Raw genomic sequence first — 144,179 nt, forward strand, 5'->3', positions numbered from 1 at the left:
CTGCAAAGGCTTGGCGGTGGAAAAGAAGTCACCCAATTTGACCCTTTGCTCCCGTTGATTGAGGAAAGATGTAAGGTGCCTCAGAGCCAGCCCTTCCACCCCATCTCACTGAGACGGGAGGACAGTATGGTCGGGGACAGGGTGTCAAAAGCGGCTGTGAGGTCGAGCAGGATCAGAAGAGTAGTCTGACCTCTGTCGACCTTAGCACGGATGTTATTGACCACCACTGTGAGGGCTGACTCTGTGCTATGCGCCTTCCAAAAACCATGCTGAGAGAAATCAAGCAGGCAGGTCTTGTCAAGGAAGGCGCTAAGATGGCAGTTCAGATGAGCCTCCAGCATCTTGGCTGGAGCAGGAAGAAGAGATATGGGACGAAAGTTCTTCAAGGTCCCAGGATCCAAGGTGGCCTTTTTCGTGCGCCATCTTCCTTTCCTCCATAGCTAACTTCTTATCTTCCCTTTCTCTCTCCCTCTCGTGCTCCAACTTGGCAAGCTCCCACTTCAATCGCCTCTCCTCCCTCCTGTCCTCATACTCCTGCGACAACGCACTCCCCCTGGATACACTACTCCCTGCCCTGGGAACGTCTTCCTGGCAACACATTGTCAGACATATCAATGTTGAGCAGGCCTGGGTCCTCTGGAGTGCCCGCCTCCCCTTGTGTGACCTGTCCCTCCTGTTCCCCATCCCCTTCCTCCTCTGGGTGGGCCCTTACCCATGCCCTCAAGGCGGTACGGAGTTCTTCCTTTGCAGCCCTCTGCCCGACCGGCACCCCCATCCCCTGACAAAATCCCCTAAGCTGCACCACTGTGTACTCCTCCAGATCGGCTAGCTGGAACTCCATTTTGCCAGGTGGGGACCCAGATAAAATCAAGGAACGATGCTAGGACGTAGGTAACAATGCTGGGTCAACACAGGTCCCTACACACTCTGCAGGCTAGACAGTGGGGGGTCAATTGAGCAAGCTTGTAGGCACGATAGGTGTCCAGTCTAATTGCAGCGCACTCTGTCCCACTGGAGGGTGCTGTATAGTCACAGGTCCTGGATCCCACCGCTCGGCACCAAATGTAGGAACCGGGGTCACCTGTTCCCCGGGGGTAGCCTGGCACGAGCAGGTAGGCACCCGAAAGCTCAGGTGTTAAGTGACTATACAACACACGCATCCACTGAGACAATAAGTGCACGCAAGAACTTAGACCACACCAGTTACGTTTGATTCAAATTAATAAGCTTATATATAAGATTAGAATCAAGGTAATCAAAAATTCACAGTATCAATAACTTATTAGCTCCCTTTAAAAATACATGTGTTTCCTCACTCGGCAATAAATACTGTACTGAATAAATATTAAATATTAGACAACCATAAGCTCTGCAATAGTCCTGTTCTTACTCAGCACCTGCAAGAAATTCTTTATAAAGTCATTCAGGTATCATTGCAGCAAGCACCAATAACAATCTCTACAGGTAAATAACCATTTCAACACTACATTTCATGAGGGGAGCAAAGGACATTTCATCATCAATGCCACACACCTAGAGCTGAAACCACGGCTGCCAAATCATTAGGGCAATTACAGATTCACTACAGCATTAACTTCTTGTACATTTCATTAGAAGGAGAAACGCTGTCTTACTCAGCCGTAACGTTTCCTAGCTGCAGGAATAAACGGTGCACTAAATGAGAATATAACACTTCTCACAATGTAAAACATTTCATTAGAGGTCAAACATCTTCTTTAAATGTAAAACATTTATTTGGCCGGCTGATGCCCCCTCTGTCTCAAAGTTACTCAATGCTTCATGAGGCTCTTGCCCAGTCTACAGTATTCGTATGGGCCTTATAAGGGCCAACGGGGCCCAACAACAGTTTCCCCGAGGGGAGGGGCGGTTCCGGGGGCCTCCTGTTCCCTCCTGGGAGACCCCGCGTCTACTCCGGTCCTCCGCCCTCCCCCAGGGTTTTACCTTTACTCTTCGGGCCCACGGCCCCTTGCGGAGCAGCTGCAGATGGTGAAGAGGCCTCCTGCGGCCTCTCGAACGATTCCCGGCCCTTCGGGGGGCCGGCGCTGACAGGTAGGGGCCCTGGTGCTTTCTCCGAGCCTTCCGGGGTCCGACCAGGCTGTTCCCGGGCCTCTCATGGCTTCCCGGCCCAGGTACCAATCGGGGGCGAGGCTCAACAGAGGCACACCCGCAGCCGCCAATGGCAGCGCGGCCTGCGGGGCGCGATGACAGGGCCCAATGGGAGCGCGGCGGGGGCGGGATTGGTGACGACGCCCCCGTCACGTGAGCTGGGGAGATGCCTTCAGGGACTAGCGCGGCCTACGGGGCGCTCGTGGCCTGACAGGAATTCCTGAAGCGGCGGCCCTCTTGCGATGCCGGGGGTTGCCAGGGCAGAAACAACCAGCAAAAAGACACTCGTGGGGGGCGCACAGGCCCCGGGGATGTCAGCGGCCCTTTGTTGACGTGGCGCCGGGCCCCACAGTGAGTTCACACACGGCGCTGGTGGGTGGCAAAGCGCTAGGAAGCCTCGGCGCTGGGCAGATAAAGCGCTTCGTAGATCTAGCGCTTCAGGGCAGGAAGGTCTCTAGCACTTCGGTACTTCTCATAGGCACAGTGGGGGGACAAGTAGACACCTCGTGGAGGCCACGCTCCGGGCCACAATTACAGCGCTAGCTTGCACCCAGCAGTTCTCTGGACCACAGCCGGTCTGGGCAGTGCAGCGCTCTACAGGGGCCACAGCAGGGGAGCGCTGGATAGGCAGCACAGTCCATTCAGGCAGTTCACACAGGACAGGGAGGACGTCACAGGAGCCCAGGTTGGGGGGGAAAGTGAACACAGGTCTGTACCTGGGGGGTCCTTCAGCAGTCCTTTGTAGTACAGGCAAGGAGTCTTCTTGGCGCTAGATGGTCCTGCGCCCTTGATGGGTTGTTTCATAAGAAGGGGGGGGTTTGAGTTGAAGGCTTGTCAAGTTTCCTCAAATGGTCACTGAAGATGGTCCCTAGGTTCCCCTCCTGCCGGGCCAGATCAGTGGGCAAGATCAGGGTACCTCACCCTACTTGGTAGGCAGCACCTAAGCCCGTCACTCCCCATGGCATAAGTCCCTGACTAGGTCCTACCGCCTAAATCTCCTGCGTGGGTCCCCCAGGTCAGTGATACCCCAACTGACTGGAAAGTTTCCCTCCCTTTCCTTATATAGCGACAGTTGGCAGTTGCAATGGCAGTTGGTGTCACCTCCCCTGTTCTAGAAGGTTCCAGGAGCATCCCTCATTCTAGCTATGGGCAGGCTGGCAGGCTGGTATCGCAACATTGTTTAAGGGTTCCAGCCAGCTCCTGGCTACTAGAGTGCGTTTACAAAGACCACGCTGCAGTGGCAGGGGTCAGTGGCAGCCATGTTAGGGGAAGAGTATTTACAACAAGGGGTGGTGAGGGACAGAGTCTCTGAATTAAGCAGAATACTCTCACCCAGTCAAGAGATCAGGGCTAGATCCAACACCGTTTTTTAGCTCATTGCACCATCCCAGTTTCAGAACCTGGCTGTATGCAAATTAGTCTGTTCCTGTCCCAGTGCATGATGGGAACAGGGCAAACCAAACTACAAAAGCCAATTCTTACACTGGGAAGGAAACAAGCTTCCGGGGACCGGTTTCTGGCATTACAGCCGTCTTCGGCCCGGCTTGCTTGAATCCTGATGGTGCAATGAGCAAGGGACTCATGTCTGAGTATACCCTTCCACGCTTAGGGTGGACAAAATTATTTACAACAAGGGGTGGTGAGGGACAGAGTCTCTGAATTAAGCAGAATACTCTCACCCAGTCAAGAGATCAGGGCTAGATCCAACACCGTTTTTTAGCTCATTGCACCATCCCAGTTTCAGAACCTGGCTGTATGCAAATTAGTCTGTTCCTGTCCCAGTGCATGATGGGAACAGGGCAAACCAAACTACAAAAGCCAATTCTTACACTGGGAAGGAAACAAGCTTCCGGGGACCGGTTTTTGGCATTACAGCCGTCTTCGGCCCGGCTTGCTTGAATCCTGATGGTGCAATGAGCAAGGGACTCATGTCTGTTAGGGGAAGAGAGCACCTGCACCTTAACATTGGTAAACAATAGGAAGGTGCCCAGAGACCTACGGCCAACAAAAAGTAGGTGGAAAAAATGAGACAAGGGCGAAAAAAAATAGGGAAAGACCACCCTAGGGCTGACAGGTCTAACAGTACCTGTAACTTTTGTTTTTATTTTAATGAATTTCTAAGGTTTATTAAATGCTAATTACTAACTATAACGAGCCTGTAACCTTTGTTTCGTTCAGTGAATTTTTAAGATTTTTTTATCTAGCAATCACCTTTGCAGAGTGGTGGAGAAAAGGGGCTGGGCCTCCGACCACCTTTCAGGAATCCTGCTGTGTAGGACTTACAGGAGGTACCAGGAGGGCTTCTTGACTCACAAGGTCCCTCAGGAGTAAAGTGGACTTCAACCCCCAACCAGTAGTGTACCAGAAGCAGCGTTTGCAAAGTAGTGGAGAAAGGGGCGTGGTCTCCAAAGACCTCTTAGCAATCCCAGTGTGTGGGACTTACTGGTGATAACAGGAGGAGTAGGAGCCCACACTTTGTTTTTTTTAACATTTTCATCCAGATCCACGGATCCCGACAATAATTTTTTTTAAATGCTTTTTTGGCACTGGGGGCCCCAGTGGGACGCTCTCAAGAGGCCTAGGGGGTCCGGGTGTTTCTACCCTGCTCCTTTTTCTTTTTTGGTGGAATTCTGTTTGAGTCCCAAGATGACTGCCTAAACTTTCTGTTTGAAGTGTTGGCAGCCAATCAAATTTCAGTAGGATTCAGTAGGCTGTTGGGCTCCCAGAAATCTATATTTTTCCAACTTTAATTTCTCTGAACCACTGAATGGATTTATACCAGATCACAAAAAGCACGCTTTCTGGACCAACATCTAGCTTTCTGCCAAACTTGTTGTAATCCGGTTCAGGCTGTAGTGTTCAAAAAAAGAAAAATCCCCATAGAAATAACATGGGGAAAATGTGTTTGGGACCCCCTTTTTTCCTGGCCCCCACTTGACGGATCACTCCGAAATTTTCAAACAGCAGCTGAACCAAAAAGGGGACTTTTTAAAAATGTCATGAAGATTCGCCGAGCAGCGCCAAATTATTGGCAAAACTAAAAATGTTTTTCCTATGGAAACTTTGGTCCTAACTATAACTACCTACTTGTGAACGCCAGTAGGTAATATATACATATTAGAATATATATATTCCAATGTCATGCACAGCAGTAGGATAAAAGTGGCCATGGGAGGTGGAGTTTCTTTCCTTGGATGACTCACTTCAATAAAAATCAATAATTAATTTGTAAGCAGGCGTGAACAGGCTAGTTGTACACTGCCTAACGTTCCTCCAGACTCACAAGCCAATTAGAGAAAACTAAAACATACTCTTCACTTCATAAGTTGGCCAGGAGGTATAAGATTCTAAAACCTCTGCATGTATGGTATGTTTGCCAATGTGTGTCTTGAGTTTAATAATGATCATAGAAACAGCAAGATATCAATGAAATATTTTTTTAAACTTTGTTTTGTAAACTACTGCCCAACTCATTGGCACTCATTTTTACCACCTTTGAAGAACGGAAGGCTTGAATTAAATAACTTATGCCTTTAAGGTTACATACATATGGCGTATAACTCACTGAGGTATTACACCAGGATTAAAAGAAATTACCCTACTGATTAAATAATTCTATTTACAAAAACACTACTTCCCACAGAACTATACAGCTAAGATAAAAATCAATTACTTGTGATATAAAAACAGTGCTCTGCAGCAGGCACAGCAATCTTACGATTCAATCTATCAATATATATCACACACACACAGATCTCTGTACCAAGGACATTGACACATTAGGTAAGAATGACATACAATGTTTAGGGATGTTACGTTGTTAACAGAACAAACCAAAATCCTGTAGTACCTTAAGTAATTAACATTTGGAATACAAATTTGGTGACATTTCTTCTAAGGAGAATAATGTCTTTTAACTCCTAGGTGGTGGGAATTCCAATTTAATTTAAAAAAAAAAAAACCTTACATGTAGCTACTAAACACCAAATGTGGACTTAATAAATTGTCCTGGAAAAAGGTATATGTGTAGGTACTGTGTACGAAACAGAATTCAAGGATAACTGGCCAAGCTTTAAATATAAAAAAAAACTACTTTGCAGATATTAGACTGTAGGAAGGATGCTTAAACCAGTCATGTCTTAACAGAGACTCTGCTAGAAAGCATATTCTTCAGTTCCCTATAGTCTAGTCTCAATTTTTAAAGATATTTTAAATGTGGCTCGCCCCTTCAGACACCTTAAACTACACGCTTGTGCGCTGTTGAAAGTTTCAACACACAAGTCGATAACATGGCCGAGAGGGTAGAAGCATCACATCTGAGAGAAAGAGCTCTTGGGAGGAGGCTCCAATTGACCAGTTCCTTTTGGTTCTTATTAACCAGCTATTCAGATCAGAGGACTACTTCAGGGGAGACACGCTAAAAGACAAGCAATTCCCTGCTAAGACAAGTTGTTAAAATCACAATCTTATATTCAGTAAAATAAATATTATAATTATGGAGATAACCAACTTTGAAACAAGAACAGTGGAAAAGGGAGCTTCTATCCAAATAGTAAGGTAAACTCTTTTGCATAAAGTTAAACAAATATGAGAATTTTCAAAGGAATATCTACATCCTTAATACCTTGTAAATATGCTGTGATTAAACATGGTTTTATAAAAAACAAAGGAACCCACACTCAAAATCTTTCACACCATCCTGGTTCGGGATGAAGAAGATAAACAAAACATAAATGCAGTGTGGTAAATTGTGGCCAGTAGGGTTGACTTCCTGCCGCAGCTAACATTATATATAAATATAAGCAGACACTAAGGGCACTTGCGCCAAAAGATGTAACTTAAAAGAATGTATTCAAATTGAATTACTGAAGCATGAATCCCGTGTATCCCTCCTCGGTGGAAGTACTCAGAAATGTGAGAAGCGATCACCCCAAAATGTGCTCCATGTTTAATCTTTTACAAAAAAGGGGGAGTGTGGCCCATTCGGACATGAGTGGGGTACGGGCCCATATACTTTATAAAAAACAAAGGAACCCACACTCAAAATCTTTCACACCATCCTGGTTCGGGATGAAGAAGATAAACAAAACTTAATATGTTTGTCTCGGCAATTAGTTATGCCGTTTTATTCAACAATTCTATCAACAATAGAAAACAATTTGCGTCAAGAGAAGTATCAATGTCTTGAACTTACTGACCAAAAACGTACAACTGAGCAACCAAATCAAAAAATTACGTGAATGCACAAACATGTGAAGAAACATACATATAAATTGAAGATTCAAATCAAAGACTGCATAATTGCGCAAAAATTTGACAAAACAAACATTTAAATTGTAAAGAACATGTGACTAATATGCAATACAAAAATAAGTGCAAAGGGAATATTCATGACATTATCATACGATATTGAAAAATATTTGACCAAAATGAAGCCTTTTAATGAGCTTCCATATAACAAAACAACCTCTCGGTAGAGCTGTTACAAGGCGTAATGTTCCTAACAGTCTTAACTATTTCTAAACTAGCTAGGATTTAATCCTGCACGCCTACGCGTTTCGAGTTTGGGAGGGTTCTTCTCAAACTCTCATCAGGGCCAAATGTATTCCATTCCCCATTTGTTGACCTATTAATAAAAACACAAAAATTGAAGATACTTGTTACTGAATGCTCCCCTCAACCTGCTCAACCTTTCTCATATGTACAACGTTAAAAAGACGTACCTCTGGGGATTTGAGGTAATTCAATTCGTCCAGAAAACTCTTATGATTCAGTACGGTCTGTGCGATAATCTAAAAAAATTATGGATTTTTATGAAGCACTATGTATACACTTTTGTTTTGAATTCACTGTGAAACAGGCGTGCCATTCATACCTGATTAACAGGTACAAGGGGGACCAAGTTCAGCTGTGATTCTCATTAATGAAGATTTCCGTTTTGAACCTGGTGCGCTGTAAGCAAAATGGGCGCGTTACTTGCTTTTTCAATGAAGTTGACAAATGAACTCTCCAGTAAAGTTATACGCACACGGGTCATAACTTACTGAATACGTTCCCAACTGGCAAGGTTCAAGGGTGTCTTGGTTCGCAGTGGTGTCGGTTATTTGCCTGAGTCCATTCTGGGTTGTTTTTCAACTTCCGCGGTTCTGTTTAAGAAAACGCGGGTATTTGTTAGAGAACATATTTCGTGTTGCAGAGGAATGGACGCGCGCTGGCTGTTTGCTGAAACACAGCGGCGGTGCGGCTTAAGTTAAATTTAATCGGCTAACACTTTGGAAATTGTCATGTAGTAAAGCCTGATTTTATGAGCAAAAAGCAAGCGCTGCAAGATACAGCGTGGCCGCTGGCCCGCTGGTAGCAGTTTGTCATAACTGTCAATTCCGCAGCCTTCTCTACTTCCTCATTCCATCACACAAAGTGGATGCAAGTCGGTTCTCTCAGGAGCATAAAGGGACCCACCTCTTCTGGCTTAGCCAATCAGTGAGGAATTGGTTTTGCGGTGCCTTAGTAGTGCATTGTGGGACATGTAGTCGACCAGGCTGAATGACAGATTATGCCACTTAAAACCATCATAGCATTCCCGGGCTTGGAATCAAATCCGCTGTGGTGTTGGGTTTAAAGCCTTGATAGCTCACTCATTGAGTTGAGGCCGGTGTTGATAGTATCAAACCGCATTATTAAATATGCCTCTTTGCGCAACAAAGCCTGCTCTACGTTAGGCGATTTGTGCTGTGGATCTATTCCAGCCAGAACGGTCCATCTAAAATCAGTTTCTTTGTGGTTTGCGTTAGCAAAGTGCTCAACCATTGGTGCATTTTGTACCTTTTTCTTGAGCCGCGAGCGATGTTGGGTTATCCGGACATTTACCTGTTGGCATGTTTTGCCTATATACAGTTTATTGCAAGTGCACAAGATCCCGTAGATCACATTTTTACTTTTACAGTTTGTGTGTAAACTGTGTCTCCATTTTATGCCATTGTGGCAAAATTCATCTCCTTCTACAACACTAGTGCAGGCCACACAAGTCCCACATTTGTGGTGGCCTGTGATGGGTTTGAGGTTCCATTTGGAAATTAGATCACTTTTGGGTTTCTGTATGAAACTGTCGGCTCTTATGATTTGTTGGCCAACGCTCAAATTTTTCTTATTGGCAAAAATAGGCTTTTGTAGAGGGAAACCCAATCCTTCCAACAAATGCCAATTACGCAGGATGATCTGGCGAAACTTATTCGTGTGTTTTCCATATGTGGTGACACATACGAGTTTGTCCAATTCTTTCTTGGTTTTTATTTTGAGAAGTTCTTCTCTGGGGGTAAAGCGTGCTCGTTTTTTAGAGTGTTTCAAAAGTTTTTTGGGGTAACCTCTTTTACTTAGTTCATCACAAAAGGTGTCTGCATGTGTATTGAACCCATCAAGGTCAGAGCAATTGCGCCTGATCCTGAGTAACTGCCCATACGGGAGGTTATCCTTCAAACATTGTGGGTGGGCACTCTTGTAGTGTAGAATAGTGTTTTTATCTGTGGCCTTCTTAAACAAAGTGGTGGTAAACTTCCCCCCTGCCGTACCGACAGCAACATCGAGGAATGTCATTCTTTGATTGCTACAGTCAATGGAAAATTTGATGTCAGGGTGTCTCAAGTTTAGCCATTCATAAAAGGCCATGAGCTCGGTCTGGCTCCCCTGCCACAGGAGCCAGACATCATCAATGTACCGCAGCCATTGCTTGATGTTTGCACCATAGGGGTTATCATTATGAATGAATTTTTCTTCGTACTGTGACATGTACAGCACCGCCATCTCTGGAGCATAGGGACAACCCATGGCTGTCCCCTTGATTTGGACAAAATACTAGTTTTCAAATTTGAAGTAATTGTTTTTGAGTGTGATATGAGCCAAGGCCAGAATAAAAGCAGTTGGAACTCTGTGTGGCCTCTCACGTTGTTCAAGATAAATTTCCATAACCTCAAGAGCCTCATCTTGGGGAATTTGAGTGTACAGCGAGGTAACGTCTAACGTTACCATCAGCTGCGTCTCAGAGTCAAACGTCATTTCTTGGAGATTGTTAATGAAGTCGATAGTATCCCTTAGGTACGATTTGACCCCCTCCAAGAACGGTTTCAAGAAAAAATCGATGTATTTTGAAGCCGGCTCTAGGGCTGAATCACAGCCGGAAACGATCGGCCTCCCAGGGGGTGTTGTACTATTTTTGTGTATCTTCGGTAGGAAGTAGAGAACAGGTGTTCTCGGTGACTTTTTATTTAGAAATTCGTATTCTTTTGGACCCAAAAAGCCATTCTCCAATGCCTCTTTGGTGATACAGGAAATTTTATTTTGAATTTCTACCACCGGGTCATCTTTGACCGCTCGGTACCATTCCGGATTGTCCACGTGTGTCCTTCCTTCCGATAGATACATTGTGCGTGGCCATACCACCACTGCACCACCCTTGTCGGCCTGTTTGATAATTATGGAAGGGTCTGATTTCAGATCTTTGATAGCTTTAAGCTGACCCTTACTGATATTGTGGCTAATGAATGATTTTTTCTTTTCTAATTTTGTGAGTGATGACAAGACTGCTTGCTCGAACGCGTACACCTGTTTGGGAATATTGGTAGTGGGCAAAAACTTGGATTTTACTCGAAGGCCAGTAGTTTCACTGCTTGTTGCAGCTTCTACCCCGGCGAAGTATGTTTTTAATCTGATTTTCCTACAAAAATCCAATGCCTCAAGCTTAAGCTTGGTAAAATCAGTACGTCGTTTAGGGACGAATTTGAGACCCAAATTGAGGATCATATTCTCGTCCTCAGTGAGGGTTTTATTAGAAAGGTTCACTATTGTAGATACATCTAGTTGTTGTAGTATCTGTTTCTTGTCCGCATTTCCCATGGTGGTTGTTTGAAGCGGACGTTTTGTTGTCCGCCCTTTCCTAAAAAAGGTTGGTTAGTGCCCTTCTTGTTTTGCTCACCCTGGTTGGAATCAGGAGACGATCCAGAAGATGAAGTAGATGAGAAAGTGGTAAATCTTGTTCTTGATCTACCCTGGTACGAGTTAAGAGCTCTCTTTGAGTCAATAGTAGTATAATAATCTTCCTTCAAAAAGGGATATACTTGCTCTATTTTGAATGACTTAGAGTCTTTCTCGAACAGGGCAGTTTTGGTGTTAATAGTTATATCTTTAAAAGTCTGGATTTCTTTTTCGATTTTATCAAGTACATTTTTTGCCTCTACTTCAGTTTTGTTATCAGCAATTGCTTTTAATAATTCAGCAATTTCCTTTTCTTCCTCACTGCAGAGACGTTGAGCGGTCTCAATTGTGTGGACCATGAGGTCCCGACTGCATTTAGTATTAATGTAACTGAAGCCTTTCTTGTATTCCGGATCTTCCACAAAGATCACTGGTATATTTTTCACTTGCAGACCCCAAGGTATTGTGCCAGCCCGCAAATGTTGTAGAAGGAAATGCCCGTGCAATTCTGTCCTTATGTGCTTTTTTTGGAGACAAGTTAACCTGTCTGCCTCATTTTGATGTTTAGCAGTGGTACTTAGAGAAATACCTGAGAAGGGATTAGAAGCAATCAAATTTTGTATGTGGTTTTCCGTAAAAGACAATGTTTCCTTCTCTGACATACTTTAACAAGGAAGATTGTTCCTTGTGGTGGATTTACTCAATTTCGTGATGTCCAAGAGACAGTGATTGTCTCAGTCCTAACTCACTCGGGTGACAACCCGCTCTAAACTTTTACAAAAAAGGGGGAGTGTGGCCCATTCGGACATGAGTGGGGTACGGGCCCATATACTTTATAAAAAACAAAGGAACCCACACTCAAAATCTTTCACACCATCCTGGTTCGGGATGAAGAAGATAAACAAAACTTAATATGTTTATCTCGGCAATTAGTTATGCCGTTTTATTCAACAATTCTATCAACAATAGAAAACAATTTGCGTCAAGAGAAGTATCAATGTCTTGAACTTACTGACCAAAAACGTACAACTGAGCAACCAAATCAAAAAATTACGTGAATGCACAAACATGTGAAGAAACATACATATAAATTGAAGATTCAAATCAAAGACTGCATAATTGCGCAAAAATTTGACAAAACAAACATTTAAATTGTAAAGAACATGTGACTAATATGCAATACAAAAATAAGTGCAAAGGGAATATTCATGACATTATCATACGATATTGAAAAATATTTGACCAAAATGAAGCCTTTTTTATGAGCTTCCATATAACAAAACAACCTCTCGGTAGAGATGTTACAAGGCGTAATGTTCCTAACAGTCTTAACTATTTCTAAACTAGCTAGGATTTAATCCTGCACGCCTACGCGTTTCGAGTTTGGGAGGGTTCTTCTCAAACTCTCATCAGGGCCAAATGTATTCCATTCCCCATTTGTTGACCTATTAATAAAAACACAAAAATTGAAGATACTTGTTACTGAATGCTCCCCTCAACCTGCTCAACCTTTCTCATATGTACAACGTTAAAAAGACGTACCTCTGGGGATTTGAGGTAATTCAATTCGTCCAGAAAACTCTTATGATTCAGTACAGTCTGTGCGATAATCTAAAAAAATTATGGATTTTTATGAAGCACTATGTATACACTTTTGTTTTGAATTCACTGTGAAACAGGCGTGCCATTCATACCTGATTAACAGGTACAAGGGGGACCAAGTTCGGCTGTGATTCTCATTAATGAAGATTTCCGTTTTGAACCTGGTGCGCTGTAAGCAAAATGGGCGCGTTACTTGCTTTTTCAATGAAGTTGACAAATGAACTCTCCAGTAAAGTTATACGCACACGGGTCATAACTTACTGAATACGTTCCCAACTGGCAAGGTTCAAGGGTGTCTTGGTTAGCAGTGGTGTCGGTTATTTGCCTGAGTCCATTCTGGGTTGTTTTTCAACTTCCGCGGTTCTGTTTAAGAAAACGCGGGTATTTGTTAGAGAACATATTTCGTGTTGCAGAGGAATGGACGCGCGCTGGCTGTTTGCTGAAACACAGCGGCGGTGCGGCTTAAGTTAAATTTAATCGGCTAACACTTTGGAAATTGTCATGTAGTAAAGCCTGATTTTATGAGCAAAAAGCAAGCGCTGCAAGATACAGCGTGGTCGCTGGCCCGCTGGTAGCAGTTTGTCATACCTGTCAATTCCGCAGCCTTCTCTACTTCCTCATTCCATCACACAAAGTGGATGCAAGTCGGTTCTCTCAGGAGCATAAAGGGACCCACCTCTTCTGGCTTAGCCAATCAGTGAGGAATTGGTTTTGCGGTGCCTTAGTAAATACATCGATTTTTTCTTGAAACCGTTCTTGGAGGGGGTCAAATCGTACCTAAGGGATACTATCGACTTCATTAACAATCTCCAAGAAATGACGTTTGACTCTGAGACGCAGCTGATGGTAACGTTAGACGTTACCTTGCTGTACACTCAAATTCCCCAAGATGAGGCTCTTGAGGTTATGGAAATTTATCTTGAACAACGTGAGAGGCCACACAGAGTTCCAACTGCTTTTATTCTGGCCTTGGCTCATATCACACTCAAAAACAATTACTTCAAATTTGAAAACGAGTATTTTGTCCAAATCAAGGGGACAGCCATGGGTTGTCCCTATGCTCCAGAGATGGCGGTGCTGTACATGTCACAGTACGAAGAAAAATTCATTCATAATGATAACCCCTATGGTGCAAACATCAAGCAATGGCTGCGGTACATTGATGATGTCTGGCTCCTGTGGCAGGGGAGCCAGACCGAGCTCATGGCCTTTTATGAATGGCTAAACTTGAGACACCCTGACATCAAATTTTCCATTGACTGTAGCAATCAAAGAATGACATTCCTCGATGTTGCTGTCGGTACGGCAGGGGGGAAGTTTACCACCACTTTGTTTAAGAAGGCCACAGATAAAAACACTATTCTACACTACAAGAGTGCCCACCCACAATGTTTGAAGGATAACCTCCCGTATGGGCAGTTACTCAGGATCAGGCGCAATTGCTCTGACCTTGATGGGTTCAATACACATGCAGACACCTTTTGTGATGAACTAAGTAAAAGAGGTTACCCCAAAAAACTTTTGAAACACTCTAAAAAACGAGCACGCTTTACCCCCAGAGAAGAACTTCTCAAAATAAAAACCAAGAAAGAATTGGACAAACTCGTATGTGTCACCACATATGGAAAACACACGAATAAGTTTCGCCAGATCATCCTGCGTAATTGGCATTTGTTGGAAGGATTGGGTTTCCCTCTACAAAAGCCTATTTTTGCCAATAAGAAAAATTTGAGCGTTGGCCAACAAATCATAAGAGCCGACAGTTTCATACAGAAACCCAAAAGTGATCTAATTTCCAAATGGAACCTCAAACCCATCACAGGCCACCACAAATGTGGGACTTGTGTGGCCTGCACTAGTGTTGTAGAAGGAGATGAATTTTGCCACAATGGCATAAAATGGAGACACAGTTTACACACAAACTGTAAAAGTAAAAATGTGATCTACGGGATCTTGTGCACTTGCAATAAACTGTATATAGGCAAAACATGCCAACAGGTAAATGTCCGGATAACCCAACATCGCTCGCGGCTCAAGAAAAAGGTACAAAATGCACCAATGGTTGAGCACTTTGCTAACGCAAACCACAAAGAAACTGATTTTAGATGGACCGTTCTGGCTGGAATAGATCCACAGCACAAATCGCCTAACGTAGAGCAGGCTTTGTTGCGCAAAGAGGCATATTTAATAATGCGGTTTGATACTATCAACACCGGCCTCAACTCAATGAGTGAGCTATCAAGGCTTTAAACCCAACACCACAGCGGATTTGATTCCAAGCCCGGGAATGCTATGATGGTTTTAAGTGGCATAATCTGTCATTCAGCCTGGTCGACTACATGTCCCACAATGCACTACTAAGGCACCGCAAAACCAATTCCTCACTGATTGGCTAAGCCAGAAGAGGTGGGTCCCTTTATGCTCCTGAGAGAACCGACTTGCATCCACTTTGTGTGATGGAATGAGGAAGTAGAGAAGGCTGCGGAATTGACAGGTATGACAAACTGCTACCAGCGGGCCAGCGGCCACGCTGTATCTTGCAGCGCTTGCTTTTTGCTCATAAAATCAGGCTTTACTACATGACAATTTCCAAAGTGTTAGCCGATTAAATTTAACTTAAGCCGCACCGCCGCTGTGTTTCAGCAAACAGCCAGCGCGCGTCCATTCCTCTGCAACACGAAATATGTTCTCTAACAAATACCCGCGTTTTCTTAAACAGAACCGCGGAAGTTGAAAAACAACCCAGAATGGACTCAGGCAAATAACCGACACCACTGCGAACCAAGACACCCTTGAACCTTGCCAGTTGGGAACGTATTCAGTAAGTTATGACCCGTGTGCGTATAACTTTACTGGAGAGTTCATTTGTCAACTTCATTGAAAAAGCAAGTAACGCGCCCATTTTGCTTACAGCGCACCAGGTTCAAAACGGAAATCTTCATTAATGAGAATCACAGCCGAACTTGGTCCCCCTTGTACCTGTTAATCAGGTATGAATGGCACGCCTGTTTCACAGTGAATTCAAAACAAAAGTGTATACATAGTGCTTCATAAAAATCCATAATTTTTTTAGATTATCGCACAGACCGTACTGAATCATAAGAGTTTTCTGGACGAATTGAATTACCTCAAATCCCCAGAGGTACGTCTTTTTAACGTTGTACATATGAGAAAGGTTGAGCAGGTTGAGGGGAGCATTCAGTAACAAGTATCTTCAATTTTTGTGTTTTTATTAATAGGTCAACAAATGGGGAATGGAATACATTTGGCCCTGATGAGAGTTTGAGAAGAACCCTCCCAAACTCGAAACGCGTAGGCGTGCAGGATTAAATCCTAGCTAGTTTAGAAATAGTTAAGACTGTTAGGAACATTACGCCTTGTAACATCTCTACCGAGAGGTTGTTTTGTTATATGGAAGCTCATTAAAAGGCTTCATTTTGGTCAAATATTTTTCAATATCGTATGATAATGTCATGAATATTCCCTTTGCACTTATTTTTGTATTGCATATTAGTCACATGTTCTTTACAATTTAAATGTTTGTTTTGTCAAATTTTTGCGCAATTATGCAGTCTTTGATTTGAATCTTCAATTTATATGTATGTTTCTTCACATGTTTGTGCATTCACGTAATTTTTTGATTTGGTTGCTCAGTTGTACGTTTTTGGTCAGTAAGTTCAAGACATTGATACTTCTCTTGACGCAAATTGTTTTCTATTGTTGATAGAATTGTTGAATAAAACGGCATAACTAATTGCCGAGATAAACATATTAAGTTTTGTTTATCTTCTTCATCCCGAACCAGGATGGTGTGAAAGATTTTGAGTGTGGGTTCCTTTGTTTTTTATAAAGTATATGGGCCCGTACCCCACTCATGTCCGAATGGGCCACACTCCCCCTTTTTTGTAAAAGATTAAACATGGAGCACATTTTGGGGTGATCGCTTCTCACATTTCTGAGTACTTCCACCGAGGAGGGATACACGGGTTTCATGCTTCAGTAATTCAATTTGAATACATTCTTTTAAGTTACATCTTTTGGCGCAAGTGCCCTTAGTGTCTGCTTATATTTATATATAATGTTAGCTGCGGCAGGAAGTCAACCCTACTGGCCACAATTTACCACACTTCATTTAAAACGATATTGTGGTACCACACATGACATTATACTCTACCACACATGACATTATTGCTTTATATGGTTGTCTTTGATCTGACCCCTCTACTTTGAGATGATAATTATAATTTGGCGACTTTGAAATACTTGCTCTCTGTCAATATGTACCTGGTCATATTCATATAATAATATTGTTCCACCCATTTTCTTTAAACTATATTGTGGTAAAGTGCACTGCTTGATTTAACACAACTTAACAGAGAGCGCTTCACTGCTTCGCCATGCATTAAGATCTACTCCCATTTTATTTCTATGTGTGGCCTTTGAAATAAACCTTTTCAATGTTTGACTTTGTATCCATTGCAACACTGCCGTGCAATGATTTGATTATGAATCCTGCTTAAAATGTATGTCCCATGTATGCGTGAATGCGCAGACCATATATTGCATTTTATTATTTGGAGGCAGAGTTTGGTGGCAAGATAATTAATCAAGCTGGTGATTTGAAGGAGCCACATTCATTCAACGTTAATTAAGCTTGCATTGATTACTACCAATTTGCATGTAAATGTGTGTGCTGTTTTATTGGCAAATTGATTTAAGTGGTTCTAAGTAAGAAAAGTAACACATAAAACTAATCATTTATAAAATGCAAAAAACGTGCAGGTAAGTGTCCCAGAGTTTCTTAGACGGTTTCAATGGCCAACTTGTGTTGTTGGTCTGGATCCCCTTCTTAGCCACAGAATTTGAAGCTGAGAATTGTTATTTCAAATAAAATACCAAAGTTCTAACAAGTGAGCAATATGATCCGAGCAATATGATTTCTTTAGTAATACAGCGCTGCTGTAGGTGCGCGATAAAAGAAAATCAAGGCTGCACCAATTACAACGGGATAGAGTTCTATCTGCTACACGGTAGCACTTCAGGGGGAGTGACCATTACAGGGATGGCAACCCAAACATCAAAAATCCAGTACTTAAGGACTTACAAAAGTCAGGCAAAAATAATAGGTTTTATTTTCCATTTTAAGTCATCTGTGCATAAGAGAAGCCCATTCTTAACTAACACTGCAACAATCAACATGGCAGCTATCAGCATAATGTAAGTCATTACAATTAATTTAATTTAATTCAAGGACGCCGAGTGATTTGACTGTTCTTACCTAGGTATAGAATATAATAACAAAAGGAGCCACTTGATCTATTTTTAGGTCTCGGCTAGAAGCGAGCGAAGCTCGCTCTCGCCAGAGACCTTATTGTTAACGGCTCAGCTTCCCAGGAGGACAGCACTGGCCGCGCGCGGCGATTTGTGAAGGTCACGCGCACGAGAACGCGCTCGCGGCCAGGTGCTGTCCTCCTCGAAAGCTGCCTCCCTTCCCCGTGCAGGGCGGGCCGCCGCGCTGCCTGCGGCGACCCGGAAGCATTGCCGGCCAAACCGGAAGTAGAAGCAGAGTGACTACAGACATCAGCCCGCACTATCGGGGGGGGGGGGGGGGAGTAATCCTGGCGTACATTGCACCCTTCCCCGGGGCGTTGTGTGCGGTTCAGGAATTTCCCCATTTTGTATCCACACTGAAAATCTCAAAACTCCACTCCAGACACTCGGTGAGAGGCCTGTGTGTCACTGCCCTCCAGCCCAAAACGAGCCGGGCCCCTCCCTGACCGAGCATTAAGCAGAAAGCGGCCCCCTTCGTTCTGTCCATCCACGGCTGGGCTTCCCAGTGCTGCGAAGGGCAGCGGGTTGTAGATTAGACGCTATATTTACGGCGATATTACGGCGTAGATTTACGGTGCTCTGACGTGCACCAGGGATGATGCGAGCTGCTGCTGAGTGCACGGCAGGTAGGTGTGCGGAGCTCTAGAGAGCACGACGGGTAGACGTGAGCTGTTGAGGTGTTCATCCCAGGTGGACGTGAAGTTTTCTTTTACACACCATGGGCGGGTATGATGTATTTTAATGCTACCCTATCTACACCACGAGTAAACATGAGGTGTTGTAGTCTGTTTGCAAGACCAGACTTACGTCGCTCCCAGTGTAAACACAAATGGAGTTGAGCCGTTATCACCTGCATCAAGGCAGAGATGGGCGGTAGCAGTTGTGCAGCTCGTTCAAAATGTGAGATGGCCCGGTGTGCACCAGTGGCAGATGTGAGCTATTTCAGTGTAAAAGACGTGATGTGCACTAGTGTGCACACTATCAGAAGCGGGCGTTCTAGGTGGCGCTAAAGGCAGAGTTGAGCTGTTCTTGTGTGTGTAACACTTCTGATGTTAGAGCTGTTCGAGTATGCCACACTTGTAGACATATGTAAGGCGCCACATAGTTCAACACTGACACACCTGATCTGTTCTCATGTGCAACACGTGAAGATGTGACTTGCTATAGTGTACACCGAGTCACGTGTGAAGCATTTTATGTGCACCATAGCCAGAAGTAAGGGGTGTAACGGTCTTGAGGTGTTCAGTGGGCACAACTGTTGCGTCACACTTGCGGTGTCCTACTAGTGTCTTGCGCGGGCCGAACACCGCACAGATGTGTCAACGAGGCAGGGACAGGAGCTGTCTAACGGATTCCCGCCTGGCCCCAAAACCATAACCCTGCAATTAATGTATCTCCTTTGTAATAGGTCACACGGCTCTTGCACGGGGTGCGTTCACCTGGTTCGTGCAGCCGCACTCAGAGGCGACGCGGTGCCCCTGTGTGCACTACCTGCGAAGCCCCCCGTGCCTTCAAAGACAGCCCCCGTGGGGAGTCAATGGAGAGAAACAATCGCCGCACTAATTAACATTCCTGATACCGGGTTCGGCGCGCCTGTCACGATAGATTCTGCGATGTCACGTGATTGGTGATTTTATAGGGATGGAAGGGGGTCTTCTTGAAGGCATGAAAAGGGAGCTCTCTCAGACCTCATTAACGGGGGCAGCTCCTTCTCTCACGCTCAATTAGACCTCAAAAGGCCCCATTTGTCCAATTTGCACACTTGGTTACAGAGAAGAGCATGGGGGCTTGACTGTGGCCCGGGCCGGTGGCGCGCTGCGCCCCCAATGGCTGGATCTGTGCTGCACATCAGTCTCACATGTAGATCACACGACCGCGTGCCCCTGGTTGCACTGCTATAAACATGACGCGCGTGCAAAGAGATTCGATGGCCGCCAAGATACGGACGGACGCGATCTCGCAATCAGTACAAGACTTATAATCAATTGAGCGTTACATTTCTGCAGCGAGTAAAGCAGTTAATGCCACTACAGCATGTTTTACGAGAGGTGGCATTACGGAAAGCGATTTGCGCATATTCCCAGTGGCACAGGAGCACATACGTGGACACACACATGCGCGCACACACGTGCACACTCTCACGTGCTCCACATGGTTGTGGCATTCAGGTGAATAATAGAAAAAAGTTTTGATTTTTTTCTCCAGAAATGTATCGATTGTTGAAAAAAAGATTGCCGTTTGTGCCTGGGCATTTTTCAGGCGCACATTTAATGGTGCCAAAGTTCTTTTATAGGATTGGACTCAATTTACTTCTGCATTAAAGAGCAACTACCGTTAGAGGCACACAACCAGGTACAACCGGCCGTGTAAACGCCCATCACATGAAAAGGCAGCCAGATTGAGAAAGCGCCTCGAGGCTCCTACTAATGGTAGACAGCGCGGTGGAAATGCAGGTGCCAGAGTAAAGCAAGGAGTGCTTGTTTAGTCCACTGCTGCTCCGACATACGTGAATGTTTAGAGTATGTGCATGTGGGAGAGAGGGTCAGACTTTCGCTTACACACCTGCACTTTTCACTTCGAATTGGTAACATTGGGGCATCTTTAAATATTTTCAACCATCAGTGCACCTACTGGTTCTCTATTATCTTTCTATAATGACCTTTGCATTTCCGTCTTAAGTTCTTCACTCAACCTATTGCCTTTAGCGCTGTAATAAATATGATTATGGATTTATTATGAAACATTAACAATTGATAGGGCACCTAAACTGCGGAGTGTCCACTTTAGATTGGTTCAGAGATGTATACAATATTTTCCTCGGGCACACACCATCTCTTCTAATAGGCCTGGTGTTAGAGTTGACGGCTGAAGAGGTATTTTACTCCCACTAAGGTAGCTCAGTTGCTTAATGCAGCTACTTCTCTAGCAGGTTTGATTCATTTTGTGTTGACTCATCCTTGAATCCTTACAAAGTTAATATTAAGTGGTGTTGGTTAAACGGGCTATTGGGTGAATGATGTCATGATAATACTCAAAACCCCACCTGATATCGTCAAACAAGCATTTATAATGTCAACATGTTATGCTTTGATTTAGAATGCAATGGTTTTGTTTTTGCCGTCTATTAACATGTGTTCAGTTGTGTTGTTATAATGTCACCCTGTTGTGCCATGCTATACTATTTTGTATGCTGCTGTGATGTTATGTGCTATGATGGTGTGTCATTTGTTATAGTGCTTTCTGATGTTGTTTAATAGAACTGGACTCTTTGTTATGTCTCATAATGTTATATTATCGCATGTTATACGTCAATTACTAGGGAACATATGTATGTTTATTTTGCCTCTTGGTTATTTACATGTGTTTGAGATATTGACATTGCAAATGACAATGCCATTTATTTATCTGTTTTAAAAACCAACACATAAACAAACATTTTGTCATTTACAATGCCAATAGCTCTAACTTTTGCAAAGGCGAGACCGTTGCATTGTAAATGCTTGTTTTTATTTAATTTTGATATGTTTGAAGTTATTGTAACATTTCAGGAGCAAGCAAAATCAATATCTATTAAGTTTTTTGTGTACATGTCAAAAAGATCTTTGGGGACAACTGCTGAAATTGACTACAGTAATAAAAGTAGTTATATGTTTAGGTAGTAAAGCGATTTAAACTCAACAATTTTATATTGGTCAGTATTACAAAAATATCGTTGTTAAAATATTTACAACAGGAGATCAAGGGTTAATTGTGAAACTTGTGCAGGCCCATTGGAGTATGGGCTGTATTACTAGAGTACTGTACTTTTTTTTATCTATGTCTGAAAATATCTGAAAATATCGACAGCTTCATGCCCACTCTTTACTATACAAATACTGACAAACTGTAAAAGAAGTCGAAAATTGAACTTTATTTCAGTCAATTTTTGTAAAACTTCTTTCTGACTTAATCCGCACTCCCACCTGCTGCAACTTGCCTATCTACAAAGAACTTAGCACAGTTGAGAAATACATGGTTCGGAGGAGCTGTCAAACCCAAAAGACAGATTTCCTGTATAGTTTTAATGAGAACCCTCAGGTAGCATCAGAGATGAGAACTCAGAAGCGAAACCACAAACAGTCTCTCACAAATCATATTTGATTGGGAAGAACAAACTGCAACATTTTGATAAGGATTTCATTTATTTTATAAAATTATGTATTTTGTTACAGCCATATTTCAAAAGTAATAGGATGCATATAACTCGCCCGCCTGACATGTGAACCTCAACCATGCAGTGGCATCATAAGTTAGGGAAAGGGGGCGTGTACAAAGGTGAGGTGCAGTGAAGGGGAGAGATAAACACTTTGCCAACCACACCTACATCCAAAAATATATTTCTTGTGATCATTAATTGTACATTTTGTCAGTGTGTCACATTTTACCAGCTGTAGTCTCCACTTTGGAAAGCAAGCACAGAGCACCGGATGATGTCCACCGATCAAAGTTAAAATCTTTTTCACTTAGAGGCCTCTCCTGGAGATGGGATTCCAAAATGGTGACATTTTAGAAACCATGATGCAGCAGGTCTGTGCAATGTTCATTCGAAGTCAGTGGACGGCAAACTGGGGCATGGTGAAGTAGCCAGCCTAGAGCCCAAGCATGTGCGTTAAATCAGCTGCAGAACAACCTTCATGGTAAGACGAAAATGGTCTCACTTTTATGACACTTAGAAATTAAGGACGTTTGCTAAGAAGGAATTCTCTGCATTGCTTTTTAGGTTACATATAGAATTTGTAACAAACACTTTGCTCCCCACATCCCTAACCTTCCCCACATGCTGTCCCCCCATGAGGGAGTCCAGTGCTCGGAATCCAGTTATTGGCTTCTTTATGGATCCCTGGCCCATCGATGGACTTTCATATGTTCCTACAGCATGACTTCTTTTCGTCTGGGTTCTGAGACCCGGCGCCGCTTGGTGAAGCTTCTTGATTGAGTGACACTGAATTATCTTTAGGGATCAAGCTGGATTTATTCTTCGACACTTTCTTGTAGATGTCTGTAAGAGAAAATACAGGACGACTTTAACATAACAAAGTTCAGGAATGTCCGAATCTTGCTTGAGGCAAAAGATATTGTCATCAATATTCTTCATGACACCATGTTGCCCCTAGTATCTTGATCAGATAGTCTTGTGTGCTGCAAACGGAATCCCCTTTAGTTTATTTGGCTGATTGACAATGTACGTGGGATGGTCAGGGATGTTACAATATATGTGTTAAGAGCTGTTTTCTGTAGATTGATCTGGACAGGTTCTGAAGTTTAGAAGCAGTGTGTCACACTAAAACAGGAGGCACCAAGAGGCAACTCCTCCCAATTTTGAGGCCAAGTATACTTTTGGCACCAATCTTGGGGACGGGAGACTGATTGTACATATTGGTTTGAGAAATATGGTTTAATTTTGGAGTGGAGATGAAGACTGGGAATGTGTGTCACATGTGGTGTATAATAACACAACCTTCAAGTGGTTGGATATCTGGGTGTGGAGAAAGTGGATATCTTGTTTAGTGGTAACACTACAATCCCATCGAGGTAGTCTAGATGACGCCTAAACTAAGGAACATCATGTTTTGCCTTTTCATACATGAGATGAGTTTTTGTGAATGAAATAAATTTTGCATACTCCTGTAATCTTATTAGCTTTTTCTTAATACTCCAGCCAAGGGCTACAAACCTCTATGAAGCCCCATGAGACTTCTGTGCAGAATATCGATGTCTGAAAGAGGACGGCAGCCACAGAGCTCAATATTGGCTCTGGGTCCACTGTGACAGCTGTTTTACAATCAACGCCTTACAAATCCTCGTCAATTGAGGATCTGAGAGTAGTGTGCAAAGAGGAAGAGAGTCCTAGGCTGCAGAAGGATTTCTGTCTACTGAGGGAGAGATATTATATTAGAGGGGTAATGTAAGTGGCAACAGCAATTTAAAAATGTTTTTGTATTTAGAGCTTAAAGCTTTAAGAATCTGAGGTTCCCAAGCGATGAGCGGTAGATCACTGGGCGATCTCCATCTAAATGGAGAAGGCCTTTGACTCGTTGAGTCGGACCCTCCTGATGGCAGTGTTGCATCAATTATGCCTAGGTAAAGAACTAATGGGCTGGATACAATTACTATATATATCACGTGAGAGCCTGTGTTCACACCAGACGGGAAACATCCAAACCAATCACCATCAACAGAGGCACCAGAGACAAGGTTGCCCATTTGTCCTGGTACTTTATGCAGTGGTCATTGAACCGCTCACTTGTGCAGTTGAACTGCATAGTCCCAAGTGGGACATTGCCATCAATGACGACTACCACATCATTTCATTGTAAGCAGAAAATACATTGACAAACCTGAGAGATGTTTTGCAAGCGCTACGCTCTGGGATTGATGATGATGCATCCATACCAGCTGTTCACACTGACCAAATATGCGGTGCAGCAACACCTGAACCTTCCAAGTATAAACCTACATCTCACACTCAAAACCATGGGATACTTAGGAGTTAGCTATATCATGAGGAACACTACCTGGTGGATGGTAACCTTGGAATGGCATTTACTTCCTTTAGGATTTCAATTTCATTCTGGAATGCACCCCCGCTATCCACAATTGGTAGGATAGTTATTTCTAAGATGACGATCCTACAGAAGTTGTTATATTTCTTCTCAGCATTACTTGGTATATTGAAGAAACAATTCTTCAGAGAGCTGCAGTCTCCCTTGACCACAGTCCATAGTCAGAGTGTGGATTAGGGACATCTAAATACGTGTGAAACTGTGCAGTAGCCCAGCTCCAATGGCCAAGAAGATAGTTGGTGAAAACTTGAGACCAGTGATGTGGAACATTCCACTGCATGAATTGTTGAAGGCCAGGAGCAGAGCAATGCAATCTGATAACGTTTTATTGAGGGTCGCACGATAGTGCTGGCAGAGATACATAAACAAGACACAACACGATCCTCCTTTTGCTCCTGCCCTTCCTTTTTGTCACTGCCAAGGTGTGCACATTGTCCAGGATGTATGATATGCGTTCCCGGACCGAGGCAGACACACTAAGTTGGGAGGATATGTACAAGGATCAAAAGCTATGGTCCTTTGACAACTTACAAGAGACATTTGGACTAGGTCCTGGTAAGTTCCTACTTAATGCAGCGGCGGTCCAGTTGGTGCCCAGGCAGAGCGGCGATGCCGAACCTGTTGACCCCTGGAGGTGGCATTGACACATGGTACCTGCAGAAAAGCGGTCACGTGTCCACTCGGCACTGCTATAGCCAATAACCCGAATTTGGCAAACTGAGAGCTTGGTGGTAACAGGGATTGAGAGAGGAACTTAGCGACACCGCAGGGCTACACTGCCTCAGATCAGTTAAGTAGATATCCTTATCCTAAAACTCTAGGTTTCACTACACACAATTTAATTACATACACCACGAGTATCTGACCCCAAAACGGATAGGTCGAATGTACCCTGGGATGGCTACGACCCGCCCCAGATGTACTGAGACTGAGGCATACTTTCTCCACATGGTATGCCACTGTCCGTGGTATTTCTCTTCTGGGACACAGTGGCACATGACGTGATAGAGGTGATTGGACAGTTTCGGCCAAAAGACTCCAGCACAAGCCCCATGGTAGTGCTCATCCAAACTAAACAAAGCAAGTGTGCGCCTTCATAGACTTAAATCTCATTCTCACAAAAAGATGCATCGCTATGGCCTGAAAGCAGCAATGGCACCCTCGTTTTGGGACTGGTGGCTAGACATCAATTCAATTCAATAAGCTTTATTCGGTTATAGTGAAACAACCATAAAAGCACATATAAAACAGTGTTAAAAACCTATACATTTCATTTAGTTAATGGTAATCAATCATGACTATAAAAACAATTTAAAACAGCATACTTTTCCTAACATCAATTGATCGTAAAATATATGTCTCAGAAAAAACCCAGATATCTGGCTCTCGCAATGTAAACAACAGACTCATAGCAGCATTCGTAATTAAAGAGCAAAATTTTTTAAACAAGGGTTTAAGGAAGGCAATACGGAGGTGCAAATACAAGTTGCATATAAGGAGAAAGTGCAAAGTGCTCTGTTTTGTGAGTCCATCACATGGGCAAGGGGAAGCGGGATACTTTTTTTACACAAGGAAATGCTACCAGATGATGGACGATGCCTAGTCTCATTCTAGTGAGAACAAATCGATGTGATGATCTAGTTACCAGGCCTAAATATTGTTGGAATCCCTCAATTTCCAGATATGAGTTATAGAACTTACTGGTTGTTAAATGCCCGTTAATTTTTTGGCGTTCATATTTTCTCTTCCTCAAAAACATATTTTTCATTTCAATTTTGGGAATATCAATTGCTCCATTGGGGTTTTCCATAATATTTATATTAAATAGATCTTTAAATGTCAATACTATATATTTAAGCCAAGGGATCTTTAAGCAGTTGTCTAATTGAAGGCAGTCTTTAATAATACTTCTGTTAAATATAGTTTCTTCCTTCAACCATATAGATCTCCATGCAAACAGTGGTCTTGACTCAATTAGATCCGTCAGGTAATTAAGCCCCACTTCGCTATGAATTAAATCAGAAGAAGCAGAAGTGGGTAAACAGAGTAACTTTTTAAGAAACCTGTTTTCCTCTGTTTGCAAATCTTCATGGTGATAATGGTCCCATACCCCCGCACCATAAAGTGCTATTGAGGTACATCTTGATTGATAAATGTGCAACATATCATAGACATGACGTGATAGAGGTGATTGGACGGTTTCTGCCAAAAGACTCCAGCACAAGCCCCATGGTAGTGCTCATCCAAACTAAACAAAGCAAGTGTGTGCCTTCAAAGACTTAAATCTCATTCTCACAAAAAGATGCATCGCTATGGCCTGGAAAGCAGCAATGGCACCCTCATTTCGGGACTGGTGGCTAGACATCTTGAAGTGGGCAATAGCAGAGGTGGTGGTATAATAGGCCCTATTAACAGAAGTGGAAGGCAGGGGACAGTTCACATCCTGGGACAGTTATCTCAAAGAAATGTAGGAAAAATCTGATTAACACCTGCCCTGAAGCTGCAATCCCCTTATAGTCGCGGTTCACTGGTGTGACTCCCTCCCTTGACATACTTAGTATGGACAAGTACTCCTAATCAGAGCACCAGAATCACTACATCACACACCTGAACAAGGAGTTATTTTGGAAGGGCTCAGTGGCAACATCACCCAATGCCTCACATTGGCAAGGAAACAAGAAACTAGATTACATAATAAGTTGTGGCAATTGGGAAGTTCAAGCTTGTTAAAGTTTGTTTGATGTTTTGGTTCTCATTTGGTTTTTCTGGTCAGGTATCCAACGCGGACATTCCTTAGCAACCACTTATGAAAAAAGTTTGATACATGCACCCAGTGGCTACATCGCAATGGGGCCAAGGGAATTAAATGTACCATTTATGTTGATGTAAATCGTGTGAATGAGACCACACACACACACACACGTACGTACAACAATATTTTACTAGCGGACTTATTTTTCAGTGATGGTTATATAGTGCTCTGGCAATTGCCAGTTACCTGTATGCATTGACCAAAATTTGAAATGGCAATAAAAACACTGGGAGTTCAATTTGTTTTTTCGTCTTAATTTGTAGTCTTTTGGTTCCAAATTCTTTTAGTTCAACCAATGATCTTCAAATCGGCAAATTATGTAGCTGACATACAATCAGTAAGAAAGCATAAAGTCAGCTAAGAGAATGTGTTGAGCTCAAATGTAACGCATCAAGTACAATTGATCAATTTGGATACTATCCATAAAATTCAGTCAACTGAATCTTCCACTTGATAACGCAGCTTTGAGGCAGCAACATTTATTTATTTGGAGGACATGCGTATAGAGTCAGTTTCATAAGTGACATCTGGCAGCATGTATTGAAGCAAGTCAATCAAATTGATCAAATAATTCTAGACACTTGCTTAGCTGTGCTGCAGCACCTTTAAACTTGCTTTAAGATAAATTTTTATAACACAAAGGTGCTTGTTATCTGTACCTGTAAGTATTGTTTCAAACGCCAGCTCGACATTGGTGGAGTCCAGGGCGGATGTTTCAATGAACAACAATCCATTATTGTCTGAAATGAGAACGTATAATTAGGAATGAGGTACACATCTGAGATTACATCTGAGGTACACAATGCTGACTACAATATTAATATTTTACATTTCATACAAAATCACTGGTGCATCTGTATTTCGTGATTGAAGCTAATATGAACAGGCTTGACTACTTGCTTTACATGTAGTATCCACACCACAATTTTGTATTGTGTTATTGAAATCAAGACAGTATTGAACTGATCTCTGCAGTATTAAATTGGTTTTAGAGATATTACAGATCCTTCCATTACAACAACGTAAGCATGTTATTCTAAGGTGCAATAAGTTTAGTATGTGGATCTCACTGAAGTGAATGAATGTCTCTTTGATGAAGTGTTCTGATTTGTTAAAATAGGTTAGAAATGTCATACCAATGGGAGCATCACAGAGGACATGACATCTGATGACTTGTGCCGGTGGTTGCCGATTGTGGGTACTGGAACTCATTTTTGGGGAAGAGGACTTAATTTTCATCACCAGATTTTTGAACACGAAATAGACAAGGCAGCTGAAAAGGAAGAAGGAATGAGGAAGGGAAGAAAGGAAAACAGCAACAAAGGGAGAAAACAGGGAGGAAAGAGACCATTACAGAGTCAGATAAAGATAGAGGAAGTATATAGTAGTGGGGTAAAGAGCCTTGAGGTGGAATTATGAGTAGCCAGCCTTGGGATTTAGCAGCCTTGGTATTTAGCAGGGCCCGTGGAAGGTTCCTAAGGAAATCCTTTGGCCCCTCCACTTACTTGTTTATGAATTAAGAACTGCTGGTGATAGTTACACAATCAAGCGAGTCAAACAATGCCTTTGCTACAGGAGGAGCAGTTGCCAACCTTGATGTTTGGTCATGCGCATAGCCGCAATAGATTCCATTAGGTCATTGTGGTAAATGGTCCGTCTGGTTCTGCTACTTCACTGGCATAAACCGATGGTGTGGAAAAATTCTCATAATAAAATGTTCTTCCAGGAAGAAAACACATTCTTTCTATGGGACTGAACATTGTTCAACAGTTGTGTTATATTTGGGATTTTATTTCTCCTTCAGAATAAGTAAACTTTTACCATAGAGTTGCACTGTCATGTATGCTTCACTGAATGTAAATTTATAACTTTGTTCCTACCTCTCCCTCTTTCAATTTCTTCTGATTCATCTTTTCCTCTCTCTTCTCGAGTGCTTACAGGTGGCATTAAGTGCTGTACAAACAACCTAAAAACTACCAGATTTTGAAGAGATTCGTCTACATTCTGTTTTTATTGCTTAATGACACATTACTTTCCGTCTTACCTCCTAGATGCCATACTGCACCTGTTACAATTTATATAGGAAACTTGGCTGGATCCATGATTTCTGAGTGACAATACTACCCTGATTTTTAATGGACACTGCTCTTCATTATCTTAATTTCTGAAAGACCTTCTTTTCCCCCGTCTAGATGTCAATTGAGAAAGTTACTGGTGAGCAACTCACTAATTGAACAAAGCCTCCTCATGAACACATATATGCTGCTGAGTTGGGGATCTCCATTCTCTTAACACCATTCACTACTAATTATACACCACACGCCCAACAAAGCACAGATATGCCATTGAGTTGGATTTCTCTGTTCTCACAGTAGCACACATCTATTCTCAAAGCATGTTCCAAAACACCCTAGTCTGAACATACCACACACTGAAAATGGCACGGATAAAAAATATTGTTGGTTAATACTAGGTTCACAACAACACACCACACAACATCGTTCAACAAAGCAAATTAAGACTGAACTCCAAATATCGGCCACACAGACAGCCATCTTGGCATTGATACAAAGGTTAAAGGTCTTCTAAGACCTAGAACTTGAAAGGACTAGCAAAAAAAGCGTGAGGACTTTCTAGGTTACTATAATTTTACATTCAAAGGGCCTCTACATTTTACACAGAACACTGCTGTAGGAATTGCACACTTACATCAGTCTACACATTGCAAATTCAGTGACAAAAAGGTAGGTGTCAGGAATGTTATGGTTACAAGTAAAACCTCTTAAATTTGCCACTTTCAAATAACACCAGAGTCATAATGCCCCCACGGTCAAAATCTAATGCAAATAAACATGCATTTGGATGGCATTATTTGGGAGGTGGTGACTATAACTGGCGGATTTCAGAGACTTTTAGCTTTAGGCACAACCATAGCACCAATTAACATATATTTCCCCATGAATATTTACATGCACTCCTGAAAAGAAAATGCAAAAAATAAATTGTATTTGATAATACGTTACATCTGCATTGCATAACTTAATATTACATATGTGACTCTAGACTTAAGGCCGGAGTAGGCCCCAGCTGTAAGTGGCAAGGAGGGGTGGAAGCCAGTCAGTTTATCTCAAAGCAGAGTTTGAGCCTCCAACCGAAGGTCACTTACACCTTCTTCCTTTCAATGTTGGTAAAATGTGTGGTGCTTTCACTGTGTTCTGGCCGCTATGCCTACCTGAAGACCTTGGTCATGTGCATCGCGGTATGAACTGCTTTATAAATAAAAGGTGTCAAAAGAAGTACAAGCTTAAGAGGTATGGATGATGAAGGCCTCTCTGCATCTCCTTTAATCTGTCCTCCTAACATTCCTAAACCACCATGGGAGCACACCCAAACCTCCATGGTACGTGCAGGGAGGTCCTACCTGCATACATCTTGGCTTCTTCAGAGGGCACCTCTCGAGCACTATCGGTCAGATCTGTCTTATTGCCCACCAGCATCACGACGATGTTGGCATCCGCATGATCATAAAGCTCCTTCAACCAGCGTTCTATGCAGTCATAGGTCTGGTGTTTCGTGATGTCGAAAACTAACAAAGCACCGACAGCCCCTCGGTAATATCTAGCGGAGAAAAAGTTGATTAAAGAGTTAATGGGAGAAAGAGGACAATGAAATAAAAGTAAGGTTTTATTATTAGCGGAACAAAATACAGTTCTAAAAATGTTAACTTGCTCTTAAGCCTGTGTGTCTCTATAACTTCATAAATACCTTAACTGCAAACATTTTAAAGCAACTTTGGGAATTGCTATATTTACGGTTTGCAGGAACATCTTATTTTCCTGCATTTGTTATTGGGATAAGGTATAATCAAGGAGTTTAATGAAAACATTTATATTGAAACGTGATCAGTAGCAATAAGAACAGGGCTGGACTATTTAATTTTGTCTTTTAGTACCCGAATAATACAGTTTTACAAATAGGATTTGTAATATCGCTCTATATGAAGATATGCATGCACAAAAGCAGGACTAGCGGGTGAAAGAAACAGTGCTGACAACCACTAAAAAGCATAGAACAATTAGACAGAGTGTGGTTTATATAGTGCTATTGATGTCAGAGACATTGATGAATATACTGGATCAAAGCAAAGTTTTGGATTCTCTGGATAATGTAAGATTAGCTGTGGGAGAATCAAGCTGCTCTTAATGCTCTAAGCTTGGAAATCATAGATTTAGAAAATGCCCCAATTATGACAGCCCCCTTTGCATGTTATTAGTGTGCTCTGAGACAAATCCTTGGGTGACCTTAAAATATAAAATAGGCTAATTAAATCAGGGAAGAGAGGCTATAATGAGCATCATGGTCCGACTATGTGGGCTTCATCAGTGGGGTATCCCAGGTCATAAGCAAGCATCAGCATCGGGCATGCTTGTAGGGTATGATTTACATTCTAAAGAGCTATATTTGTGTTTTATCATTGTTTTTTTTATTTTGCTATCTCTTTGTGAAGGTATCTAGAATTGATTGGCAAGTAATTTGCTGTAAATTCAAGTAACTCTGAGATTATTCTGTGCAATTAAGCAAGAACAATTACAACATTAGATGTTTTTATTATAATTTTAGCTATAAGTCTTATTATTATTTTCTCAATTGCAGATGAATGGTAATATTTATCCCGGCGCCTGAAAGTAGTACGTGCCAGAGGTACGCAGCCTTTTTGTGATTCCATAAGCTATAATACCCCAAATCACAAGATTTTCAATAGCAAAATGGCTTTTTTGCTGTGTACTTCTCCATTTTGCAAATCAGAATAACATTTAAGACTCACAAGATTGGTTTACTGATCTACTCTGAATCGTACATAGAAAGTGGCATAAAAGGAGAGGAAGAAATGATTGAAGGTGTCTAAGGGAGTTGGGTGTTGCTGCATCAGACCTGTTATTTGCCCAACACTTTCAAAGGTTTTATATATTGCCAGTGACTTGTAGGAAAATAATTCTGAGATCAAAGACTTCATTGTAGATGCAGAAGATGCCCTGGAACTTATAAACAAAATACATAAAACAATGTATTTGGGATATGTACTTTCAAAGCTGGTGAATTTTAAGTCAATTTCTGAAGGTGTGTAGGTTGATGCAACATCCAGATGTGATTTATAAAAAAATGACAAAAAAAGCACACCTGCTGCTACTTCTGCTAACAACATTATTAGTGACATTTGGTCTCGGAGGCTCATCAGACGTCTTCATTTAATTGCTATTTGATCAAAGGAGGTTTGTAAATATATCAGGCGGATCTTTTGCATAGGCAGCTGAGGAGAGGGTCAGAAAACTCTCCAGATAATTGTGAATTAATTAGACTGTTTGCTTCAATGTTTCAATAATGTCAAAGTGGCCATTTTTACAGTGAAATGGTAATTACATTGCTTCAAGAGCATCAATGACGTACAGAAATATTGAACACTTTCACCCTCTGCTTGCCTTGTTAAACAAATTCTGTACTTCCTCATGATTCTTTTCCCAGTGATCCGTAAACTGATGTTCCACCATTCCACCACAAACAGAAATTCTTAGCAAGCTGTGTCTTCCCTTTCCCTCTCTTCTTCTGCAAAGCATCTCCTATGCGTAAAGCAGACAACCGGAACGAGGAAACCAATTCAAAACAAGCCTGATGGCAACCATAGCAGAAAGTCTGCTTATTGCTAGATTACCTTTCTATAAATTTGATTTCATTTGTGACCAACATGTTATGTAGGAACATTTGTACACTGATGATTTGAATTAAGTCTCAAAGTTTCATAGATGAATCTGGAAAGAAACCACAATATGTTTCTGTAACATTCGCAAGAAAGTGGTTGGACCTCGTACAACTACATCTATTTTTGAGACCAGAGATTTTACCATAGTTGCTGAGACTAATTTATAAACCGGATTTCTTTCCTTAGTGAACCATAGCCGTGCTTCAGAGCACTAAAACCCCTGTAACTACTCGCTGGTCATATACTTCGTCAGACATGGTCCTACTCTTCCTTATCACAGATCTTAACTTCAGTGACATATTACACTACCATTTGAGACAGGTAACCAGGCTTGCCCTGTCAAATTATTTTTTCTGGAGGTCCTTAAATGTTCCACCTCTTTCTGTGAGCAGCATATAAGAATGGTACAACCTCTTGTCCATTACCCAAGCCAAATATTAGCAGTGGGAATAAATAACGGCATGTTAAGCAGAGGAAAGCAAGGGCTGTAAGAAGAAATATTAAGACTCCTTATAAACAATGTTCAAAAACCTTTCTCATCACAGTCTTCAGATCAGAATCACTATGCCAAAGACATTCCCTGGACTGTTGAAATTGAATTATGTTCTTTCTGCCTTTCAGACACTTGCTTTATAATACTTCCTATGACAGTGGCAAATTACTTTTTCCATATTCAGTCGTAAAGAACCACAAGGAAGTTTGCTTTTACTGATGTAAGGACTTTTTTCCACCAGACATTGAGGGCAAAGAAAAGTAAAGGTTCTCTCTCAAATGTTCCAGCACCCTCGACTAATAGTGACTGCTGAATTTAAACTTTTCTCTCCTCGCATCCTGTTCCTCCTCGATCTCCTCAACAGCTTCATTCGTTGTTTATGTACATGACTTTCTAAAGCATATACCAGGAGGCAAGAGCATCAAAGTGCTGTACTGAAGAGAAATGTTAAAATCGAAAAAACCATAACAATGCATTACAGTGAAAAAGAAATTTACATTCACTGGAATGTGACACGCACTAATGGCCGATCAGAAAAATGAGACCATGCATTTTTTGAGCTATTAAGAGATTCCAAAAACAGGTAACATGTCAGTAGTACAAGAAAAGCACAGGAAGAGCACCTAAACACATATCAGTGCAAAACAAATGTACAGAGCAACAATCAATGTGTCTAGTAGCAGAAGCTATTAAGAAGTTAGTCTAAATACAGGTGAACACAAATATGCAGTGTTCAAAATAAGCACCACTGATTTATCAAATGACATGTATCATATGCAAAATCATGTATATTAATCATGGCAGAAAGAAAAATATATTCTTTAAAGCAATCTCATTATTAAACTCATATTTGAAAATGTTGATAGTAGTTACTTTCCGTAGGGACAGTAGAAAAAAGTTACATCGTTTTTGGCTGCTCAGGAGAAAGGCATTGAGAAGATATGACCCTTGCTGTTGGCACCAGTCACACTACACACATGGGTCACTATTTTTAAGAGTGCTAGTTTGGATTTATGAAATCCAACTAGGTGAGTATTGCCATAGTCAATTCTGTTAAGAACCAGGGCTTGTACAACATGTTTAATTCATGTATGGGGACAAAAAGATTGCATTTTTTTCAGATCGTCAGTTGACGTTGGGCATCTTTGACCATATTTTAGAAGTATTTGAGCAGGCAGAGTGTCTTATCTTACATGAATCCCACGGACTTGGCTTTGTTCAAGAAAGACAGCATACTTCCTAGTGGAGTAAAGGAAGCAAGATGGTTTGCTGCTGTGATACCATCATGTTATTAAGATATTAGCAAGACGTTTTAGACTAAGGTTGACTTGAGACACTCCATTTATTTTGATCAAGACATTTAGTAAGAAAGCCTTGCTCAAATAAGTTTATCTTAAGGTGGAGCCAAGTGTCATCAGTGTATTGGTGGTGGCCTAAGTCTGTGTCATTTAGGAGATTGTTCAAAGGCTCCATAAAGTTGCATCAAGTAACAGTGGGGTAAGAAAGGATACTTATGGGATAAGAGAACTGTCAACAGCGGAGGCTGCGTATGTGTATTCCCATCTTTGTGTATCGCAAATGAGAATCATTTCAGCACAGAATCTTCATTGTCGTCTTTTCTGTAGGATATTGAGGAGAATGTTTTGCTCTACAATGTCGAATGAAGCGGATAGCTGCAAAGTCAGACTCACTTTTATCTTATAAATAGAGCGCATCATCTACGACAGTAGCAGTTTTGGTGTTATGGCGTCTCTGAAACTGGTGTAGGGATCAATTAGCAGTTTACTCTCAGAGAAGTATTTGTTAATTAAGCTGCTGTATAGTTTTCTCCTAGTTTAGGCATAAATGGAAGGCCAGTGATGGAGTGTTGCTTGGATTAGTCAGGCTCACTACTTTGGTTAAGGGAGACTTTTTTTTCCTGGGTTCACCTGAGCTTGGACGGGTTCTTTAATCTGAGGCTATTTGAGACTTGGAGCTGTTGTTAGCAGTATGTCTGCCAAGTTTTCTACAAAAAAAACAACCGCCTCAACAGCAGAAGGCAGTTGGTTAGTTTCATTCCAACTTTAGTGTTAACTGTGGCATTTGTGCTTGCAAGAATGTCCAAGAGGGAAACAGCCTTTACAACGCGGGCATATAATGTAATGCTTTTACCACGCAATTTATATTTCAGGGTTAGGGATGGGTACGGGTATTGGGTGTTAAGGGTGTTTTTAGGGTTTAAGGGTGGATAAGGGTATTGGGTGGTAAGGGTGTTTTTGAGATTTATGGATCAGTAGCCGTATAGGGTGGTAAGGGTGTTTTTAGGGTGGGTATGGGTTTCCGGTGATAAGCGTGTTTTTAGGGTTAGGGGTGGGCACGGGTATAAGGTGGTATGGGTAGGTGTATGGGATGGTAAAGCTAATTTAAAAAATGGGAGGCTTTACGGGGTTTCACACAATTTTTTAAAATAAATATGTTATATATATAGTTTACCCAGTGGCGGTCGCTACTGGGTAGTTATAGTTGGGATCATGTTCCTATTGGAAATGCATTTTTTGTGTTTCTAATAACTTCTGCCCCGTTAGACGAATATCAACAAAACTTTGCAAAAGAAGTGCAACTTTATGACAAGTGTGAGCATGGAAAGTTTCAGGACGATCTGTCAAGCAAGGTCCAAGAATAAGGGTGGGTACAAAAATGTGTTTTTCCAAACTGCTTAACAGACTTACACCAAATTTGACAGAGGGTGTAGGCAACATAAAATGGTTAAATTATATTGAGACCAACCTACAGGCTATTGGCTCACTCAACTTATACGTTTCCTAAGTTATGTATGTTAATAATCAAAAAAGAACTGAAGGTTCGTCTATTAGACCATTTTGCTAAGAAGAGATATGAGTAACTTTAATCTCAGCACAGTGAGACAACACCACATAGCACCTATTATAACTAATATCTCAAGCTCCTATCTGACATTTGTTACGAACCTCCAACATAGATACATACTACTGAGATTCCGCTTAAAATATATTTCTCTTATGCTAGGTTATCTGTCTAAAACGTACTCGATTGATGCTCTCCCTATCTGTCCTTGTGATTTGCGATCTTTCCAGAATGACTTGCATTTTGTACTTTTTTGCAAGCTGTATACTAAGGAAAGAAATAGAAATATTCTCCCGCTTATGCAAAAATTACATTTTAGACAATGTTGCCCAGCCCTATATTGCCTCCAGTTATTACCAGATACCCTTGTATGTTTTTGCTTGGCTTCATTTTACTTATCAGCCCTAAAGAGAAGGAGATTAATTCCCTAGCCTGACTTCTATGACGCAAAACAAGGACTATTCTGTTCGAAACCTGTTTACATATGTATGAATTATGGATTTTAGATCTTGATTGTTTTATATATTGTGTTTTTAAAATAAAAATATTGTCTATTAATCAGATGCTTTTTTAACCCGTAATGTTTTCTCTTTTTAATATTGTTGAACTTATGTTTGTAGAATACTTATTATGTCGTTATTCTATTGGCGAAATAAAGTTATCTTGATGATGATAAGAGAAATCTAGACCTTGGTCCAGAAAGAGTGCTTTTTGTGTTTTGGTGTAAATCAGTTAGGTAGTTTTGGAGAAATAAAGGTTAAAAAAAAAAGTATATTTCATGCTGCAGAGGATCCGCAGAGCCAACAGATTTCAAAGTGAGCACTGATTGACTCCCACCACCTCAACCAGGAAGTGGGGGCAGCCATCTTAAGATTCGGGACACAGTCCTGAGTTCTAAACAAAATGAAAAAAAAAGATAAAAGGGACAGGGTACAGATACCCTGAATCCAATAACCTGGGGCGAATTTTTTTTACAAAAAATTGTGTCACAAATTTGGTCTCCAGTGCTTCTTTTTTAAACGCCCCCCAGGGCAGGACATTGACCACAGGACCTAGCCCTGGGATAACCATCCCCCCAGCTCCATATATATTTTTAATGGGCCCTCATCTTTCAAATAAATAAGACAATGGGGGATGGGGTCCCTAGGACCTTATGAGGCTTGAGGAGGAGGCTTACGCAGCCCCCTCCCCTTTAAAATATGTATGGTACCTGGTGTATGGGGTGCCCAGGGCCAGGCCCTGATGCCAATATCCTGCTGTGCACGACCTAAGACCCTGTGCAAGGCCTTGTGGCAAACTCCCCACTGCGCACAGCCAAATGGGTTTACCTGCATGCGTGGGTGGGGTTGGTTGTTGGGCCTGGCCACAGCGTGGCAGCGGTTGGATTTGTGTATGGTAATTAAATATTAGTTAACATTAAAAACACCCATGACAGTCACTGAAAACAATAAGTAATGTTATAGTTCGGTGAAATGTTCAGTAATAAAGTAACGTTTTAAACTCTAAAAACCATGGAAATTCACCGGTTGTAGTTATATCAAATCTTTATAACTCATGCCCTAATGTAACTTTAACTCGTGCCCTCCCCATGTACTACTAATTACCCCACATATTACATCACTCAGGACATCTTCAATAACATAATGGATAATACCACTGCAACATTTACAGTAAATTAATAGATGCGAAAACTGTATATAGTGGGAGCACGAACTTTAGTTACATTAGGGCATGAGTTATAGTACCTTGAATTAACTATAGCTGGTGTATTTCTGTGGTTTTTAAAGTTTAAAACATTATTGTATTGTAATTGCATTTATATAGTGCTTACTACCCCTGACGAATTACTGAACATTTCTCTTAAGTATGACATTACTTTAACCTTTGTTTTTTTTCAGTGAATGTATAAACACACACACACACACATATATATATATATACATATATTTGGATTTCATTTACCTCATATATACTTACCTTGCGTTTTAAATGCATGTGTGGTAAAGACATATGAATGGTAAAGGCATGCGTGGTAATGGACAAATTGGTAAATGCATACGTGGTTAAGTCATACAATCTGTCCAAGACAGTGATCAGAGGACAGTTCAGGAGAGTGACGTTTCTTTTTGTGGAAAGGTTGATCTCCCACCTGTCTGACATATTGGTCGAAACAGAAGAGAATTGATTGTCCCACGTTGAAAGCAAACCCTGTCACTTACCTGTCATATAGTCATCTTACATTTATGGTTCAAGAGCAAAAAACATTCCTCTCCAGAAGTCAAAAACATTACAAGTATCCTGGGCAAACAGACCATAAAGTGTGGCTCATTCAACAGTCTATCTGCATGTATCACAGAGGCTTACTTCAATGAGCTGGGGATGAACCAGCGCAACATAGATGAGGTACACCTCATAATCTTCAACCAGGAAGTGTAATGTGTACACACCGGTCATCAGTCATCAAGCCCTACTCAGGCAGGACCGGCCTGACACTACCACATTCATGCGGTAATAAACAGCCACTATCACACAGATAAAGTACATAGGTCACAAGGTTATGTAGAGTAGTACTCAATACAACACACAATATATGTACAATAAAGAGAAATCAGGAAAAACAAGAATATCTTTTCCTAATTATGTCCTCAACACCTCTTTATCTCTGCACCCCATATATCCCAGTTATGATTCTTTGCAAGAGAAGATAGCATCTACTTGAGGGAAACGTGTTCTTGCTCCTAGAGAGGAGTATATGCTTATGTGACCCTCACATCAAAAACCAATTACTGGTGCTTGCAAACACAAAATTAAAGTGCTCGAACACAGCCAGGCAGAGAGTATCCTAGTGGAATACCACACACAATGTGCTGAATCACTTCTTAGTGCTTGCTGTGGTCATGAACTGGAGTCACTTCATATTCAAATGCATCCAGGAAGAAACCCCAGGATAGCAACATGACTCGCCAAATGACCTTCAGAAACTAAATGTATTGTAATTTCCTTCCTCTTATTTCCCCACTCTTTGTGGTCACAAAATGTTACTCAAGTGCCTTCTGTGAAATTTGGCTGTAAAGTCAAGCTGGCATTTCATAGAAAAAGTGTTATTTTTAGGGACCCCTGTTTGAAGAAGCTGCCTTTTCCCACTGTGAAGATTCAGTTTAACTAGAGCTTCACACTGAGGTTAGTGGGTGTTAAAGTGCTCCATATGCAAGAGTAAAGTATATCTGCTACTTCCACCGGTCAAACTGTGTCCTCTCTTCATCTTTCAGGTGACCATACTTCAGAGACTATTTATTTTTCTAAAACTGCCCTAACCTGCAGAGTATGAGTGTGTCTGAGTGAAAATAGACTAGACCTATATGGCTAGTAATGTAAGATGGTAGGTCTGGCACCGGGGTGGAGTCATTGGGTTGTTTATCAATGCAACTTGCCCACTAGCGCCAGTGGGTGCTGCAGTGGGTACCAGCATTCATGTTTAGGTCTGGTTTGACAGCACATCTGCAAGATATATTGTCACCAATTCTTAAAATTGTTTAGGGCAAGCTTTACAGAACAGCCAAATACATTATATAATGATATAATTTCTTGCATGAGAGACTATTTTAAATGCGAATGGCAATTATTTTTCGCTTCTTTTCCTCAGCATTGCAAAGCCAGAAGTGCAGGCTTTAATTTGTTAAACAGCATCTGTTATCGCAACACATGTGGACTTCGTTTGTGTAGATCTGTTGACATGGTCAATGCTTATTGGGACAGGAAACAATTTGTCATCATTATGAACGCAGCAATAAAGAGAAAAGCAGAAAAGGAGGAAAAAAGGAAGAAGAGAAAGATAGGAACACAAAGACAAATGGAGAAAAGAAAGACAAAAAGTACCTGCAATAATTAGACAAAAATAAAGGAGGTGTCAGATGGTGGAATGAAAGAGGCATGAGGTGGAACCAAAACTAGGCTGTCTTAGTATTTGGGGATCCCAGCAGTTGGCAGTGCCAGTGGTGAGCCTCTGAATATATTTCTTCTTCTACGAATTAAGCAGTGGCAGTAGGGCTTTCTATGAGTTAAAGATGTTTTAAGCTTTCATTGTGGTTAATAGCACTGCTGTAGGGAATTACTTGATAAAATGTATTGGCTTACTGAGCTTAGCAACTTGAACATTCAATAAAATATACAACAGGAAAACAATCAAGGAATGGACTGCGTATGTACATTAATGTACCACAACCTACGAAAATACCAGCAAATGAGTGGGAGAGCAGGACAACATAAGAATTACAATAAAAATACAAACTCTCACCTTTATGTGGAGGATGGGATTTGGTGAGATGAGAAGGGAATAGGAAAGGATCTTAATTCAAATATCATGCCATTAATTTGGTTAGTACCTATGTGGGTGGTCTGGCTGATGGCTTGCTCATGATTTGAGCTGAATACTACACTACCAGTAGAGACCCTCCCGGCAGGGCGGAAAACTTTACGGAAGTCACACTGGAGGACACGGAATAACTGTCAGTTTTTTGGGAGGACCTAGGGTCAGTGTGGCAGAAATTCAGAAACCAACATGTCACTTGGATCCAACTCTCCAGCTGCTCATCAATTTTGGACGGCAACATGTGCTGGGGAAGAAATCTGACGACTAAGGTGGTATGTGGGAGGGCCTAAGCATCAAGACAACCACTCCTCCCGGTAAAGGTTCATATAGGGGGCCAATACCTGTAAGGACTGAGAAGGTGTTAAGCAATAAAATGAAAAAGTCCAGAAGATCTGAACCAATAAACTTGAGCGCCAAAGGAACGGGGAAGGGTAAACGGATGTAGATTGAGTAAGTACATCAGGTATGGACGTTTGTTTAATTGCACACAGGAACTCCCCACTGAAATGAAAAGATGTTATGAGGAACAGATCTGACAAGAAAGGAATACTTTATATTTGAGGGCTAGCCACCAAATTCTAAATTACCCATTTGTTATTTGATCAACCACAAGGACAATAAAAGTGTGTCTTTCTGTCTTCTGTTCTGCCCAGCCATCTCATTGTTCGATAGTGATGCCAACCACAATTCTGAGGTTCACTGTAGACCCATGTTGTATTAGCTTTCTTGTGAGCTTAATCAACCAAGAAACAGATCAAAAGAATTGCATTGACCACAGTTTACCCAAAGTATATACACTCACGCAGAAGTGATGGCACGGTATCGCTCCAGCCCAGCTGTGTCCCAGATCTGCGCTTTGACTGTCATTCCTTCCACCATGATTGTGCGCGTGGAGAACTCCACGCCAATGGTTGTCCGACTATCATGGTTGAACTCGTTCCGCGTGAACCTGGACAAGAGGTTTGTTTTCCCCACGCCAGACTCTCCGATCAGTACCACTGCAAGAAATAAGAAAAATGGATGACTGAGGTGGTGTATCTAGTAAATGCAATTTACTTAGTTACATAGTTACAAGAGATTAATTCAGGGGCTCAGTTAAGTCAGACTCACACTGACAATATGCAGACTAAGACTTGAACTATGAAAATACTGTTGTCTCTGGGGGTGCTCTCTGGTAAATGTTGAAGACGGGCAGCTTTTTTATGGTTCATTTCCTATGAGTGTATTAAATTAGTTTTCTTATGATTTCTTTCTTCATTTATATTGTTTAACTTACTCCAGATTTTTTCAAAGTGCACTTTAGATTCGTATTGCAACTATAAAAAAAAAAAATATTTTTAATATTTAATTTGGAGCTAAAAAAACCTTTACATTTGTCTCTATACAGAGCCTCCCTACGGTAAAACACAGGGAGTATTAAAACAAATTAATACGAAGATAAACATTAAGCATATTGTTATAATAAATATTATTATAAATTCATTTTATATATTTATTTTAAATGCAGAGCAAAACAAATATATATATTTCTGAAGTTTAAATTAAAAAAATTAATAACCACCTAAAGAAATATATATTATATCTATTCTGCTTTAGTAATTATTGAAAGTGATGTATAGAATTAATTAAAATTTAAGTAATGATATATTAATACACATTATTGTATTCATTTTTTCATTCAAAATATGCAATTAAAATATGTTATAATTAAAAACAATAAATATATATATATATATATATACATACACATACACACACACACAATAAATTATATTCTCCTTGGATGACTGGGTAGCTACCTTAAACAAGTCTCCCCCCCCCCTTTCTGTGATGATCCTATCAGAGCTAATGCGGCTTTTAATAAGTGGCTAGAGACCTACTTAGATCTTATCCTTGCAATAACAGAAGTTCGTCATCGTACCGGTTTAAATAAACTGCCCTGGTACTCCACGGACTTGAAAAATCTTAAGATCTTAAGCGAAGTTGCAAGAGGGCCGAAAGGAAATGGAGAAAGAACTTCTCCTTTGAGAATATAAATGAATATAGACTGGTACTTAGGGAATATAAGAACCAACTAAAAATCGCACAATCCGCGTATTATCAATTGAAAATCACTGATGCCACTAATTCCCCCAGGGAAATTTTTAAGTCCTTGGTCACCCCCTTGTCCCTCTAATGAAGTATCTGACCCCCAGAAACGCTGCGAAGAATTGGCCTACTTCTTTGCCACGAAGGTTGCTAACATATAATTAGCCTTTCGACCTTGTGATACTATCGAGACCACCGTCCCTCTGACTGTGCCTGTAACTTCCATAGTACTTGAGTCCTTCCCAGTGCTAAATCTGCCCACGGTGGAAAGACTCCTTGGAAATCTGAAATTTGGCTCCCCTTCAGACACCGTTCCTCCATCTGTACTTAAACAGGCCTCGGCGACCGTTGCTCCTATCATTAGGGATGTCATTAATTCTTCCTTGGTGGCAGGTGTGGTGCCACCTCTATGGAAGCAGGCTAGAGTTAAGGCCTTATTAAAAAAAAACAGCCTGGACCCGGAAGACTGGTCCAACTACCGACCCATTTCTCTGCTGCCGGGGCTTAGTAAAATCGCAGAGAAACATGTCAACCTTGCATTATCATCGTTCATTGAGAACGAGGGAGCCCTTCACTCCACCCAAACGGGCTTTAGAACTAAGCAAGGAACAGAGACTGCCTTGGTTGCGGTGGTGGAGGAGACCAGGAAAATTGTGGATGCAGGAGGCTGCGCGGCGGTGGTCCTGTTGGACCTCAGCGCAGCCTTCGACACGGTAAACCACCCACTTCTGATTCACCGTTTGCGAGAGGTTGGCATCACAGGGGTGGACCTTAAATGGCTCCAGTCCTTTCTGTCGGAGAGAACCTTTTCAGTCTTTGAAGATGAATCAGCATCCAAACAACTTCCACTGCATTACGGCGTTCCCCTGGGATCTTCATTGAGCCTGACCATGTTTAATATCTACATGAGGCCTTTGGCTGATGTGGTTCTTCCCTGGGGAATCCAGTTGGTCACCTACGCCGATGATACGCAGTTGGTTGTCTCCCTTGCTAGGGCGAATGCTGTGGATTCTGGGACAAACAATCTGTCCCCTTGCCTTACCAAGGTACTCGATTGGATAGATGCCTCCTTCCTAAAGCTCAATGGATCAAAAACTGAGATCATGTTGTTGGGATATAAGGCCCCCATTAATCTTGGCCTTTGGTGGCCGAGGTGTCTGGGTCCCTCCCCCATTCCAAAGAACCAAATCAAGAGTCTGGGGGTTTGGCTTGATCCCACTCTGGACTTTCAAGTTCAGGCTCGAAAGGTTGCCTCGACTTGCTACGGCCTTCTGAGGCTTTTAAGGAAGGTTTTGACCCTTCTTCCGTTCGAGGCTCGACGGATCCTTGTCCAGTCCCTGATTCTTTCTCGACAGGACTATGCGAATGCGGTCTATGTGGGTGCACCTTTAGGCACCATCAAGATACTTCAGTCTGTCCAGAACTGTGCAGCTCGTCTGCTTTTGGAGGTACTGAGACATGGCTCCGCGAAGGCTGCCGTGCGATCTCTTCATTGGCTACCGGTGCAGGAAAGGGTCCGGTTTAAAGCCATGTGTATGGCCCAAAAGTCGATAACTAACAACGGTCCAGTCATCCTGCGCCCTCTGTTTTGCCACTATCAATCTTCCAGAGCCCTAGGATCTAACCATCGTAATCTGCTCTCAGTCCCTAGGGTCAAGCGCTCACGTATGGGTGGCCGTCGGTTCGCATTTCATGCAGCTAAAAGATGGAATCAACTCCCCGATAACATACGGCTTGAACCCAACCATCTAGCGTTTAGAAAACGGTTGAAAACCTTCCTGTTCTGCTGAGTGGTGGTGTTCCGTTATGGGTCTAAAAGCGCTGGGATGCCTACGGGTAGCCAGCGCTATACAAAAATGTACTCATTCATTCATTCATTCATTTTTATTCAGATTTTTACCTATTTTAAATATTTTAACATTATTTCCTATGATATATATATGCATACATATTTATTTTAACACTAAATTATGTGTATTTACATTCATAACATTTTAGTTATTTAACATTATTTACTAGGGGGGTTTATTTTAAGTCCCTAATTCAATGATTTCTACTCTCAGAATGTGGCAGTACCAGTGGTTGGCCATCGGTGGTGCTGGATTTATTACTATTTCTTTTAGTAGTAAATTACTGTCGGATTGCGTGAATAGCCAAAAGTAGTAAGGTTACTCAAAAGTGTAAATTACTGAAAAACTGTAAGATCTTTGTGAATCAGGGCCAAAATGTAGTTTTTTTAACAAAGGACAAGAAGAAGCTTTTGATCAATATTTGTAAAAACAAAAAAAGAGACAAAGTGAAACTCATTTTTAGGAAAACATGCAGGCAAGTGGGTAGTAAGAAGAAGCATCGAAGTTTAGGTCAGTGCTGCAGAAAAAGGATACAAACAAGTGAGAGTGGAGGGAGGCATCTATGTGCTTGGGTATGAGGAAGAGAGTCAAAAAAAGGACGAATATGAGAAAGTCTTTACGAATCGTCTACATAAAGCAAGAAAAACAGAAGACTGACAGTGAGAAAAATAGTGATGTACTGGGCCAATCCTAGACTCGCACATGAATGGCAAACAAAGATTCTGTGTGAGCCTGCGGGAAAAAATAACTAGTGATTTGTTCGAAGTTGAAGGAATTCTCTAGATATGAGTCAACTACTTGGGAATTATATTCATTTTGAAAAAATCAAGGAAACAGGTTTGTGGCAACAATCCCCCCAAAACAGTTTCCCACCAGTTCTAGCTAATGTGACTAGAAGTTTCTGATACCAATGAGAAGTGCCAGTTTTTGACAGTGCCCCCACATCCTGAAAAACTGAATTTCCCAATTTCCATTGGTCAGTTGTGTTCAGAAATCAACAGTTGAGTTCTGGTTTTTGCATGACCAAGGCAAGCTAGTTAACCGCGCTCTTTGCAGGTGAAGGCACAATAGTACCATTGTCCCTGCAATAGATTACTTAAGCAGGAGGATAGTGGTGCTTGGAGAATCGCCTGTACTTTCCTAACATCTGGCAGGCTGCAGTTGACCCCTGCCATTCTAATAAAAGGCTTATTTTACCCTACTCCAGGCCCAGAGGGAACTCTCATTACCTCATCTGTCTTCCTTTTCCCCCGCCCTTACTGGTTGAGACGGAATTCTCGCTGAATGGAAAGAAATGGCTTCTACCATAGCAGAAAAAATATATATACTACAAATATGACCGACTTCTCCTTCCTGTCCGCTCTGAATTTAGAGGAAGTTGCCACCCAATACTTCTTGTTTTTTCTATTTCCTGAGACATTGTTGGTTAAATATGTTTAATGTATGAGCTGTCCAAGAAAGCTTCATTATTAGTAAGTGACTGTTGGTTCCAATTAATTGAGACCTTTCTGAGTGGACCGTAATAAAGGGCGCAAGCATCTTCACTCCCTGCTCTAGAGGTTGGATGCATTGCGCTGGCTTTTAGGGACCTACTTAAGTGGCCAGCTTCTTCGAATACTTCTTTCCTAAGCAAGTATGCACACCAGTTCACCATTTGCAATGACTTTTTATAATTATCTATCTTGTCGAGTTTTCGGGTCCTGGCTGCTAGACAACGATGGAAGGCAGCAAGTTGCAATCAACCAGCGCTATTTATTCAGGTTTCTCACATGCAGGGTCAATCTGGGGCATGCTGAGCAACCATACTGAGCCGTGCAAAGCAAAAACCAAAATGAATCATTCGGATTCCGATGAAGAGGAGGGCGAGCCTGCTGCTACAGAGAGATTAATGTTGGAATCAATTCACCAGAGGATTCAATCTGCTGTTGAAGCTGGAATTTATGCAAAAGCGATGTCCTCTCCTAAATCACCCAGGATGGTCCTCTGAGTAGAGGATAATGGGGAAGATGATGAGGATCAAAAACAGTTCCATGGTCATTTTTTGCAGGGTCCTGAACTCACCGGGATTTCGCTGCACATCAGGAAGAATTTGGCTTAGTCTACACCAGCAGATCATCCGAAGTTAGAAGGCTTCTAAAGCCAATATCACTAAAAGGAGCCGGATCCCTGGCGTCTGCATTCACTGATGAGAAACGTGATGGTGCATGAATGGGAAAATGTGGAAAAGCATTTTAGCAAGATGCTATCCAATTCAGAAAGTTTGGGAAGAGTTTCCTCCTGTGGCTAAAGTTGATTCCCTGATGGTGAGTCTTTCTTTCCAGGGGATCCTGGCATCAGATGATGCTTTTCCAGCAGTTCCATAAAAAGGGTTTGTGAATAGCAAACTTTGCAATTAGAACCAGTATTTATTCTAGTTATGCCATCCAATTTCTCTGGAAGGAAAATATATTTCTGAGATTTTTTAGGTGAAAGAGCAGCAAGTGTGGTTTCTAGAGGATGAACCCCTCGATTCTGCAAGAGATGCTACAGCTTTTTCTGGTGCTTTTATTGTGTGGAGGAGACACCATTCAATGTGAGATCACTGAAGGTGTGCGCAGCTCAGAATAATTTACTCACACATCTTTTATTTTTGGGCTGCAGTCTTTTTGGATAGCAGGTAGAAGAGATGAATAATAAATCTGCAGAAGACAAAAAATTGTTAGCCCCAACCAGACCACCTGCTTGAGGTAGAGGATATGGGTATAAAAGATGTTTTGGTCCCTCCTACCTTTCAAAATCGCAGCCCTTTTGAGGCAGGGGTGGTGGTCAAGGCACCCTTGGTACCAGTAAGTCCAGGTTCATTCATGAACAACCTCTTCCTCAACCCCTAAAGGCTCCTGTAAAAGTACGAGGTGTTGACTGAATCATTATTCTAACATCCGGCAGAGAGAAATCAAGGGCAGTGGAATTGGTGCAAAAGTTGCTTTTTGGTGAGCTTCGCACCCCAAACAGACCCTTTTTGGATTACTCCTCTACTGAAAGATCGATCGTCTTCGTCGTTCATCATTGTAGGAATAGACTGAAGATCTTCTAAACAAAAAAATTGGTATAATGCCGGTTCTGCAATTAGAAGAAATGGAAGGGTATTAGGCTGTTCCATTCATCATACAAAAATATTTGGCAGCGATAAGACCAGTGTTTAATCTTAAACGAGCAAACAGGTTTGCGCCCTTCCGGAGACTACAAATGCTGACCTTCAAAGCAATTTTCCCTCTTCTGAAAATTACTTAACTTCCACATATTTAAAGGACGATTATCTACATGTGCCCATTCACAGAAATTGTCAAAGTTTAGGTCCTGCTGTTAGGTCTAGCATCAGCTCCAAAGGCCTTCACAAAGTAGCTGGCCCTTGTGGTGTGTAGAGTTCATTCAAAAGTCTATTTCCATATTTCGATGATAGGCTCATTGCTTCTTTTTCTATTTCAAAAGGATCAGAAGATTTCCAGAACACCTTCAAAACTGTGTCCTGATTCAGATTCCTTGTGAACATGGAGAAATCCAGTCCTGTCCCATCAAAGACACACCAACTAGTGGGAATCTTCTTCAACACTTCAGTATGGAGGATTTTTCTTCCCAGTCACGTGCCTTAGAAGCTTCAGCCTCATCTTACATCCTTGCTCACCAAACCCCAGGTTTCAGCTAGAGAATGGTTTGAGGTTCAGGTGGAGGAAATATTTATCTACATGATGTGCATCTAACTCTTTATCCCCTACTTGATGTGCCCTATAAACATTTGTGGCTTCCAACAGGATGGGTTCAGATTGGGACTTGAAGTGTTTAGAATGCGTAATCACTGAGCAGCAATTCAAGCTTTCAGAAAGTCAGAAATGGAAAAGATCCATTGGTGTTTAGGTTGCTGGAGGATCATTTTTTTTTTTTACAAGATTAGATTCTCCAGTTCTCTCTTTATGTGGTTTTGACATTTTCTAGTTTCTTCCCTTCGAGTCATTGGAGTCAGTTGACCCCAAATGTATCTCCTACTAAGCACATTTGCTTGTTACAGCGTATACAGATAGAACAGGGGCAATAGGGACATTGCTTTGTTCGGATTTTACTCTCTGATTTTTTTAGGCAATTATCTTCAAACGGAAGCCATCTTTTATTCCCAAAATTCATTTGGATTTCAAGATAAGGTGTTTCTGGTTTATTATCAGAATCCATCTTCTATGGGGTAGAAAGTTTTCAGAAACTTGATTTGCATAGAGTGTAGCCTCTTTATGTTACAAGGGCAGCATCTTTCAGGAAAGCACAGTCTTTTTGTCAAATTTGATATGTCTAGCCAATGTTTACATCCATCTTCTGCTCCATTATGGCCTATGAACAGTCTGACATATTTTTGCCAGGTCTTGTCCAGGAAAATAATTTCCTCTGCCATGGTTAAAGTAGGTTCCATGAAGGATACTTGCAAGGTTGCTGCTTGGGCCTCACCCCACGCAATTATGAACCATTACCATTAGCAAGTGGGAAGTGTCAGCAGTTTTTGGAGGAAAAAGTTTTGGATGCAGTTCAGCATAATGTTTAAGTAGTTTTTCTTGATATTTCAAAGAAAGTTTTCTTTCGAGCATCATTAAATATTCAAATGGTGGTTTTTCTACTTGCCTCTTTGTTCTGCTTGAGTAGTGTCGCACCCAAAAAGAGCAGGAACAAGGAAGATTAACGAGGAGGTAACTGTTATTTACTGGAAATCTTAATTACTTCCTCGTCAGTCATGCTTTGTCCGCCCACTTGCCTTGGATTGGAGAGGCAACCAGAAAGGTATTTATTTTTAGGATTATCGTATTCACTTGGTATTTTACAGGAAGTATTGGATGATGACTTGCTTACTATACATGTGAAGACATAAAGGGGAAGTTGGCTGTGTTTGTAGCCTTTTTTAGGTCGAGCTGGTGTAAGCAGGTCCAGCGAATCATCTTTTGTTACTCACTTCCTGGGAATGTGAGAAAGGGGATGGGCACGCGCTGGGCTGTCCGTGATTTCAGCGTGTGTGCGCGCTTTTGCTGCTGGGCGCTCGCGCAGGGCCATCTGAGATTTCCGCGTGTGTGCGCGCTTTGCTTTTGTCCTTCGCATCACGTGTACTGCTGGGCGCTGGCGTTCTGCTGTTGTGAGCGCGCTTCACAAACTGCCTAATACGTTAATACAACATTAAACTGTCTCAATATTCTCGGACAGATCTCAGCTTTTCATTTCAGGTGGATCGCGTTACAGGCTGCGGGGCCGTGCCCGGTGCTGGCACTGCAACAACCGCACAAACTCCAGAGCGATCCCCGGGTTACACCGTGCAGGGGGCAGGCGATCTGCCGCCTCCTCCCCGGGCACACTTTGTACCGGTTACCGACCCCCACTCACGCGCACATCAAGTGCTGGTGCTCGCTTCATGGGTGCGTGTTTTTAACTAACGCCAAAGAACACTTCAAGGGAAGGGTGGATTACAGGGCCTCCATGAAATGCAATTCAAATGTACTTCATTAGTCATAGCAAGTCAACTGGGACACTTCCAAGGATTAATGCACACGTCAATATTGCACATTTATTTATGCGATTTGATATAGCGCTTACATCACCAGCGGTGTCAGGGCGCTTTACATCAGAGCAAGGAGGGCTACATGAGAAGGGTTAGAGTAACAAGGTAGTAGGGAACCAAACGTATGTCTACTATGGTTACTCAGGGTGAGAATTACAACTTAATGTCAGCAAGGCTTCTTCATAAGTGCTCCCAGACCTCACGTTTATAAGGAAGCGGTGGAACTGGGAAATACAGAGATTTGCCCAGTGTCAAACACTTCAGGTGATGAGGGGAGCGCCAGGATTAGGCGGCTGGTGCCCTGGCTCCAAACTTTGAAACTGCAGGGCACCTCTGCAGCTCTAGAAAGATGCGTTTACTGGCGACCCCCCTCTGAGGAGACTGGGATAAGGCCTGTCCAAGTCGACCTGCCAAGTATGTGTATCAGGCAGTGTCTGAAAAGGGACCGGCACTGGAAGGGGACTGGAGGTCCGAAGGGCACGGGCGAGCTTTGCTAAGATTCCCTGGAGACTCTCCGTTAAGGAATGAGCGTTCGCAGACTTGGTGCAGATTAAAATATACAAGTGTAGGTACTCACTGTCCGAGAATACCAGCGTGATACAGAGGAGTGCCGGTACTCTTCCAATCAGTGCTTTAAATAGGCCTTTCCTGTGCATCAGCCCTTTTTTATTTTGAGAGGGAGAGTACGTGGACGTCTCAAGAAAAAGGTAATGTTTTTAATTGGAGAGTACCGGCACTTCTTAGAAACAAGAAGTGACGTTTCAAGTACTGCTTCCACTGAAAGTATTGCAGCTCTGCTGAGGGCAGGCGCTCTCCCTTTAGAAGTAAAGTGCAGGAACTCAGTACCCAACTGCACCTGCCCATTTAAAGGGCTCGCCGACGCTGAGCTGGTGGTCTTACAGGGCGTTTGCATCGGGGAGCACATGGTGCACCCCCAGTGACCCACGCAGACTTCGATTCACCCTCCGCCCCCCCACTGACAGCAAAAATACACAGATCCTAAGCTATGGAGAGGAGCAGAGAACGGGACAACTGAAAGGGCAGATGACGAGTAAAGACACCGCATATATGCCCATAGGACAGACCTGAGGTCAGATGCACGGGACAGGGCAGCTGCAGCGAGAGGCAGAGCAGGGATGAGGGCGGGCACACTGGGCAGAGCAGGGCACAGGGCAGCCACACGTGGTCGAACAAGGCTGAGGGCACCTATGACGGGAGTGGACACCCTCATGGGATACAGCAGGGAGCTGAGGGCACCCTCATGGTTTCGGGCAGGGAAGAGGGTAGCACCAGGAGTTACAGCAAAGGATGCAATGGCAGCTGAAAGGGCACCGGAATGGAAGCATAGATATCTCTTTACAGACCATTGGGTAGTTTTGGGGTGAGGCAAGGGGCAGCTTGGGTGCCACCCTGAAGTTGCTGCTGATGCCATGAGCCGTGCCAGGGCGCTCCCGAGTCACAGGTGAGGAGTTTGCCAAGTCCGCCCACTGTTGCATGCACTGATTGGGAAGGGCTCACCAACACCACGGGCCTCTACATGAACAGCCCCCCTCCCCTCAAACTACAGATGCACCCTGTCCCCGAGCACACCCCTAGCTTGGCAAGGGCACTGTTAGCATACAGGGGCAGGCGACGTCCCATGCCACCGGTTCTCTGCTGCATCGGCGGCCATCAACCAAAACACAACACACAGGGGGTCTGACCGCCCCCCAGCACCCAGATCCGCCCCATCCGCAGCTCTCCTTACCTGTGTAGGTCTCGCCTTCCCGCACAGCAACCACAAGTCCAGTTAAAGTCCCAAGGATCGCAGCGAGCGCCCGCGCCATGGCTGCTGGCAGCATCGGGAGGCGTCCCTGCGCCCCGTTGTTCCACCCGCGCGTCCTCCTGAGGCTCCGGCTCCCTTCCGGCTGCCCGCGTGCCCCCCACACAACCCCTTGCTCCACCAGCAACTCTTTGCCCACGCGCCCGTCTCGCGCGTCAGCAGTCACCTAGCCCAGGCGGCCGCGCAGCTGACGTCAGCCGCACGCGAGCTCTTTTCTCACACCGGGCCACTAGAGGGCGCGTGCCAGCAAGAACTGCTGAAGGCAGGGAGAGCTCGCGCTGGGTACTGAGCGCGCACAGCTCTAACTGTATTGGAGGCACAGCCCGGGGGCTTCGTCAATGTTCCAGGACGGTCAGAACAATGCTCGATGTTTTGCAAACCTTCAGAATAGTATTCAAGCACAACAACAAAAAAAAAGCATTTGCAATGCAATAGGTCTCGCAGTTGTGAGAGTTTGAGCTAGTGGCATTGTAAATACCAATGCCAATTATTTATGTGTTGGTTTTTAAAACCTAAATGAAAGGCATTGTTATTTACAATGCCAATAGCTTAAACTCTCGCAGATGCGAGACCTATTGTATTGCAAATGCTTGTTATTTTTCTGCTATGATAGAAACCATTCCGGTCTGCAAGATTACCATCTCACCTAGTTAAAACTGAAGAGGAAGACCTGGACTCTAAGTAATGAAGATTACCCTAAGCAACCAAAGAATCTGTTCATATTCACACTGGCCATCTAGGTATGACTGATAGTGAAGCAACAACAGACAGGGGCACGGCTGGTGCATCATAAGGCAAGGTATACTAAGTACATTGAGAGCAACAAAAAAACAGAATAAGTGCCTTTTTAGTGGCTGTTGATTGCTTGAGGGACAAACATCCTTGCCCCGTTGCTAGTCAGGGTTCACTATAACAAGAGGGAAATAAGGAACTAACAAAGGAAACGATTGCCAAAACCACAATGGTGTAACACAGGCCCCCGTGGTACGAGGTGGTCCTCACGCTCCAGGGAGCCCGCTCAGCACAATACTCTGGCTGGTGAGCTCCTGATTGAGTCTGGAGGGGATCCCTCCATGTACCTTGCAGGGGGGCCCCTCAAGTTTCGTTACACCAGTGCAAATCCAATAGGTCAGACTGCCGGACTTTTGGCTTTTTTAATGATTGTTTATTTTTGCCATGGTTTTTGCAAAACTTTATTGTTGGAGAAGCTGCCGGGCCGTCATCTCTCTTTCTTTCTGTGTGGACGTGCTCCGTGTGAAAAGGCAGAATGCAGTCACTCACAGTGAAGTTAGCAATAGCTGAACTGGCATTCTCCACAGCCCCATGCTGCATACGATTGTGGGTAAAAGAAAAATGGGAATGACACTAACAGACCAATGGATGGAGAAGGCTGTCCAAAAGCCCCTATAAGTATATAAAGGGAATCATACGAGAAGAGAAGGTGGAATAGGAAGAGAATGGAAAGAAAATGTGTAAAAGGGTACAATGAGTCAGAGAACAGAAGGATTCAAGGAAAGAGAAAAAGTAAGATAATAGAGGAAAACCTCAGTCGACAGGTGCCACAAGCGAAGTCTGATACTTTTACAAACCTGGCTTTATATTTGCATTTTTCTACTTTCATTTTTACTAGAAAATAAGCTTAAAACTACTAGAGTACAACTTAAAAACCAACACTCTATAATTTACTCATGCGTAACACATGGTAACTTGTGAGCACTCTATTACTCCACAGTGTCACTGGTACTGAGACCACATGCAGCATAATACTGCAGTGTACACAACACCCTAAATGTTCCTAAATAGAGACTACGAATTTTGCAATAGTAAATAATGGGGCGTAATTTATTCTTTTCATAATTGCCACTGTGTGTGAAAGTTGCCATTTTAAGTCTGGCTTAGATATTGAGCGGGGTAGTTTCACTTTATCAGTTTTACTGTTAGTTGCTACTCCTTTAATTTTTCTATGACATGCATAGCTTTTGGTTTGAGAAATCTACTTGCACTACTAAAAACAACACAACCAAGAACTGTGTAAGGCATAGGAAGACAATCATCATGTGCCACTGGGCAGGTTGCAAATAGTGGGTGCAAATTGTGCACCAACTGTTTGTGACCTGCCAAGTTTTTTTTAATGCGAATTATGTACCAAATAGTTCTAACAAAAAAAGATATATTCGTAGATGGTTTAAAAAACTTCCTTCCTGAATATTATTAATGAGGCAAGATACATGTTGGGCTTACTATGAGAACAGGTGTTCTGGAAGAGACGGTAGCAGTACTTTTCGACCCACTTGGACCAAGCAAAGGTCGACATAGAGAAACTCACTAAGGAAGATCTGGTATTAAGTGAAAGGATGGAGATGTTGGAGAACAATGCTAGGCGGGGAAATATACGCATCCTAAATGTGCCAGAAGGGTCAGAGGGGTCTGATATTAAGCTGTTTATATCTACGCTACTAAAGGATTCTCTTGGCTTGGAGCAATCATTTGAAGATCTAGCCACTGATATACAGAGAGTGCACAGAGATCCGTTTAGGCAGAACCCCCAGAGGTCCAGGCCGCGTAAGATTTTGGTGAACTTTCACACTTATGTGTTGAAGGAACAGATACTTAACAAGGCATTGAAACAGAAATCCCTGGCTGTAAAGGGGTTCACGTTCACAATTAGATCGATCTTTGTAAAGTCACTCTGGAAAAACAATGGGAATTCGGGAGGCGTCTAGAGGCCTTTAGGGCCTTAGGTGCAACAGCCCAACTTATGTTCCCAGCTGCGTTAAAAATCATGTATAACAATAAGATGTTTCACATCAGATCTGTACAGCAGGCAGACGAGCTTTTGATGAAGCTGGGCAGAGAGAAAAAATAATGTTGCTAAAACAAATTTGGAACCGTCCTGGCCGGATTCTATTCCATTCTCATTAATATTAATTCTGTGAGCCCTTATCTTGCTTCTCCAATCTATAGCTACTGCTTCACTTACCTGTTACCATTTCTCTTTTAGATAGGCATCTAAAACATTGAAAGTTCTAATTTTTTTTTCTTTTTTTCCCACTTCTTGGATTGGTGAGGGGTATATCCGGGCGGGAGCTTGAGGAGGGGCACTATCTACTGGAACTTTTCCGGTTAGATATTACAAGGGTTTTTCAGGGGGGGGGGGGGAATACAGTGTGGGTGGGGGGGCACTGGGTTTTCTTTGGGGTTGGGTGGTGGCAAAAATACAAAAATGTCCTCATCAGTCTAGGTAGTGCCATACGGGATGGAATTAATTACAAATTATCTGAAGATTTAGGGGAACAAACATGCTTGGGGTTATTAGTAAATTATGGGTAGTCTAAAATGTATCTCCTGGAATGTCAATGGCCTTCGTACCCGGCCAAGAGCTAATAAAATCATGCAATATTTGCGTGACCTGGACTCGCAGGTCATGATACTTCAGGAGACCCATTTAACCCAGACTGAAATGTTGGCCCTTATTAAAAAGAATAGATGGATAGATTTTGCGGTATCCACGACACAAACAACAAACACGAGAGGAGTCTCGATCATTTTTAAAAAAAGAGCTAAGGCCAGGTTGCTAACTCAGGCAGTGGACCCAGGTGGCAGATGGGCCATTGCGTCGGTGGTTATAGCCGGGTCACAAATTACAGTGCTAGGTTACTATGGTCCAAACCAGGATGACCCTACAACTTTGAAGTCTATTTTTTCCCACTTGCTCTCCTTTTCCGAACCTATTATCTTTGCCGGAGACTTCAATGTTGTACTGGATCCTCGTCTGGATAAAACATCTAATAGTCGTCCCCTAGCCTTGTCTAAAACTAGGTCCTTTTTACTGAGCGCACTGAAGCAGTATGGTTTTGTCGATATTTGGAGGGAGAGGTCTGGGCAACAACAAGGGGTATCCTTTCGGAACTATAAATATCACCACCAGTCCAGGATAGACTATCTTAATTTCCCGAGACTGGTGGATTCTGTCAAAATAATCGGTTATTTTCCTCAGCATTTATCGGATCATTCGGCAGTAGAAATTGAATTGCTGTGGCCTATTAAACGATCAAACACCCAATGGTCGTTTGACCGCTCTCTTCTTACTTTTTCAGAGGATATCACCGATCTTAAGCTTGAGGTCTACAATTTCATGACATCTAATTTAGGCTCAGCGGCTCCGAGCATCATCTGGGACTCGTTTAAGGCCTTCCTGAGAGGACTTATAACGGGGAAAGTATCTTATCGAAGAAAGCAGCACAGGGAGGAAATTACCTCTATGGAAGCTAAAATAGTCCAGATCCAACAGGACATAGATATCAATTTAACAGCATCTGAAAGTGCTTTAAATCTCTTCCGGAAAGAATTGCTGGTCCAGAAAGCCAGTTTAGGCTCGATATTAAATCTCAGAGTCCAACAGAGATGGGAGGCTAGTAAATTAGCCCACTTTGAATACAGTGAGGGGGCGGGAAAGCTTCTGGCGTGGAAGACTAAAGTAGATCAAGTCCGTAACAACGTAACAGCAATTACGATAGACAACAAAACCTTTTCCTCAGATGAAGATATTAGGAGGGCCTTCAGAGACTTCTTTCAAAAGATCTATAAGGAGGATAATGTGGTTTCACCAGAGTCTATTGAGGGTTGGCTGAGGGATATTAATTTACCTTCTCTCTCCTCTGACCAGTCTCAACTCCTGGACAGTATTATTACTGAGGAAGAGGTAAAATCTGCCATTAACAAAAGTAAGAAAGGGAAAGCGGCTGGGGCTGATGGGTTGCCGGCTGAAATTTATAGAGCTTTGGAGACCGAAATAGTCACCTTTCTCACCACATTATTCAATGAAATCCTACTACAGGGTCAGATCCCCCCTCCATCTTGGGATAACGCTTCAATTACCCTCATTCTGAAATCAGGCAAACCAAGGGATGCTTGTGGATCTTACAGGCCAATCTCAATTTTAAATGTGGACTATAAGATCTTCACCACCATTCTGGCAACTAGGCTGGCCTCGATTGCCCCCTCGGTTCTTCATCCGGACCAAAAAGGTTTCGTGAAAGGCCGAAATCTTCATGAATTAACTTACGATGTGATAGGAGCCATAGATATGGATTCGGCTGCGAATCTCCCGTTGGCCGCTCTTACGTTGGATGCAACCAAGGCCTTCGACAGGGTTAACTGGATGTACCTGTCGGAGGCCTTGGCCAAGTTCAGCGTGGGAGCGGGGTTCCGCCGGACAGTTGGTCTACTGTACCGTAGTCCAACTGCGCGTCTATTAGTAAACTGAGAGCTCTCAGACCCATTTACCATCGCAAGGGGGACACGCCAGGGCTGTCCGCTCTCACCCTTACCTTTTGATATCTATATTGAGCCCTTCGCGCAACAACTGAGGGAAGAGGGTACCATTAAGCCTTTTTCATATAGAGGGGGGGGGGGGGGGGGGGAGAAAAAAGTTGCCCTATATGCCGATGATGTGCTCATTTTCACCTCGGAGGTTAGTTCTGCACTCCCAGCAATTCTAAAAATAGCCTCCGCTTTCGGTCAAATATCTGGGTATGAGATAAATACAGCTAAGACCGAGATGATGGTTTGGAACGATGAGGAGAACGTCATTGGTGTACAGGCAGGCTCATCAATGCGGTACTTGGGTTTGAATATCGTAAAAGATATCAATAAAGTTTCCCAAGTCAATCTTTCAGCTGTAGTAAAGGACTGCCGTAAGCTTTTGCAATCATGGTCTCACCTCCCTCTTTCTTTGATTGGGAGGATTAACTTGCTTAAAATGTCGATTTTACCCAAAATATCCTTTTTATTTAACACTATTCCCTTATATTTTGATCAATCTTGTTTAGTCAAATTTCAGTCAGACATTTCATCGTTTATTTGGAACAACCACTTGCCGAGAATAGCTTGGAAGAAACTCAGGAGGCGAAGGGACAAGGGGGGATTGGCGGCCCCTGATTTAAAACTATACGCATGGGCGTTCCAGCTCTCCCATACCCGAATGCTGTTTAAGATCCCCACGGATCACGGGCTGGGCTTAATGTTTTCTGCTATGTTGGATGGTGAAGGTCTGGGTCACTCTGGTTTTCTTTTTAAATTCGGTAATCCGAAATTCTTTAAAAAAAATGAAATTGAAGGTCTTGCAAGGGCTTGCAAAAATGTGGGCATATGTAACAAAATCCATAAAACAGGGGTATTTTTGTGACAAAGCACCATTATGGGGGTTGCCTGAAAGTCCGGCTTGGCTAGGTGATACCTTAGCGACACCCTTGAGAGATGCAGGTTTGGAAGTTTGGGGAGACCTATTTTTTGATGGGGACCTACTCTCATGGGAACATCTTCGAACTAAGATCGGCCCCAATCTCTCACGATTTAAATACCTACAAATGGCCAGCTGGACTCAAGCACATAAACCATCACCCCATAGAGGGAATAAACTTGTTCTTGGTGGCTATAGCCTCCTTATTACCAATTTAGTGAACAGAGAGCCAGCCAAAAAAGAGGTCTCCCAATGGTATAAATTTACACTCAAGGAAATGGACGGGGACTTTAGCTTACCGGACTTGTTATGGGGTTCTTTAATCACCGGTCACAACTTGCAAGAACTGTGGGCTGACTCTTTTGAGCTTTTATGGAATATTGTGAAGCCATCTTGGCTGCGTAGAAATCATCTTTATACACTTCATAGGGCTTATTATTCTCCACTTAGGTTATCTAAATTCACCGAGGGTAACTCAGTCTCATGCGCTAAGTGTGGGCTTATCGCTGCATCAGATGCCCATATGTTTTTCGAGTGTCCCCGATTAGGCTCTTTTTGGGCAGCCATTGGTGACACCCTTACAACATCATTGGGGTTCAAGATTACTATAAACTTGCCTTTGGTGATATTTGGGCTTTTAGATGGACTTCAGATTTCAGCTAGGAGTTTGGTGTTCTACGCAGTACTGCTTGCAAGAAGGGAGATATGCAGAAGATGGAAAGACCCTTTGCCTCCCTCCTTCAGTGACTGGCAAGCCTATCTCTTGCAGACCTCCCGTATGGACCTTGCTAGGTCTGGTAACCAGAGTAAAAAGGCCTTTTGGTATTTGCTCTCATGGATGTAGTGGACTACCCGGGTTTTTTTTTTTTCTTTCCCCGGGTCCGATGATTACACTACCATGGGGTCCTTTGGCACACACCATCCGCACAGCCGTTGCCCGGTATTAGCCCGGCCCGTGTTGGATGCCATTCTGACTTAGATCTGGTCTTTGCCTTTCGGTCGGGTCAGTGACAGCTGAGGGAAGTTTCGCCCCCACCTTGTCCGCTTTTTTCCCTACCAGTTTGGATAAACTGAGACAGCTGTTAGTCGGCTAATCCGTTTTGGCATATAGACTCATGGTGGGTAGATACATTTTGTGACCCCCAGCAATTAATTCTGAGGCTAAGAACGGAGGCCGGCGAGAGACAGCAGACCTCCATCTCTGCGCTTTATTTCCAAGTTTGCAGCATTTTTTAGGTCTAAATGTACACACCACAGATGTCAAATAGACCTATTACTTAAAATATACAAAGTGGGGTTTGACTCTGCCGCTTTCAGCATTGCCTTTACTCGACCAGTCTATTCTAGCTGTGGGCTTGATCAATCAATCAATTAATCAATCAGGGGAATTGTAAGCGCTCTACTCACCCGTGAGGGTCTCAAGGTGCGCGGGGGGGGGGGGGGGGGGAGGTTAACAGCCCCGTTTAGTCGAAGTGCCAGGTCTTGAGTGTCTTCTTGAATATGTTCAGGGAGGGGGCGCGTCTGATGTCGATTGGGATCTTGTTCCAGGTCTTGGCCGCGATGTAGGAGAAGGTTCTTCCGCCTGTTCTGACTCTGTGGATGCGCAGGGTTTTGGCGAGGGCGAGGTTGGTGGAGCGGAGGGTTCTCTTGGGTACGTGGAAGGACATTCTCTCGTTGAGGAATTGGGGCCCGGTGTTGTGGAGACATTTGTAGGTGTGGGTTAGTAACTTGAAAGTAACTCCCTTCTCAATGGGGAGCCAGTGAAGGTTCCGTAGGTGCTGTGTGATGTGTTTGTGTCGAGGGATGCAGAGGACGAGTCTGGTTGTAGTGTTATGTATGGTCTGGAGCTTGCAGAGCAGAGACTTGTTGATCCCGGAGTGGAGGGCGTTTCCGTAGTCCAGTCTGCTGGTTATGAGTGTGTGGGTGATGTTCTTTCTTGAGTCGGGGGGGGATCCATTTGAAGGTCTTTCAGAGGATGCGGAGGGTGTTGAAGCAGCTGGAGGGGACAGTGTTGACCTGTCGGTTCATGGAGAGTGAGGAGTTGAGTTCGATGCAGAGGTTTCATACGTGGTCTGTGGGGGATGGAGGGCTGCCAAGGGTGGTGGTCCACCAGGTGTTGTCCCATGCAGGGGGGGAGGGTACGAGGATGAGGACCTCTGTCTTCTCAGAGTTGAGCTTCAGGTAGCTGTTGCTCATCCAGAATGTAACGTCCTCATTCCTTCCTGTAAGTTGAGTCTAGTGGTGCGTGGGGTCCTTGGTGAGGGAGAGGAGGAGCTGGGTGTCATTGGCGTAGGATACTATGCTGAGTCTGTGCTGTCTGACCATGGCAGCGAGTGGGGCCATGTATATGCTGAAGAGCGTGGGACTGAGCGATGATCCTTGGTGTACTCTGTAGTTGATGTCTGTGGGTTCGGAGAGGAAAGGTGGCAGCCCGATTCTTTGGTTTCTGCTGGTGAGGAACGAGCGGATCCAGTTGATAGCGGTTCTTTATATGCCTGCGTCCTGGAGTCTGGTGGTGAGCATGGGGTGGAAAACTGTGATGAACGCTGTTGAGAGGTCGAGTAGAATCAGGGCCATGGTGTGTTTTTGGTCGAGGCGAGTGCGGATGTCATCTGTGGCAGTGAGTAGGGTGCTCACGGTGTTGTGGTTGCTGCGGAATCCAGATTGGGAGGGGTCAAGGATGGAGTTTTCTTCAATTAATTTGGTTAGTTGTGCGTTGATGGTCTTCTCAGTGACTTTTGCCGCGAACGGGAGGAGGGAGATCGGTCAGTAGTTCTTGAGGTCCATGGGATCTGCGGAGGGCTTCTTGAGCAGGGGTCTGACTTCTGCGCATTTCCAGTCGTCAGGGAAAAATGCTGGTCTTGAAGGTGGCATTGATGGTGCGTCCTAGTTCTGGGGCGATGGTGGTGGCGGATCTGTGGTAGATGTGCAGTGGGCAGGGGTCTGTGGGAGCCCCTGAATGTATGCCTTTCATGGTCGAAGTGGTGTCTTTGGTGGTGAATGGGGTCCAGGAGGAGATGGTAGGTTGGCTGGTGTTGCTGGAGAAGGGAGTGGTTTCGAGTCAGGTGTCTGGTTGTTGAAATTGTCATAGAGGCTCTTGATTTTCAAATGGAAGTAAGATCCAAGCTTGTTGCAGAGGTCCTGGGAAGGGGTGATGTCCGTGATTTCGCTGGGGGGCTTGGTGAATCCCTGGATGGTGCTGAAGAGTTCCTTTGAGTTGCTGGAGTTGGCCAGGATTTTGTTTTGAATGAAGGTCCTTTTGGTGGTTCTGATTCGATGGTGGTATTCAGTCATGGCATTCTTTAAGGTGCTGCGGTCTTCCGACGTTTTGCTGTTTCTCCAGTTCTTCTTGAGACGTCTGCAGGTGCGCCTGGTTTCTTGGAGGTTGTGGTGAACCAGGTGGCCTTGCTGGGGTGCTGTCTGTCGGGGTTGAGTAGTGGTGAGCGCTTGTCTGCGCAGTTGGAGATTCATTCGTGTAGTTCCTTGGCTGTGAGATTGGCGTTGGTCGGGGTGGTGTCACGGTTGAGGGTGGAGTTGAGCTGCTTCTCAGTGACTTTGCTCCAGTTTTCGCGGAGGGCAGGGTGCAGGTTTGGGCGGCTTGGGTTTGTCGATGTGGAAGTGTACGCAGTGTTGGTCCGTCCATGGGGGTTGCATGCAGTGGCTGCTGTGGATATTGTTTCCTCCTGCAAAAATGGGGTCGAGGGTGTGTCCTGCCTTGTGGGTAGGCGTGGTGACGAGCTGTTTCAGTACGATGTTGGCGAGGGTGGTGAAGTTGGGGGTCGCTGGGGTTGTCGAGGTGGAAGTTTGCATCTCCGATGAGTACGTAGTCCACGGAGGCGATGGCGTGGGGTGCAATGAGGTCAGTGATGGTAGTGGCGAACGAAGCGCAGGGATCTGTAGGCGAGGGTTTCTCGAAGTGTGGTTCTAAGGCTGGTCTGGACCTGGAAGCTTGAGACTTTGTCAATCATGACTTGACTCAGCCCAGGAGAGTAGACATTTCACACCCAATGCTACTGGCTGTTAGCGTGCATCCCTTCATATCCAATCGAATGCTTGCACCGAATTGCCTGGGGTACTACTTCACAAGCATAGACCCTGTGTGCACTCCACAGTAGTCTCTTGGCTTTCCCTGTGCACTCTTTGCTGACCCCGCCCACAACTCTCTCACATCTCCCTCTCTCCTGTTTCTTCTTGTGTGTGCTCCTCCTAGCAGCTTCTCTTAAGTGTCAGCATGAATGGGTATTTCTTATTTCAAAGAAAGAACAAGCTTGCGGAGGCCAATGGTGGCGACGGGGTTAGCATTCCACCCTTCTAGAGGGACACGACATGTATGTAACCTATAACCCCGGTTAAAGTCAAGCAGAGCCTTAGCTCCACAAAATGGATGCTGCCACCGAGACACAAGTCTGCCCTCCTGCTGCTGGGAGTCCTCCCAGAGCCGGAGGCAAAGACAAAGGGTTTCATGCCAGGGGCGGTGCCAGCACCGTCCCAGACAGGGTTTTGTGTATTCTAGGTAGGCAGGGCTTCAGAGGAAGGTGACTGCAAGTGGCACCCCGGTGCTCACTGTGCATAGGCCGGCTGAAACCAGTTCCAGGGGCACTCCAGCCCCTGGCCTGGGGAAAGCCCGCCAAAGGAGAGGGGTGTAACCACCCCCCTCCTGGTCCCACCCATAGGGCAGGACTTAGTCGCGTGCCAGCCCCCTTTTCCCAGATAAAGGTAGGAGCAGGCCCCCTTCCAAATTAGATCATCTTTGGAATCAAGACACAACTTTCTGCGAAAGGACTTCAAGATTTCTTCTTCAAGATTCTCCCTTGTGGCTAAGGAGTAGTCACCCTGCATCCGCAGGCACCATCTAAAGAACACTGCGGTCTGCTGTAAGTCCTTCCTCCGGAATCCGACTGCCCAGCTCGACAAGACCCGGCTTCCCTGGCACCTCCGACCTCTACTCACCTCTACAGCCAAGCTGAGAACCGTGAGTGCGACGAGACCTCAAGGGACCGACTATTGCCAAGACTGCACGTCTTCTTCACAGCAAGCCCGCTGAGTAATCTCCTGGCGAGTGCTTTGGGGTCCGAGAAGCCCCGACCCTGAGCAGCTCCAGCACCGAAGAGCAGCCCCCCAGCATCTCCACGATCGGCGTGGGGCCCTTCTGCTTTTTGCTGCTCACCGCGTTGTTTGGCTACTAGCCCGCTGGCTTGTGGCCTTCTGAACGACGCCCGACGACATCACTGCTGCTGGTCTGGTTGCTCCAGACTGGCTCTTGCTCCCTTCCAGAAGAGGAGCACCCCGGACCCTCCTGGTCCACTCAAGACGCCATTTTGAGTCCACCGCGTGGGCTTGAATTAGCCAAGGCTTTGTTGCCCAATCCTGGGTTCTTCGACGCCGACAGCTTCATCCATCGTGGGACAGCTCGCCCCTCCATCCTGGTCGCCGACAACGCCTCCTGGTCCGTGAGATCTGCAGAGCACAGCGTCGCCCACTCACCTAGTCGAGGTGACTACCATCCGGTGCCCTCCTGGTGCCACCTGACTACTGGCTAGTAGTCACGAACTTGGTCCCCTCTGCTTTCAGGTGTCATCCATCTTCAAGATCCAGGCTTGGATCAACTCGAACTCTCTTCACTGGTCGCCTGCCAGCATCCTTCTTCCAGGCTCCTGGTTCGTCTACGAGGATTCCCAACGTCTTTTGAGACCTATGCAGCTGCAGCCCCTGGGCTAGGTAACTTCGGCATTTCGGTGCCCCAGCATAGCCCTCACTATCCAAGGGTCAGGATCCGCTGTTGTTTTCTTCCTACCAGGTCGGGTTCGCCCGTAAACACTAACTTTAACTTTGCTAGCTATCATAGACTTTGTCCCGCATCCCGCGTGAGAGTGCACACTCTGCACCCGAGTCCCCTGGGCCTCCTAGAAGTAATCTAACGATTCTATAGTCAAGTCCTAGCGATTCCAAAGCCTATTAGTACTGTACTTACCTGCTAGTAATTTCGCAATCCACTTTCAGAGTATATGGTTTTTCGTGCCCCTCGGGCATTTGTGTATACCGTGCTAACTTAAGTATTTTTATAAGAGTTTTGTTGTGTGCTTAGCTCCCTGACTCATAAAGAGTTCAGGGTAGTCTTGTTATAAATAAATACACTGTTTATTTTCATAACAACTTGTGTGGTGTCCTTTCACTGGGTGTTCAAGGGGTAATGTGATGGTAAAACAGCTGGCTTAACACGCCCTCTAGAGTCTTAGCCTTAGACTGCTCGTATCCATGCTACTAGGATAGCTGGTCTATAAGGTTGACTTACAACCAATCATCAATAAGGGTTGTTTGGACTGATATATAGTGATCACTAGAATAGTGAGCACTGCACATCAGGCCAACTTCTCACAGATGTGAAGACATTTCTCACAGAAGATAGGGTACAGTACCCTGCACTATCTTGATCATAATGAATTGTCAGAAGGAAACTTATTAAGGGCTAAGGCTTCCCGTTCTGAAGCCGTCCTTTCAAAAAAAGCCTGTTTTACCAATGGAGTGTCCCTTTTGACTATTCCTTCAGGACTGAAATACAGCTTAGGTCGACCCAAAGACTTAAAAGCAAGATTGATATAGACTCACCAAGAAATACTCATTGCTCCTTCAATGCCATACGATCGTGCATTATGAGCCTATTAAGCGTGAGGTCTTCTTTCAACCAGACTGACAGCAAGAAGTTTAGGGGGGAAGAGCAATCCAGCCTGTTATGTAACCAATGCCTACTTCTTCATGCAACATTTCTGGGGGGATGCTTGCAGGAACTTGCAGGAGGCCCCTAAGGAAAGAGTTTTCGACCTCCTGTAGCTAGGGACACGATACATGACCCCAAATCTCACAGCCATAGCTGGCCAGTGACACACATTTAGCCTTGTAGACTTTTAACTTTGGCTCTACATTAGTTTGGCCTAAGTGTCTACCTACAACGGCAACTCCCACAGTGGCCTATTTAAGTTTCAGTGAATTTATCGTCATCAGTGGTTGCCAAGAAAACCTGGAGTCTAAAAGAATCTCCAGGTAGGAAAAGTGCGTTAGTCTAGATGTAGAATGACCCTTCAACATGACTTTTTGAGCTGGTATTCCTAGGTGCCATCACAGATGGTTTGTGGAAAGATCTAGTCCTTCAATATAACCTACATACAGCTCTATCAGTCGTTGGAGCCCGTTGGCAGCCCTAGACATGAGGACAGGATAGCCCGCATTTAAAAGAACTGGAAAACGGCGAACACCGACTAATGGGACGTCTAGATCTTGTTCCAACGAGGCCGCCTCCAAACTATTAATATACAGAGTGAAGGAAAAGGGGGCCAAAATACACCCCTGGGGCACCCCTCTCTTCAATTCCACAGACGATAGGTACTCCCCCTCTGATCCAAATCTAAACATGGCGGAAAGGCCCTCACAGAGGGCTTGCAGGAAGGAAAGCAAGGCTGGCTCAACACCCATGGACCCAAGTACAGCCCACAACTTAGCGCTGTTGACACGATCGAAGGCTATACTGAGGTCCATGAAGGCCAAGTGGATCGACCTTCCTGTTGCGCTAGTATACTCGCTTGTCAGCAACCTAAGGTTAAGGGTCTGATCCACTGTCCGCCAGCCGTGCCTAAACCCGTACTGAATCTCGGAATCGCGATGCCAAGCGGTCCAACAAAACCCTCTCCAGGACCTTAACTTCACTGTCCACCAGGGATAAAGGGCGATAGCAAAGCAGGATCTGTCCTGCTCCCCTTCTTGGCAACTGGTACTATGATGGAGCTTTTCCAGCTGCTAGGCACCTTCCCTCTAGCGACGCGTTAAAGTGCTGCTTGAGCAAGGGGGCCCATTGATCCAACTCAGACGTAAACAAATCCCCTAGAATGCCATGTGGACCCGTGGCCTTCCCCTCAGGAATTGTTTGGATGGCTTTCTTAACCTCCATCCAATGAAAGTTCAGGCCTGGCTTCCTCCCTCCCCCGCATGGTGCAGGATCACTGCTCTCTTCCAAGTGATAGTCCCCTGTGGGGGAATGATCAAGGCCCGAGTACAGACCTGATCCATGGCAAAGATGGGGTGGTTCACAATCTGCCAAAACTTAGCAGAATCTGTCATGGCACAGGCTTCCATTAACCCCTTGGCCGCGGGGGTAATTCCCCCGCGGTGCTCGGGGCGGGGGACAGGGGGCGCGCACAGCGCTCCGGTGCTCGTGACGAGCCCTGGGCGTTCTGTCTAGAGCAGACATAAGGGCTCTGTGGGCCCTACTACAATCCTTGTCAAACCACCTACAAGGTGGTGCAGGTTGACCAGCAGATGGTACGACCAGGGCGGTCTTTATACTCCCAGCTAGGTTGTCAAATGCCTACTAAATATTAGAAACAGGGGCCACTTCATCTAGGCAAGTATTAAAATCCTACCTACGAGTGGAAAACAGGGTCCTTAAGAAATCCTCCGGAACCACCTTGCCCCACTTAAGTCTGCACACTTGACAACAGGGATAACTGGTTCTAGATACAGGGCTACTGTCCTATCCTAGGCACCGTTCCAGTTGAAATGTGCCAAAAGAAGATTACGATCACTCAGAGAATGCGTGGCGGTTTTAAACTCAATTAGAGAAGTTAAAAAGCAAGAAGAAACCAAAATATAGTCAATAGTAGAGGAGGCTGTCCTGTATCCCTTCAAGCTGGATTTGCTTCTGCTTTTGACAATAAACCTCTGATAATTTCAAAAATGGAAAATGTTTGAGTACTCAAACAAGCATGTTTGAAAAGGGTATACAATTTTCAGGTAGATCCTACCCTGAAATATCTGCACCGAAGATAGATCTGCACATTCAAAAATCTTTAGTTTAAATAAACCCGCTTACAGTGTTAAATGAGGTGTTGTGAGTGAAGAAAAAATGCTATATCCAATCATACGGATGCTAATAACTTTAAGAATCAGGCAATATACCTCTTTTTTTCCATATACAGTCCCATAGAGTAACTTCAATACAAGCACCATCCTTGAACTTCACAACCAGTAACCCAGGGAGCGGGGCGTGGGGACATCATCCCATTGTCTAGTCTTTGACTAGGACCTTCTGGGTGGGGTCATTGTAAACTGGGCTGGCCTGCTGGTCATCTCCACTGTTCAAAGGTCAGACGGCTCATTGTTAACCTCATTCTTTAAGCAGGAGGACTACTGCTTATGTACACATATGTATTTTATTTACAGTATCATCCAAAAAGGGACAGACAGGACGATTAGGGTTGTAGCTGAATACCGAAAACTGAAAGCCTTCTCCGCACCCAGTTAATTAGTTACCAATTCTTTGATCTACTCTACTTTATTAACAGTGCCTAGTTTGCATAAATAAATACGTGCAGAGGCACCAGATGTTTCCAAGGAGCCTGCCGCTGCACATGTCGAGCCTACACACACCAAGGCTGCCTGGTATAGTTTCAGCCTCTTGACTGTTTTCTTCCATCATCCTTACTTCCCGTCTCTGAATCGTATTTTATTTTTAAACTTTTATATAGCGCTAGGTTGACCCGTAGGTATCAGAGCGCTTCACATACACACTGTAAAAACAGAAGGAAATTGCATTACATAGTTGGAAGGCAGTATGGAAGCAAAACAGAGATAAAAAAGTACAACATGAAAAATAGGTACACAGTGCAGTGGAGGGAGAGAAAACAAACGAAGGTAGCTAACACAGTCCGGTCACCAACTATCCTTGAATGTCGAGCGAGAGACGAGTCAGCTCAGATAATTAAGTCTAGGTTAGTTGACGATGGTCAGGAAAGTATTTGTTAAGGAGATGGAGTTTCAGGTCCCTTTTGAAGCAGGAGAAGGAGGGGTTGCATCTGAGGATTCTAGGGAGAGCGTTCCACACCCTGGGAGTGTTGCCAGAAAACGATCGATACTGGGTGGTTTTCTTTTTCAGTTTCGGAGGGATAAGAAGGAGTGAGTTGGAGCTTCACAGAGTTCTGGATTTACCTGCTCTTACCAGTTTGTTGTTCAGGTAGTTGGGGGCCGGAGAGTGAACGGTTGTGTGTGTGATGCAGGCCAGCTTGTAAATACACCTCCCTTCCATGGGAAGCCAGTTGAGGGAGTTGAGAGCTGGAGTGATGTGTTCAATTTTTTTTTACTCCAGATATGAGTCGAGCGGACATGTTAAGCACTGCCCTTAGTGAGACTAGGTGAACTTTTGGAGTCCCTGTTAGGATGGCATTTCCCATAGTCGATTTTAGAGAGGACTAGGGTTTGAACTACTGTCATGAGGTCATCATGGGGAAGAAAAGGTTTCAATTTCTTGAGGTGTTTTAGAGAGAAAAGAACACCTTTTGCAGAGTTTTTGATGTGGGCCTCCATTGATAAATTCTTGTCAAGGGTGATGCCTGGAGACTTAACTGAGTCTGATAGGACGAGGGGGCAGTACTACTGCAAGTTCATTTTTCATCCATTTCCTCCATTTGTCATAGCTTTTCTATCTTCGTCTTACTTTCTCCTTTTGCTCCAAGCCAGATGATGAAAAAGAAGTCCCATCCCAAGGAATGAGCGGTGGTGGCCAACAAATGCTCAAATTAAGCACCAACCTAACCATAAATTGATTATGGAATTTTACACAGATAAATAAATGCCTACATTATTTGTATTCTATTAATATAGTAGAGTGCAATAAGTTTCCAGCGTGGAGTTGACTGTATTATGTACTGACTCCCTTAAACCTTCGCAAATACTTTTTGAATGTTACTTGATGCACCCCCACCCCTCCTGCTAGAAGGGTCCCTACATTTACCTCTCACTACGTTACATAATTTGCTCACCATGGCTATAGGCACAACAATCAGGTTTCAACTTCTACACAGTCATATACCCACCAGTATCCCTCATGTCCGATTGGTCAAAACTTTGATCAATCGCTAGGTTGAAAGTATGCAAATGTACTGCAGTAAAATAGTCACGTGGCACCCATGGTACTAATAAAACCACGACCCTCAACTGTGGTTGACGCAAGCTAGAGTATTGAAAGGACTTACTCATACACATGACTGTGTCAGCACCGCTTTTGCCTCATTCGTAGCATTACTAAATTTGCCACTGGGATACTCATCAGCCTACCAATTATCTGTCATTCCATCAAACAGACAACAAGCAGGTAACCTCTTAGACAAATCGAATTTACTACAATCCATTACCTAACACCCCTCTGTCTAACAGATAACTTTCTACCATCAAAGGCTATTTTAAAAAAGTAAATAAAAAATGAACTTTGCAAGTTTCCCACTTTGCATTTTTTTTTTTAAATCATGCAAAGCTGCAAGTTGTCCGACTTGGAGTACCCCTAAAATATAGCAAATCATAGAAGGTGAGTTGTCAAAATATCATTTTCATTATTTACCCTGATGATATGACACAATGTATCTGCCAGCTATTCTGTCTCCAAGTATTTAGTTTTGCTTTAGGATCATTTCATTTTCATCCAACAAATCATCCTATGATTGACTTCAGAGTGCTAAAAAAAAAAACATGACACCCCTAAACAAGACAGATTGCACACACAATTTCAATCACCTTTTTGAGAAAACATTCTTTTTAGAATTTTTTTTAGACAAGTTGAGAAAGTGTTTTTCTGTCTGGTATCTGTAACTGCCTCATATTTGTGACAATTTGAGGTGATGGTTCTCCTCCTGCACGCTAAACTCATATAGGGGTACATTAGGTTCTAAAGTTCTTATCCTTTTGACTTCTATGGACCAAGACTGAATATCTACTTGAAGAGAGGGACGCTGGGTTAAGGAATTCCTATAATTTAAACATCAAAACAATACACAAAAATGGAGAAAAAGTATACGTCAAACAAGTACATAATTATTAAATACAAAAATAGAAAATGTTAAAATGTTAATTTTAATTGGATTGTGACCGGTTTTTTAAATTTGATTTTATATCTAAAAGACAAAGAGATATGCTAGATTCCTTCGTATCACTTTGTCTTTTAGCTTTTAAAGCATGCTCTGCTTTCATCACCGCACACCCAAGTTTCAACTGTGGCCACCAATCATCCATACTAGATTCTGTTTAACCTAGTAGCACTGATCTCACAAAACAAGCTAAGGATACCAACTTAATTGCACTCTAACTCTGTGGTGGACAGCACACACAGAATCCTATCTCCTGACTTCTGTTAGCTAAGCAAAGTATTTTGCTTTGAGCGCCTCTATTATTGGTCAATGCACAATACTTTGGTAACATCTGAATATTAGCTAGGTTCAAAGCTGAGGTTTGGTACACTACACATACAGTATACCTTTACAGAAACACTTACCACATACTGTGAAATAAGCTTTTATGAATAGATCCCTATCACTCTGAGACTCAGGTCTTTGAGTGGACTCAGACGCTATAAAATCAGATGCCTCTGTTTCACAATAAATAATATTATCCTGCCTTTTCCTGCATATCTCTGAGGTTCCCATCCGAGAAAGCTAATATTAAATAATTTAAAGCAAATCTTGGAAAAATATCTATCTATAACGCCACCTGTAAACTTATAAGAAAGTTACTGGATAATAATTCTCTTGACAATTTTGTACCTTGTCCACCTTCAGTCTGGGATACATCCACTTTCTCAAAAATAACAGCATGAAGCAACTCTGAAAATTCACACCGTCGAACCATTTGGGCTATATTCTACAACGGAATGGCTATTCATTGTATAGTTTTTCAGTCTCCGGTTCAAATTGTATTTACATTTCTAACAGGTTCAAGCCCATGCCCAAAGAGGGATCTGTAAGTGCTTAAGATGACAGTTCAAACCTACTCAGAATTCAAGCAGGTTAATTTTCTCCTATTTCCTACATTTGTATTTCCACTCATTAATTATTCCTGAATCTGTTGAGGATATAAACAAAAAATGATGTACCGCTTGCTCTATTTCTGTTTATATCTGGGTTAGGCGCACACAGTCTAGGGCTGCTTTCAAAGTCAGACTTCATTTGCCTGTAAGCTCACTAGCACTGAACTCTAAGGGCAATACATTTCTTTATATCAACATTTGTATTTTCTTGGTAGAAAAGTGATGGATAAAAGAAGGGCCAGATATTGCATTTTTGGGAGTGGTGACATACAGCATAACAGGTTACACTAAGAAATCTTTCAAGCCTGTTTAGTCACAATGTCAGATGTGTCACTTTCGTCTAGAATGGACTTGTCCTTCTGAAGGTCGATGTAACAGGGAGTTCATCCAATCCCTTGATGACATGCTTAGATTGATGGAGCCAATTGAAATGTGATGCCCAATGTCCTTCCTTTCATCTACTAAGTGACCTGTATGTGCACCAACTTTGCTATAATTTGATCTTCACACTTTAATTAACAACCTTATTATGATGGGTAACTTTAGCATTCTTAAAATAAATTCAGCTACTAGCATTGGACAGAGAAAACCATGATCCACAGCAATCAACTTCATAATTTTGCTCTTATTACAAGGACAATATTGCTAAAACTGTCATATTCAGGATAAAATGGCAAAATTATGATCAATCGGGGTTTAATCTGCCACTATAGCGAAGAAAACTACTCCTGTCGAAACATATTCCATCGACTGTCACAAATACCCAACATCAAACATTTTGCAGTCAACTGTGTGAACTTCAGATAGTAGCTGATCATTTCTGAGAAATTATTTCCAAAACAACTAAAAATCCCTGCAATTGCAACCTGTCTGGAGTGTGGAAGGATGAGGTTTTACCAGGGTAAGAGGAGGGGTCAACTACTGCTTTGTAGACAGGAATATTAAATTAAGAAAGGGCGCGGCTGCTGACCGAGAGTCAGCAGGCTGTGAGATGGAGGGCTGGGGTTGAGGAAGTGTGAAAAAGCACTTGGGTTGCCAAATTGATGTCCTGTGTGTAAACTGTTACCGTAATCTAGTTTAGTCATCACTGTATCGGTCTCATAATTATGTCACAATGACAGACTTTGTTCTCTTCCTACACTCTACAAGATATGAAGATTTTTGTAGTTTTGAAAGGAGTTTTTAAATGCTGAGCAGCTGGGACTGGGCAGTTACCTTCAAGAATCAAAGAGGATTCTAACTTGACTGTGTAGGAGGGAGACAGGATGTAAGGTTAAAAGAGATAAGAGGAATAGAAATTTGGAGTGTGGTGATGTGGGAAAGACAGATTTCAGCTTTCAGAAGAGTTAAGAATGGTGGACATCAGTATGGTACAGAGACATGGCCACTCACAAGCAATGGCTAATGTAGCCCGTTAATACGGCAGACTGGGAAGGAGGCAATCATAACGACTGTCAACCTAGAAACCAAAATTGGGAAGTCTGTGTTGGAGAAGGAACTAGGAAATTATTTCCAGGGAAAATCTGTATCCAGAAAAACTTGTATCGAGTAAAATTAGCATTGAAAGCCTAGCTCGTGAAAGTCTCATGGTACTTTCAGATACTGAAATTAGCCCTGGAAGAGCTGTGCTGTATTGAAAATCAAAACTGGCTGCAGGAAAAATCTCAAATTAGCCCGATAGTGCAGGAGGAAGAAACTAGAAGTGGGCCATGGAGGATCCCATGGCGGAGTGAGGGCAGCCGTCCAGCTACAAAAGTAGCCCCAAGCATGCAGTCACTGGGAAAACATCAGAATAGCACGTTGAGCTGTTGAAGTTAACCAACAAAACAAGCTTCCATGGACCTTTGAGCCGACTATGCAAAAAAATGCAGCTTTTACCTATACAGATCTGTCTTCCGCCCTGGCTTCGCTCCAAGAATAGATTTCACATTCAGAGTCTTACAACAGCCATCTGCACTGCGTGCAGAACTTAAGCTTCATTTCCTGGTGCACCTCCATATAAAACATCACATCCCTCCTACCTTATAATCCCTAGGTTTTCCCCACTGCCTACTGGGGACTATCTACGTCATCATGCTCTGCTTAACCAAGAAGAGAGCAATGCGTTTTGATCAGGTTAGTCGGGAGCCAATGGTTCTAAAATCTAACAAAAAACATTTTTCTCATTTAGAAGGCATAAGGAAAAGTAAATGGAGTGCTTTCGTTTTTTTTGCTTCTCTGTCTAAGGTAGAGGAACCTCCCTCCATCCACATTTTATGTGCAAGAGAGTAAAACTGGATGCAAGGAAAGGCTGTGAAATGTTCTCTTTAAGGCGCGGCTTGCAATCTTTTCAGCTCTAGATTAATCCTGTGATTACATTTTCAGTCTATTCACAGCCAGAGAATGAGGTTAGTGCTATGTTGGCAACACATAAACCAGTCACTGACTCTCACTGAGGAGTCCTCACTCGCCAGTAACCCTCAGTGAAGAATGTGCAGGAGTTTGGTTCAACTACCAAGTAACTGGGACCACCATGGTCTTTGAACTAGCCTTGGACCTCACAGGTCCAGGGGAGATCACAAAATATCTACTGAACCACAGTAGGGAACTGAATAACAGGCAAGAATGGGCGACTGACGGTTGACTACTTGATCATAACACAATGGGCTTTGTGTTTGGTGCAAGTAGGAAGCCCTACATTACAGAACAAGCCTTTGTCTTCTAGACAACATTTAGAGGGAACAACTATCCTATATTATATCCCTACTCCAAACTCTACTAAACACACATGAAATCAAGAGCACAAACCTAACACAACTAATGCACAAGAAAAAGAAAAAAAAAGTAGTCAACTACTAATCTTGGATTCCGGAGTAGCGGGCTACTGGCTGAAAAAGCAACTCAATGCCTCATCGCAAGCTTCATATGAATACATTTACAATTGCCTGCTGCACAGGATCAATAAAACAGTGAAAAAAATAGAAAACAACACAGCCTTGGAAACATCGCCTCTGCTGCAGTAAGTGATAGCATAATGTTGGCCCAGGTCACGATTACGAACTGCATGAAGTGGGAAAACTCCTAGTAATTGGGTTACGGGAGAGTTGTCCTTAAATGAAATAGGCTCAAGAAAAGAACTTGATTGTTCAGGTAGATGGGGAACAATACCATTGTTTCTGATCTACTGTAATGTTCCAAGGACAAATTTTCATCCAGGAATTAACATATGAACAAATAACATACCAGCATTCGGTTAGATACATCACTGTAACCAGTGACAGCTCCGGCGCTAAGGCGGAGGTGCATTGCCCCACTGCATAAAAAGGTAACTAAAATAAAAATAACGTATAGTTATTGTCATTTTATTGTTCCTATTGCATGCAGCCTGTGTGCAGTGTGGGGCAGGGCTGGCCAGAGCAGGGGTGGGGTGGTGTGCATTCCCAAAGTGCGTATGAACTCTTTGGCCGGCCCTCTTGGGCCGACCAACCAGTTCATGCGCACTTTGCATGTTCCAACCAGGCTGCATTACACAGCCTGTTAGGAACATGCTCAGGCTCCCTGTTACGGTCTGAGCACCGATCCATGGGGCTCAGACAAATCACAATGCTGCCATGCAATGTTGTGATTGCTCAGAGGAGCCTGTGTGTCGGGTGCTTCCCGCTGCCGTCCGGATTGCAGGAAGGAAGAGCACGCAGGAGAGGCTGCAGCTGGACGTTCTAAGGTCCTTTTTTTTTGTTTGTTAGTTAACCCCCTCCTCCCCTGCTCCACCCCCCCCCCCTGCCCGGTAGCAGCCCCTACTGAATGTAACTGAAAGCAAATAAATAAGACAACTCTCTTGGGTAAATTGTTAGTTGTACAAAAATCACTATTTCCTTATCTCATACTTTCATACTCATCCAGGCACAATCCAGGACCCCCAGACCCTACTAGTCAATCAACACATATATGATGAGAATGGCAAAGAAATACATAAAAAGGTTATTTTATTTTAAGTTCAATTTCTATATCAAAGTTTTCATATAAAAACACTTCAAGTACATGAAGAATTACATTAAAAACAATACATCATTATAAAAACTGTGAGAGACAGCAAAACTTCAGTGTAAACAAATAATCACATCAATAGTAAAGTTGTTTCCTATGGAATGTATCTACTCATGTATGTTGGAGTCTACAGCCCTCTATATTCTATTAGACCCCCACACATTCCTTGGATACAACCAAATACTGTAAACAAATGCGTCGACGCGTTTCGGTGGTACTATTCTTATTACGACCACCTTCTTCAAGACAAAATACAATCCCCAGCCTGATTTGCGGCAGGAAGCCGCGGGATACCACTTCCGCGCCAGGAGGCGCTACAAAGTCCCCCAGCAGTCCCAGGGGAGCGGGCGGCCACTAGCCACGGACCTGTGAAGCCCTGTGTGGCTCGGAGCACTTACCCTCCACTGTAGCGGGACCCTGCCAGCTGTCTCCCCCCGCCGCCGCAGCCCCTGACATCGCGCTGCGGCAGCCGTGCGGGGGAGACTACAATCCCTAGCCTGATTTGCGGCAGGAAGCCGCGGGATACCACTTCCGCGCCAGGAGGCGCTACAAAGTCCCCCAACAGTCCCGCGTCGCTGGAGCGCGCGGGAGCGCCGGGCTAAGCCCGGGCAAAGGGCGGGCCCTCTGTGGCACTCAGAGGCACGAGGAGGACGGGACGGGCCACGTTTCCTGGCCCCATAGCAATAGAGGGTACAGTTATAGATACCATGTACATGACTATTCGCGGACATTCCTGGTTTTTATTTATTTTTCTTTTTCAGTGTCATATAAGGGGGCATACCAAACTCCCATAGCACTACCAGAGAATGGAACATCTTTTTCAGAGTTATGCATCACCCACCAATACCTGCGAAATTGATATTGATGACCGTTCCCAATTGTTATCCCCGTCACACACCCCAGCTAGCTTGCCAATCTTGTCCTACTGGGAGGAATTAAATGCTCTGTGTGGGACTAAGTTCATCCCAATAACATCCCCCCCGTAAAAGGCCTTACTACTAACGCTCCCTCTGATAGAACTTGTGAACCTCCCCTACCACCCAATGAGGATAACATTCAGGCCACTGTGGTGTTGCCGGCCCAAAGTATGAAAAGGAAACATGACGGGACAAATGATTGCGAGCTCCAACCTAAAAATCAAAAACTCTGTATCGATCCCCCAACGCCTGCCACAAACTCCATCATACCCAGGGGGGTCGCTGAACGCTTGGATGATCCTCTATTGCAATTAATGCCTCAGCTTGAACAATTGTTAAAATCTGTAATGGCACCCCTGCTAGAACGAATTACTTCTTTAGGGGATAGGCTGACAAGTATAGAGATGGCTATTAAGACTAACTCTTCATCTGTTATAAATATGGCAATACCCAATTGTACCACTTCACCTACTGTACCTGCAGGCCCTATGCTGACGGACATAACAAAATCTGCTTCCGTTGATAGACAACTTCCCAGCATGCTACCCCTAATTGATACTAGAACTGGCCGTAATCCCTTGAACAACTCAAAAATAAATGTCCGGACTACTAAACAGCCCCCTAAGTGCCAACCTCCACTGGTCACTAAAATTGTCCCCAAACCCTTATTAACAAACTACCCAGCCGCTAGAGCAGAGCCAAACAGAGCAGCACATATAGACCTGCCCCCGGAAGCCGCCCCCTTTGTGCTAGTTCTCTCTGGAGTACCAGCTCCCTCACGCAGGAAACCCGAGAGATACCAGGACCTATTACACAAGGTCACCTTCTGGCTAGATAAAAATAGACCACTGCCACCCAATAAGGATGGAGGTATACTGAGTGCCAGAAGGGTGGGCTGGTTAGGCTCTCTACCTAAGGACATTCCCGGGGACCTAATCCTTGTTAAATTTAGGAATAGGAACACTGTCCCCTATTTACGATCCTGCCAGCCCCACAAAGGTGACGGCCCCATCTCCATTTGGGATTTGTATGATTTTTATCCATGTACCTCATACTGCTCCCCTCGAAGATCTACAGTATAAACACTGTAATGCTTGAGTAATGAAGTTTACTCTTCAAACTAGTATTCTGATAACTTGCACGAAGAGCCAGTAGCTGAGTGACAATTTTACCAACATATATTTCCTGGGTAGCATTCTTGAATTGACTTTTATTAATTGTATTAACGTGTACTTAAACGTCTTTTACTGTCATTTATTTGTTTTTAAACAAGACTCTTGAAAATTCTAACTGTATGTATAAATTTGTATATATTAGATATGTGTTTTGTGTATGTATTTTATATGCTTGTCTTTTATGAAGGAAAACTTCGAAATAAAGACGTTAAACTGGAACTGGACAAAATATATTGTGCAGTCTCCCTTGAAAAAGTTCCTGAGTTTTTCCCTTGGGTGGACCTGATGATTCAATGTCCTCCGCTTGTGGTAGGCGGGCCTCACTTAGGCTCCAAACGCCAGCTATATAGTTTCTATTCCTGGGTGGGGATCCTGCGTTTATTTTTTCAATTCTTATGATTTTCTCCACCTTCTTGATCCTATGTGGCAATCCGTTATATTTGTGAAGATCTGCCAACTATTGTTATAGCTCGCACTTATTCCGCTGTTATATTATTTTCATAGGAGTGTTATCCCCAGATACCTTCATAATAGATCAGGCCGCATGCTTGAGTAAGCGTCAGATTGTACAGGTCGTACCTCACCAACAGTCAAGCCTTTTGGTGTAACTGAAAGCATACATGAAATGCATCATTGAAACCTAAGACTTTCTCTGCACAATTTTTTTCCCCACAGTGCCATCTTCAATCATAACAAAGTCTTTAGACAGTAAAGGCCTCCCATGATGCCGAAATAATAAAGACAGTCGAAGAAACCTAGTTAGTAAATATCAATCAGAACACCTAATAGTGAAAGGTGCTGAGAAAACCGCGATAACAAAGGCTGCAACCAAAGCACTATAGTAGGGGCCTCTCCAAAAGAGTAGCTACTGAAGGCCATTTAAGAAGCCTAGATAAGGAAGAGATTTCAATTACCATATGTAGTGAAGGCCTTTCAAGAAGCATCTCTAGTGTGGACGCTTCACAAGGCCTAGATAGTAAAGATGTTTCAAGAAATGTGGATAGCGAGTGTGTTTCAAGAAGCCTAGATAATGAAAACATTTCATGAAATCTAGTTAGTTAGATAGTGAATGTTTCAAGAATCCTAGATAGTGAAGACGTTTCACAAAATCTAGATAGTGAGAATGTTTCAAGAAGCCTAGATAGTGAGGATGGTTCACGAAGCCTAGATTGTAAAGATGTTTCAAGACTCCTAGACAGTGAAGATGTTTCAAGAAATCTAGATAGTGAGGATGTTTCATACAGCTTAGATTGTAAAGAAGTTTCAAGAATCCTAGAGACTGAAGACGTTTGAAGAAGCCTAGATAGTGAAATGTTTTCAGAATCCTAAATAGTGACATGTTTCCAGAATTCTAGCTAGTGAAGACGTTTCCAGATTCCTAGATAGTAAAGTTGTTTCCAGATTCCTAGATAGTGAAGTTGTTTCCAGATTCCTAGATAGTGAAGTTGTTTCCAGATTCCTAGATAGTGAAGATGTTTCCAGAATCATAAATAGTGAGGATGTTTCAAGAAGCCTAGAAAGTGAAGGTTTTTCAAGAAATGTAGATAGTGAAAATGTTTCAAGAAATCTATATAGTGGATATGTTTCAAGAATCCTATATTGTGAAGATGTTTCAAGAGGATTAGATTGTTAAAATGTTTCAAGAAGCTTACATTGTACAGATGTTTCAAGAAGCTTAGATTGTACAGATGTTTCAAGAAGCGTAGATTGTGAAGATGCGTCAAGAAGCCTAGATAGTAAAGATGCTTCAAGACTCCTAGACAATGAAGATGTTTCAAGAAATCTAGATAGTGAGGATGGTTCACGAAGCTTAGATTGTGAAGAAGTTTCAAGAATTCTAGATACTGATGATGTTTCAAGAAGCCTAGATAGTGAAGCCATTTACAGAATCCTAGCTAGCGAAGATGTTTCAAGAAATCTAGATAGTGAATATGTTTCAAGATTCCTAGATAGTGAAGAGGTTTTAAGAAATCTAGATAGTGAAGGTGTTTCATGAAATCTGATAGTGAGGATGTTTCAAGAAACCTAGAAAGTGAGTGTTTTTCAAGACTGCTAGATAGTGAAGATGATCCAAGAAGCCTAGATAGTGAAGCCATTTCCAGAATCCTAGCTAGTGAAGATAGTTCCTGAAATTTAGATAGTAAAAGTGTTTCAAGAAGCAATGATAATAAAAGCCTTGCCAGAATCCTAGACGGTGAAGGTGTTTCAAGAAGCCTGGAAGGATATTGTTGCCATGGAATCCAACAAAGTGAACGCTTCTTAAGATATGTAGGTAATGTAGTTTGCCTGTGAATCCTAGCCATCATGGCTACAGTGCAACATTCCCCAGGAAAGTGTAGATGAAACCTAGATAGCGGAGGCTTCTTTAAAATTTTTATCAACAGTTAACAAACTCTAACTACTTTATATAACCTCTGAACTCTGCATCATATGCTTGCCCCAATAATATTTGATTCTATTTTTGGCAGGTTAACCTGTGTGTTAAGAGTTGCAACACAAGTTCAAATTGTCTCCAATTGAGGACAAGATCAAACCAACCAACAAATCTAAAAATATTAAGCTAACTGAAGAATAAAAAAATCAACGCAAGAAAAAAAAAACACATGAAAATAAAAATGTCCTTGCATGGACTAACCCATAAACAGAATTGGTGCAGCACAAGCGCCTGTCAAAGAAAAGGTCATTACAATTTGGTAGAACATTACACATGAATTAGTGGCCGCTGCTTAATTTGTGCAGGACACTAATTTATGGGAACTGTGCTTTTTCTTCATCATCATCAGACTGACCCAGAGCAAGCAAGAGCCAGGTTGAATTGAGAGAAATGAGGACGAGAAAGCAGGGAAATAGTGACAAAGGGAGAAATCAGGGATGAAAAAGAGACTGCAATCTATCATTATGGCGCAGTGGGATCTTCACACCTATCAGCCACGGTGCCACTGCCCCTACTGGACCAATAACTACAGACTCGGCACTAGGTGTTTTTTAGTGAACAACGATTGAGGTGCACATTAAAGAGCCTTCCAGGCCTTTGCATTGTACAACCTTGTGTTCCTTGGTTGTTTAAACACACTTGTGGTCTGCCCCACCACTCACCAAGTCAAACAAGGTGTGTACAGAAGAAGCAATCTGCGGCCTTGTTTGCTCTGGGAGGGAAGAGAGCATTTGCATTTAATTTCAGATGCAAGAGGGGGTGCATGTTAAACCTAAGCTTCTTTTTCTTTAAGAAGTATTTTTTTCAGCCATTTTAGCCTGATTTAGGCAGGTGGCGACATCTTGCCCACTGCACAGCAAGCCCGGGCTCCTGTACTGCAGCAACACAAACAACTGGCAATGATTCAAAGTCTCTTGCCTAACAATTAACCAAAAGAGACCGAAAGGGGGGAGGGGAGGTAACTTACCTTTAAACACAAAGTTGTAGTCCTCTTCCTCGGTGCCCATCGCCCACCTGGCACTGCCTCGTCCGCTTTTCACACTACAACTTTTAGGAGAAAAGCTTGTTTCTGGTCCCAAGCCTGGGAGAAAGAAAGGACGGTGGCCGGCGAGCGCCTTCCTTGGCAGCGAGTGAACTCGAGAAATGGCGCAGCACAGAGTCTCTAGCGGGGGTGGCGGTGCTGGGCGCCGGCTCCTGGCGGGGTCTCTCTCTCTCGGGCAGGTGCAAGCGCACAGGTAGAGCCGAGGGTGCAGCCGTGACTCAGTAGGGGTGTACCTCGGCGCTCCCCCGCCCACCGCCGCGCTCTCTGTTTGGTTAAGTGTCACTTGACAGGTCGAGCAGGTAGAGTGGAGCCCGCGACTCTTGTTCCGGATAATTGCCCGGGCACCGGGCTCACGCCCAGCCCTGCGTCGGCCATTGCATTATTGATGGGGCCTCGGCAGGGAGGGGCGCGCGCGCCGTCTCTCTCACGCGCGCTTACAAATGAGGCAGGTGAGGTAGGTTCATGGACAGACCAGTGGGTCAGTTCGTTGTATTATTAATGGGGGTCACGGCAGGGAGGGGCGCGCGCCGTGTCTCTCGCGCACGCGTTCAAATGAGGCAGGTGCGGTTCCTGGAGAGGCCAGGTGGGTCACCAGAGCTGGGTGAGACCAGACACTGGTTGTGTTTTTTTTCTTCCTTTTTACATAGCGCAAACGTGACCCAAGGGCATTAAACCTGAGACCTAGACGTCATATATACATTTTTAGGCACGTGAAGGGTTAAATGATTTGCCCAGAATCACACGCTGTTGAGCCTACTAGCCAGGGGTTCGAGGCTGGCTCCCAATAGTTCCCAAGTTGGCACATCTCCAAAATAATTCCAATATAGGCGTAAGAGTGCGGTGCCCCATAGGCAGCTAGTGAAAATGCAATATCACCCTGCCAGAGGAAGCGGTGAAAAAGGAAAGTTAAGAGGGATACGTTTGCAATGCAAAAAGTGTGCGACAAAGAGGCTGCAAGACTAGGAAACTGCGTGCCCACAATGACTTCATTGTCTCAGAAGTAGGCGGAGTGTTTTTATTGGCAGGGGTTGTTTCAAGGGCATGTTTGCAAATGCTAATACTACAATGAGGCATTTCCTTTTTAGGTCTGGCGTTAGCCAAGACTTTTTGATTTTAGTATATAATATACCTATAGGGGCTCACAGTCAGCACCCATGCATCCTTGGCAATGTGTAAGCCAACTTTTCAATCCCTGGCTAGCTTCAGTGTGACAGAATTCAGTCCTTTCACAAAGGGCACATCCGCATACAAAGTAGTCCTCTTCGGTTCCAGGGCCTGCTTGGGGGATGTTTGCCTTTTGAGATCAAAGGAATACATTTGCCTTCCAGTGTTTGTTAAATATTTAGTAAGGCCTACCAGCTCCCACAACAATGTTTAAAAAAAAATGGCAAAAAAGAAAAAAGCATTGGCTAAGCCAAAGCATGACCAACTGGCTTAGCCAATGCTAGTTTATTTTTTAGCTTTGTCTAGAGACACTTTAACTGGCTCGCCAGCATCATGTACTTAATACAGGGGGTGTCCTTGTGGGAGGTTACAAGATGAAACAAGGAGATAGTAAGGAGGGACTACTAAGCCTATTGACCAATGAAAAGACGCAGTTTACAAAGGACAGTGACAGAAGCCAAAAGATGGGCGGGAAGTGGGCAGAGCTTCAAGTCCATACCTGAATACAGCTTGTCTCGAAGAGACAGCGCAAGCGTTGCCTAGACGGGACCTAAAAATTAATAAAGTGTCTGTTTACTAGTGATGCTTTTTAAATAGCAGGGCTTTCAGTTGTGCCGCCCACTCAGATGAAGACTGATGCACGAGTGATCAGAGACCGTTCTGGTTGCAATTAAAGGCATACTTATTCGTCTAGCACATTCTTCGTTCACCCAGGTGTATGTTAGATTCCCCATGTTAGACTAATGTTCTGATTTGTTACCTTTGCCTCAAATTGTAAAGCGCTCTGATATCCTTTGGGATCAAGTTCGCGCTATATAAAACTTTATAAATAAATAAATAAATAAAAACAATTAGAAATAGACAGATTTATTTACAGGTTCTTTTGGTCAGCCCTCTTCATCTATTGGACGGCTCAAGTGTCATTCAAATTGTGCTTCCTACCACCATTGCGTCAGCACACGTCATCCACTGACTCCTTTCACTATGAGGGCATCATTTTCTCTTGCACATGTGCCCATCAGCCTAGACCACTTCAGCACCCGGGCAAGTAGGCCAGTCTCTGCTTTCATTTACATCATTTAGTTTTGCCATGTGTTAATTGAGCTGTATTCTCAACAAGGACCGAATGTGCATGCTCAGAAACCCCGGGATGAATGCACCAGTGTGGTTTTTAGGATGAGGGTTGTTTTCTAAAACGTTAACAGATAGTAGTTAGAATGTCAGAGGCCACTCTGACTCCCATTTCTCCAACTTTAGAAACTGCCTTGGCAATATCTGCACGTGGATGTCTGCTAACCACCTGGCGCTCAATGCCGAAAAAACTGAGGTTCTTTTCTTCGGTCAGAAATCTCCTCCCCTGGCCGGCCTTTGGTGGCCCACAGTTTTGGATCCCCCCCCCCTAAGCCAGTTCAGGCTGCCCGCAACCTAGGCTTTACATTTGATAACACCTTGTCTGGTAAGTCCCAAGTCAACAAGGTTGCGGGGGCTTGCTTTGCGAAATTGCGCATGATCAGGAAGATATTTCCGTATCTTCCTCAATCTTTCCGTAAAACGGTGGTCCAGGCACTTATCACTACACATTTGGACTATGCTAACAGTCTGTATGCGGGTGCCCCCCAGTATTTGATTGATCGCCTGCAGATTGTCCAAAACGCCGCGGCTCGGCTTATTGGCAATATCCCTGCTCGCACCTCAGTTAGAGCGTATAGAGATGAGCTTCACTGGCTCCCTATAGCTCGGCGTATTGATTTTAAGATCTTGACCTTGGCATTTCGTGCCATTCATGGAATAGGCCCGTCTTACCTGAGTAAACGCCTTAAAATTTCATCTTCAGTTAGACACCTCAGATCTAACAGCCTTCGTTTACTGATCGTCCCAAGATTCAGACTTTCCAGGTGTGGCGGCAGAACTTTCACCGTCACGGCTGCCAAACTCTGGAATAGTCTACCTTTGGATCTTAGGTTCATTGAATCTGAGGCGGCCTTCCGACGTAAACTCAAAACCTGGTTGTTTACTAATCGGTCATAATAGTGCCTGCACCTTTTATTTCCTTCTGTAGGATTTACTCCTGGTACCTTCTTTGGGTGGCATTCGGGTAATCTTAGCGCCGGGACACCTCCGCCGGAGGTAGCCGTGCGCTTTATAAGCTTCAAAAAATAAATAAATAAAATAAATAAATGCACCTTTAATTAAAAAAGAAATCCTTTTTTCAAACCCATCATACAATGCGCTGCATTATTTTGGCAGCAGTTACGCCAGGCCGAATGTGAAGAGGGGCCCATTAGTCTCCAATATTTTACAGATATTCATTGGCCTTGAACTGAATGGTGGCCCTCTGAAGTTTTGGAGGCCCCTGAAAGGTTGAAGACCACCCTGCATCATGGGGGCTCAAGTTCAGCACAGGTGACCCTTTCTGAAGCAGTCAGTCAAAAATCTTTATTTCGATTAATTAAAATCATAAAAGAAACAATACATACATCCTCCTCCATACATAAGAATAGTTAAAAAAATAAATAGGCATTCGTTTGTTATCGGTCATATATGTACAATATTTACAGTACTTCAATTGAACAATCAAAAGGCCAATGTATAAAAATTTAGCTCATATTTAAAAATTTAGGGTAGCATATTTACAATATAAAGTGCATCTTTAAGTTTCTTTAGGTTTAAAAAACCCTAAGCCCCCTGTGCAACCTATTAGGCTATTACAAGCAAGTAAGTAATTTATTATTTACCCTGGCTGCAGCCACCAAAAAGCTTGCTACACTGAAGATGACACGCACACTACTCCGCATTTGCAAGTGTATGAGCGCAGGCCTTACTTGAACAAATCCGGCTTCTTGTAGAATGGGGTTTACATTTTTTTTACGCGCCTTGGAAAAGTGCTCACAAAACATTATAAGATGGAGTGTGTCTTGTGTGGAGAAGCTATCGCAGGAGCATGGTGTGGTATCCTCTGGTTTCCCCCATTGCGGGAATATACCCAAAGTGAGGTGGATTATATTAAACCTAAATCTAGTCAACAAAAAGCGATGAAACGGCTTGGTGACGATCTTAAGATAAGGTTCAATGATGGGGAAGTCTGTAAAAGATAAATACTTCTCGCACCCGGTTTTCTAACCTCCATCCCCTCCCTTTCCGCCTCCACCAGAATCCGGAAATTGTGTTTAATCCACCCCAAATCCTCTTTCTTAATTCCCTCAGGGGCTGTATATAATTTGGGTCGTCCCAGTCTGGCGCACGCCGCTCTAACGTACGCCAGCCATGGGATTCTATCTACCCTCTCGAGGGCTAGACAACTTTTAGGATTCGGTGATTAAGGGTAATCTCCTCATTAAGCCACGTCTTTGCCCAACAAATCAAGGGAGCCACTTTTAGATGGTCTGTGATGTAGCCCAAGCCTAATTCGGAGTGTACGGAAAATGTCGGGGACGACTGCGGTACTGCTAACAGGGATCTAAGAAACTTATTTTCAACCACTTGCATTTTATCCAAAGGTGCGTAACCCCATATGGCCGCACCATAGGAGGCAATCGCACAGCACTTGGATTTATACATTTTGAGCATAGCCTCCATGGGCCTTGCTCCCAACCTCTTGGAGAAGCTAAGAAGGGCTGTTGTAGATCTTGCAACAACATTACACTTCTGCTTCTGCTGGGGGCCCCAGTTATCCTTTTCATCAAAGAGCACTCCCAAATAGGTGAACACTGGGACCCTCGTTACTTCTGCGCCCAAACAGGTAAAGGTTTTAACCTTAGTATTCTTCCTACGAGCCCCCGCCACCATTTCATGTGATTTATTACTATTGACTTTGAGGTCAAGGGACTCCATGAAGCTACCAAAATGATCCAGCAGCCTCTGTAGGCCCATACCTGTACAAGCGATTAAAACCACGTCGTCCGTGTACAGGAGGACCGGGATACCCGATCCCCTGATACGCGGAGTATATGCAGTAGCCCCATCCAGGGATTCTTCGAGGGCATTAATGTAAATCGTAAAAAGGAGAGGGGCCAGAACGCAACCCTGTCTGACCCCCCGTCTGGAGCTAAATTGACCGGTACACTGGCCCTCCTGCGTGACCCTGACAGCAGCAGAGAGGTCCTGGTGGAGATCACTAAGAAAAACCAATGGTGCCTCTATACCAATTTCACGCAGAATTCGCCATAGTTTTGACCGATTTACCAAATCGAACGCTGATGATAAGTCCATGAAACCCAGGTATAGAAGGCCATCTTTTGCAATCGTATATTTGCTAATCAAAAGATGTAGGTTTAAACATTGATCCATGGTACTTCTGTGTTCTCTAAAACCATACTGGAGATTAGAAAGCACCCCTGCCCGACATCCAATCTCCCAATTTCTGTAAAATGACTCTGCCCAAGATTTTAACAGCAGAGTCGAACAGGGAGATTGGCCTATAACAGGCCGGGTCCCCTCTATTCCCTTTTTTAAAAATGGGAACTATGATCGATGAGGCCCAAGAAGGTGGGAAACCTACAGAAGATGACGCGTTAAACACATTAGTGAGGATCTGAGCCCAAAAATTTGGATACATGATATAAAGGTCCACCGGTACTCCATCGGGGCCTGGAGCCTTATGTTTGGAAGTATCTCTAATAGCCTTTTCTACCTCGGTCAGTTCGAATGTAACAGGGTCAGTGGACCGGGCAGTCACGGCGCAAGCTGAGGGTGATACCCTGTGCTGCTTATCATTATATATGGTCCTAAAATGTTCCAGCCAACTGGCATCAGGAATTACACAGTCTGTGTCTAAGTTCTCGTTTTCGGAGAAGAACGGCTGGTTTATGGTGGACCAGAACTTCTTACTATCCCTTAGTACATCAATAGATTGGAGGTTGTCCCAAGCCTCCACTTTTAGTTTATGTTTACGCGCACTGATAGCAAGTTTGTATTCCTTGCGAAGGGAAGCAACTAGGACCTTGTCCCTCGGGCTCATCTTGAGGGCCTCTAGAAGAGCCCCATGGGCCCTCGAACAGGAGTTATTGAACCATTTATGGGCCTTCCTTGTATGCAGCCTACCAATCACCTGTAGGTTCTTATCGATTACCTTGCAAACTTCTACATAGGCTGTATGGTATCCGCGCCAGAAGCGGAGCCGTCCAGGCAGATAGCGAGATTAGCCTAGGCTTTAATAGCTAAGTCCTCAAAAAAAGCCTCAGGGACTACGGTGTCCCATTTGATCAGTCTACCTTGATCTTTGGTAGATAGGTGCCGCGGAGCCCACCCTGCTGATTGATTGGTGTCTAATGTACCTCCCAAATCGGCTTCCAAAGAGATCGGGTTATGGTCACTGAAGGTCGACCTCTCCACTCTATACACCAGGGTCTTGGCCAGAACTGAAGGGGATACACAAATATAGTCAATAACCGAGTTTGCTCCCCGTCCTATGAAGGTGGGGACCCTCTCCCTCCCTTCTTCCTTACCCGGTTCAAAAAGATTCAAATTGGAAAGGAGTTCCTCAAGAGCTTCACCCTGTTTACTATGCTCGAAATGGGGAACCCCCCCACTCAATGACCCAACATGTTCACCTCCATAGCAGTCCCATAGACAGGGATGTATGTTAAAATCTCCCATAAGTATCACCTCTGGTACAGAGGTCTGGTTAAACTTATAGATTGACAAAAATTGATCTAAAAAGCTAAAATGCTCTTTCTGATGTGAGCCTTCCATGGCATTATATACATTTATTAACAAATATTTCTGATCAGAGACGGTCCATTCAACTATTAAAAAGTTACCAGACTCCGCGTTGAGTTTTTTTTTTAAAAGTGCCAGCAAGGTTTAACGAAATAAGAAAAAGCAAACCCCCCCCTTTGGCCTCCCTACGGTTCCTGTGACCGCAGGGATAGTAGAACTACGGTAACCATCCAAAATAAAACTAGAAGCGGCGTCCCAGGTTTCTTGAAAAGCTAGGATGTCAAACTGCCTTATAAACTTCAGCCATATGGGGTCTGTGCTTTTGGTTCTAATACCTGCCACGTTCTAGCTCAAAAGTTTACATGGGACTGTGTGACTTGTTACTATGGGGCTTGTGGCGACCGCCTCTACCCCTTGCCCTAAAGTACCGGTAAGCAGTCAATCGTTCGACTCCATCTGGGACAGAGGAGAAAAACGATTGAAAAGTTCTACCTCCCCCCTAACTTGGGAATGTGACGGGGAAACAGGTACTGTAATTGTAGGTGCAGTTTCTACCCCACGTGGCCGTACCTGTGTTGGCCTCAACTGTGGTCTTTCTGTAGCCTGATCTAATAACGTAGACTTAATAATGAGGGGAGGGTATTCCCAGCTAGATGGCTTATGAAATCTGTGTGGCCTTACTGGGGGGATAAAAAAAACCCAGAGGGAGCGGTCTGATACCCTTATTATCAAGGTCTGAAGCATCCCATAATAATCTTTCTGAGCTGGCCCGGTTGCTGAAGTTAACCACCACGCAATCCCCCCCGAGATGTTTTTTGGACAACGCCCAACCCAGGAGACCCTCCTTGCCATGATAACAGTGCGTGTGATGTCATCTCCTCCAGTACTAAACTGTAGGCACCACTGCCTAGCCTGGTTCATGAGGTCATGGGTTGTTTCGTTGGAACCCCGGTAAAGACGGCCACCAAGGGGGCGGCCTCTGGGAGCAAGTCAAGATTTAGGCCATACTGTTGGAAGTGCCTTGAGCTCTCCTGTACCTGGCTACTCCTAATGTTTGCTCCAGACTTGAAACTCCCCGCCCCATCCTTCTTGGGTACCTGACCCACAATACCTACAGTCCTAACAGGGCAACTAGCCCTAAAGGGTATACTGGGTATATGGTCCGTATTCACAACGTCAACCATAGAGCTAATAGCAACTGAGAGTTCAGACTGAGTAGAACTCCCCTTAGCCCCTGTGCGCTGTTTAAGGAACAAGTCAATTTTCTCACATTTAGACAGTAACCCAGCTACACAGGTATTAAGTGTGTCCACGATATCTTTAGCAATGTTCACAAGTACAGGTTCCAGGCTTGTAGTAAACAAATCCTCTACGATTTTCCCAATTTCCTCCTTAAAATATTGATCAGATTTGATAGTCTCTGCCATGGGTTTTTTCCTCCTGCCCACTGTTTTAAGTGTCTTACGCTTTCTCTGTGACTAATTTGGGGGAACACCATGCGTTATGCCATTCTGTTGGTCGGATATGTTCAAAAGGGATGGTAGTACAGCTTGCTGTGGATCTGCTTCCTGGTGGGGTTTAGTTATCACAATGTTCGGTACCAAAGGTATGATCCGACTATGATCTACTCCTAAAGCCGGGTCGACTTCAACCTCACCCAAACCAAGCTCTTTCTCAGCATTAGCTATTTCTTTGGTCAGAACCCCCACCTCTGATGTTAAGAACGAAATTATTAATTCTGTACAGGTGCAAGATAGAGAGGAACATGGCGGCAGTAGGTTAGCTGCCACGGTACTCCGCTCTAGGCTCTAGCGGAGCGTTTAAAGTTTTTGAGAAATGAGGGCTCTTTCTGGATATCAGCAACTCTAATAGGTCTAGCAGCTTTCGTTAAGCTTTCGATAAGGAAAAAAACTTGTTTTTCTTCCGAACGAACGAAGAGTTTTGCTCCGACCGTCTGACCCGGTCTCCTCTCGCTCTCCATGTGTGTTCGGAGGGGCGTGTTCCAGGCAGATTCGGCGTCCGTTCGAGTTCTCCCGTACACTTCGCAGGTGGCTCAGCTGTCATTGCAGACACGGATACGGACGCCGGTGGTGCTGTGGAAGTGGCACCGAGCCGCCCTGGAGCTCCGTCGTGGGAGTCAATTGCGCTCCCTTCGCAGAGACCTTCGCTCTGAGGCTGCAGCCAGGAAGGGGGGCGAGGCCGCATCAGAAGACATTGCCGTTACAGCTGCATTTACTTTAGCGTCCGCTTCAGCAACAGCAACAGTAGCAGCGGTGGAAATAGACATACTTGAATCAGCAACAAACAAGGTGAAGGGGAGACAAGGAGGGGGAAAGACAGTTGATATTAAATCTCTGAAGGCACCAGAAGAGATACTCGAAGAGGGATTTGATGAAGGGCTAAAACTGGGTGCAGGTTCTAGTGTAAAGCAGAGGGGTAGCTTGGTTAAAAACCCATATTCCCTTGCCCTTAGAAGCTACAAATCAAACCAACCTGAGTTTCCCCCAAATGTGAGTTTAGCAACTATTAACAAGGGTCGTAGAGGGAAAAGGGCCATTAAAAGTCAAAACGTATGCCACAAAGTGGGAGGAAAGATCAATTGGGGGAAGGGGAATTGTGTGGTCCCTCAGCCCTGGAAACCAGACTGGAGGTTGGGGGGGGGGACCAGGATACTATTGCTGTGGGACCCGAATCAATTAAGTCAATTAAGTCAAATATTGCCAACGACAGCAGCAGCACCAGTAGCACCAGTAAAACGCCACCTAAAACCTCTTCCTACCTCTCCTCAGAGGTCAAACCCAAACGAGCAAAGAAATCCAAGGCAGTAAAACCAGTTCTAGATTCAGGCTCTAAGATAACGCCTTCATTGCGATCTTATTTCAAAGCCATTCCTCAGGTTTTGAATCTGGCGCAGAGCAGTCCCCCCATAGTCTGTGTATCTTCAGATACAACTTCTAGCATAGTTACATCTGGTTGTGTGGCCTCTTCAGACTCTAGTTTACAAAATATGGAAGAGGAGGTACGTAATGAGAGTCAACCTGGGGAGAAGGGGTGTCTATTTACGGATACTATATTGACAGATGTTGATTCAGCTATCCTTTCTTCAGAAGCATCAATAGAGCAGCGCGCTAAGAATAGCAACAGTCTTAGCAGTTCTTTAATTCTTAACAAGCCTGTCATAACACCGGCGGTATCAACTAGTATCACTGAAGCAGAAGTCTGCAGCTTCCCTGGTAAGCATACGGGTTCGGAGGTGGATATATGTCTCGAGCCAGTAGAGTTAGGGAAACAACAACTCGAGTCCCTCTTAAACGCGAACCAGAATATTCAGTTACAACCGGCTCACAGCCCTCCCCCTAGTTCTAATCTACTTATTGAATTGCCAGTGCTACTGTTACTGATATATCCCCAGATCCCTCACTCTCCTCAGTATTGACTATGTTTTCTAATTTATCGGCTGACATCAAACGGGGGTTTGAGGAGTCATCAAAAATCCAGAGAGAGCTCAGGGCATACTGCGAATCGTTAGACAGCAAAATAGACGGGCTTTTTTCAAGAACTGGGATGTTGGAAGAAACAACAGCCGCAATGTCTCTAGAATTGGAAAGCGCTAAGGAGGATATAGCGAAACTCAAAAGAGAGAACACCGCACTGGCCGATAGAATGGAGGTCCTGGAAAATAATGCGAGGCGTTGTAACATCCGCATTCTCAATGTAGCTGAAGGAAGTGAAGGAGCTGACATTAAGTCGTATACCATCCAACTCCTTAAAAAATCTCTCAATCTAATGCACACAGAGGAGGAACTGAATGTAGACATTCAGCGGATCCATAGGGATCCCTTCAGGCGAAATCTGCAGCGGACGAAGCCCCGGAAGATACTGGTCAACTTTCATACTTTCCTATTGAAGGATCATATTCTCAATTTAGCCCTCAAACAAAAATCCCTGACTGGAGGGGATTTCACTTTTCAAATACGATCTGATCTTTCAAGGGCAACACTGGATAGACAGTGGGAACTGGGCAGGAGAATGGAGGGCTTTAGGAACCTCGGAGCATCTGTACAGCTGAGTTTTCCTGCAGCATTGAAGATTATGTTCAACAACAATATGTTCAACGTCCGTACAGTTCAGGCAGCAGATGAGCTATTGATGAATATTGGCACTTCTAAGAGCTGAGGGTAGGTTAGGTTTAGGCTGAGAGATTGGGGGTTCTCCACTATTGCTGTTTATAGAGTCTATGTGTGTGTGTATATATGTATATATATATATATATATATATATATATATATATATATATACATACATACATACATATATACACATTATAACCTCAAGTTGATTTTGACCTCTTCCCAGCTCTTTTTGGAAAAAAAAAGTGAAGGGAAATAGGAAAAATAAGAAAGAAGAAAGAAGAGAAAGGAGAGAAAATGGGAAAAAAATGGACACATATAAAGATAAAAAAGGTAGGAAAAAAAGGGGGGGATTAAACATACACACAAATCATTAAAACTTTTGTAGAGTTACAATTTAATATAATTTAATATAAAACGCCATTATCAAAACTTAGGAAAAGTCACAGATCTGAGCATCTCTTTACCCTGAGAAATATACTTGTGATTTTGAGTGTGGCCATAATAGGCTAAACTTTAGACAGATTTACTTAGTCCTCAACACCACAGTTAATAATGCTTCGTGTGAGCTTAGAATGGGTTAGGGGTACCACAAACCGGACGTGTTCCGGTTGGTCAAACAAGGGTTCCTCAGGGGAGGGGGGGTGGGTTTCACGTGGGTGAGGGTTAGGGTAAATAAGTATAAAAAGTTTCTCATCTCTAAATTGGCTGTTGATAATTTTATTTGTAAAAAATGGACAGATTTTGCATCTTGGAGATGTACCAAGGGGTGCAAGTTAGTAGGGTCTAGCCTCATTAGGTATATTAATTATGAGTACCATTAACCACTTGGATGCTAAGGTACATCCACCTCTTCCCATTGACTTTCCATTGAAATCAATGGAAACTCCATGACGAGTTACCCTTGTCATTAGCACTGAAGGGGTTAAGATTCTCTCCTGGAATGTTAATGGCCTGCGCACCAAACCTAGATCAAACACGATTTTACAATATATACGTGATTTTGATGCGCAGGTCATTATACTTCAGGAGACACATCTAGTTGAAGCTGAAGTACTTGATTTGGTAAATAAAAACAGGTGGATAGATCTATCTGTTACCACTTCTCAAACAGTTAATACTAGAGGGGTTACCATCCTTTTTAAAAAAACAATTACTACCAGACTCTCCGAGCAGAAGGTTGATCCCTCAGGTAGGTGGGCTATCGCGACTGTCGTGATAGGCGGTTCACGCCTCACGATAGTTGGGTACTATGGGCCTAACCGAGATGACCCCTCTGCCTTGGCCTCGCTATTCTCTGAGCTCTTGCACTTCCCAGAACCAATGATATTAGCGGGAGATTTTAATATCGTGCTCGACCCCTTGTTGGACAAGACTACTTCTAGTCGACAACTTACTCTGTCTAAATCCAGAGATTTTTTACTTAAAGCCATGTATCAATATGGAATTATTGACATTTGGAGAGTAGGGTCAGGACAGAAAATTGTTTTTTCCTTCCGTAATTACAAATATCGTCATAGATCCAGGATCGACTTTTTCTTAGTAAGCAGAGTTCTGCTTAATTCAGCTAAGAGCGTTAACTACTTACCATCTCATCTGTCGGATCATTCGGCGGTACTTTTAGATCTTGAAGTACTGATTCAACCTCCGATTAGGTCATGGTCTATTGATAGGTCCCTCCTTACATCTCCAGATGATTTGGAGTATATTAGAGCAGAAACGCAATCATTTTTTTAAGTTAACATCGGTTCTGCGAGCTCTAGTACAGTATGGGACGCTTTTAAATGTTCTCTGAGAGGGGTTATTAAGAACAAAAGCACGTTTCGAAAGAAAGAGTATACCCAAGAGGTCGCATCGATAGAGGCTAACCTATTGACAGCCCAAACTGAGTTAGAACATTTCAAAAATGCTCCTGAGTCTGTTATACTGGCTAAACAGGAGGAGTTGCTGAAGCTCAAAGGGCAACTAGCTTCAGTACTTAACCAGCGCATCTTGCAAAGGTGGGAAGCTAGTAAATTAGCCCATTTTGAATTTGGAGAAGGGGCGGATAAATTACTAGCCTGGAAGTCTAGAACTGATCAGACCCGTAATAATATAGGGTCTATAATTACCAGTTCTGGTACAGTATCCTCGGATTTAGAAATTAGATCAGCCTTTAAAGACTTCTTCCAGACTATTTACCAGGAGGACAACAACATCTCCTCTGAAAATGTAAAGAATTGGCTCAGAGATATTTCACTGCCAACACTCTCCTCAGAACAAAGTGCCTTTTTAGATCAGGCAATAACGGTAGAAGAAATATCAACTGCTATACTTAACAGCAAATGCGGAAAGGCGGCGGGGCCAGATGGCTTGCCCGCCGAGATATATAAACATCTTGCGGCTGACATTGCTCCTTTTCTTGCTGTGTTATTTAATCAAGTTTTGATGGAGGGGGATTTACTGCCCACATCGTGGAGTAAAGCATCGATTACACTCATTCTGAAACCAGGCAAGGTTTCCACCGACTGCGGCTCGTACCGCCCTATTTCAATACTCAACGCTGACTATAAGATCTTCACGTCACTCTTAGCTAAGAGGTTGGGGCAGGTGGCTCCCTCAGTCCTACATTCCAACCAAAAGGGCTTTGCTAAAGGTCGCCAGCTCTTTGAATTGACGTACGACCTAATAGGAGCGATCGACATGGCAACTAGCTCCTCGTTACCCTTAGCTATTCTCACGCTGGACGCTACCAAGGCCTTCGACAGGGTCAACTGGTTGTACCTGTCGGGGGCCTTGGAAAAATTCGGTGTGGGTCGGTCTTTCCGCAGAGTGGTGGAACTGTTATACCATAATCCATCTGCTTCGGTCTTGGTTAATGGTGGATTGTCGGAATCATTTACCATCAGAAGGGGCACACAAGAGGGTTGCCCGCTATCGCCCCTGCTTTTCAATCTCTATATTGAGCCATTTGCTCAAAAAATTCGAGAGGATAATAACATCATACCTTTCAGATATAGAGATTGGGAAAAAAAAGTGTCCCTGTACGCTGACGATATCATGATTATAACTTCAGATATCAGCACTGCGTTTCCGACAGTCATAAATTTAGCACGACAATTTGGTAACATCTCTGGCTACGAAGTAAATGCCACCAAGACCGAGGTTATGGTGTGGAACAGCGTAGTAACGGGGCTCCCTGTGCAACTTTGTGGTAACAAGAGATATCTAGGTATAAGAATTGTCAAGGATATCAACTTGATCGCCTCTACTAACTTTACCCTAATTGCTAAAGAATGAAGGAAATTAATGGGTTCTTGGGGACATCTTCCATTAACACTCCTGGGTCGTTCAAATTTAGTTCAGATGTCCATTTTACCTAAGTTGACTTTTATTTTTAATAGTATACCATTATATTTGGATACATCATTAATTGCGAAGATGCAGAGTGACATCTCTTCATTTGTCTGGAAGAACAAGAGTGCAAGAATAGCTTGGAGGAAATTAAGGCGTCGCAGGGAGAATGGTGGTTTGGCTGGTCCACACCTCCAGATCTATGCTTGGGCCTTTCAGATGACACACGCCCGAATGCTACTTAAAACTCCATTAGATCGAGGCACCGGGTTGATGTTTACAACATTATCACAGTGTGAAGGTCTAGGGCAGTTGGGGTTTCTTTTTAAGTTTGGAGACCCCAAATTGTTCAAGAAGATCAAACTGAAGGTGCTGCAGGGCCTAGCAAGAACTTATAGGTTACCATTCAAATAGATCTCCTATATGGGATCTCCCTGCTCCTCCTGGTTGGGCTAACGATGTACTGATAAGTCCATTAAAAGACGCTGGAATCTCTACATGGGGAGATCTGTTTCTGGAAGGGGATATGCTCTCCTGGGAACATCTAGTGAGTAAGGTGGGCCCTAATTTTTCTAGATTAAAATTTTTACAAATTTCAAGTTGGGCACAAGCACAAACAACTGGGGCTTCTCGTCGCCCTCAATTGCCCTTTGGAGGAAGTAGTCAATTGGAATCTTCTTTACTTGATAAGACACCTGCACCCAAGGAGGTTTCCTTTTTCTACAACCTAATCTTAGAGGAGATCGACGGGGAATTCCATCTTCCAGACCAGCTGTGGGGCTCCCAGTTGCCTTCTATAAATTTGCATGAACTATGGCTAGCCTCCTGTAATGTTCTCTGGGATATTGTCAAACCTGCTTGGCTTCGTAGAAACCATCTATATACCCTTCACAGGGCTTATTACTCCCCTCAGAGATTGTCTAAATTTTCAACAGGTGAACCGGTGGTGTGTGCCCGTTGCGGCCAAGTGGCGGCATAGGATGCACACATGTTTTATGATTGCCCACATTTAACATCTTATTGGCAATCAATAGGCAATAAACTAACATCTTCAATAGGCTCCACCATGACTATAGATCTCCGGCTAGTAATATTTGGAGTAGTGGACAAAAAGTGAAGCCTAACTAACAACCTTTTGTTCAACTCTATGTTGGTGGCCCGACGAGAAATCTGTAAGCGGAGGAAAGAGGCTTCTCCTCCGTCGTTACATGACTGGTGCTCCTCCATGATACAAATATCAAAAATGGATCTTTCCAGGGCTGGAAAACCAGACAAAAGAGCTTTTTGGCAGAAACTCGATTGGTCCCAATAATTTATGCTGGGGTTTCCCCCCCCCCCCAGTTCCAGTGATTACGAAGCCATGATACACTCTTTTTGCTAAAACATCTTCGCCCTTTCTTTTAGGCGAATTGGTGGTAACAGCAATGGTGGAAACTGGTTAATGGTAATTATCTGTCAAACAGTACACAAGGGGTAAGGATTGGATGGGAAAACGACATTGCTGTAGGGTTTTGACATATCCGTACAGCGATTACACCCCAACCAGTCTTGGACTGAGACAGCATGTCAACTTCCCACATGCCATTCTTCCCTGTCAGATTAAGCCATGGTGGAGATGAGGAACAAGAAAAAAACAAAAAAAGAAAAAAAAGAAATTATTAATTCTGAACTTCTGAGGTACTTTGCTTTTTTCCTTTCATCATCCCCACGGCATACCTGCTTCCTTTTGCCCATTTTAGATGTCAAGGGGGTGGCTCGGCCTGGCCTCTTCTGGCCCCTGACGGCCACAGACGGTCCCGCCCTTGTCCCGGCTTCTCCCGGCGCCACCGCGCGCGTCCCGCGACGCGGGAGGTGTTCCGCTTTCTTAAAGCGCCTCCGGGCGCGTCGGGAGCGTCACTGTAGCACGCCGGTCCCCAGGGCAGCTGGGTAATGTAGTTCGCTGTCCTGAACTACTGCCGTTACCCTCACGGCGTGTGGAGTATGGCGGGTCCTGCCGTTCCCCTCACGGCGTGTGGACTATGGCGGGTCCTGCCGTTCCCCTCAAGGCGACACACAGGTAGGAACAAAGCTGTTGCCCTCACGGCGCTCGATGAACTCTGTAACTGCAGCCCCCAGGAGCGTTCGGCGCTCCGCTTTCTTAAAGTGCCTCTGGGCGCGTCGGGAGTGTCACTGTAGCGCGCCGGTCCCCAGGGCAGCTGGGTAATGTAGTTCTCTGTCCTAAACTACTGCCGTTCCCCTCACGGCGTGTGGAGTATGGCGGGTCCTGCCGTTCCCCTCAAGGCGACACACAGGTAGGAACAACGCCGTTGCCCTCACGGCGCTCGATGAACTCTGTAACTGCAGCCCCCAGGAGCGTTCGGAGCTCCGCTTTCTTAAAGCGCCTCCGGGCGCGTCGGGAGCGTCACTGTAGCCTTTCTGAAGCAATGTGCCACCCTTTCAATCAGCATCTTGATAGCAGAGTAACAGAGTAACAGAACCAGGCGCGCAACACCCATAGGGCTTGGCTTGGCTTGGCTGGGCAGTCTCTGGAGTCTTATCTCCAGCACGCCAGAGTTTTTCACAGGTCTTTAAAGACCATTTGCATATTTACGTACCTTTGTAAACTGGTCATCGAGGCTAAGGTTTTTTTCTGGTTCCAGTACCCCCTGGGCCCCCACTCTGCCTATTCCTTACATATGCATTCTACATTTACTGCCGTAGTGCGAGAATGCATTTCATGAAAAGGCATATAAAGTAGGGTTGCCAAAAGAAAAATGCCAGCCATGTGTTTATAGAGCCTGCACAGACCTTGTCTTGACACTACATAGGGTTATCCAAAAAAAAAAGAATGTATTAATTTGTAATGTGACTTTTCTGTCTTTGTTCCCTTTAGTATCAGTCATGGGTCATTCAGGCAACCTTACAACACAATTAGAAGTGCTTTCTATTTATATTTGCTGTTCGAAGTATGCACAGATAAGTGCTGAAAATTGGCTTTAGGTGGCTGCTTATTTTTGTACCATCTGGGAAATCAAAATAATGAGCTGGCAACCCTAATCATTTGTTGCAGGATCAACACTATTTATTTCCTCCACCCTCAATCCCAGATTAATGTCAGGACAGCAATAGTTTAACTTGTATGTGAAACCCTATGCCGCAGTCAATATCAAGCTGAGTTACTTCAAGTGTCTGAGAATGCACCCTGCATTCAGACAACTCACTCATTCTCGCCCTTCACTTTCACGCTCACCCTGCACTCACAGCAATCACAATGCACTCACAGCAATCACCCACTCACCCTGCTCTCACCCTACACTCACAGTGATCACTCTGCACTCACCACGCTCTTGCGCTGTTCACCCTGTACCTCATCCGGCAGTCACACGAGCACACTACTCACTCATGTGACACTTCACTCACCTGTCCCCCTCACTGCTCAATCTACAATCTCACTCATTCAAGCACATCAGTAACCATGCATTAATTCGTCCCACTCTGCACTTACATACGCACCTAAATTTATATGGTCACCTCACTCACCCTGCAGTCACTCCTCTTACCCTACTCTCACACTGTCGCATCACTCACATGGGCACTCCTGCCACCCACACAGCACAGAGGGTTAATGTGCCTGCTACAAAGAACATGTACCATACAGATCACAGAAATTAGTGTGAGTAGATTAGCGCTATAAAAAAAACAAGGATTTGCAATGCAATAGGTCTCACATTTACGCAAGTTAATCCATTGGCATTGTAAATGACAATGCATTTTATTTATGTTTTAAAAACCAAAACGTAAGTAAAAAAGCATCGTCATTTACAATGCTAATAGCTCAAACACATAAAGGCGAGACCAACTGCATTGCAAATGCAAGGCATCAGGGACAACGGAAGGGCAGGGGGGAGGGAGGGCGGAATTGGGTAAACAAGGTACGACAACAAGAGGGGGTGGGTAAAGAAGGCACCAAAGCACGTTGTGCCTGCAGTAAAAGAACAAGCATTTGCAATGCAATAGGTCTCGCATTTACGAGAGTTTGAGCTATTGGCATTGTAAATGACAATGCCTTTTATTTACGTGTTGTTTTTAAAACAGATAAATAAAAGGCTTTGTCATTTACAATGCAAATAGCTCCAACTGTCTGAAATGTGAGTCATATTGCATTTCAAATGTATTTGGCACCTGTGCTATAAAAATAAACAACAAGATTTGGATGAACAATTGACCCTTCCTATTCCAAAATAACATTTCTGCATTTGCTGCATTGTAAATATTGCTTATCCCATTAACATTTTAAGATGAAATAATTGAATGTAGCTTCTCTGCGTACATGGCAATTAAAACGGTCATAGCTGACCGTTTATTTGGTCGTTAGGAGATGTCCACCCAAAACATTGCTGAAACTTCTTGCTTTCACTCTAAACCATTTGTGACACATGGCTTCAAATGAAGTGTTTTGTTTGTACATTTGAGAACCTGTCTTTGTCACTCTAAAAAGCATTGTTAGAAAATTGAGTGGTGACTCGGCAGGCTTACTTTGAAGAGTTGTCTGTATTTTAATTTATTATATTTGTCCTGCATTTGAAAAATATTCTTGCTCTGAAATAGTGCTGCAGCATGACAACCATACAGGAAAAAAAGTACTACGGGAAATAAAATAATAACCTTAAAATGCGTGTTGAGCACATATGTTCCTGGTGACCGAGTAGTAGTTCCTCATCATTTATAAGGCAGAGTAGTTTGGACACACTCCGCTATCTTTCCTCACGTGCTAAATTGATTAAGAAGGCGTTTACGTAAAGAGTGCCCCCCCCCAATCCCCTTCACCCCACTGGCATGTTCGAAAATAGGAATCTTGTTTTAATCAAAGAAGCTATTGATAGTTTTCCAAGGCAGAGAATAGAATAGGTTTTCCTGTAAATGAGGGTTCCCGAGCTATGGTCCGAATTTGGCTTGTGCGATGTTGGATGATTTATTAGCAAAGACTGGAAAGCTCAGCAGCCCTACACCCTTCCCTCAATTTCGGTCATGACTGTACGCCCATAATAATTTTAAAGCGGGTGTCGTGCTGAAGCCTAATGCGTGGCGCCCGGGTGCGGGAGGGGACTGAAAGCGGCAGGTGGCATTGTTGATTGTGCACCCATTTGGTTAATTTTAATTAAAAAACAATGTTTGGGTGCCGAGTGCACAAGAAAAGAAAGAAAAGGCGCAAGTGCGTCATATTAAAGACAAAGCGCAGTTTTAAACAAGCCAGCAACAAAAAAAACAAGTCCGGTATTGAACAAGCAGCACCCAAACACCTCTGTAGGGAACCATTGTCGTCACTCACCCGTGTCCGGCATTGTGTGCTTCGTGACCGAAAGCCAAGTTCAGCGTGATGCCACGGAGTGCTAGCGGAAGTCAGGCAGCCTTTGTTGGGACGTGGGCGGGGCCTGCAAAGAAACAGGAAGGAACTGCCGGGAGAACGTCCTGGAACCCTGCACGCTGAATGCTGGCTGCCGAGGGACACGCGGAAAGAGCCCGGCGAGTGGAGGGGGAGGGGGGGGTTTATACGCGCGTGTGTCTGTGTGTGTTCGAGTGTGTCTGTCTGTGTGCGCGTGTGTCTGTTTAAGGGGGGTGCGTGTGTGTATGCAGTGTGTGTGTGCCTGTGTATGCGTGTGGCTGTGTATGTGCGCATGCGTGAGTGTGGCTGTGTGTGTGTGTTTGCGCACGGGAATATGAGGCAGGAGATGGGAACGGCACCATGCGCGCCCACGAGGTGAAATCTGCGCTCGTGCCCATCTTGTGTCTACATTCCCAGAAACGGACAGCAATAGGTTTCGAGCAGACAGCAAGCAATGCTTCGCATTGCTTGCACGTCTAGGCTCGACCTAAAAATAGTGCTCACAGTCTAAATAACACATACCGTTTAACAACCGAAGTAAAGGGGTCAGTTGCCATGGGAGGTGACAAATGAAGAGAAGGCAGTACTTAGAAGGGACTAACAAGCCTATTTTTGAATCAGAAGCCAGCATTTAGGACAGACAATGATACAAGGCAATGGCAAAAATGGGTGGAGAGTGGGCAAGGCTCGACCTAATGAAATGTTTGTCAGAAAGGTGCTATAGAAGATGAGATGCATTTTTGGTGAGTGGTAGTGAGGGAATTCATGGAGGAGGAGGAAATGGGGGAGGGGCACAAAAGCACAAGTTACTACTTGTGTAACGATATATCTGTAAGAGACATTAGTTAGTGATAGATTCCTTACCTTAGAATATCCCCAGGCGTCAGACTCGATTCGGAAAGTTTTGCTTAGCAGTACCCTTGCCCGTCAGTAGGTGGCGTCCTGCGGCTCTGCGTCCGTCACTGGTGTAGTCAGCGCCGAGATGACATCACGAAGAGTACTTAGGCGCCACCCATGCGCGCTGACGTCAGTTCTGTACACAACTTTCCGCGCCAAGAACGCAGAGCCACGCAAGATACTGACCATTGGTGCATAAAACTAGGGCCCTGAAAGGGATGACCTTAAGCGTAGTAGTCAGTCAGCAGAACGGGGAGGATGGGTGGGGCGGTAAGGAATTGATCACTAACTAATGACTCTTACAGATATATCGTTACACAAGTAGTAACTTGTGCATCTGAAAGAGACACGTTGGTGATAGATTCCTTACCTTAGAATAGATATCCCAGCAATACCAACCCCGGAGGAGGGTCTGCGAACAGGATTACACCAGAAAGTTACGGAGCACAGAACGGACCGGACTGTCAAGGCAGTAGTTCTTTGTAAACGTGTGCAGCGAGGCCCACGTAGCTGCCTGACAAATGGCCTGCAAGGGAACGCCGCGTCCCAAGGCAGTAGTGGCTGCAGTTGCCCTGGTCGAATGGGCACGCAGCCCAACAGGAGGCTCCTTCTTGGCTAAGGAGTAACATGCTTTGATACACAGAACGACCCATCAGGAAATAGTCAGTTTGTGCACAGCCCAACCTTTTTTGGCGCCCACGTAGCCAACAAAGAGCTGATCATCCACCCAGAACTGTTGTGTACGCTGCAGATAGAAAGCAAGCGCACGTTTTGGGTCCAGACGGTGGAGCCTCTCCTCCTCCCTGGAAGGATGTGGAGGCGGAAATTAGTTGGGCAAAGTGATGGTCTGCCCGATGTGGAAGGGCGTGACAACCTTTGGCAAGAAAAAAGGACGGGTCCTTAAAACCACCTTGTCTGGATGATCAGAAAGGAAAGGAGGTTTATAAGAAAGAGCCTGGAGCTCACTCACTCTTCTGGCAGAGATGATAGCGACCAGGAAAACAGTCTTTAAGGTAAGAAGACATAAGGGACAGTTATGAAGGGGCTTAAATGGAGCACACATCAGGTAATTCAGAACAAGATTCAAGTTCCCACAGAGGCATTATGAAAGGCATGGGAGGGAACTTGTGTGTGTAATGCCTTTGAGGAAACGGTTAACAACCGGGGACTTAAAAAGAGAAGGCTGATCAGGAAGCCTCAGGAAGGCGGAAATGGCAGAAAGATAACCTTTGATAGTGCCCAGAGCAGAGCCCTGCTGGGCCAAAGACAGAAGAAACAAAAGAACCTCAGAAAGAGGGGCAGAAAGGGGATCCACAGCCTTTGCTGTGCACCATGCCACAAATTTGTTCCATCTGCAGACTTATACTGTTTTAGTGGAGGGACGCCTGGCTGCCAAAATGACATCACAGACTTCGGAAGGAAGGGCGAAAGCTGTCAACTGTCACCACTTAATCTCCACGCGTGGAGGCTGGACAGGTTTGGGTGAAGGACTGTCCCCTGCTGCTGCGACAGAAGATCCTCCCGAAGAGGCAGTCGGATCAGGGGATCGATGCTCATACTGAGTAGCTTGGGATACCATACTCTTCGAGCCCAGTCCGGAGCCACAAGAATAACTTGGGCCCGGTCGCGATTGCCCTTCAGCACTCTGGGCAGAAGTGGTATAGGCGGAAAGGCGTACAACAGACCGCAGCTCCACTCGTGACAAAAAGCGTCTCCGAGCGAGTGCCGCCATGGAAATTCCAACGCGCAGAACTGATAACATTGTGCGTTCTCTTCGGTGGCGAATAGATCTAACCAAGGCTCTCCCCACTGCTGAAAGAGACCTTGCGCCACATCCGAGCTCAGCCGCCATTCGTGATCCATCAAGCACAGGCGGCTGAGTTCATCCGCCCTGGCGTTCAGAGAACCTGCCAGATGTTGAACCACCAAGGTAATGCCTTGATGTTCCAGCTATGTCCAGAGGCGCAGAGCCTCCTGACATAGGGTCCAGGACCCCACCCCGCCCTGCTTGTTGGAATACCACATGGCAGTGGTGTTGTGCTTCCACGGACAGAGGGAAGGAATACCTTCAGTGCAAGTCTGATCGCTCAAAGCTCCAAAAGGTTGATATGGAGCCGGGACACTGCTGGAGACCAGAGGCTCCTGATCTCCACCTCTCCCAAGAGGCCTCCCCCATCCCAGGAGGGACACATCCATAACTACTGTGTGCTCCGGTTGGGGAAGGGAGAGGGATCTGCCACTGATCCAATCGCGATTCGTGAGCCACCACTGAAAGTGACGTGCAGTGCCCTTCGAGATCGGGACATGATCGGACAGGTTGCCCTGATGCTGCGCCCACTGGAACTTCAGGTCCCACTGCAGAGCCCGCATATGCCACCTGGCATGTTGCACTAACAGGATGTCAAGGAGGCCATCAGGCCCAGGAGCCAGAGGATCATCCTGACAAACCTGGGATAGAGGCTGAAAGATCGGAATCATAGCCTGAATATCCCAGACTCGCTGCTCGGGAGGATAGACCCACAACTGCATTGAATCCAGAACCGCTCCGATGAAGGGGTGCTTCTGAGAGGGACTCCGGTGCAACTTCGACACTTTGATGGAGAACCCCAACAAATGCAGGAGGTTGGCTGTAGTCTGAAGGTGGGTGACAACTGCCTGGGGCGAGCCCACCCTCAACAGCCAGTCATCGAGATAGGGGAAGACTGATACCCCTGACCTGTGCAGATGAGCTGCGACCACTGTCATCGCTTTCATGAACACCCGAGGGGCGCTGGTAAGGACGAAGGGGAACACGGTAAAGTGAAAATGCTTCTGGCCTACCATGAACCGCAGATAACGCCGGTGGCCCGGCAGGACAGGGATGTGAAAATATTCGTCCTGCAAGTCCAACGCTACCATCCAGTCTCCAGGGTTGAGGGCAGTCAAGACCTTAGACAGGGTCAGCAACTTGAACTTCTCATTCCGGAGGAAGTGATTGACGTCCCGGAGGTCCAAGATAGGACGCAAACCCCCTTTGTCCTTCTTGGGGACCAGAAAGTAGTGGTGTGAGAAAGTACAGGAAGGACTCACCGGGGTATTGCCATGGGAGGACGAGCGGAAACAAGTTTCGAGCAATGGCCCGGACTCTGTCGGGGGACTACAACAACCATACCCTTCTCCTGTTTGTTCACAGCAAGACGCCAACATCAATGGGAACCTGGAAGTGGCAAAGAATGACTCAGGAAGCACTCACTACGAGCCAATGAAAGGAGGCCGATTTCCTGGGAAGGTGTCTGAGACCGGTGGCGCGCTGGCGACAGGAAGGCTGTAGAGTGAGCAGAGGAGTGAGGACGGACCCTGTGCGTGGACATCGGGAGGCAGATCCGGGAGCAAGGACGCTAAAGACAGAGAAGACGCAGGACCTGAAGTGGAAGACGCGGGACCCTAAGGAAAAGACGCCGAACCACCAGGAGAAGCCGGGGAACCTGACGAGAGCTGGTGTGAGGACTGGTGGTGTCCTCCGGAGGATGCTGGGGAGTGGCCGCAACTCTGGAGAGTTGCGGCGGAGCCGGTGAGTGAAAGCGGCTCGAGGGACCAGGGAGTGGGGTTGCGGGAAACGGGTGGTGGAAACAGGGCGGGCTACGAGTAAGAGGAAGTCCTTATTTGCCCAATGTAGTTGTGGTGTAAGCCCTGCAACATAATTTCATTGGGGACAATTGTATAAGAGTCCCTTTTGCTCCGAACTCTTAATTTGTTTGGGACCATTGGTTAAAAGCCCTTTTGCACCGAGCACTACCCCAAGCTCCCTAGGCACTAAATAGCCCCCACCCCTCATTCACTACCCTAAAAACCAGCCCAAGAGAAATCAACCCAACACGAAAAGGTGTGGTGACGGGTATAAGTCCATCATACATAAACAAACTCCATATCTGATGGCTTCCTCTTTTTCCCTCCTATGAGCCTCCGGGGAGATCACCTTGACACCAAGGAGGAGGAGAAGGAAACATCACCGTTGGCATCCCTGTCAAGCTCAAGTTCAACCCAAGACACTTCGGGAGAAGAACAGGAGGAAAAACAACCTGAACCACATATCACTTCCACTGTTGACAATAAAAACCTTCCTTTTCGTAAATACATACAGCCTCCTCGCCTGTTTATCAAACCTGCCCTCCCTCAAGTGGGAATAACAACCACTCCCTACTTCTGGCCCAGGAACGTACTCTATGGCCCCCTTGGCCAGGAGGGCCAAGACTTCCTGTCGGAGAAGAACAATATGATCTCCCAACATGCGGTGGCACCGAGGTGGCATGGCTGGAGGGGAGGACTGAAAGGAAAGAGTAACCTTGGCAGATTATCTGCAGCACCCACTTGTCGGATGTAATCTCACACCAGCAGGGGAGGTGGTAGTGGATCCTGCTACCCACCGGCATGGGGTGCTTCCTGAAGCTCAGATTAGGAAGGTTTGGAGGTGGAAACAGCGGGGGTGGAGGTAGACTGACCCACACGCTGGTTCCCCGCCCCGCCCCTGCGGAAACCACGGCCGCGCTGAGGCTGATTCTGCACAGGCCTGGTGGAGGTATGTGCCTGGGTGCCTCTACCCTGGACACGTAAGGAAAGAAAACCAGGAGTGGGCGGGTTCTTAGTAGAAAGACCTAAGAACTTGGCCGTAGCCCGCGAGTCCTTAAAACACTCCAGTGCACTGTCAACCTTGTTGTCAAACAGGCGGGTGCCATCAAGAGGCATGTCCATGAGTGAGCTCTGGACATCGGGCGAAAAACCAGTCGAACGCAACCAGGCGTGGCGCCGCAACGCCACAGTCATAGAAATCGCCCTGCCCAATGAGTAGGCGGTGTCCAACCCACACCGAATGGCGAACTTAGTCGCATCCTTACCTTCAGCAATCGCCTGAGAAAGGGCAGCCTGCACCTCCTCAGGACACTGAGGCAACACCTGAGCAACGGCATCCCACACCGCGTGGGAGTAGCGGCCCAACAAGCAGGCAGTGTTCACTGACCGCAGCCCCAGGCTGGCCGAAGAGAACAACCGCTTCCAAAACTGGTCCAGTCTTTTAGAGTCCTTATCTGGCGGGGCCGTGGAAAAGGCACTCTGCGACATCGAGGCCTGAATGACCAGGCTCTCAGGCGTAGGGTGAGTGGTCAAGAAAGCGGGGCCGGCAGGCGCCGGTCGGTGGAGTCTGGCGATGTTGTTATCCACCGGGGCCCCCGTAGCTGGCCTCGATCAAGTGCCTAAGGGCGTCATTAAAGGGAAGCAACGGCTCCGACGAAGTAGACGCCGTCTGGAGCACCTCGGTGAGGAGGTTGGTCTTAAGGGCCACAGAGGGGAGGTCAAGGTTGAGGGTCTCAGCCGCCCGACGAAGCACCATCGTGTAGGAGGCACCCTCCTCCATCGTAGGTGGGGGGGCGGCGAACCCCGGGTCAGAGGAGACATCGAGGTAGCCTGCATCCTCCAAGTCATCCACCCAATCTTGCTCGGACTCACATTGCTGGGCAAGCGGGTCATCGAACCCTTCCCAGTCTTCGTCCACCTCTGGCGTAGAAAGGGCCGGTAGCGGCGGCAGAGTCGGAGCCATAGAAGGGACAAACGGCATCGGAAACGGTGCGGAGAACGGCACCGGCTGGGGTCGGACTGGCGCCACCTCCCAATGCAGATCTCAGGTCGGAACAAAATGGTCCGTAAACCGGGATAAGGGTGGGATAAACGGCACCCAGTGCAGCGCCAAGGGTGGAGCTGAGGGCAGAGCCGGCAACGCTGCACCTCGTGACGCCGGAGACAACGGCGTAGGATCCTATGGCACCGGGGCTGGAGCCAGTGACGGAGCCGCCGGGCCAACAGGATCTGGACACGGGACCACAGGGCCCGAAGGCGCTTGACGGGAGCCCGAAGCCTAAACAGGCGGTCCATGGCAGCAAGGAACTCTTGCATATGTTCGGGAGTCGCCGACTGACCCGGGTATAGCAGGTAGGCCGTGGGACTCCCAGGCTCCAGAGGAGCCGCAGGGGCAAAGCCCCTGTCCCCCTCGTCCGCCTCCGGGGTGCGACGGGGGACGTTGGAGAGCGAAAACGCTTCTTTGACTTCTTTTTATGGCATCGCTTACCGGAATCCGAAGGCGAAGACTTGGAGTCCGAGGAGCGACGGATCCGGTCCCGCGAGCGGTCCTGGGAACGGCCACTAGACCCGCAGCAGCGATGTGATAAATGCTGAACCTCCAGCAATTTCCGGCACCGCTCCCGCAAGGCCTTGGGGACCATGGCACGACAGTTCCGGGAGTCGTGATCATTTTCCAGGCAGTAGAGGCAAACATCGTGGGGGTCCGCCAACGACATATTCCGGCGACAGGCCCCACAAGACTTCAAGCCGGGCATCCCTACGTGCACCAGGAGAAAAAGTGGGGAGACAAGTCTCAAAATAGCAGTCAAAATGTGACTAAAGTACGTGCTCAATCTGGATCTGCGCTTACTGGCGCGGAAAAAGAAAGAACTGACGGCAGCGCGCATGGGTGGCGTCTAAGTACTCTCCATGACATCATCTCGGCGCTGACGCCAGTGATGGACGCGGACCCGCAGGACGCCACCTACTGATGCGCAAGGGTACTGCTAAGCAAAAAACTTTCCGGATCCAGTCTGACGCCTGGGGGTATTCTAAGTAAGGAATCTATCACTAACGTGTCTCTTTCAGATAAGACTGTTGCAGTGTGTGCGACCAGTGCTAGGGCCAGCCCTGGCTGGGAGTGTTAGTCCCACCCGAAGTTGGGCCCCTGAACAGAACCCTCATGGCGGGGTCCGGGTGAATGGTAAATGAGTGCCCCCTCCCTCAGAAGTTCCACGTTGGTTTTTATAGTACGACGGTTTCTGTGCCCATCACTTCCTCGGTACCACAGCACAGTAGAGTAGTACCTACCTTTCGTGTACTACCAACATCACTCTGTATTGTGGGACTTGTCCTGTGAGTCCAAGGATGCAAAGTGAGGATGGCTATGAAAAGTAGGACTTGCTGACAGTCAGGCCTTCCTGGAAGCAACGTCTAGATTACTTACGAGAAGGAACGCATGTAAATAGTGTAAATACCTGAGAAGAGTACGCATATTTCAGGATTACTGTTCCACGGTTGAACTCCAGAAATTCATAAAACTTGCACTTTGCAACAATTGAAGGCACCTGGCAATGGCACACTTCCACCCAACCCAGGCAATGATTTAAAGCCTTTACATTATTTCTTAGCAACTCCTTGTGCTAATCAGTGTTGTGAGTTGCCAATGTATTGCTTTTTGACTGAATTTGAATAAATCTCGAGCAATCCAACTATCTGATTGCCTGGCAGCTCTCACCTCCAAGGCCCTGAAGGTTACTAATCTATGTAAACAGTGGTAACCACACACACAGGCCCTCCAAGTGATGGCCCGGATGGCTAGAGTGCCACGAAACCACACTAGCAGCAGTTGTGAGCTACATAAATGCCGGATTACATAACTATACCCTGGAGCTGGTAGCATTTGATGTGCTGGTTAATACCGAAAGATTTTGTTTGCAGCAACATCACTAACTATGGTGAGCCAATCAGGTGCTGGGGCCTGCTCCACGTACGTTAAGGTTCTCTGTAAGTCCATCTGGAACAAGCTCTAGGAACGGCGCTCGCGCCCTTGGAGAGCACTCCACACTTATAATTATATCTTGTGTACCATATAGTGCTCCGTGAAAACGTTTGCTACTCCATAGCGCTGCAAGTGATAGGGGTTACTATTTCACTGTGGTAGTCTTTTAATTGACCTCTGAATGATGCGCCGCTAAGCAGGCCCTGCCAGGATGCAAACCTGTTACATGGAGATCCCACTGAGCTGTCTTGTCAGCCTTTGTAGTGTGTCACTCCTGTGCTCAGTAGTAAATGGACACCTTGTAAAATCCATATTTAAATAATCAGTACCTTGAATACATTCGACACGGAGTTAAACTTTGTAAAAAGTAAAGTGGTAGAATAGCAAAGCCCGGAGTACAGCGGTGATGAGATGAAGTGTAGTGTCTACGTTTTCAGATGTGTTACAAGATGTAGGAGGCCAGCGGACGCACCTGCAGGCCACCATGGAAAAAGCGAAACTACAAGTCCCAGCATGCACATGCTTAGTGTTCTTAAAAAAACACTCACTATTGGAAGGTTAAAGTAAGGACACAGGGCCAGATAGCAGAGAGAAGGGTGTTCAGTGCCCCGTATTACAATGTGGGCCGCTTGCTTCACTGAGGATATAAAATATTTTTCGAAAACGTGATAAAAATCTGTCTAGATGAAAACTGGAACGCGCCCAGTCAAAAGCAGTAACCACGAGAGCAAACCGCCAACAGAAAAAAAGCAACGGCCCTGCTCTCGGCCCTGCCCCGGTCGACATAAATTGGAATAAACTCGAGACCTCGCCCCGGCCCATAGCAAAGCTCCACTGTGTATGTACTGCTCTGACCAGGGGCAGCTGGTACTGAACCAAGCCGAAGGCCTCTGCCTGTTATCTGAGCACATTAAACCAGTCATGAAGTTGCTCCACCGTCTCCCTGTGGAAAAACATCTTTTAACAACAAATCTCACGTGGTCTATACACTTGAACAAGGCCACAGAGGGCATTCAAACTGAAGACTCCAGTCACTGAATAAAGATCACCGGGAGGTGGCGCTGCCGCCGCGACCAACGAAGACAGTTCAACAGAAGGTGCATTGCACAGGAAGTTCCAACTGACCAGTTCGTTGCAAAAGGATGAGATAGATACTCGGGGCCACTTAAATTATGTGACAGGGGAGGACCAAATTATGCGGCAAGTTCGACTACATTATGCGGCAAGAAAAGGCAAATTATGCGGAGGAATGCAGCACGTGATAGTTTTACTAAATTATTTTATTTTTACATGTTAACACTTTATGGATAAAGTTTCACCGCATTTAGTACCCGTTTAACAACGAATCACATGAATAAGCAACAAAGATATACAGTCAATGTTTGTTAAGGGCATTCCACCGCGTGGTAACGTGTGTTACTGTGGTTTTGGTATCTTTTGGGCCATTTGATTTAGAAACACACTTTTTTAGTTAAAAATCTGCAGATTGTGCGGATGATGATGGATTATGCGGCAAATTCAATTATGCAGAAAACAAAGCTGCTGCAAAATTGCATTATCCAGTAGCTTATGACACACCAGCCCCACAGGGTCTCCAGCCTCACTCTGGCTTGTTCAGACACATCAAGGGACCTCCAAGTATTCAGTTGAGTCCTTTCTAAGGTGTGAAACATTCACTGAGTCACTCACTTTGACCTATTGACTCCACACTATTGGGGAATGTATTTATTTGCCAGTCACACTATCCCTCCGGAATCCTACATGCCTCAAAGTATTTTTTTTTGTTCGAAGTATTTTATTGGCTGCGAAAACATACAATCAGATGACATGCGATAGAAGTACAACGTATGCTGTAATACAATAATTCCAAATAGACGATATACAATTCCATATAGGTGCTATGAGAGTTCCTACTTACACGACTATAGCAATACAGAAATATATAGAAAACTAAGAAAAAATCTACAGATGAAATACACCATCATAGAAGAGCAGGTGGGATTTGACAAAAAGAGGGTTATGTATACTAAAAAGTCCCACATTGTAGGATGTCAGATATGGAATAGATGAATCATCATGAGGTATTACCACATTACAATTAAGGCTCCCTGTATTCCGTTTTAACTGATTTTTACAGATAAATACAGCCAGAAACCCATTTTATTTCTTGTCTGTATTTATTTTTAAATGTGGATAAAAACAGAAATTGTGTTTTTTTTAGTGATTCTAAATGCCGTCAGTCATGGTTGCCAAGCATATAGCTGTGCAGATTGACAGCCAAGGGTGTTAAAAAAAGAATGGAATTTTAGTAAAGTTGTTTAAAAAGCAGTAGATATGCACAAGATTGATACTGATATGCATATGTTTTCATATAAGTGCATTGATTTATCTCCTCTGGGTTTTTAGATCATTGAAATCTCTCAGGCATTCAAGCATGAGTGAACATTTATCCGTTAAATACATGTGAAAATATACTAGTTTCAGCTAAATTTTTAGACAAAACCCAAAATAAATATGGATAAAAACACGGACGCGCGCTGGGGGGCCTGGTCTCTTGGTCCCTGGAATCGGTCAGCCGCACACTACTACTTTTGGCCTGCTCCTCCTGTCCATGTAAGCATATTTGTTTTATACGAAATTTATCTCTATATGAAATTACAGCAAATTTGAAATCACTGTGAAGGGGGGGGGGGGGGGGGGGGGGAGAAACGGCTACACTTAAAGCCCTAACAAATTCTACACTTGACTGTTTTCTTCTTCGGGCTGCAAAGGCTATCGACAAGGAGATCCAGGTTGCGGCATGCCAGTTATCGGTGAGAGGGGGCACAGCTAGTCCTATTACTGCCCCTTCTGTTGTGGCTGATGCCCAGACTACTCAAACCAATGCCACTAGCCAAAACAGTTATCTATCTACCAGTGGTTTATTTATTCCACCTCCCACCCAGCCACCTTGTTCATCACTCACAGTCTCACCAGTGCGCAAATCCCCAGCTAAAAGGAAAAAAAAGGCAAAACACTTGGAGCCCACACGGTGTACAGGGACTGGATCCAGGAAAAAGCTCTAGGATCCGAGCCCAGAAGCCCCCACTGAAACTCCGCAAAGTCTATCTCCTAAAAACGTCTCCAACTCTATGTTTCCTTCCCACCTGAGGAACTTTACCCGCAAATCACTGCGGCATGAACATCCTTTTTAGAAGAAACTATTCGCAAGAATTTCTTACCTATCCTAACCAGACTTGATAAACTGGAATCAATTATGGAATTAATGTATACTTTGGTTGCTGATATATCGTCAGGGGCAAGGGCCGGGGCTAAGAGGAGAGTGCTACATGGGAGGAGGGGGAGAATTACTGGGGGGGTATAAACCCTAGTGAGGGGTCCCCAGTAACACATGCCAAGTCATTAACCTGTACTGTGAATAATGGTCCTCCTAGAAATGTCGCCAGTGCAGTACAACACAGGCACCCTGGGCCCCTGTGTACCAGACACCAGGGGAATGCAAGCTCTCCCCCTACCTCAACCAGGCCCAGTCCCCTACCTGCAACCTCTACTGGGATCTTGGCAGGTCGCAACCAACAAACACCCCCCATAATGTGGCACAAAAATGGACTGGTTAACCGTGATGACAAGGCGACTCCATCTCCCAACTGAGTGTTGCCCATACGTGGCAATTCTCACCAATGTTCCCCCGCTACAGGGAAATCAAAAAGAGTCACAGATCCAGTTGAAGAACAAAGTCTGTCACTGGTTACTACAGAATACAAACTTTTCAAGTACTAATTATCACAACATCTTGTTCCTAAGGCGGGTAAGCTGGGTTGGCCCGCTAAGTAAGTCTTCTCTGGCGACTGCGTTGTCAAACTGTAGATCCCCAATGCTAGCAAGCGAGCTGCTTGGTTGGGGGCCACACCTAACAAACCAAAGGTTGGGCCTAGGGATCGACATTCTACCGTTTGGGTTCTTCTACAGGCATCTTGAGTGCAGAGGGGGAAACAATCTGGTTACCAAGATACCCGCTATGCGCCAGGAAGTTCCCCCTCTGGAATTAAGAAATAGATACCAACTATTGTCCGACTTAGATTCTCAAGACTGACTAACCATAGTACCTCCTCCTCCACTAATCTTTCTAGAGGAACCACCCGCCATGCAGTCTGATGAAACCCCGGAGACCTATGTTCATGACATTGTCCAAAGTGACCTAGTTATCAAGAATCCCCACCAGTATCAAAAACTAGTGCCCGAAAGGAGAAATCATCATAGGACCCAACCAGGAACCTATATTAGTACTCCAGGACCGGAGAATCATAACCTGGAATGTTGCTGGAAATACGTCTCAGCTAATCAATCCTGACTGGTGTAAGTTAGTGGATGACTTCCATCTATGCCTACTGCAGGAAACCTGGGTGGCAGGGCACGTTTATAGGGTGGCATTTACTACCTACAGTATCAAAGCAAAACAGTCAACAGTCGGCCGCCCAGCTGGGGGGTCTTCTAATTTGGGTAAAAACACACTAGCCTGCAAAGCAAAGGTCTTGAAACTCGGCTCAGAGGAAATACTTGGGCTGGAACTGTCCTCCTTAAAAGGGAAGATTCAAGTCAGGGTATTTAACATTTATAACCATTTCATTAGTCCCCATAAGCCATCTGGCACAATTACAACGCTATCTAATTATCTTGACAGGGCCATGGGGAACTACCAACTCATAGTTGCAGGTGACTTCAATACAACTTTTGAAATTGTTGACTATATCCAGGACCTAATATTAGACGGGGATAAAACTAGAGGGATTGCAAAGCTCCAAATACCATCGATTGAGAAATGCACCACGGTGGGGCAACAGGTCCTGTCATTTACTATCACCTATGGAGTCCAAGCCTGTAATGGCCGGACAGACTCTGATAGAGAAGCGTGCCATACGTTCAAGAGGGGGGTTACTAAGACCAGGATCGACTATATCCTCGTCGATCTTGAAGTCTGGTCTAGTGTTAAAGAAATGGCCGTTTTAATTTGGGAGGACAGCGACCATAATGCCCTTGCTCTCACGTTGTCTGGCACAGCCCTATCGCACAGACACACTTGGCCCAAATGTGCCCCAGTAATTACTAGTAACAACAAGAGTTAAATGGCCTATGATACTGGCTGATCCAACTGCTCTTCCTAAAATTCACTCTGAGGTCGTGCTGACTCTTTCGGTTCTGAGTAATACTGCTACCAGCATAAATTAACATGGACATATTCCTGCAACTGACCACCACAATAAGACCATTCTTTAATAAACAATGCAATGAAAATGCATCTGAAAGGAGAACAGCTACATGGTTCAATAAGGCTTGCAATAAAGCCAAGGATGACCTAATTGTGGCTGTAAAGTCAAAATACCCTATAGACAATAAAAACAGCAGGAAGGTGTATAAATTAGCACAAGCGAGGCAAAAAGGGACTGGGAGTCAGACAACTGGTGTTCGCTAATAGAGGCAAAGCAAAAGAATAGTAAAATGTTTTGGCACCTTCTGTCAAAAGGGTCACCTAACCTGAAAACATAGCCGGACTTGCATATCCAGTCTCACGTGTGGGAGGAGTACTTTGAGCAGTTATATGCAGGACAATTGGTCCCCTATGACCAAGGCCCACAAACAAGACCCTCAGACTTTGCAACGATTGAGGATACTGTTATTACACTACACAAAACTATGCTAGCTACAAAATCATTGCAGAATGGGAAAGCCCCAGGCCTAGACATGCTCCCGGGAGACATGTATAAGGCGGAACCTTTAATAGGGGGACCTCTGCTTCAAGTGGTCTTCAATGCCATCATGTGCAGTGGCGAAATCCCAGCGACCTGGAGGGGTGCCAAGATTATCCCTATTCACAAAAAGGGAGATAAAGGGTCTCCCGGAAACTATAGGCCTATCAGCCTTATAAATGCCTCCCCAAATATTTCTGTAAAATTATCTTAACTAGGATTCAATACGGGATTGAGGAAAATAATGTTCTGTTAAACTTACAGGCAGGGTTTAGGACCTCCACAAGCACCACAGACCAAGTTTTCAGATTTCTTCTGTTAATATGGAAGGAAGTGACCATCAGAGAAGGCCACTTGTATGTTGTGTTTGTGGATTAAAAAACGGCCTTTCACTCCATAGATCGCACCCAGCTTTGGCAAGCCCTGAGAGAACTAGGACTCCCATCATACCTACTCAATATCCTGACCCGTTTACACCATGACACATTTGCAAAGGTCAGGCGGAACTCCGATGGAAGTCTTTCAAATGATATATCGGTTCGCAAAGGAGTTCGCCAAGGCTGCGTCCTTGCCCCAACATTATTTACCCTTTACATTATTGGTCTAATAGGAGAGCTGTATAATTGTGGTGGCGGCCCCCCTAAATTAGCTTGCAGTGTAGTGTGTAGTGTAGCTCCTATTTTCCCAATAGGCTCTGCGCATTGGAATAGTACCTACAGCAGTAAAGGCCTAGGCCAGACGTTAACTAGGTCTACTACTGTCGATACTAGACTTAATTTTTGGGTTTGCCAGCTAAGCTCAGAGTTCGCTAGAAACTTTCTCGAATGTTCAAGGAAGGAATTAACTCCCCTGATTAGACAAGAAGGGATTTAGTTTCTGACAACCATAGAACATGACAACTTTGCTCTCCCCTAATCAAGAGTCAATCTCGAGAGTCGTGTGAGCACAAGGCAATTATTTTACTCAGTCAGTACGTGCATTCTTAGTCTCATCAGAATGTAGAGAAAAGGAAGAGACGGGCGTGTTCAATAAAAAGGTGTTATTTATTGATCAGTCTCTTTTCTCATACATGAGAAATGGATCGATATTATTGCAATACTTATAGTTAAGTAAAGTGCATACATTAAAAGCAATAGTATAAAATAATACTGTAAAAACATTGATATGGTTTCTGAGCCATATGATGTTTAAAATGATTAAAATATATTTACATACACATATACATTTGACTAAACGTACTCAACTGGTGTTTCTAAATACGCCTACCCCGTGTACCTGACCTAAGTCTAATGCGTGGGCGGGAATAGAAAGTTACAGTTTAAGTTAAGTTTGTTTTTGCCAAGTGAATAACTAAAGAATTCTCTGTGAGGGGTTATTCAGTTCTGTACCTGGAAGTTAGGATGAATGAGGAATGGTATCTCTTTCTCTGCTCTCGATATTCCAGGCTGCCTGCGAGGGCTGCCCGAAAGCGCCGGTGCTGGGTCTCTCGGCTTGAGATAGCAGCGCGTCTCTCAGCGCGTCAGGAAGGCGGGGCTACTGCCAGCGGGGTCTGCTTCTGCTCTCGGCTTCGGCAAGTATGGCTGCTCCGTCTTGTCACCACGCGTGTGTTTGCATAGGGCAAGGTCGGCAATATTTATACCTTAAAGGTGCCGAGATTGACGTAAGGATGGACATAGATACGTCAATAAAGATGTCATACGACTTGCTCGTTAGCACATTCTTTACTAAAGTTCTCTGTGAAATCAAAACAATGGCCGCACGGATATTCCAGGTTGTCATAGGTTTGATTTGTTATGAGAACGTCGTATGCCTTATCAGGGGCTGGAGGAATGTCGCTTGTCTAATTAGATCTCAAGCGTTATGACCTAATCAGATAACACGTTCCTGTGCCGTAGTGTGACTGCGTCAGATAACGGTATCTGCATCATGGGGGTTTTCTTGCCTCATGGGCTGACTGTTAGTTAACTTGATAGTTAGTTTAACCAGAATAGGGTCAGGAATAGGGGGACTGATTCAGAACCTATAGAAATACACGACACCCACTCCACGCTAACTATGGTCATATCTACTAATCTATGCATAGTATAACATAGTACAACATACTATAGAGTATAGTGTATACCTTACCACCCCAAAATACATAAATGCATTTCGAAATTTTCAAATATACTGAAAAATTGCAGTCATATATATTGTATGCACTTAAGCTATGAATTAAATGCAAAAGTAAACACGCATTTTTATGCATTATCGCTTATTGGTATATGAGAAATACACATGAAATGGCTCTTAATATGGCTATACAGAAAGGAAGTTCGAGACCATTTCATCACATAATAAAATATTCGTGAACATCCCAGCGGGCAACTAAAGTTTTATAAAGTATCTAAAAATAGAAATTTTAGTTCTCTAGGAATAGTTTCTTACTTTAAGCAGAAGATCAGTGTCCCAGGAAAAAATATGTAGAAAAATATTTTAAGGGGCTTGCTGAAAAATATTGCTGTCCGTGAGCTGGAGTGAAATTGTTCATGTGACTTTATTTTTAAAGTTGAAGGCCGAATTCAGGGAACGCCGTGTGCGAGTTTACTCAAAAGTCTCTATTTCTGTTCTGGAGAGAACATCATATCATTCAGGCTTTCGAAAAAACTGTCAACAGCTTCATGGGAAAGTTCCACTAAGTCGGAAATAGGGGTAACCATGCATTCGTGCGCATGATTGTCTCCATTGACATTCTGATTCGCATTGCTGACAGAAGGTCGTACCTGTTCGATGCTGCTTTCACCTTGAACTTCACTACTCTTCAATCGTAGTGGTGAAGATTCCAGGAATGCCGTCATCAGGATTGGCAGCCTTTGAGGGCAGCACAAAGCGTGAACCTTGGTAGGAACCAACAGTGTATCTGCATCCACTGGCGCATCCGATTGTAGCGTCAGACAGGTGTCTAACACGCATTCTTCTCCGCATAGCAGACACCTTAGTACAGGTAAAACACACCTTTGCCACATTGGTCGAAATGATAGAAACCAAGTCATGTTCAGGTCTCTAAGCCGGGAGAGTCCCAGGATTTTTGATATCCGTCCCGGTATCCAATGGCTAGGATCGTATCTTCCATTGTCGCGAGAGTTTGATCTGTGACATGGGTTGCCATAACGAAAAATAAGGACTAGGAATAGGATTCCTGCAATTAGTCCCAGGATCAGGGGAAGTCCGCCAAAAATCGAATGGACGAAATCTGGAAAAATACCCAGTATGGCTTTTAATGGTGTTAATGCCATCGAAAATACGGTCTTAAATACCTTTGAGACCCCATTGGTATCAGAAATATTTAAGATTTCGCTTAGGATTTCCGCGAAATGTACGGGGGAATTAGTTGATAATAATGTATGTATCTCTGCAGTCGTCCTTGCGACTTGTAGATCATACGTTTCTTTTGATGACGTGAGCCTTGTAGGCGTCTGTAGAAGCACTGTTTTCATTCTGCTTAAAGTATCTATTCGAATAGAAGTAATTTTCAAACTGGGCCATGCCCTTGCCTCCCTGTCTGGAAAGGAGCTGGGGAATAAAGAACGTCCACAGCACTTGACCTTCGCCGTTGTAGTTATTAGATAAGGAGTCCCGGGCATAAGACTGCAGCATCTGCGGTCTACAATAAGAATGTAACTCCCATTATAGAGTCTTTGAAAGAATGGTTCTATTTCAGTTGCAGGTGCGCCTTGCTGGTGACATGAAAGGTTGTGACATAGCACAATTGTTGCCACTAAGAAACACTTTCTGTCCTTTATTACTGACACATGCATGTGAATAGGGCAGGTTCCAAGTTGTTTTAAGGTACCCCTTTCCCAATTTCTCGTACATGCCAGCCTGTATATATTTTTGGCAGTATTGAAACCTGAAGGTTGAGATTGGAATATTTATGATTCCGTGGATTATCCATTCACTGACAGGTCGTTCTGACATTGTCATTGGTAATCTTTCTAGTTTTTCAATGCTCAAGATTGTATAATCAGCACCCTTTTGCGCCATACCGATTTGTCTATCAGTAAGGTTAAAGATTTGTAATAGTGACGTTGTGTTGATTAAACGCCAAGGCACATAGCCTGAACGCAGATTTTGTAACGTCCAGCCAAGCTGTACAATAGAACGCAATTGTGACTGACCATGTTGTAATAACAGTAAGTCTTGCGATAATATATCGATTGCTGACGACACAATGCTGTCCAATGAAAAAATTCTGGAGGACAGAGTCATTAACCCATTGTCCACTACAGAAAGTGATTTTTCCAAATTGATACGGTCAATTTCCCGTATTCTTTCTGCTGTCTCAATTTGAGTAACCTTCCAGGCCTCATTGTATGCTGCATATACAGAGGCTGCTATGAAACGCTTTTGACGCTGTTTGCGTGGTCCCAGTATGAAATCACGCAAGTCAGCACCATCAGTAAGTAAAGTTAGGTGTTGCTTAATTTCAGGCAGTGTGGAAGTTTGTAGCCATTGAAGGCATAATTTGCCCACACTGTAGGTTGTTATTATCCCTGGATGATGTCTTTGGGGATATCTAGGGTCTGGCCTGGTCATTTTGAAACCCTGTGTTTTATTCAGGAATCTATCTTGACAGTTATTTGTATCTGTGGGCCAGATCAACCATTGTTTCCAATCAGGATGTGTTCTGTTTTGGTTTAATATATGGTTTACGTCTATCTCTTCATCTGTATCAGAGCTATTGCTAAACATTGTTGGCTTTGGAATAGACGGTTTATTTAAATCTTTGATTTTGGCTAAGCCAAGACAGGTGGTTTGTTGAACAGTGTCATTTAAAAATATCATTTGTTCTGGGATCATGCAGGCTCTAAACAAAGCTTCTATACCCTGTACTTGCCATTCTTTTGTACCCCAAACACTTTTCAAATCAACATTTTTGTCCCAATAATCAAATCCAAAAGTATTCATTTTTTCGAAGAATGAATCTGAATATATCAATTTTGTGTTGGTTATCATGGTTTTCATCCCTGTCTTGTTTGACAATTTAAAATAAAATGTTTCAGCATTACTTATGTTAAAACCTGAAAAATATGAATATTTGTCATAAACGGTTCTAGAGCTCCCTTTTGGAGGTGTAGCACAATGTTCCCATTGATTATAATTTAAAACATTTCTAGGTTGTGCCGATTTATGTAAAAAATGGTTACCATAATGGTTATAGCAATACATACTATCATAATTTGTAGAACCTTGCAAATAATCATGTTTTGTAAATTTAGCAGACATTACTAAGTCAGACATCATATTGTTGATGCTTTCGAAGTCCCAATCATCAGCAAATGAGTTTGGTTTTGCAAAGTCACTCAAGGAGATCTTGATTTGGTGTGGATATTTCAGGATCTCGACCGGACCATAAATTTCATAGTCAGTGTTGTCCCAGGCTACCCCACCAGGTATTGGATTGGCTGTGAAGTTGGCTGAAGAAAGTTCTGAAGAGAGTTCTCTTTTCTCGACGTGTGAAGATGTGTGTGGTTTGAGGATCAAGTTGATGTTCTGACTTGCTGTGTCCATTTTAGCATATTTTCCCTCAATGAAGCGTCCCAAAGTAAATACCATGATGAGCCAAAGTATGAGGATAAATGCACCAAAACCCACCCAAAATTCAATCCATGGAGAAACCAGATATGTTTCTTTCAGTTGTTTCAAAAGTTCCTTCGCTTTGTCTTTAAAGGATTTTGATGATGGCTGTGTCTTTGATTCACTGAGGCTTTCAGAGGAATCATCGAAGTTGATGAAGTACCCGGATGCAGTTCTGTCAATTGTTCCAATTGCTTCAGGATTTTTGTTTCTTGCATTGTCACTCGGCACTTCATTGTAGATTGGTGTGTCTCTGCTAAATGTCTTTATTTGGGTTTTAAGAGGTCTGAGTTCTATTGCATTGTTGCATAGTCCTTCTTGTTCTTCTTTAGGCGTTTCGAATGTGATGAGCCTTTTTGTTAGGACCTCTGTGCTGGTAGCAAACCTTGGTGTTCTGCTACTTATTGGGAGTCCACTTGGCCTACTGTTTGTTATCGGCCACATGTTGTGGTTTTACCAGGTCGATGGATACAACTCGGTTCTCCTTTTTACCAGCAAGTGGCGGTAGTACAACTGATCTTGTCCTGTTGACAGACAAGACAGGAACTGCTTTTCTGTAAGAAGGCCCAAATTCCTTCTTTACCGCGATCTTCTCCCTGACTAGATCCCCGACTTTTGGAATCCAGACAGGTCTTGCTGGGACAGGTGGTGATTCTTCAGTGGTTGTTGGCTGTTGTTTCAACTGTATGTTGCTCAGGTCTTTTCTTGTTTTGTTTAAGTCCTGCAAAATAGCCAAACGGTCTTTGACATCAAAGGTTTTTTCTATTACCACTGAAGTCTGACTATCAAGGTCAGAGATCAACATCCTAGTTCCGAATAATAATTCGTACGGACTGAATCCCTTCAGAGAATTTCTTGGCAAGTTATTTAGACTACGTTGGACACTTATTAGATGTTTGACCCACCCAGCTCCCGAACCTAATACCTTTGCCGTTATAGATTGCTTTATGTCACTGTTTTTTCTTTCAACAATTCCGTTCCCCTCAGGGTGAAATGGACAAGAGTACCGCAATTGCACGCCCATGCTGACCATGGCCTCCTTATAAGCCCGAGAGCTAAAAGCAGGACCATTGTCCGAATGCAGCATGCCAATTGCGTATGTGCCGATAAAGACTCGCAAATCTTTTATAACAGTTCTGGCGTCAGCCGTTCGCTGGGGCCACATCCATATGAATCTCGTGCATGAATCCACTGCGACCAAGATATATTTATAGTTACCATCCCTTTGTAAGGGACCGCAGTGGTCTAGATAAACACAGGCTAATGGTTTATCCGAGATTAGAAGGGGCGTCTGTGCTGGACGTCTCACCGTTGATACTTTCATTTTTTGACATATTTCACATGCTAGAACATAGTTCCTTGTTTGTCTTCTCATTTGTGGCCACCAGTATCTCTGTTTTAATAATGATACTGTGGCTGAGACGCCAGCATGAATAGAAGCAAGCCCTTCGTGTGCCGCTATTATTAGTCCTAACCTATGTTCCATGTTTGGAATTGCCCTATCCCCCACTCCAGGGATTCGAGCAAAAGGAACATTGTTTGCATCAGTTATGTATGAGTATTTTACTGGAAAGCCTTTAGGGAGTGGTTCTATCGAATCCTTTTCTGAAGCGCTGACAGCTTGTAAAATTTCGCTGTCTATTTTTGTTTTTGACCGGGTGACGGCAGCTACGGAAGCCGTTTGCACAGCTGCCTTCGCGGCCTCATCAGCCAATGAATTCCCTGCAACGTGAACGCCATCACGTTGATGACTCAGTGTATGTATCACGTGAGTCTTTGGTAGTTCTTTTTGTAAAAGAGCTACTTGTTCCCAGAGCATTTTATGCTTGATTGTGCCACCTTTCGCATCCCTGAATCCGTTCTGAAGCCAGATCTGCAAGTATTCATTATAAGATTGAACGCAATAATACGAATCGCACACTATGAGTGTGGGGAATTCTCGATCGGTATTTTCAAGCGCCATCTTGAATGCTAGTAGTTCAGCTCGCTGAGCTGTACAATCTCCTAGGGATTGTGTTTTAGTGAGGGTTGGTTTAAATTTCCCTTCGTGCCAACGACCTTTAACAATCGCGCACGCAGCACTGTAAGCTTGTTTACCCCCTACTGCGGGTTGTGCTGATCCGTCTGTATATATTATACAGCCGTAGTGATCTAGAGGCAGAATTTCGGTTGGCGGAGGACATTCAAATTCATATTGGAGAAATTCTTGTGTTTTTAAGTAAGGATCAAATTCGTACACCACGTCTGTTGCAGCAAGAGAGTTAGCCCATTGTATCCATCTCGGATGGAGTGCTTTAGCATTTGGAATGCTTGCCTTTGTTACCGCCTCTAAGGCTGGTATTGGTGTCACGATTACTATTCGTTTACCTTGTGCCAGGGCTCGTTCTTTTGCTATAGCTGTCTGTGTTGCTGTAAGAATTTTTTCCGTTGGGCTAAATTTCATTTCAGCCTTAGTGTACAAGTGTGATTTAAATGCAATTGGTACCTTTTCTCCCTCATTAGAGGTCAGGTATGTGAATCCGCATCTCCCTGGGATGACTCGGATCACAAGGTTGCGTGTGTTATCACGTGTTTCTAATTTTGTTTTAATTAGCATGTCTGTTTGTAAGGATCTCAAAATTTCTGTGTGTGTTTGAGTCCAACTGGATCTTTTAAAGTCTGGTTTAATTAGATCATAAAGGGGTTTGACCCTTTCTGCGTAATTTGCAATGTATGTTCTTCCGAAATTTAGGAAGCCTAGAATTGACTGTAGGTTTTTTAGTGTTTTAGGAGCTTGGATTACGGCACATTTCTCTAGGAAATTGTCTGCCAGGCTTTTGCCTTCACTTGATAACTCATATCCTAAGAATAGGACTGTCAGATGGGCAATTCTGGACTTTTTAAAGTTGAATTTGTAACCCTCTGCAGCGAACCCAAGTATTATGGTGTTCACTCTTTTCAAGTGAGTATCCAAGTCATCATCTGTTAAGTAAATGTCATCGACATAAGATAATGCTTCATCATCATATAGTTGTAGTAATTCTGTTACTCTCGCTGAGAATACCCCTGGGCTGTTCTTGTACCCCTGGGCTAACCGACAGAATTGTTTTTGAGTGCCTTTTACTGAGAATGCAGTTAAATATCTGCTCTCTGGTGCTATGTTTTGACAAAAGAATCCATTGGAGATGTTCCAAGGTTGTTTTGTATTTTTTGCGCACTATGTTATTCATTAGTGCAGCACTGTGTGAGTTTTGCACTGCAAAGGTTTTGCAACATGTGTTAAGGTGTCGGTAATCCAAAACTAGACGATATGAATTGTCTGGTTTGGAGACCGGAAACAAAGGGTTGTTCATTTGTGAGGTGCAAGTTTCAATCACCCCCTGGTATTCTAGCTGATCTAGTATTTCATTTACTTGTTTTTTAGCTTCTTGCTTAATTGGGTACTGCCTTTGTGCAGTAGGTTGTGATTTTAACTGGATTTTGTGAGGAGGAGAATCCTCATCCCATCCTACATGATTTTTATATAAAGCAGGTGCTAAGGCCACTGCCCACTTTCTAGCAAGTGTGTATTTTTTATGAATCGGTATTTGATTCGAGAAGGCAGGCATAATTACTTCTTCGCCATGAGGGCACTCCCTGACAAACTCAGGTGGCCAGTCTTTTTCAGCTAGAAGGATGTCATAACCCTTTGAGAGGTTATCCCAAAATAGTCCCCTTATTTTCCTAGTCTTATCTCCCTCTATACGTAATGTTATCTCGTATATCTTGTGGGGCTTGCTAACTCTGGTGTCTGCAGTTTCCACTTGAAGGTATTCATTCGTGTCCACTGTCTCCAGATGATTCATAAGGACTTTGCGAGCTATGCTCACCTCTGCTGCGCTGTCTAGCATTGTCTGAGCCCATTCTCCGTTTTTCAGTTGTGTCCTCAGTATTCTCGGCATTTTTAACTACCTTGATACTGGCTACCTTCTTTTTTGGAAATTGTAATTTCTTTTTTAGCTGAGCAGGTTCCTTGTCTTTGGACTTGGCGTGCTCTTCTGATCGTCCTCTTCGTTCCGATTTCTGCGAGGAATTCTGAAAAGATTGAGAGGGACGTGTATCAATGTCTTGATATCTATCAGGTTTTTTAATATTATCCCTATTTCTAAGGTTATATCTATTCCCAGAGGGGTCACTCTGCGGTGACCTCTGTCTTTGGTTTGGAGATTTCTCTCTTCGCCTAGGAGACCTTCCTCGGGACTGAAATTTCTTTTCTTTAGGATTGGATTGTTTGTTTCCATCCCAGTTCTTTTTTGGTGAATTATTATTATTAAAAAATATTTTTTCTGGACTTGTAGTCAGTTGCGGTTTTACTGGTATTCCTCCTAGACTATCTCTGCCTAGTTCTTCATAGGATTTTTCTATGATTCTGGCAATTTCAGCTGGTTGGTCTGCTATATCTGTCTCTTTTAACCTCTGGCGGATCGCCACGTTTGCTGCTTCACCTTTTATGTTGGCTAATAATATAGCCGAGACCTGCTTGAAGTCTTTCAGTAATTTCATACCAAGAGTTAAAGCGGGTTCTGGACCATATTCATCTTGAATTTGTTTTAGCACATCTGGTATTACCGAAATGGATGGAACACCGTGCGTTTTTGTGTAGATGGAAGCAAAGACTGTACCCCAAGTGTCACAGTCCTCAATGTGTGGTGCGATTCCCATTGGGAGACATATAGTCAGAATCCTGTGTTTTTCCAGCGGGGTGGTGTCAGGAAACACCGCCTCTATTTGGGTGATTTTCTGTGCCAACCAGAATGGTATCTGTTCCCGTTTAGCTGGAACTTTACCTAGGCAGGATTGGATGTTCTGTGGTGTAATTTTATTTGTGTTCCCCTGGTGAGGGGTCAGCTGTGGAAGTTTAATCGCTGGCTGAATTGTTGAAGTCCGCATTACATACTGAACTAATTGTCTATGAATTTTTAGTAGTTGTTTTAGCTGTATTAACAGCTCTGCTGCAGGCATTCTATCGATGTCTGGATGTGGTGTGTATCCGGCTAAGACCGGCCACGTTGCTCCTGGTCTACCTAAAGGACCGAGCCTTGTAATGTGATTGTTATGTATTAGGGCGCCATCAAATAAGAGCAAATGCTCTTGGAATTTGAGTGGTACTTCCACCTCCTCGAAAGGAGTGTACGTTTCAGGAGGTTCCTCTACTTTGTAATAGTGGAAGTACTTTGTTACAGCATTTGCTGCTGGAAAATGTATCCATGAATAGTATACCTCTGTCTGCCGATATTCGTGTGCCTCAATTACGAATATGACTGTGCCACCTCTAGGTGTCAGTCCATTTTCTATAAGTTTTAAGGTTATAGATCTCCTTTTAATGACCGGAATGAGTGTTATATTCGGGTCTGCTGCTTGCATGGTAGCATCAGCATCTGCAAGTTCAGTAGCTAATCTAACTGCCTCTCTTTCGTCATCACTCTCTGCCATTTTACAGACAGGATGGTATTATGTCTATTTGCAGATCAGGTTTCTTTATGGAACAAAGATTAGATGCACAATATTTTGGAACTGTTTATCCTTCAACGTTGACTTGACCAAGAACCATACATAGGAGTTCCCTCCTGCGAGGTTTTGGAGGATATAACCTTTCACCCACTCCAGACGTCTTTGGAGTATAATGGGAAAAGGGGTCTGAGTGAGAAAGCACGACTGAGTTACTCTAAATGTCTTACGTTAGTTTTATCGCCCTTTCCAAACGCGTTGGGCGCCATGTAGTGTAGCTCCTATTTTCCCAATAGGCTCTGCGCATTGGAATAGTACCTACAGCAGTAAAGGCCTAGGCCAGACGTTAACTAGGTCTACTACTGTCGATACTAGACTTAATTTTTGGGTTTGCCAGCTAAGCTCAGAGTTCGCTAGAAACTTTCTCGAATGTTCAAGGAAGGAATTAACTCCCCTGATTAGACAAGAAGGGATTTAGTTTCTGACAACCATAGAACATGACAACTTTGCTCTCCCCTAATCAAGAGTCAATCTCGAGAGTCGTGTGAGCACAAGGCAATTATTTTACTCAGTCAGTACGTGCATTCTTAGTCTCATCAGAATGTAGAGAAAAGGAAGAGACGGGCGTGTTCAATAAAAAGGTGTTATTTATTGATCAGTGTCTTTTCTCATACATGAGAAATGGATCGATATTGCAATACTTATAGTTAAGTAAAGTGCATACATTAAAAGCAATAGTATAAAATAATACTGTAAAAACATTGATATGGTTTCTGAGCCATATGATGTTTAAAATGATTAAAATATATTTACATACACATATACATTTGACTAAACGTACTCAACTGGTGTTTCTAAATACGCCTACCCCGTGTACCTGACCTAAGTCTAATGCGTGGGCGGGAATAGAAAGTTACAGTTTAAGTTAAGTTTGTTTTTGCCAAGTGAATAACTAAAGAATTCTCTGTGAGGGGTTATTCAGTTCTGTACCTGGAAGTTAGGATGAATGAGGAATGGTATCTCTTTCTCTGCTCTCGATATTCCAGGCTGCCTGCGAGGGCTGCCCGAAAGCGCCGGTGCTGGGTCTCTCGGCTTGAGATAGCAGCGCGTCTCTCAGCGCGTCAGGAAGGCGGGGCTACTGCCAGCGGGGTCTGCTTCTGCTCTCGGCTTCGGCAAGTATGGCTGCTCCGTCTTGTCACCACGCGTGTGTTTGCATAGGGCAAGGTCGGCAATATTTATACCTTAAAGGTGCCGAGATTGACGTAAGGATGGACATAGATACGTCAATAAAGATGTCATACGACTTGCTCGTTAGCACATTCTTTACTAAAGTTCTCTGTGAAATCAAAACAATGGCCGCACGGATTTTCCAGGTTGTCATAGGTTTGATTTGTTATGAGAACGTCGTATGCCTTATCAGGGGCTGGAGGAATGTCGCTTGTCTAATTAGATCTCAAGCGTTATGACCTAATCAGATAACACGTTCCTGTGCCGTAGTGTGACTGCGTCAGATAACGGTATCTGCATCATGGGGGTTTTCTTGCCTCATGGGCTGACTGTTAGTTAACTTGATAGTTAGTTTAACCAGAATAGGGTCAGGAATAGGGGGACTGATTCAGAACCTATAGAAATACACAACAAGTGCCCTGCCTGCTTTTCGCAGATGACACACTACTCACTGCCAGAACGCCCAAAGGGATCCAGAACCTTTTGAATACATTTGACAAAGCCTGCATGGAGAGGGGGCTCGAAATAAACTGCTCAAAGACAAAATATATGTCCTTTAACCCATATAAATCCGACAAGGGGAAACTTGTGCTGGGTACGCAAACCCTGGAGCAGGTCAAGGTATTTGATTACCTGGGCGTGTGCATTAGCGATAGGCTGGCCTGGACACCACAAAACTGAAAAGAGCACTCTGACCCTCCAACATGCTGATTGTGCAATAGTCCGGAGGGCCAGGGCGTCTCCATATCGGCAATTTCGCCCATATTGGAACTTCATAGTGCCAAAGGTCTAGGAGCAGCCCTATATGGGGCTGAGCTATGGGGGCTGGAACATTTGAAGGATTTAGCTGTAGCTGAAAACTAATTTATCAGGGTGATCCTGAATCTACATGTGAACAACCCCCTGCCGCTTAGACTTGATCTTGGTCTTAAACCCATAAACCGCTTCGCTATTCTCAGGGCTCTCCTGTTCTGTAGAGTATGGACTTGTAATACACAGGTCCCGGTGAAGGAGGTCCTGGAAGAGTTAATTGCCTTGCACAAACAAACAGGTCGTATTCAGTGGTTTAATGTGATCAAGAACTGGTCCCTAAAATTAGGGCTGGGTTGTATTTGGGAGGAGCCAGGGTCTATAATAAAATCAATAGTCCCCCTTCTAAAAAAAAAAAAAAAAAAGGTTCCGGGAATATATGGACTCACAGTCTAGAAAGCAATGCACATGGCACTTTAACCTCTAGTTTTTTAAAACATCATAGGATGGTATGATCTCGAAATGTTTCTGAATGATCTTGTAACCCCTCAGGCAAGAGCCTTGTACATCCGATTTAGGTATGGAGTTCTCCCTCTAAACTCTAGACAGGGATACTCATAGTACGGCCCGCGGGCGGCCCGGCAAGCCTTCTCTGGCGGCCCGCGGACCTTTCAGACATCTAACCGAGTTTTTTTTTTTTTAAAAGGCTGTCTGCAACCAGAGCTCGACTCAGACTCTGCTGCCTGTGGGGGCCGGACGATTTCCGCCGTAGTCAGAGTGGGGCTGCAGGGGCGCTGAGAGGTGAAAATAGCCTCATTAACATGCTAATGGTCTGACCATTAGCATGTTAATGAGGCTATTTTCACCTCTAAGCGCCCTGGCAGCCCCACTCTGACTACGGCGGAAATTGCCCGGCCCCCACAGGCAGCAGAGTCTGAGTCGAGCTCTGGTTGCAGACAGCCTTTAAAAAAAAAAGAAAAAAAAAAAAAAAAAAAAAAAGGAGGTATTCGCTCTGTGCTAGCTTCACAAAGGCACTGATGCCATGGATGTATGCGTCGAGTTCAATATCCAACACGTCTTCCTTTCCTTCCGTAGGGCAGGATGTTGGGCAGGATCATCCCAGAGCACCATCAGAAAACAAGCATTTACAATGCAATGGTTTCGCCTTTGGAAAAGTTAGAGCTATTGGCATTGTAAATGACAAAATGTGTATTTATGTGTGAAGCAAGCACAGCGAGGGGGCAGTGAAGCAAGCGCAGCGAGGGGGCAGGGAAGCAAGCACAGCGAGGGGGCAGGGAAGCAAGCACAGCCAGGTGGCAGGAAAGCAAGCACAGCCAGGTTGCAGGGGAGCAAGCACAGCCAGGGGAAGGGGAACTAGGGGGCGGATGCCCATCATCTGCACTGGCACACCTCTGCTGTGTGCCGTCACAAAGATACACGGTACAGGACAAACAACTGCAACCTACGTGTCCGATATGCACACCTAAAAGGAACAACTGCACTCCTAACTCCAAAGTGCCAGCAGACACATACATCGTGTGTACATAGAGCCATTTCAGGAACCTTTTCTTAGCGCCACCACCTCACCTTCACACTCGGGCAACTCTCCAGGCGGGGCACAAGCTAGACATCCACTAGCAGCTTTTGAAGCAAAGAGGAGTATGTAGTCGAGGAGTACCAGCCATGTCATTACAGATAACCTCTTAAAAAAGTAATTTCTAAGTACTTGGAAACTGAGCAAAATAGGGTAAAAAAAAAAGTGCAAAAATGTAAAGAAAAAATGCAAATAATACAAAACAGGCTTAACTTTTGGCAGTGTTTTAAATGTTTGAGACTGCTTCTTACAACAGGCTTATCGCATGAAGAACATCAAAACCTTATTTTAAATAACCCTAGGAACCACGTCTGGGATCCCTCATGGAATGGATAATAAAAACGGTAGAGAGGCTCATCACAGAATGGTGCACGACTTAGCAGTTTTTCTACAGAGATCCACACACATCCCCTGTCGCCTAGTCCTCCAAACTCAGCACACTTTAATATAAAGAGATAACGACTTTTGCAAAGTTAACTAGGCAATGTGCGACAACACACAAACCTAAAAGGATCCGTTTTAGGAAAGCAACTACAAAAACAAGGGACCAAAAATAAAGACAGAAAACCAAGGAAGAGAGATGAATGAGATTGGACAAGGGTATGTGTGAGAAGCCCTCTAGTCGCATCCCTCACTCTAACTCATCCAAGCAGTGAGAGGGGTCATCTCTCTTTAAACAAGCACCACCATCAAGTTCCTGCATGTGCAGGCAGCTACTTGCAAGCACAGAAATAGCCACAAAGCAATCCATATTCAGTTTGCATCCACCAACAGCATGTCACAGTACAGCTCTGCCATGATTTTGACTACATGCAACACCCTCATCTAATCAAGCTTCGTGTGTTCTGGCAGCATAATTACCTTATCATGCAACATTGAGGTACTCTGACTTCATGAGGATGCCGAATCAGAATCTGTCAGAGGGTGGCTGTGACCTCACCTCTGCCACCTTCACAGGTCCTGGAGGCATATAGGGCCCTCCTTCTTCAACCACTTCTTGTGTAGGCTGACTGCATTCACTAACCCACCAATACAATCCTAGTGTGGGCCGCTTGTGTGTATGGACTTCGCCTCAACAGACATCACCTGTCACAGCTGCTTGCAGCAACCTCGCTCTTCAATACTGGCATGCTGTATCTGAATCCAGTAACCTCACCACTAAGTTCTTGTGAGAGTCGGCCGCATTGTTGGACCATGCCAGCGCGATCTTCACACATTCTTGCGGCATGCAGCCACCAAACTATACAGTCCTTGCAAGTTCTGGGTGCACACAGTAAACTAACTACAGAATCTTGTGCTGACATGTTTGGGCCTTACATCTGCAATTTTAGTATGTTCTGACAGCAGACCGTGATCTCACAGTAAACTCTTTCTACAATAGGCAGAGATCTTACCATGCAATCCTAGCATGTTCTGGCTGTGTGCAGTGAACTACAAAACCTTGTTTGGGCAGGCTGCATGCTGTGCCCTCTCATCACAGACCTCCTTGGCAGTAACAGACTTGGATCAAGCTTCATTTGACGATCATCTTGATTTCAGTTTGCCCAATAAGGATCCCTCCAGAAAGCATACTGCTTGATAATATGGGATGCTCTCATCAGGCATTGCCATATCCACTTGCAGTGCTTTACATCAGCATGTACTTTTGGAACTACAGCATGAAGGCTCAACAGGACACTACACACCGTACTTCCGGAAGAACTGAGCGGTGCACTCCCAGCTCAGCAATGGTGCAATGTGCTCCCTGTACAATAACTGTTACACACAGCACTATCCACTCTCCTCAAAACAGCATCACTGCTCCTCACAGCACTGGGATGTGCTCACCTCAGCATTACTGTTTTCCACCCAGCAGAACCCACCGAAATGATAACAAAAAGTTTGCTTCACACAGCACCACATTCCTCCCTGCAGCATTACTCCTGCACACAGCACTACCACCCTGCGCATCAGGACACCGTCTCGATACACAGCTCCTCGCCCTGTGCTGTAGGCCCATCCCTCACCCAGGTCTGTGCAAGCAGCCGTGTCTCACACAACACTTAAAAGCTGAAAGTGCAGGCAAAACAAACAAGGTGAAGGTGGGGCAGCCTGCCAAGATGAAGACACGAGATTCCATGGGAGAAAAGGAGGGTGGAAGGGGGCGGGGGTAAGGAGGGCTGAGATGGGAGATGCGCCTTCTAAGGCCATCTTTGATGGCTGAAATATAAGTTTACCCAATGTGAAAAAACAACCCTTAACAAAGCACAGAAAATCCCCTCTTATGTAAAGTGCATCCTCGTTGCGTTGCGCTCACAGCTAGCTTCCTTTCCCAAATCCCCTTATGCGCCTGAAATTCCTGAGGCAACACCACGTGTGTCGTCATGAACTGCACAGTGGATCCAGGCGCATAAGGACACGGTGCGCTTTGGAATATGATAGCAAAGCTACACAAACACACTGTTCCGCCATGCTGCCCAGGCCGTGCAAATATCTGCTGCAAGCGGCACTTTTCATGTTTCCCTCTGGCACACTTTTAGCTTAACAAGGCTTTTCTCCACATAAACAATACAGCAAATGTTCTGAAATCTCAAAAACAATCACGCTGTGCACGGTTTCAGTTTACAGGAGTACAAAGGCAGCGGCGCACAGCACTACCATCCTGCTACCACCCTGCTCATCAGGACACCAACGTCTCCATACAAAGCTCCTCGCCCTGTGCTGTAGGCCCATCCCTCACCCAGCTCTGTGCAAGCAGCCGTGTCTCGCACAACACTTAAAAGCTGAAAGTGCAGACAAAACAAACGAGGGGGAGGAGCGCCTTGAATCAGAGGTGAAGGTGGGGCAGCCTGCTAAGATGAAGCTACGAGATTCCATGGGAGAAAAGGAGGGTGGGAGGGGGCGGGGGTAAGGAGGGCTGAGATGGGAGATGGAAGAGAGGAGACTGGAAACGATTGCAGCGCTGGAGACAGAGTGACTGACTCCGGATCAGCCAGCGCTGTAGAAATGATCCAAGTAGAATCGTGTCGGGGGCGCTGGGACTTGCATAGAAAAACTTGTAAACTGAATCACCTGACAGTGGGAGGGGGGAGGGACGGACAGCGGGAGGGGGGACAGGCTCAAGACAGCGGATGGGGGGACGGGCACACGGACAGCAGGAGGTAATATCCCTTAAATGCGCCTTCTAAGCCCATCTTTGATGGCTGAAATATGAGTTTACCCAATGTGAAAAAACAACCCTTAACAAAGCACAGAAAATCCCCTCTTAAAAAAGATATCAGATGCCTATGAGGAGGAGGAAACCTTTTCATGATTTGGTAATTCAGCATAAAGAGTTACGGCCAGCCTCCGATGTTGACTCGCTCCCTGCCCTGTTTGCGAGTTTTTAACCATCAGGCTTGGTAATTCAGCTGCGGAGTATGGGAAGGCAGGCGGGGTCCAGCCTCCAGTAGCCGTTGTGTTGATGAATAAACAATACACTTTGTTTGGTGTGCGGTAAAAGCCGAGGAGCCCGTGGCATCGGATTGCACGGTCGAACGTGCCTCACCAGAGGTATCGCTTCCTGCCCTGCTTTCCACGGGCGCTTTTGAAAGTCCGGCCTTTGTCACCCGAGAAGAGAGCTTCTTGTTTCTGCCGGTAGAAAGGAGAGTGAGAGTGCTCACCTCTGCTCCCCGTCCGACGGCCTCTTTGAAGCCATGGAAAATGCGGCGGGCACAGCGGAAATGCCGAGTCAGTGCACACTCCGAGCCGCAAAAAGACCAGGAAGAACAGCGGTGGATAACTAAAGCTGCCACAAGCCGTATGGAGCCAACGATAGCTGGGCACAGAAAGAACGCGTGTGAGGTTTCCACCGGCCGGAGACACGGACAACGGGGGTGTGGGGGACGGAACGGACAGCGGGAGGGGGGGCGGGATAGGTTTAAGAAAAGCGCTTAGCGGCTCCCGCGAGCTGAGGAGCTCTTATTTGTGTTGCATCAGGGGATGAAATCACTCTCCACTGGGCGCCATCTTCAAAGAAATGCCCAAACAAACCTAAACACAAAAAAATAAACCACCGCCCACCGCCGTATGACGTAGGGAAAGGGGTGGGATGAGAAAAAATCGCGGGAACGCCCCCGAATCTGGTCCGGCCTTGACGGACAGATCCGGCTTCCAATGGCTAGCCTCCATTTATGGAGCTAGCCAATGGAAGAAGGGGCGAATTTAAGTCCCCCATACTGCAAAACAAAAGATTTCTCCTGAGCGGAGCTAGGAGCTCCGGCCCCAGGCGAAACCTAAAAACCTTTGACTCCCTGATACAGGAAGCCTTGGATAATCTAATGATTGAGGGAGAGACCATCGTACAAGCGGCTCGCAAAGCCATTGTCCGGCATGACTATTCAGCTGTGCCGACTATCTTCCCCATTCTGCGGCACCTGAAGCAGATAAAGCCAGAATTCGATAAGGTTTTACAGGGGACTGCAGCGAGCACCAAGAACAAACTACCAAATCTCATCAACTCCACGGAAACTACTGGAGCCAAAGCTCTGGACGATTTTGCTGACAGTATCAAGAATGACCCAGACAAGGAGTACAATATGCCTAAGGATGGCACAGTGCATGAACTCACAAGTAACGCAATCCTATTCCTCCAGCAGCTCCTGGATTTCCAAGAAACTGCTGGTGCCATGCTGGCCTCCCAAGAGACGAGCTCATCAGCCACGAGTTATAGCTCGGAATTCAACCGACGGCTTCTAAGCAACTACATGTGTAAAGTGCTTGGCAACCTGCAGCTTAACCTCCTGAGTAAATCCAAGGTATATGAAGATATGGCTCTGAGTGCCATCTTCCTTCATAACAACTACAATTATATCCTAAAGTGTCTTGAGAAGTCTGAGCTCATTCAACTGGTGTCAATAACACTGAAGAATGCAGAGAAGCATTATAGGGGACACATTGAAGAGCAAATCGAGTTGTATCAGAACAGCTGGTTGAAGGTCACAGATTACGTCTCTGAGAAGAATCTCCTTGTGTTTCAAGGTGCTAAGCTCAAAGATACAGAAAGACAGATGATAAAGGAACGATTTAAGGGTTTTAATGATGGCCTGGAGAAGCTGTGTAAAATCCAGAAAGCCTGGGCGATCCCAGACCAGGAGCAGAGGGACAAAATTAGACAAGCACAGAAGAAAATCATACAGCTCTACTCCGTTGCCCATACTATGAGGACATCCATTTGTATCTATCTGCATATATGTCTTCAGATGTCCAAATTCACTGAAGACGTCGAAACCAATCTGATGGACTTTACCTTTGTTAAAGTAGGAGGGAGGGAGGGAAAGGAAGGCAGACAGCGGGAGGGAGACAGAGGGAGGAAGAGTGAGGGAGAGTGAGACAGAGGGAGGGAGAGCGATAAGGAGGGAAAGAGGGAGAGGGAAAGTGTGGGAGGGAAAGAGGGAGAGCGAGGGAGAGGGAGGGTGAGGGAGGGAGGGAGAGTGAGGGAGAGGGAGAGCGAGGGAGGGAAAGAGCGAGGGAGGGATGGAAAGCGAGGGAGCGAGGGAAAGGGAGGCAGACGGAGGGAGACAGAGGGAGGGAGGGAGGGAGAGGGAGGGAGGGAGACAGAGGGAGGGAGGGAGACAGAGGGAGGGAGGGAGTGAGAGAGTCAGAGTGAGAGAGGGAGAGATGGAGAGATGGAGAGAGAGAGAGTCAGAGGGAGACAGAGTCAGAGGGAGACAGAGACACAGGGAGAGGGAGAGGGAAAGGGAGAGGGGGAGGGAGAGGGAGGGAGAGAGGTAGAGGGAGAGGGAGAGAGAGGGAGGGAGACAGAGTGAGTGAGACAGGGAGAGATGGAGAGAGATGGAGAGAGAGAGAGTCAGAGGGAGACAGAGTCAGAGGGAGACAGAGAAACAGAGAGGGAGAGGGGGAGGGAAGGGGAGAGGGGGAGGGAAGGGGAGAGAGGGAGGGAAGGGGAGAGAGGGATGGAGAGAGAGAGAGGGAGAGGGAGGGAGAGAGAGGGAGGGAGGGAGAGGGAGGGAGACAGAGAGAGTGAGAGAGACCGAGGAAGAGAGGGAGTGAGAGAGTCAGAGTGAGTGAGACAGAGGGAGAGATGGAGAGAGTGAGTCAGAGGGAGACAGAGAGACAGAGGGAGAGGGAGAGGTGGAGGGAAGGGGAGAGAGGGAGGGAGACAGAGGGAGGGAGGGAGACAGAGGGAGGGAGGGAGACAGAGGGAGGGAGGGAGGGAGACAGAGAGGGAGGGAGGGAGACAGAGGGAGGGAGACAGAGGGAGTGAGAGTCAGAGTGAGTGAGACAGAGGGAGAGAGATGGAGAGAGAGAGAGTCAGAGGGAGACAGAGACAGGGAGAGGGAGAGAGGGAGGGAGAGAGGGAGAGGGAGAGAGGGAGAGGGAGAGAGGGAGAGGGAGAGAGAGGGGGAGAGAGGGGAGAGAGAGGGGAGAGAGAGGGGAGAGAGATGGGAGAGAGATGTGTGTCTATGCCGGGTCTGGTGGCTCAGTGGACGAAGGCGTCCGCAGCAGGGACCTATGATCAACCTCATGGTCAGTTTTTTTTTTTGCTCTAGCCCCGCCCCTTCCCCACTGACCCCGCCCCCACCGGCGCGGCCCTCAGACACAAACCACACTGTAAATTTGGCCCCCGAGAGAAAGTTTGTGAGTACCCATGCTCTAGAAGAAGCTCCTGGGAAAATGTGTCTGTAACATCACAGTGCCCCACATGCCATACTTCCACGAGACCCTTGGTCATTTTCTTTTCTTTTGTCCGTCTTATGTTGATCCTCGGACAACCTGGATAATTCCTGCCTGCCGCTTATTATCTTTTACACGCCCCAGTGAAGCCCTACGCATCTTTAGGTCAGACGCCACAAGGTGGCTTGTATTTGCAATATCGAGATTTTTGCTCCTTGCCTTGTGGAAGAGGTCAAAAAAGGATTAAAAGTGCTTCTGAGATCTTGACTTGACAATACTAATTATTCGGACCCCAGGGAATTGAACAATGTATTTTATACTGTTTAGATGCTGTGATAGCATGTTTTAAAATGCTATTTTTCCATGAAATACAGCACTGTATATTTTAATTGTTTTTATGCATAGGAACTGTTCTTTTATGATGTAAATGAGCATGTTTTTGATCGAATAAAGATATATATAATATGGATTAATACAGATGGAAAAGTCAAAAAAATAAATACCATAAAACCGGGAGCCCTAATTATAATGAGGGAAATTAAAGCGGAACGGTAAACCTGCCTCGAAGCTTTGAGAACCACCTATACGACACTAGGCTCTGGCATTTTTTGTTTGGGTTTGTTTTTAACGCACTGAGAATGAATCTAAATTGCTCCACGGATTTAACCCAAGAAATGCCCTCTACAGAGAGGTAATTTATGTACAATTTGGTTAAACCTTGTGTTTGGTTAAACCTTGTGTTTATTAAGACAATGTGTGCCTGACATGTACTTTAGTGCTAAATCCGCAGCCATGGCTAGCTTATTAGGTGACAGTAGATCCCACGCTGAGTTGGGAAGTCCACTCTTGTAAATGGTAAAAACACAAAACCAAGAGTTCTGGAAGGCAGATAGCTGCTGCCTACAAAGAACAGTATGACTGAAGGAGTCACACTGACATGGGGCAGCTTGGCAACACTGCAGTCAACTTCTAGGGTCATCTTTGAAAGGCCAGTGGACTGGAGTGAATACTTGCTTCTGAAAGACTTACATGGATGCTTCATAATCTGTTAGACCTTACTGAAAGGCTAACAGAGTTGAACAGAGGTAGTCACGTCAGGATTATCTCTGAAAGGCTAGATGGGCGGAGGTAGAATCAGTCATATCAATCAGTTAAAGAATTAGGGCGAAGTCAGCCGCTTCCCTTCCACATTAATATTCCTGATTGAAAATTAAGTAAACATTTACTTTATTTTTTTATAGGTGTATTTGTAGAGTCTGCATTCTTCCCCAAAGGGTCTCTAGTTTGTTTGCAGATAGTAGATCTTTGTTATCCAGCTTACTGGTACTCATTTTATGAACCCTATAAGGATGAAAGGCGAATGGACTCACCAGGATTTGAATCTGTGATCATGAGGGGTATGTATAGATTCCCGCAGAGGACGCATTAGTCTATTGAGTCACCACCCCCTTCTTGATCAAATAATGTTTTATAATAAAAACAAAATCTGTAATTAAAATGTATTTGTAAAGAAAATCTGGTAGAGTGGGGAGCTAGTGTGTCTAGTAACTTTATTATATTACAGACCTGCTGGGCTAGGGATGATTGTTAATTTTTGAGCCACGTTTATTTAGTTTATTGCTTGGCCTACACCCTTTCAGCTGAGATAATTAACCAGAAATGTTCTTTTTTTTGGGAAAAGAAAGGTTTTTTTCTCCCAAAACTCCCCCCAAAAACAGTGAGTACCATCTTCCAGTCAATTAGTATCGTCATTCCTATGAGTACTCCTCCACCGAGGAAAGCAGGGACTTGCGCCTGGAAAGTCAGGTAATGTTTTGAAGCACTTTATTTTCTTTCACGTGCTCCTATGGTAATTTACAGAGCTGCTGTATATATGCCATGCATACGCAAAGAAAAGTGCCTTGGATTCCTGATGACTCAACATTGGTAGTCCTGAAAGTGTACTGCAGGAGGAGAATGGAAGAGCTGCTGCATCCTTGGCCAGGGCATACCACATCTCCAGTGCCAGAGCCATGCTGTAGTGTATTGAAGCTCTCTGTCTCAATTAGCATCTCAACGTCTTCCTAGGTTACCAAGAGCCTCCACCAATAGGAGTAGACGACCAAGAACCAATGAGGTGATCACATGTTTCTTGAATAACTGTTTGTCCCTAGAATCTCCCTATTTTATGAGATTCTAGGGAATTCCCTATTTTGTGAAAAGCTTTGTGAAAAGCTTCAGCTCTGTGACTTAGAGCAAGTGCTATCAAAAGGTTACCCTGCAAACCTAGAGCTTTAGTGGGCCTGATCTAAACCAGATTTTCAGGATATCCATGCAAGATACATTTGCACACAATCTAAATGGAAGTCTGTTTCTTTTATTGCACTTGATCTTCTATATGGCTTCAAAGGCCATCGGAGACTAGGAATCGATGGCCTTGATCAATATCTTTGAGTGGTTGCTGAAACCAAGCTTAGAATTCTTTAGTAAAGATTGCCTTCAGCATTAATCTGCCAGATTTCGTCTGCTGATTATGGATAGAGGCTTCATCTTCAAAATTAGAGGATAGGGTTGTCCAACGTAAGTCCAGGAGGGCCAGATCTGTGCCACAATTTTAATGACCATGAAAAAAAAAAAAAAAATATATATATATATATATATATATATATATATTTTTTTTGATTTATTTATTTTTTCATAGTTTCAGCAACCACTCCTCAAAGATTGATCAAGGCCACCGACTCCTAGTCTCCGATGGCCTTCGAAGCCATATAGATGATCAAGTGCAATAGAAGAAACAGACCAACTCAGTGGTGTGCGGAAGAGCCGAGAGCAAGGAGAAGACGCAGATGCCATGTGCGCCTAGTGCTGAAACCAAGTCATCGTCCACAATAGTAGAATCTAAAAAAAGAATAATTTTGGGCACACAACTTCAAACGCAAACAAAAAGTAAAAGAAAAACCATTGGAGATTTGTTCTTGTTTTTAAATGCTGCGTGCTTTTTAAAATGGGATTCTAGTTTAGGCTTCAGCATCAAATTGAGGGATTTGAACTATTATTGTCAATTCTTTGTTCATAGTTCAAGCTTAGCTAATCAACGTACTCCATGCTCGGAGCACAAATTGACTCCTGGATACAGCTTCCAATGGAAGAATGCTGGTTTTCCTGCGATATGAAAGGCCAAAAATGCCAGTGGGGTAGGAGCGAATTCATTCGAGATCTAATGTGAACATTTAAACCAAAGAACGCTGTGACCAAGAAAAAAAAATGGATTGCCTCAATCTTCCTTTTTACTGATCCAGCCTTTCTTGGAGAGGAGAGATCAGTGTTGATGGAAGGTAAAGCAGAGTCCAACAACCAAGCAAGAAAGGGTAGAGGCTCACAGAGGTGTGTTGTAATGTAGGTCTGTAAAGTTATGGAGGGGATCACGCTTCTCCAGTCTGTTACAATAAATACTTGAACTTGAGCATTGGACCCCGTGGCTTTACATTACAAAATATTTGGCGACTATTTGCCAGTTGAAACAGCTTGGGTGGTGATCAAAGTACCCCGGTGGCTGCTGGTATCAAACGGGCATGAATTGGCTCTTCAAAGTGCGAGTACCAAGAGTGAAATTAACTTAGAAACTGCTGCTGGTGAGCTTGTGAACACTTAAGAGGTGGCAGCTGCAAGTAATTTTGATATTTTTGGGCATGGTGCAGCACCACATACAGTACCTGCGCGAGCACAGATAGGCGACATACTTGACCGCTCAGAGACGCAACGCGCACCAGCATAGTACAGCACACGCGCAGCTATTAATGTGAGCCAACGCATAGTGAGCGAACTTGAAGGAGATGGCTCACATGCGTTTGTCAAATAGTAATACAAACCTCATGTAAACCTACCTTTTCGGAACAATTGGCACTTCCCGCTAAGGCCGCAAACCTCCTCTCTGCTTGCTCTGACTGAAGGTACCGTGAAGATTAGAGGAATGGCCCTGAGCCGTTAACACGTGACTAGTAGAGGAAAGCCCCTTTGAAATTGGAGAAAAGGATAGTTTTTTGCAAATTAAAACTGCATAAGAGTAATTGGAGGACTCTTTCTAGCCTTCACAAACTCTCAGTCAAGTGTTGGTTTGGTCAAATGACGGAATAACTTCTAAGGGACCAGTTAATTACCCAATGCAAGAGCAAGAAGACACAAAGTTTATGGTCAACAAAGAACCCTTCACTAAAGGATGCACTTCGCATAGCTAAAGTTGTGGAAGGATCAAAGCTGTGCATGAAGGAGATGGGCAAAAAAAGACTTGGTGCTCGAGGTGACGTTTCTGTAATGGAAGGAAAAAAAGAGCGCATAGGTGCAATCAATCCTAATAACAAATCAAACAATAAGGTTCAGAAAGGGGCCAAAAATACCAAAATGTATCATAGGTGCGGAAACGCATTCCATTCTTGTGATTCTAACCTGTGTTATGCAGCTAATAAGGAGTGCAGGAACTGCGGTTGAAAGGGAAACTACGCTCACATGTGTAAAGTGGTCAACAAATCTCGTCTAGCAGTCATAGAAGAAACTTGGGAAGACAGACAAGGAGATGGAGGTAGAATTCTGTATCATGAAGCAGTTGATGAAGGAAGAAAAGTCAGGCCGAAGGTTTTGTTTGAGGTTAAGCGTAGGGTAGTTTAACTGATGGTAGACTCTGGGTCCCTATATACAATCTCAGCCCAAGAATCCAGAGCCACACCATCTAATGAGACAGATATATTATTATTTATCCCAGAGTATAAATCTAGAGGCAGAATGGACACCCTAAATAGAGGAAACATAAAATTAGTTAATTCAATTAAGGGACTAGAAGACATCACCTCAACCGACCTACTTCTAATCGAATTCCAATCCACACGCGATCCGTATAAACCAGAAACGACAAAGACAACATAGAGATCTAACGAACTGGTTGATCGGATCCTAGGAGAAATTAATAAATTCTCTCAGTGGGGAATAAAACTGGAACTAGGAAGGAGGCCAGCCTACCCAACACCGTTTTTAGAGGAGAGAAAAAAAAGAACACCTTCACAAAGCAACATCAATTTTACAAGGAGCTCTTAGCCAGTCACCAGGCCCCCAAGGGAGGCTCTTATATACTAAAGCGGTAACAACAAAGCCACCAACCCCCAATCTGGACAAAATACAGCGAACAATAACAAATAGGGGCGGACAATGACAAGGGATTCCTGCCCAGCCTTTATCACACACTACACAGAACAATCTCAGAGTATGTATCTGGAATATCAATGGCTTGGCTGACAAACTGGATGATCGGGAAACATTAACATATTTAAGGTCATTTGACCTGATATTATTACAAGAAACCTGGGAAGAACGTGAGATAGCCCTGGAAGGACACATGACGCAAATTGTCCCAGCTATTAGGACCTCATCCTTTGGTCATAGCTCAGGTGGATTAATGATTTTTGCCTCAATCCTTACAATAGGAGCAATAAAGGAGATAAAGATTAAAACCATAGTCCCAAATGCTATACAGGCTATTGCTAGAATTAATATCAGAAAGTCGGACCACCCTCTCGTTATAATTAACTCCTATATACATCCGAAGCACAGACGGATAGGCGCGAGAGAGCTGGTTAAGGAAACAGCAAGAATCTTAGAAGAGGGGGAAGCTGAGAACTTGATCCTGGCAGGAGACTTTAATCTTTTCCTCTTTGGTACCACACTGGACGACGAACTAACACAGGAGCTTAACAGAACCTGGGGTATTCCAACCCAAGCACAAGCACTTCCAATCAAACAAACCAAGTGCTCAAATCAATTACTAAAGGAATTAGAGCAATTAAATCTAAGGGTGCTGAATGGCCGGTTCAAAGAGGATACCCGTCCAGCATCAACCTATCACTCCGCAACAATCTCCTCCCACCTAGATTACGCACTTGCAACTCTCCCTCGGTTTGATATCATTAAAACATTTAAACTGGGAGCTAGTGATCAAAGCGACCATCTGCCACAAGAGATAGTCCTAAGCATTACCAGAGAGAGTCCCAGGGTAAGCGTCGGGTCCGAATATACATCAGATTTCAAACGAATAAGATACAAACCAGACAAGATTGAAGAACTGTCTACAAATTCGAAGGATCTAATTCACCAGGGTAAGCTGGTCACGAACCCAATAGAAGCCTGGGAAGAGTATACAAAGGCCCTCTGGATCAAATACGCAACAGAACCAAAGACGCTTAAAGGTAAATCTCAGAAGCCCGCACCAGGAAAGACAAGCACACTGGAGACAAAAAGACTCAAACAGAAAATAAAACAAGCTCTGAAAGAACTGCACGTACAGCCTCAAAAAGATTCACTGCAAGAAGCCTTATGCGGTTAAAAAGCAAGTTTAAAAAAGGCAATCTGGGAAATAAAAAGACAGGCGAAAGACGAAATCTGGGCAAAAATAAAGCACGATTCGAAACTAAAAAACAGCGCCAAATTTTGGCAAACAATTCACAGCCTGCAGCAGCCAGGACATCATGGAATAAGCTCATACATATCAGAGGCAGTTTGGGCAGATTATCTGTATAATCACTTTAACAAAACCAAAGAGGGCAACTCCACTGAAGTGAAACTACAGAAAACGGAGAGTAATCAGAAGGACAACGACACAGGAAAGATCAAAAAAGTGTCCAGAAATGCCACCAAAAGCAAAGTGGGAAAAGATAATCAAAAGAAGGAAGATGGTCAGGCAACATTAGCACAATAACAAGCAGTAATGAAAATAAAATTAATAAAACAGCAGCTCGGATAAAAACACAAATACAGAAGGGGAAATTGGAGGGAGCCCCAGGCCCAAATGGGATACCACCAATAATATTCAAACACAACAAGGAATTCTGGAGCAACACATTAGTACCACTCTTCATGGGCATACAAGAGCTAGAAACCAGCCCGGAATCCTGGAAAGGATCGATCATAAGCCCTATTTATAAGCAGGGCGATAGGAGTAATCCTTGCAACTATCGGTTGATTGCCCTAATAGAAAACAGAGGCAAAATACTATGCTGGCATTCTACTGGAGGAATTGACATCCTGGGCAGCATCAAAGCAAATAATCCCGGTAAACCAAACAGGATTCTGTAGAGGACAGGGAACCACTACCAACGTCATGGCATTAACTCTGCTGGCAGACGCGGCCAAAGCAGGAGAGAACTCGCTGTTCCTATATTTTATAGACTACAGCTCAGCTTTTGACCACATGGTCCGGGGCAAACTATGGCAAAAGTTGGAGAAATGGGGGATACCACAGCCCCTTCTGAAGCAGCTGATCTTACTCCACACCAACACCTGGGTCAAGATTAAGCTGGGAGACAGGACGCACCTCTCTAGGCGCATCAACACTTTTAAAGGCCTGAAACAAGGGTGCGTCCTAGCAACTACACTGTTTAATCTTTTCCTAGCAGATTTACCATGGGAATTGAACAGCATCAAATCGCATGCCCCTCGATTGGGAGAAATCACGCTGTCCAATCTCCTATACGCTGACGATCTGGTCCTAATAAGCCGGACTCCAATTGGTCTCCAGCACCGTCTAAATACTACCAGCTCATTCTCACAGCGTAACGGACTAATTATCAATTCAACAAAAACAAGAACTATGACTGTGAATTACAAGAGGGCTAGGAAAAACAGTTGGCACTTGAATGGGCAGAAACTGGACCATGTAACAGGCACCTTGGGGTCCTATTAGATAGCAGAGGCTCGTTTAATCCTCAATTAGAGACCCTGCATCGAAAAGGCACCATGAGTTATCTTGTGATGAAGCCCCTGAAGAAAGTACTGCCTGATTGTACGCTCGAACCGCTACTACAAGTACTAAGAGCTCGTCTTCAACCTATGCTGACATATGGGAGTGAATCAACTCTTGGAAAAGATGCGCCGATCCTCGATAAAGTGATCAGTAAAACCTACAGATCCATCTTTCAGCTACCCAGCTATGTATCTCCAGCCCAAATACGCCTCTAATTCGGTCCCCAAAAGCAAACCGTGGAAAGAAGGGGCAGTTACATAAAATGCTGGCACAAGATTAGAAACGCAGAGCAAGGTACCTTAAATGCCCATCTTTAGATTGAGC

General features: G+C 44.4%; 1 protein-coding gene across 2 annotated transcripts; it reads right to left on the reverse strand.

The window, feature by feature from the left end:
* Window positions 1-21,527: 21,527 nt before the first annotated feature.
* RAB25 (RAB25, member RAS oncogene family) lies at window positions 21,528-81,529 on the reverse strand. 2 transcript variants are annotated; one of them, XM_078670199.1, is made up of 5 exons: window positions 80,833-81,529; window positions 41,720-41,915; window positions 30,860-31,056; window positions 28,098-28,178; window positions 21,528-23,062 (listed from the first exon to the last, which is right to left on the reverse strand). In XM_078670199.1, exons 1-5 carry the CDS (start codon window positions 80,870-80,872, stop codon window positions 22,923-22,925), a joined length of 654 nt encoding a protein of 217 aa, XP_078526325.1. In that variant the 5' UTR covers window positions 80,873-81,529; the 3' UTR covers window positions 21,528-22,922. The 2 variants fall into 2 exon arrangements, with proteins under 2 accessions (XP_078526325.1, XP_078526324.1); XM_078670198.1 differs by lacking the exon at window positions 80,833-81,529 and adding an exon at window positions 52,163-52,366.
* Window positions 81,530-144,179: the final 62,650 nt, after the last annotated feature.

Source organism: Lissotriton helveticus, chromosome 12, assembly GCF_964261635.1.
Source record: "Lissotriton helveticus chromosome 12, aLisHel1.1, whole genome shotgun sequence".
Taxonomy (NCBI): Eukaryota; Metazoa; Chordata; class Amphibia; order Caudata; family Salamandridae; genus Lissotriton; species Lissotriton helveticus.

Bases quoted from the DNA above. Each gene is read 5' to 3' on its own strand.
- RAB25 (XM_078670198.1), bottom strand. From the start codon at position 52,256: ATGCTGCCAGCAGCCATGGCGCGGGCGCTCGCTGCGATCCTTGGGACT. The intron at 41,916-52,162 runs GTAAGGAGAGCT...TATTTCTTGCAG, and splicing joins GGAAGGCGAGACCTACACAG to TGGTACTGATCGGAGAGTCT. The intron at 23,063-28,097 runs GTACAGATAACA...TTTCTCTTACAG, and splicing joins GTTTGAAACAATACTTACAG to ACATCTACAAGAAAGTGTCG.